The 116,463-nt window shown below is 42.6% G+C and overlaps 2 protein-coding genes across 4 annotated transcripts; one reads left to right on the forward strand and one right to left on the reverse strand.

The window, feature by feature from the left end:
• Nucleotides 1–25,079: 25,079 nt before the first annotated feature.
• On the reverse strand, nt 25,080–56,352 carry MBTPS2 (membrane bound transcription factor peptidase, site 2; the record flags this gene model as incomplete). 2 transcript variants are annotated; one of them, XM_084272459.1, is made up of 11 exons in its annotated part: nt 25,080–25,302; nt 26,999–27,074; nt 32,596–32,791; nt 34,745–34,839; nt 37,278–37,458; nt 38,414–38,532; nt 42,438–42,565; nt 44,695–44,798; nt 49,045–49,183; nt 50,861–51,009; nt 56,260–56,352. In XM_084272459.1, 11 exons carry the CDS (start codon nt 56,332–56,334, stop codon nt 25,080–25,082), a joined length of 1,485 nt encoding a protein of 494 aa, XP_084128585.1. The 2 variants fall into 2 exon arrangements, with proteins under 2 accessions (XP_084128585.1, XP_084128584.1); XM_084272458.1 differs by having other exon boundaries at nt 50,861–51,006; nt 56,260–56,334.
• Nucleotides 56,353–65,226: 8,874 nt separating this feature from the next.
• SMPX (small muscle protein X-linked) lies at nt 65,227–110,036 on the forward strand. Of its 2 annotated transcripts, none has more exons than XM_084279621.1 (5): nt 65,227–65,354; nt 68,914–68,973; nt 74,138–74,227; nt 77,579–77,732; nt 109,057–110,036. In XM_084279621.1, exons 2-4 carry the CDS (start codon nt 68,935–68,937, stop codon nt 77,717–77,719), a joined length of 270 nt encoding a protein of 89 aa, XP_084135747.1. In that variant the 5' UTR covers nt 65,227–65,354; nt 68,914–68,934; the 3' UTR covers nt 77,720–77,732; nt 109,057–110,036. The 2 variants fall into 2 exon arrangements, with proteins under 2 accessions (XP_084135747.1, XP_084135748.1); XM_084279622.1 differs by having other exon boundaries at nt 65,256–65,374.
• Nucleotides 110,037–116,463: the final 6,427 nt, after the last annotated feature.

Genomic DNA, 116,463 nt, shown 5'->3' on the forward strand with positions numbered 1-116,463 from the left:
CATAATTACGACTGAAGATGAAGCTCACCTCTTTGCAAATCAATGCCTCTTATTATGTAAGGCAAGTTCATGTTTTCTAGAAGTGAACATCTGTTTAATACGGCTAAGAAAACTAGAACTTTGTATTCTAATTTCTTTTTCTTTATTATTTCTTTCATTCTTATTTCTACTTTTGTGTCTGAGCATGTTACTGTTTACTAAAACAAATACAATTTATCTCCCCTTTCTTGGATGCTCACAATCAAATATGCAGACTTGCTGGGGCATTGCTCTGGAGACTTTAAAGAAAGATAGCAAACTGTCTCTTTTAAATCAAATTTAGGCAGTGTGGTGCCTAAATTTGAAGCCATGAAAAAAAAATCTCTAAAAACAAGCATACCGAGTTGAACAAGGGAACACATTCAAGTAGGTTGCAAGATGACTTAGGATTTTTTCCTTTTTTAAGTTCTGCAAACAAGGACCCTGGAGAGTCAAATTATATCATAGGATGTAAGAGTTCTCACAGAACAAGAGAACAATTTCAGGAAGTTTTAGCAAACTCAGATAAGAGTTAATTGCTTAAATAAGTGCCGCCATAAATCATAGCAGCTATTATACTCTCTGCTTTTTGAGAGCCTCTGCTGGATTTTGGCCAGAGTGCTGCATTTGAACCCTTAAGATGGGATTTCCTTTGATCCAAATAGACTCCTGTGCATCTCTTTTGAGCAGAGGTTATTTTCCATGGATGTGAAACCTCGGGTCCAGTGGCCCCAGGATCCTGTTCACTCTGCAAACCTTCTTCAGGGACAACCTACTTGTGCTAGCACGCTCACTAATCAGGTTTCAAGCTTGACAGGAACTAGCAGATTATTTTGATAACACTGAGAAGCAGCCACAGAAACTGCTCTCAGACCGTTCCTTACCTTGCACTCTATTAGCATCTTCTTAGCCCAGAGTCGTACCTCTAACCTGCACATAGGTGGGGCTTGGGGGTCTGCTTTAGGGTTTTGTTTGGGTTTGGGGATTTTTGCTATCTGTCAAAATGCCACAGGTCTAACAGAATTTCTTTCTATGTTTCTTTATACATTCTTGACCATAAAACAGGACTCTCCAGAATCCAAACTACTATTTCCTCACCCCCAAACCAAATACAAGGGAAGGCTAGATGAACACTTCTTTTCCACCCCAACCACAGTCTTGCTAGTGAACCTATCACATGATGCAGCAAAATGGGGTCAAGCTCTTCCTTAACGTCTGTGTCATCTCTCAGAACTGATGTATCCTATAAGCAGTCCCTTTTGGTGTTTGAAAATAGCCCCTGAGCAACCCTTGTATAACTTTTATCAGATGACCTCCCCCACTCCCTTTTCAACCCCTGTCATCATCTGATCTCATGGCCAGCTCATGAGGTGATCCCAATCCCACATCAGATGATCATTATCTTGGATAGCAACCAACAGGATTGCCTGGTGTGTCCACCTTCTTTATCTCGCCTGTCACGTAGTCCGGATATACCTCTTCAGACGTTGATAGTGGTTGCAAGCCCTAGTCATCCTTTATGACCTAAGCTATGAAAGACCTGGTCAAAAGGAGCATGACAGAAAAAACCCTACTGGATTCTGGAGTCTTGTTTCCTATGGCAAGCTCAGGAGAGGTCAGAGAACCGGTGCAATGTGGCTGGAACTTCAGGATAACCTTTTCCTTGTTCCCATCAGTGATAGAACAGTGTCGTTTTTCTCTTACCAGAAGGTATTTTTTTTCTGTTCTCCTTCTGTTTTGTCTTCTATTTCCTAATAGCTACAGTCACAGTAATGCACTGTCCATTTTCCCAATCCAGCCAAGTCACGATACCTTGTCTATTGATTGATCATTTCTCAGGTTATGCAGGTGACTTCAGATGTCAAAAAATTACCTGGATATCAAAAAACCCATACTGAACAGGTCAATGTCCTCTGTTTTTTATCAGGGCACTCTATCCAGTAGACGACATTCTCCTTTCTTATGATCAAGATTAGCAGTTACAGTTCAAATAATGTAAAAATTGCATCAGACCAATGAAATCTTAAAAAAAAAATGGTCAGGGAGAGAGGATTTCTTTTTATAACTCTGTAAACTAGGGAAAAATATACATGGCTTGATAATTTGTAACCCTAGCCTCACACAACATGAAGGAAATGCTATTCTTTCTGATCAAAGTGTTTATAGGGAGGAAGTTCTGAATGGAGAAGAATGGATGGTAAATTGATTAAAAATGGACTTATGAATTCATTCAGGGAGCATATAGAGGCAGAAAACCAGATGACCAAAAGAGAAAACCAGATGACCAAAAGAGAGGCAGCATATAAAAAGACAGAGGACAAGATGTTTTACCGGAGACCAGAAATACCTTACTTTAAATGCATGTTGTACCATACTGTTTCTCATAGTTATCTTTTCTAATTCAGTTTTGAGTGATCATGCCTCAGTGTGCAGTTGGTGAGAAATGCTGGTGTATACACATACGTGTGTGTGTATATATATATGCATATATATATATATATGTCTTGTATATATATATTGTGATCTATTTTCTTTTCCTCATGTCCATATTATGCACTGGATTCAGGGCTACTTACATGAGATGCTCTTGCAGCCAAAGTCAAAGACAGACTTACTGCTGACTTCAGAGGAGCCAGAATTTCAGTCTTTGGTGCGCTGCAGACTGATGGGCTTAGTACTCTGTTTGTTACAAGGTCATTTGACTTTCCAGGCAGAATTATACGTAACTGTGTTTGAAATATAAACACAGGGAGAATGAATGAAACCCCTAAATACATGCAAATAAATCATGCTATCTACCATTAAGACATAGACACACTGTTGTAATTCTATGAGGGGTATTAGTTTATGTTCATTAGGCCAACTTTTGTGTTATGAGGTGAGGTATTACCACCTTGGCTGTCAGAAAGGAACCTTTTGGTTGCACATGCAATGCAAGTCCTAAATGGAAGGCTGGTCTCTTCCTCAAAGGGATTTCCAGATGAAATAAAAGTGCCTGTTTAAAAACCCACAGCGCCAGTGCAGGACAGCTGTTCCACATCAGGCTGTCCTGTGGGCCCCGTGTGTGAAGCTCAGCTCGTCTAACTTCAGATGTCTGCAACCCAGAAGTCTGCATTTGATCTGGCTGTCTGGACTGCCTTCACCACCAGCAGAGAGCATCTTAAAGATGCGATTCCTCTCACCCTGGAGTAGATGTCTAAACCAGATCAGATAAACTCTGCTCTACTTCTCTCTGCTGACTGTGAGCAGCGCAGGTGAAATCCACTCTGGCATTCCACATCAGTGGAGCGCTTTGCACAGATTAAATTCATTTCCTTCTGTTCAGAGGTACTCTCAACATGGAGTAAAGGTTGCCAGGCGGGCAGCTGGAGCAATGATAACTCTTTAAAAGCTTGCTCCTTAGCACAAAGTTTTGCACAAAAGTCTCAATGTATTTTCTACTGTAAATAAGACACAGCATGTGTTTGGGAAAGAGAGATGAGTTTTCCAAGGGAAAAAAACAATAATTCAGTAAGATAATACTGAGCAACTCAGGAGTCCATGATCACATTTTATTGCCTGCCAGACCATTTCTGAGGTTGTCAGAAAAACATTGGAAAGTTTTTGTGAAGGGCTGTGATTATTCACAGGCATTTGCTCTAAGATGTTGTTACATCTAATTATAAATCTGTGTTTTTGAAAGCCAGGTAATTTAATCAAAAGATAGAGTCAATGAGAGGGATTGATCTGTAGCTTACCCAAATACTTCCATGATTAGAACTCCAATAAAGAGACCAAATTAAGAGAAACAGACAAAAATCTAGTTAATCCTCCAAAATTTATATTAAAAATACTAAACCTATTGATAATGTAAAAGATGAAAGTAAAAAGTCTTTTGTAGTCATCAGACCAGAACATTGCTGGAAGACAGTAATAGTTTTTGCTAATGGCAGCAAAGTGACTTTTGAAATCGACATAAAAATTTTCAGCCTAAAGCAGCCTGTACTGCTGCCAGCTCAGCCTTTACTAAAATGTCTCAGTTGACACTTTTAAGAGAAAGAAATGTCTTCAAATTAGAGCAGTAGGTCAAGAGTCAGGAGATGGGTGTTTTAATTCTTAAACTGGTTATTCCACCTTGGATAAGGTAGAACCTATCTGAAAAGTGGTGGCAACCGTACTTTATTTCTCTATTGGTCTGTAAGCCCACAAGGACAGAAACCGTTTCAGCTGTGACATTTTTAAACATGCAAATTCAACAGCTAACTATAGATTTCTCTTGTGAATGAGGTACTTGATATTCTACATAAATTTTTCATAAAGCCTCTTTATTACTTGTCTTACATTGTCTGAATAATTCCTCAGAGAGTCTTTATTATGTTCTCCAGTTATTTAACCATCAGGTTATGAAATTTGGTTGTGGTTTTTTTTTTTTTTTTAATTCCTTACTCTCGTAGTTCATTTTGAACCAAAGGAAATTCTGACGAAGCGTGAGCAGTTCTGAGCAGTTGTTCAAAAGAAAACAGGTAGTTTGCTTGGAGGTTTTGGCTGCAACACTTAAAGAATGGCTACTATTGCCAGCAACATTAAACTGGAGTATATGAAAATGTCAGATAAGAATACATGCTGTATGCAGAGTCTAAAAGCAACTTCTTTTTTCTTGTTTTTTTTTTTTTCTTAATTCCTCAGCGTCAGAATTCTGGAAGGGTTTCTTCAAAGAGGTGAGAAGTAAAAATCTTGAGGGGCAAGATTTTCAAATACTTAGAGGTATTTTTGATAGAACCTGGAGGTTCATTATACTGGTACCTCCTAGGTATAATTTTCAAAGGCAGGGCTTTTAAGTACCATTTTGATTTTGACTTCTAGGCTGAAAATGGTGAGAGAAACTCAGGCTTCCAAAATGAGACAAAGCAAAAGAATTTCTCATACAAAAATCAAAACATCATTCATTCCCCCTGTCTGGACAAAATTAGAAAAAAAAGCCCTCCCCTGATGAGAATTATGCTAAAGTGTAGGCAATGAAGATGACACTTGCTTCCACAAAGAGAAGTGCAAGATCGCTTGGCTGCACAGAGGAAGGCTATTCATACGTGGCTCTGTAATTTAAGGACTTCAAATGTCTTCTACAGTAACATGCAACTATCACAGAAACACAGAATCATAGGGGTTGGAAGGGACCTCCAGCGATCATTGAGTCCCACCCCCCTGCCAAAGCAGGTTCCCTAGGACAGGTCGCACAGGGAGGTGTCCAGATGAGTCTCAAATGTCTCCGGAGAAGGAGACTCCACCCCCTCCCTGGGCAGCCTGTCCCAGGGCTCTGTCACCCTCACTGTGAAAAAGTTCTTCTACATGTTGGTGCGGAACTTCCTGTGCTCCAACTTGCAGCCATTGCCCCTTGTCCTGTCCCCACAGAGCACTGAAAAAAGACTGGCCAATTCCCCCTGTGTCCCACACTTGATATATTTATAAACATTGATCAGATCCCCTCTCAGTCTTCTTTTCTCCAGGCTGAACAGCCCCAGTTCATTCAGCTGTCCCCACAGGGGAGATGCTCCAGGCCCTTGATCATCTTCGTAGCCCTTCTTTGGACTCTCTCCAGGAGATCCCTGTCTTTTTTATACCAGGGAGCCCAGAACTGGACACAATACTCCAGGTGGGTCCTGACCAGGGCTGAGTAGAAAGGGAGGATCACCTCCTTTGACCTGCTGGCAGTGCTCCTCCTGATGCACCCCAGGATCCCATTGGCTCTCTTGGCCACCAGGGCACACTGCTGGCTCATGGCCAACCTGTCACCCACCAGGACCCCCAGGTCCTTCTCTGCAGAGCTCTTCTCCAGCAGGTCATCCCCCAGCCTGTACCGACACAAGCAGTTATTCCTTCCCAGGTGCAAGACTCTACACTTGCTTTTATTGAACCTCATCTGGTTTCTCCCTGCCCAGCTCTCTGGCCTGTCCAGCTCTCACTGAATGGCAGCGCAGTGTTCCTGAGTGTTTCTTTAAAAGATTTCTTTTTTTTAAGGTTATTAATTCAGGGTCTTTCTTTTGTGAGTGTATGAATCCTGAAAAGAGCAAGTAGCTGTTTGATTTCCTGTTATTCCCCAATCCCAACTTTACTAGCACAACATGCAGAACTACAGATGTCCATGGTTGGGTCGTCTCCTTAGAATTTCAGCCATGGAAACATTTTAATTTTTCCTTTAAACGTTGAAAGAAAGATTGATTTATGCCCTACAGCAAACAGTGGGTAATTTAGTTTGGTCTGGCTCCTGTGCCTTCACAGTTTTGTTGGGATTGTTGCGATGCAGGGCTTCAGTTGTAAGAAGAAAAGAACGCGTTGTCATACCGTCAGGGTATTAGAAATCATAGGTAGGTTTCTCTTCTGACCTAGGCAGTTATACGGTGACATTGAGTTTGTACTCTGATGAATTTAAGCAACAAGCTGCCCGGTTCTGAATGCTCGCTTCTTCCTTTCCTGTTTTGCCCTGTTTTCAAGGGTTACATCGATCATAGCCTACAATACTGTGTCTCATTGTGCCAAAAGAACTCAAGCTGGTGTTTTGCCAATGCCAGATGACATCGCCTCAAAGGGACATTTGAGAATGCTGAAACGAAACCTCTGGATTATATTTTCTTCAGGATTCCTGTTTTAAAATACACACTATTGTATTCCTCTTCATCGCATATTCAAGCTAACACAGCCCCATGTAACAGAGAGCAGTAGCGAGCTGACAGCCTTTAATGGAGTACTGTGTCCAGATCTGGGGCCTCCAATACAAGAAGGATGTGGAACTGTTGGAGAGGGTTCAGAGGAGGGCCATGAAGATGATTAGAGGGCTGGAGCGCCTCCCCTATGAAGAGATGCTGAGGGAGCTGCACTTGTTCAGCCTGGAGAAGAGAAGGCTGCGGGGGGACCTCATTGCAGCCTTCCAGTACCTAAAGGGAGCATACAAACAGGAGGGGATTCAACTTTTTAAAAGGATAGACAATGTCAGGACAAGGGGGAATGGATTAAAACTAAAGGAAGGAAGGTTTAGATTAGATATTAGGGGGAAGTTTTTTTACAGAAAGAGCGGTGAGGTGCTGGAACAGGCTGCCCAGAGAAGTAGTGGATTCCCCGTCCCTGGAGGTGTTCAAGGCCAGGTTGGATGGGGCCCTGGGCAACCTTATGTAGATCCAGGTCTGAGGTTGGTGTCCCTGCCTGTGGCAGGGAGTTGGAACTTTATCATCCTTGGGGTCCCTTCCAACCCATGCCATTCTATGATTCAATGATATGATTCTAATGTTTGCTCAGGAAGCGTGTGAGAGCTAATGGGAAAGTGTATTAATTTGGTTTTTTGACCAAGGTATGATGAATAACAGAGTTTACAGCAAAAATGGTTCAGGAAAAGACAAGGCCGCTTTTGACAATGTCAAACAGAGCCATAAACGTCACTCTAGCCAATACATCATGCGGACTTTTTGGAACAAAATGATGCAGTTGCCTGCCTTCATTCTTTCAGAAATCTTTTCCACAGATTTTACGACGCTCTTACAGGGTTTCTCTGTGCCACTGACACGAGGAGCCCAGGGCTCTCCTGGCAGATGAGACCAGTTGCCCTTTATGTGGTGGGCAGTTACCTGCCGCCAGCCGTAGCGTGGAGCCTCTGCTGGCTCCGGCACTGTCAGACAGTGGGAGCAATGTACAGAGCTCTGCTCCCCACCACCACCCACACACACACGTCCTGTGCTGGAACTGTTCACCTGGATTGAAAGACCTGTCCCTAAGAGAGAAGCACACACCTGCCGCAGGACCACACAGGGAGGAGCCGCAGCAGGGTTGAGGGAGGAAGCCATGGTGGTCGGGGGAAATACTGGTGATCACCTTGCTCTAAGCATTTGGCCTCCCTGAAAATACGCTCTTGTCAGCGTTCCCACTGTTGGAGCCCTCCTGCCAGTTAAGAGACCACATGCTTACGATTTTGCAGGGTAAAACTAAGGGACTATTAAAAAAAAGTTTCTTAAATTGCCGAAGAAGAGAGCAAGTCCGTTGCTACTATACATATAGGACTGTTTGGATTACTGACCAATTGGCAACAGATTGGCTTTCCTTTCAAGAAGTTTTATTTTCCTGTTGTTCTTCTTTCTCATCCAGGGATGCTATCAAGCTAAAAATACTTTTTTTTTGCATACATTTTGTTCAAAAATGGTACTTTCTGTTAGGAAAGAGACTGCAGTCTCCTGCTTGTAGGTAATATTTCTAGTCAAATTGTATGTTGTCATTAGCATTTGCTTTAGGCGTACTTCTGTTAGCAAGCCTCACTTCTACCTTCATGGAGCCCAACTTTAAAGGATCATGTATGTTCATTATTGGCAGACAAGTCCTATTCGTACAGTGTACGTCGTGCACGGCGTGTTTCACTGCCTAGGTTATATGTAGTCTGTCTGAACAGTGACCCCGAGTGACGCATTTACAGCACCTCCTTCTGTAGAACACAACTGTTCAGAGCTCTCCATATAAACTGTGTAAGAGTAAAACATCTCGTAAAGGCTCCTGCCCTGTGCCCACTTCCAGCTGTATTAGTGAAACACCCAGATTTATTTGCAAATCAGTCCCTGGACTGGTTTTATCAATTCCAAACCCCAGCTGAATCAATGAATTCTCTTTCTCTTCAGCTGGCTTTCGGTCAAGCCCACAATCACTTTCCCTGTGTGCCTTGAGTGTTTAATCAGTAAACACTGCAGGGAAATATTTAACTACAAATAAAAACCTATCATCACTGCCATGTCATAAACACATAGGGAAATTCCTATTTAATTTTCTGAAATTGCTTGCTTGCAGCACTAAACATGTGGGATTAAACTGGCTTTAAGAAAATGCAAACTGGGAAGCAGTAAGATGCTCCTGGCCCTGCGCTGCTTTTGTAGGATCTGTAAAGATGCTATCGCGCAGCATTTCAGTTGCGGCAGGAATGAACTGGAAGTTGCTGGAGAAGAGGTGGTGGGTAGGTAAAAGGTTGCTATAAAACCTTGAACCGCCCCTAAGGTTATACTGTAAGCTGCTCAAAATAACGAATGCTCAGGACAAGTAATGCAACCATGGTGAAAATACAAAAGTGCTGTCTGACTAACAAGATAGGGAGATAAAAAGGCAAAAAGAGATGCGGTACCTCTGTATGAAGGAGAAGCAATGGCTTATCTGTATGACCATTCCTTAATCCTTACATCCCTTCTGCAGTTTCAAGCCCCAGTCATCTCTCCCATTCCCCCTCTGAACATCCCATCTTCTCAGTTGCATCCTCTCCTGCTTCTTCTGTCTGAACATTGCTTCACATCTTTGCTGACTGGAGGCCTCCTTCTTTAATGTTCTTTAAATTATTTCCCCTCCATCAGCCTGGCTTTTTGTTTACCTCGTGCTGCTCCAGCCCTTCTTCTGTCCATGATTCACGTTATTATCTTTCATTCCCCTTGGCATCTTCAGCTGTTATTGAGGTATCAGTGGAACTTTCTCTGTCTTGCCATTCAAGCTGCCAGTCACTTACCCAACCTGTTCTGAATGAAGTGCTGTTTGTTCTCAGATCTTTCTTACTTTACTCTTTTTTTCCTAAGCCATACTTTATTGTCTTTGACACTAGTAATTTCCATCCTCTCCTGCCACGAGTCCTTTGTGTGATGTTCATTCCATCAGATTCTGACTTCTTTGCTGTTTACAACCTCTTTTCCATGCTCTGCCTGCACTGTTGCTGACTTCGTGACTGAATTAATTTTCAAAATGCATACTGCTGCTTGGGTTTGGAGTGTGTGACAGAGATCATGTTTAAAGGCTAGTTCAGGAAGCCAGTCATTCCAGTGCACACGACTCTCAAAGCATCCTCTTCCCAGTGCTGGGAAAGCCTCCCTCTTCAAGCTGAATTACGAGAAGAGTTTCTGCACAATGTACAATCCAAATATCAACAGTAAAAGGGATTAGCAAAACATCAGTGCTGCAGTTTTACGGTGGTTGAGCTGAGAGTTTGAGTGAGACCTTGTAAAACCTTGTCTAATTTGTTAATGGTGGAAATACTCTGTGACTTGGGCTGTCATCTCTTTGGTTCTCCCAGAAACCAAACCAAGCCTGGGCAGAATGCGGAGATTTTCTCAGCACCTGCCACAGTTAACACAGTGTCACAATCACAGAATCACAGAATCACAAGGTTAGAAAAGACCTTTGAGAACATCAAGTCCAATCATTCCTGTTCTCTATTAAACGATATCCCTGAGCACCTCATCTACCCATCTTTTAAATACATCCAGGGCTGGTGACTCAACATCCTCCCTGGGCAGCCTGTTCCAGTGCCCAACAACCCTTTCAGTGAAGAACTTTGCACCTGCCCTGGCGCAGCTTGAGCCCATTCTCCCTCATCCTATCACCTGTCACTTGGGTGAAGAGACCAACACTTACCTCTCTACCACCTCCTTTCAGGTAATGGTAGACAGTGATAAGGTCTCCCCTCAGCCTCCTCTTCTCCAGGCTAAACATCCCCAGCTCCCTCAGCCGCTTCTTGTGAGGTTTTCTCTCCAGCCCCTTCACCAGCTTGCTTTCCCTTCTCTGGACACAGTGCAGGACCTCAATGTCTTTCTTGTAGAGAGGGGCCCAAAACTGAACACAGTACTTGAGGTGTGGCCCCACCAATGCCGAGTACAAGGGCACAATCACTTCCCTGGACCTGCTGGCCACACTGTTTCTGATACAGGCCAGGGTGCCATTGGCCTTCTTGGCCACCTGGGCACACTGCTGGCTCAGTTACACAGCCTGTAGTTACCCAACACCCCCAGGTCCTTCTCCGCCGGGCAGCTTTCTTGCCATAGGTGCTGCATGACAGTTGTGCTGCAGACTTTACTGTGAAGTGCAGTCAGCCAGTAGAAACTGGTTCAAGGACACTAAGCCAGGCTGCTGTTGCTTCAGCTGTGCAGGAGGCCAGTGTGACTGTGTGTAACAGTTTGGTCAGTGTCTTTATGGGCAGCTGGTTTCAGCGTTTCCAACTTCTGTCTTTTTTCTCTCAGTGGGAAGTGATTCTGACACATTCACAGATGTCAATGTGTAGCAAGTAATGTCTCTGGTGCACAAGTTGGCTCTTCAGAGGACTGGGTGCTGCGTTGCACTGGAAAAGTAAATCCTTTAGAAAGGGAATCTTAGAAACATATCTCAATTCCATAGTCACATTCCAGAATCTTGGCCACCTCTGTATGTCACGCATGCAATGCTTATTTGCTGTAAAAACCTCTTTCTCCCTAAAGCACATTACCCTTGAACATGAATCCTGGTTTTACCCTAGCATCTCTGGTGCCCGCAAGGGAGATGAAGCATTAAGCAGTGGATTGCCTGGAGGAATATAACCTGGTACAAATAAGCTGCTACTAATCCCTGGTCAGAGATGCTACCTTTCCAATAGCTGGCGAGCTACGCCTAATTAGGTAGGGAGTCATAATTCTATAAGCAGCCCTTCCCCATCATATCTCCACAGTCATGTCCTTTAGAGAGCTGCAAAGAACAGAAAGGTTGGAAAATATATTTGCTAATTAAGTCCTCAGCTAAAACACACAGATTTCTCCCTCCTCCTTTCCTTCCTCCCGACTGCATAGGAATGGGGTGGCTGAGAAATTCTCACTTTCTTGTGTAAAAAAAAACCCATGTGTTTACTGGCAAACACAAAGGCAGGTAGCTACTGATAACTCTGCAAAGTGTTTCGGGGTGTTAGTGAGAAGATGAAGTCAAAATGGGGAGGTGAGGGAGGTGCTGGGAAAGGCAGGAGGGAGAATAAATACAGGTTGTGAATTCAGAGTCAAACCGGTAATGACTGTGGCAATCAGCTCTGCCCGGGAAGATGCATTTCTAACTGGCTTTCCAATCTCCAGTCTGGCAGAAAGACAGAGGGAAGGCTAGTGAACGATTCTGTAGGTACAAATGTGATTATTTACAACTACAGCAGAGGGGTATGGCATGGAGGGTGGAAAGGGGCCACTTGAAGCCACACATGAATTGAGAATCTCTGTCTTTATAAGCATACATCTGGCTTATTTCCAAGCCTAGCCTAGCTGGGTTGATTTCTAAACCACTACCTTCATCATCAATGTTTTTAAGCATGATTGTCTACTTTTCTGACTCATTTAATTGTCAGTTTTACGTTAGAAATAAGAAGAGATTGATAATGCCAAGTACCTAGCCATTGCGAGCTGCTCAGTATTGCGTTTCAGTGGGCTTAACGACACACGCATATGTAACGAGTGCTATCATGTTACTGGACTAAAACACTTTAAAAGCAGGAATGATTCAGACCAGTACTTGCAATTTTTAGAACTGATTCTAAAGCATTCTTTAAGGGAACAAGTTGTGCATGAATAAAGGCCTTTAGAGCAAGGTAATGAGGCACAAACCAGCAGTTTTTCGGGTCGAGTTTTTTATTCAGTAACATGCTATGAGCCAAAGAAAGAAGGAAGAGATGAGGCAGTGTGACACTCACTGGCTTCAGGTTACTGATGCGGTTTTTGTGGGGTACAGTTGTGTCCCGTTACACTGCAGAGTGCTGGTCAAGGTGCTCTGAGCAATCCTGTTAATTAACATACCGCTGCTCCAGCGCGGCCGAAGCGCAGGCTGTTCCTGGGCCATGCACCTCGGCTGCCTCCGCAGCGTGTCGGGTGAGAAGCAGCCCCACAGCGTGGTGTGGCGGCTCCTGGCATGGCTATCTGTGGTGGCATCTCTTTCTTTATTGACTGCAGAGAGAGGAAAAGATGACTATCCAGATGCCTAAAGCAAGTGACTCAGGCGAGGTGGGGTTGGATCCCTGAATTCCTCCCCTCAGAGCAGCACCCGGGTTCAACCCACCAGCCGCCTTGAAAGCTTGTTACAGTCCGGAGCTGAGAAAACTTCCAAATTCCATTTGATTGCTACATCCTCACACTTCAAGGCAAACCAGCTTTTACAAGTTCTGCTTAGAAGAACAGGCTGATGCCACGCCAGTAAGGAGTTTTGCAAACCGCGCTTTCTGTAACAAGGGAAACCCCTCGCTTCATCCCACAGACTGAACACACTGGGGCAAGAAAGCTCTTTTCCCACCTTGTCCAGTCCAGTTCTGTCACTGTTCTTGAGGGTATGTCACCTTATTCTACTCTTACTTTAACATGTGATACTCCACTCCGTACCAGGGCAGGATGTTTCCCACTGATGTCAGCGTAGCCAGATCATGTCTGTGGTGAATGAAGATGGAAGAAAGGAATCCTTTGTATTTTCATATTGATAACAGCCCTATTGCTCGTGCATAATTTGGCTCTGTTTTTGTGTGAACACTGGCATTCAGGGCTTACTTCATGGACTCTCTTTAATTTGCACCTATGATTTTCTGGTGTCATGTCTGTCTCGCTGCCATGTTCAGTTTCCTTTGGGACAGTGCCCCAAAGCCTGGGATGCACCAGCAGAAATCTCTCATTTCAAATGCCCAACTGGCTAATAATAATTTAGGTTTCTTTTAAGACAGACGACTTTCCTTACAGCTGGAGAACAGCAAGGTTTTATCAGCAACGTTTGGCACAGTTTCTCCTCAATGATACATCAAGGTCAAATATTTGGAGCAGCTGAAGAGGAGGCAGCACGTTTCAAAGCCCCTTTGTTCATAAACTTCCATGGCCAAAGCTGCACACTTCCTAGGCTGCGAAGAAAGTTAGATTCATGGGGTCTTTAAACATAGTAAAGGTATTTCAGCAAATGCTGTAGAAAAGCAGAGAAGCTATTCAAATATTAAACCACTTTAATTCTTTAAAATAATAATTACTTTTCCCCCCAAACTGAAAATTGACAGCTCCTCTTTAACATTCCCCTCCAACAGGAACACACCTCATGCTTACACAGTTCATATGCATCTGTAGAGGCAGCATCCCCACACAGACAGCTGCACAGTATTGATAGTCCTGGATACCAAACTCCTTATGCTCCAAAAGAAATACAGCCAAGGTTAAAAGAGTCCCAGCAACCAAAAGACACAATCTCAAACATTCCTGGAAACATCAGGGCTCTGTCCTGGAGACTGCAAGTAGGTCCCAGGCAAGACCTTGAATTCACCTCTTGCGAGGTGGGCAGTGGTTCACTGAGCAGACACAGGGGTCGTACCCAGGCTGTTTCCCATCTGCTCCCACCCCTGCACACAGCATTTTCAGAGGCAGCGCCAGCCCCTGCAGCATTTTATGGGACACTTGACTGACTTAGAGCTTCCACGCTGAGACCCAAGTGTCCGACTGAGGCTCTTGGGCCAGAGGAACAGTGTCATTGCCAGACCCCAAGCTGGACGTGGTGCGTGAGCCCCGCTGCTGCGGCCCGGCTGGGCATGTGCAGAAGCTGTTTTGAGTAAAAATCTGAGCTAGTTCCGGAGACCTGTTGACCTCAGGGTAAGTGGGGTCCTAATTGTAGAGCTTAGATGCTCCACTGGCCTAAGACCCTCCCTGGGGCTGCAGGTCCCGTTCAGGGTCTGTCCCCCGGAGACCGAGAGAGCGCTGCAGATGACACAGGGAAGGTTTGGCTCAGCAGGCAATGTGTCCGTGTCCTGCGGGGCCGCATCTCCCATCCTACACCCATACGGAGCTGCGGAAACGCCTGTCATCGCTGCAAGCTCTGATTTATGGGCCTGACAATGCCATTTTGGCTTCCTTACCGCAGCTACAGATAGTGTGTTTCACAGCTAAGGCCACTAACAATCACCATTGTTATCTAGACTGATGATGGTTCAGGTCAGCGGAAGTTGACGCAGTGCTTATCAAATTAGCATCTGCGTGTCGTCCCAAACAGTGGCAGAAGAGAATAGGTCCATTTTACATTTCAAAGCACCCTTTTGATCTGAAAGATTGCCCCCATTTAAGGGGCATTTAAAAAAAAAATATTTATTTATTTGTAATTAGCAATAAAAATTGTTATTTTTTTAAACCCCTGTGACCATTCATTTTCTGGATTCTGTGCCATTTTACCCCAGAGTATGCCCCAAGTTTGGTTTCATGACTCCTTCATCAGCTACATTCACTAGCTAGATTACACACATACACACACACCCCCAGACTCCTGGTTTGGCTGCAATCTTCATGTCTTCAGGTACGTCGTACAGTTGTAAACGCTCATGGAAAAGATCTGCATTTGCACATACAGTTGACTTAGTACAGAACATGAGAAACAAACCAGAGAATCATATATATGAGAACACAGCAGTTTGTCATATGTAGTATCGCATTGTTAAATGTTAGAGTTTAATTTTTACACCATCACGTGCTAAAAGGGAGCCCCTCTAAGCAACCCTGTAAGTGAAAGCTGAGATGTGTTCCTCAGGGTTGCCTTTGACGTTTTCGGGTCAAGATTAAAAAATAAAGGTTAAAAAAAATCATGCAGCTCCCAGAGAGGCAAAGTCTCAAGTGAACAGTAAGTTTGTGCATGTGTAGGAGAAAATACTCTTTGACAATATGCTAAAGTTTTCACAACTATTACAATAATATTTTAACTTCTCGTTCGCTTAATTTTCATTGCAGTTAAAGGGCTATGCAGAAGCCAGTCATGTTAAATACTGAAGTGCTCTCCCTTAGGAATAACTTTAAAGATAATGCTGGAAAAATAACCAGGGCCTTCATATATGACAAAATGTTAATTTCCCCACACTGCTGCCGTAAATGAAGCAGTGAATTTTGTCTAGTCATTAAAAGACTTACTGTACGAGTTCTGTTTTGCGTGTTTGCCTTCAGCGCTGCAGCTGCAGCACGTTGAGCATTGCAGGTGCCTCACAGGATGTTTCTGGGGAATAAATTCAATCATGGGGGGGAAAGAAAAAAGAAAAAGAAGAAAGTTTGTTGGTATAACCATATAACCAGCAGTAGGCACCCAGGAATTATTTGTGGTTTATAATGCATGTTCACAATTTGGCTGTGTTGATTTTGCGGCGATGATGGAGACACAGGTGGTTTGGCCTGGTTTCTGTTAGTTGTTTGAATAGCTGCAGGAATGTAAACAAAGCCAAGGGGCAAAACATTATAAAAATGGATTGATTAATTTTTCTTAATAATCGAGCGTGTGAGGTCAACTTGTGCTGAAGCAGGAATGTGGGAACAGGAGGAAAGTTCTGACTTCGCATGTGGGCTAACTGACAGTAAGCTTGGGCCCCATCCTTAACCCTGGAGAGGGACCCGACTCCAAGGGCTAAACGCTCCAGACCAGTCTCCAGAAGAACAGGCTTTTGTTGCTTCTCTGGTCCTACTACATGGGATGTTTCTAGCAGCGATGGAGGCTTGTTGGTTTCATTTGTGGGTCAGCTCTATAAACGCTGCAAGTAAAAATACTTATCAGGGAGTTACTCAAGAGGGCTTCCCTCTCCACCCATAAAGCATACATGCTCTCTTTCTCATTTAAAGATTCTGCAAATGAACAAGCCGCTGCTCACTCCACAGCCCTCCCTGATTTTATCCCATTCCTAACTAAGTCTCATCACTTCTTTGCTCCTCCAAGGAGAAAAAAACCCCCCAAAAACCAAAAGTCAAGTGCAGAAGGGTGGCAGCTGGCCAAGGTGATCATTATCCCCTTGAGCAGCCTTGTCTCCACCTGGTGCCTCTTCATCGCTTCCTCTAAACCTGTACACTGCTGCTACCACTGCTCCATGTCTGGGGACAGATGGCTATTTTCCTTATAAAATAACCTTCCTTTTTCTTGATGTAGGTATGACAAGAAATAATAAATAATAATAAAAAGCAGTACTCATTTCTGCTGCTTCCAGACCTAAAGTCCAGAGCAGAAGGAAAACATGCACATCCCGCTAGCCTAACCTTTACAAAGCAGCCTGTATAGCACTATCACACACAAACAGAGAAGCTTCAATGTCTTTTTATACCAAATAAAGCTCACTCCAAAAAGCCCCGAATTTCACTTTAACTCTTTGAAAGAAAAGAAATGCAAGGAAAGGAAAGAAAAGGAGCCCATCTGGCTTGATTTGTTGCCCACATGCAAGCATCTGGCATGATGCAAAATGCCCTCAGGTACCCCTCCTAGTATCCAGCTCCTGGTCCAGAATGTCTTTGATCTCCTATAGGGCCTCACCCACATCTGCCAGCCCCACAGGTAAGTCTGAGCCATGCTAAGACCCAAACCAACAGGAGACAAAGAGAGACAAGTGGGGGATGAGTTTAAAAATGTTATCGTTCCAAGCCAGGTTGTTAACCTAAGAACACCTTGGGATATCTCAGACCACACCAGGTGCCTATGTGGGTAACTGAATCAAATTCTTTGAGGAATTTACACTTCAAAAAATATCTGCTAGTATTTTAATAAGAGATCCTCACAGAGCTGTGAAAAAGATCTAGACACTTTCATAATACTATACCAAGTAAAAGGGATGGCATTTAACAGAGAGAAAAAAAAAAAACAAAAAGGGAAAATAGTTCTTTTTGGTTTGAAAGATTCCTTTTGGGGAAATGGAAAAGGATGTATGTGTTACCTGGGGGTGCTGGGTGACTACAAGCTGAATATGAGCCAGCAGTGTGCTCAGGTGGCCAAGAAGGCCGATGGCATCCTGGCCTGTATCAGAAACAGTGAAACAGTGTGGCCAGCAAGCCCAAGGAAGTGATTGTGCCCCTGTACTTGGCATTGTTGAGGCTGCATCTCAAGTGCTGGGTTCAGTTTTGGGTCCCTCTCTACAAGAAAGACATTGAGGTGCTGAAGTGTGTCCAGGGAAGAGCAACAAGGCTGGTGAAGGATCTGAAGAGCAAACCTTATGAGGAGTGGCTGAGGGGAGATGCTATCACCACCTACAACTACCTGGAAGGAGGTTGTAGAGAGGTGGGGGATGGTCACTTCACCCAAGTGATGAGTGATAGGATGAGGGAGAATGGGCTCAAGCTGTGCCAGGGCAGGTTCAGATTAGACATTAGGAAAAAATTCTTCACCCAAAAGGATTATTGGGCACTGGAACAGGCTGACCAGGGAAGAGGTTGAGTCACCGCCCCTGGATGTATTTAAAAGATGGGTAGATGAGGTGCTCAGGGATACAGTTTAGTAGAGGACAGGAATGGTTGGACTCGATGATCTCAAAGGTCTTTTCCAGCCTAATGATTCTGTGATTCGTGTATTTTCAAGAATGTTGGAAGTGGTGGTTATATAATATTTAGGCACCACTGTTATTTGCAGATAACTAAAAATCTTTTTTAAATCTTATCCTGAAATTATGTTGGTGATGAAGGCAGTATTTCTTCAGATGCCATTAAGACATCACTGATTTTATACTAGACTATTGAATATTCATAAACAGAGTAAGGGTTAATGTTTTCAAAATCTACTGAAAAACCTCATGTCCCTTCCTAGAAGCTTAAGTGCTACAGTAAAAAATAAACTATTGTCTTTAACAGAGAAGGAAAAAAAGTCATCTCCTCATGCAAGTATTCAGAGAATTGCATAGGGACCTATCTGGGAACCCCTGCCAGTGTGTCCGATCTGTGCTCCGTGCCCATTTCTCATGGAGATCTCTTATCTGGGAACAACGCCACGCTTGCTGACACAGCTACGCTTGTATACAGTAACAGCCTGCCCAGGAAACAGCGAAGGACAATTTAGTTCTCAGTGCAAACAACCTGACTAACTCCAGATGACTTCGCTCAAGAAAAGGGGCAGTCAGGCTTCCTTCTCCAAGGGAGCTGCACCCCCTGGTTACAGGACGCGAAGGCCGCACCGGGACACCCAGCAAACTTGCTTGGAGCTACATGAATGGGATACATGGCCAGCTCTGGCCTGGCCTGGCCTGCACACGCAAATCAAAGTCACCATAACATCACTGGAAGATCTGACTCTTAAGGTCCTCACGTAACATTGGCCTTAATGCCCTGAGAGGTGTTTTCTCTTACCTCGACTATGACATCCTGTGTCACGTACATCACTACGAAGCCAGAAGTCCTCGACTCCAGAAGAGCAGCACTGCACCAGAGCTCACCCATGAGAAAGGGACTGGCTCCTGTAAAGCAACCCTGTGCACCTGGGGCACGTGAGACCAATCTAGCTCTCCTCTAGAATGACTTGTCAGTGTCTCGCTGGACCTACCTGTGTTATAACTCAAGCTGCTACTTGAGGTAAGTTGGTAAGGAAGGGAGAGTGATGGTATTCATTTGAGGAGGTGCTTGGGTACTGAAAAGGAGAGTGGTACCATATGGTACCTTGTGGGTACCCAGAGAGAGACTATAAATTACATGTGAAGAGTATGAGAATATATGAGAGAATACGGTCATTGCCACAAACAAGGGCCTGTGTCACTCACCTTGTTTTTAAAAACAGATTTAAGCACACAAACAATCAAACAATGAATTTATTTGCAGGATACATTTATCATACATAGAAAACAATACTTATTGTTTGATTGATTAACTAGAGAAAAAAGGCAAAACAAAACCACAATACATTATTCAAAGTGTCCCGTGTATTTGTTAGCTGACATTTTCAAAATGAAGCTTTCTTTTTTTTCTTTTTTTTTTTTCCTCTCTTTTTTAAACATGATCATGAACAATGCATAGTGGGAACAAAGGGTCTAGAAATCTAACATTCCACAGCTGTGAGTCAGTGTGAAAAATAAGGCTACGTAGAGGAAAAAAACCCACAGTGAATTTCAAAACAATCCATATCCCATTGACAGGCTTCAGATAAGATCCTCTGGGCATACGAAATCTAAAAGCAATTTGAATTTGAAATACTACAAACAACCAACTTGGGAAGGAGGACGCTAGATTTCTCTAGTGATGGCTTGGAAATAGCCTCCAAGCTCTTCAAACATGTATCAAGTGAAGGTCAGTTCCACTAGGACGCTGCAAAAACCAACTCAAGATGAACATCCAGAGGTGAGAAATATCCAGGTCCAATTAACAAGCTACTACTGCCACCCATACCGCTTATTCAGCACATATTTATTGGTAGAATAACAAGAAGTAAAAAAAAGGAAAATGGAAAAAAGCAGCAGTTTGATCACCCCTTGGCGAAGGGCTGGAAAGCAGATCCGTGTGCTCTGAAATGTTACTTGTCACGTTTCATGCCAACGAAAATGGAATGAATGGAATTGCAGTGTCATATCCTGCTCTTTGTTCCCGTCCTTTCACACTGGGTCAGCAGTGGGAAGGTTTCATAAAGCTGCCATAAACTGAGGTTCTTTGGCTGCCCCGAGCGGCTGCCATCTGCTCCTCCCTCACGTCGGGGTCAAGGAGGAGCCCAAGGAACCAGAGTCACACTGCCCTTTTCCAGCAGTCCCTGGTCCGATGCTTCCCAAACTCTGCGTTTAATACCAGATACGTACCCCAGGTAACCCAGCCACATCAAATAACTAATCTAGTGTTACACGAGGTTTGGGATAAAGAGGGTATAAAATAGCTGCAAATATTGGATCTTGCCCGAAGCTCAGATTCAGCTCCCTCACTCACAAGGTCACAAGAACAAAGCTGAGGCAAGAGGTTGTGTGAGCTGGTTTGAATGCAGGTGTGTGATGTGTATTTTATGGGTAACTATTTATTTCTAGAGTTTAACTCACATATTTTTATAATAATTAAAGACAGATCAGGCTACATAAAGCTTTATAACCCTTTTTCATCTGCCATAGATGACAACCAGATAGAAGTTTGGATCTTTCAGACATAAGACAAACAGAATTTATTTAAAAACTTCTTTGCTACAGGTCAGCTTTTGCCATCACATAAAATGTATAGGAAACTACTAGGCAACTTGGATGGCTGACGTTCTAAACTGAGCAAAAATAGAGCCTTCTTTCAAGAAAGCTGAAACATCCTGACTGACACGGGGAGGCCTGTCCTGAAAACATGGCTTCTTCAGTATCGTCCACACAGGCTCACTCATCCCAGCTATCGTCCAGAACAGCACAAACCGCAGCATTTACAGAGTGATGGATTTGAAGGACCTCTTTTCATCGCCCTGAAAACCTGTGTTTACCACACTTGAAGCCAAGGCCTCACAGAAAGCAAGAAACATCCTTCAGACACCAGCTGAACAAAGCCCGTGCAGCTGCGGCTACATTACGCCCATCGCTTCTGTTCGTGACGACGACAGATCAATTATGGGCGAAAAAACCTATTTGCAGTTTTTAAACCCAGGGAAATCCATGGATTTCAAAGGAAGCAAAAGAGCCTACGCCGCAGAGCACGGAGTCATCCCTGAAGAAGGAGCGGTACAGGCCGCGGCAGGGTACGTATCTGTTGTATGTGTGTACACACGGACACACGCACGCAGGCACCAGCGCAGAATCGTCGCCACTGAAAACCGTAACCACCGATAGCGGGGCTTGTTTCATTCCAAATAAAAGGGGTGAGTTAACAAGCTTCCCCCTGCAGCTCATAACTTTGGGCTGAGGTGCAAGCTGGTCTATGCTTTTTTGAGCAGTCTCATTCCTCTTGTCCAGAAGCACGCTGGTTTGGACCTCCTAAGTTAGCAAAGAGCCTGTACCCTCCCACCTGCTAAGGTGGGAGCCACTTTCATGTCCTATCATGTGTTACCAGACGGTGCTATGGAAGTCTTTGATGGTATAAAAAAACTATCATAAAAAACTAAATCAGAACAATGACTGATTATTATTACGGATTTTTTTCTGGCAATTTTCAAGTAAAAACTACGTATAACGCTTCCCAATGTTAGACATTACTTTTTCCATCTGATACAGATTTAAAATGCATAGTATATACATAAATAGTGGTATCCATCCAATCTTTAAGAGTGTCCTGGCTTATATTCCAGTCAGTATGCCCTGCAACGATATTGATGGATTCTCTGTTAAAGAATACGTTACGTTCTGAGGGGCTCGGTCCAAAGTGGAAAGATTTCATTTTAGGGAAAGGCTTCTTTTCCATTTTTACAAAACCAGAAGAAACATCACAAACACTTCAGAGTAAAAACATCAGACACACAGACAACATTCTGTGCCCTCCTGTGCTCTGTCTGGCTAAACGAAGGAAGAAAACCCCAGGAAACCCCCTCCCAATAAGGGTCTGTGTGGCACTTCCTTGTCAGAACATAATCCATTTGTCAGGGTTACAGGAGAGTGAAATGGATCAACTGGACAACTTTTTCTTCAGAGTGTGATCCAGCTTAACTATTACCTTTGTCCACAGGTGATCTAAAATGTGGGGGTCACCATTCATACCCCCCCATGTGTCATCCAATTAAGTCTTGATTGAAAGCACTCATACTTATCTAAATTAACCCTTAGTCAGAGAATTCCAGCACATGGAGAAACAGACCCATGGATTTGTTTTTAAACACTTCTAGTAATCCCTCTCCCAAAGAAGATAACCAGGGTCTTTACAGAGTACTAGTGCATCGCTTTGCTAAATTAACCTTGACTGGTGGCTCTTCTACCCCCTTTTGATTATGAGGTCAACCCCAGGCTGAAGTTCTTAGTATAACTGTGGCTTTCTGTGATTGTGTAAAATAAACCGGATTTAGTTTCTTTTGATATCACATTTTGGTAGCACATTAAATAGCCAGGAGCAACCTGCCAGCCTCATTACAGCAACTGTAACTTGGATATGTTCATTCAGAAACTTCAGGGATATTTTCAATCTCATGGCTGCATCTCCAGGAAGGGTACTATGCCGAAAGATTGTCCCAAGCAGTTGCAGGCAACCTGAATATATGGAGTATCAAACCTGAAATGTTTTTCATGGGACATTTTTGAAATCACCACAGATGCATTTGTTGTTGCTCTAAACAGCATGACAGCACTGCAACCCAGATACAGAAATAGCAGCTGCTTTGGAAAGTGAATACCCCATCCTGTTAAACTGCATTACATCTCCCAAGTGCAAACTAGTTTTGTGCACTGAGGACTAGAGAAGGCAGAGACAGAGGAAAGCGGCGCAGAGGCACTGAAAGGAAGAGCTCCCCGGTTAGTAAGCAGCCACACTGGTGAGTGAGTGGGCTTCTGGAGCACAGCCTCTGAGCCAGGCTTTGGGCAAGAACCGGGCTGCTTCATCCCTCTGTCCATGCAAAGGAGGCAGGGTAGCCCACGGGAGCACCTACCCTGAAAGCTCCACGTTTCCAGGAGTGACGATAAGCAAAGACTTTCAGGTTGTCTCCAGAGAAACCCACCTGCAGTTTGTGATCGCTTATTTTTCCTTTCTTGGCAGTCTGAGTGACTCCTAACAGTCCCCAAAGGGACTGACTCTTGCTGGACTGCCTGGGTTGAAGAGACAGAAAATGCGAGGTATGGGCCTGCCATGCCACCTCCCTCAGAGGTGAACATCAAGAAGCCCACCCAGCCCGTGGCAGCACTGGAGATGTACCTGAGCCAAACTGGTAACACACAGACATGCTCTCTCGATGCCGCCTGCATCCCCTGAAGCACAGACCTTATGGAAGCATGAGGGCTCCTTCACTAGAGTAAAACACAGTAACGCACCAGTGGGCAACTGAGAATGTCGGGGTTACGACCCACACACCAGCACCAAGGATTGGGATCGACCCCGCTTTTCAAATGCCTCAGGCTTTTACCTCTAGTGCCAAGAGAACCAAAGTTAGCTGGCCACTGGTGCTGCAGTAGTCCCTGCAGGCTGGTACCGTGGGCTCTGCTTCCACCTTGGTTCCCCACGATGAGGCCAGTTCTGTGAAGGAGCTCACTCCTATGGGGAGAGCTGCTCCAGCCAGACGTTGCAGGGTATTTTTAAAAATTTTCCTATTTAAAACATTTAGGCTCCCAAACTAGAGCATTTTTGGGTTGTTTTTTGGGGGTGTTCTTTTTTTGTTTGTTTAAGTATCAGCCTATACTGAGCCAAGGCTCTGACTGAACTTGATTTATATAAACTAGGCAATATATCACGGGAGGATGTGACAGTGAAAACACAATTCTATCGGGTACAACACACTTCAGACTTAAGGAGATTTAAGTATGTCAAACATACTTCAGTCAGCAAAACACTGACTGTTCTTCCACTGTTCGTGTAAGACCAAGGATATGATCTGTATTCCTTTCAGAAAGCAAAGTCAGATGTTTAAACAGTCTGATTCACAATTGTATTCTTCCTGTAAACAATTCTGACCCAAGACCTGCTTCAGCTCAACACCTCTGTTATCTTTGAACAGGATGAATCCTAGCAAAGGAGAACAACCCTTTGAGAGACAGAAGAACATCAGTGAGTTACTGTACATATCACATGCATAGCATCAGAAGATAGACACCATGAGAACAACAGGTTTCAGTTTTAACTGTAAACAGGTGTGATACAACATTATTTTCTGAGTAAGACAACACAAACATTACTTGTCACTTAAGAACAATTGTGCACAGCATACCTCAGCACTCACAAACTAAATTTCAGTTATCTTGTAGCTATTGCTGACAAATATTGCCTTTAAAAAATTCTTCAGCTGCATAAAATAATACACAACTGAAGGTGTAAGGAACAGGGGCACGTGGGCTTTGTTATCCTCCCACGTGCCTCACTCTGAACAGACATTGGCACTTCTCACCTGCGTCCCGAGGACAACATGCTTCCAGTCATTTTGGCCAGCTGAAAAGGAAAGACACTAACCCATATGGCCCCTCTCTGCTCTGTAACACATGGTAAGCCATTACTTAGCTTTTCACCATTCTGAGATCAGACTTTAGGGCTTCTCAAGGGTCCAGTTTGGTAGAACACCAGACTCTGAACAAAAGACACTCAAGACTACGCTGACTGAGAAATGACCAGAGCCCACACAGATTTTCTGACAATTAGTCAACTTGTAAAATAAAACCTAAGTGGTTGTTTGGTTTTTTTTTAATGTCTGATGTCCAACAATTCCCCTATGTTGAGACCTAAATTAATGTAGTCCTAGGGGTTTTCCTGTAAAACTTTACAATGCAATTTTCCAAAATTAGTACAGTGATTAAAGAGTATATAAAAGGTTCCTACTTCTTTCTATTAGACTCCTATGACCACAGGCACAACACTGTACAGTTTTAAATTAAATTTAAACAGCCATCACCAGTGATTGTTCTTTCAGTGTTGTTTTAAGGGAATTATTTCAATCTCAGTACAGAACAAGTTTTAAAAGGCAATGGATTAATTATTTTTGTGTATTTCGAGATGGAAAGTGTATCCGATGTTCTATCGTGCTGTCACCATCCAAAGTCCCAGTGCAACATTGGCAGCCAGAAGTGCACTACCAGCAAGCAAAATTAAAAAGCCAACAAGCTCCCTGTTTTGTTTTTCTACAATCAGGGAGCTCAGAGTGGCTTCCAGGAATGAATTCAGTATCCACTGGCCATCCAAAGCAAAGCACGGTACAGCATTGATAACTGCCAGTGCTCCTGAAAGGGAAATTAGGTACCTGGTTGACATTAGTTAAGGTTCATAAATAATATCCAAGAAAATGTAAAAAAAAAAAAAAACCAAAACCCCCAAACAAAACATATCTTTTTTATTTCCAGTATGCAGAAACATATGAAGGTTATTTGGGGCTGTTCAGCCTTGAGAAAAGAAGACTGAGAGGGGACCTTATTAATAGTTAAAAATATCTCAAGTGTGGGACACAGGGGGAATCAGCCAGCCCCTTTTCAGTGGTCTGTGGGGACAGGACAAGGGGCAATGGCTGCAAGTTGGAGCACAGGAAGTTCCGCACCAACATGCGGAAGAACTTTTTCACAGTGAGGGTGACAGAGCCCTGGGACAGGCTGCCCAGGGAGGGGGTGGAGTCTCCTTCTCTGGAGATATTCAAGACCTGTCTAGATGCCTATCTGAGTGATATGAGGTAGGGAGCTGCTTTGGCAGGGGGGTTGGACCTGATGGTCTCTGGAGGTCACTTCCAACCCCTACGATTCTGTCATTTGTTTTAGCTGCCATTTTGTTTCACAAACAGTGAGTTTTACACCACAAGGTCCCAGCTCAGAGCAGTGCCTTTATCGATTCATCCATTTTCAGGCATTAGGCTTGGGTACTGACACGACCTGCAGGAACCAGCGAAAACACTCTTAATGCTGCCCATCCTCCTCCCTTGCTTTGTGTGGTTTTGGAGGAAGGTTATAGCTCTGACACCATGCCTGAAGTCAGAAGATATTCTAGATCTATGAGCTAAGTATGAGATAATGATTAGGAATATTTTCCAGAACACTCCCTCGCTTGAGTAAGTAAAGGGCTGGAACACGATTGGAAAGCTGGCCTCTCTCTCCTACTTACCTGTTACAGCCAGGAGAGTCGAGTGGATTTCTGTATGTGTGTGTGAGAATGAGGCAGGAGAATGATCACTGTACTGCTGGTAATGGCTGGCTGACTGCAGTGCCTACCCTCGTCCTGTAACGGCCGGACAAGAGATGCAGGACTCGGCAAGCAGATGGGTCAGTGTGAATCTTGGCCCGTTCCCAGACAAGGGGAGCTGATGGAGCATCTCTGCTCTGGTTTTATGGACTACGCTGAACCACGCTGTTTAGTTATTCTACAGCCACACATCAGCACTTCAGCTTCTAAGGCTGAGGGTTCTTAGATTAGCCATATTCAAGCCTACTAACGTTTCTGTATAGGTATGTGTATATATATATATCTATCATTCATTAACAAGCATGTTTTAACAGAATTAGCTTCTTGTTTTTTGAATAGGCCAAGTTTTCTTTTCTGTTGAAGAAAAAAACCAACAAAAACAATATCCTGTTATTTAGTTCAGTATAATGATGCAAAAAATGCTAACTCTGACATACCAAAGCTAGCAATACCATCTCATTTGTACTGCTGTAAATTCAGGCTTAACTTTGCCTTTCTTGACAGAGCTGTTAAGACTCACTCTCAAGAAAGAAAGTTTTAAAAAAAGCACTGACCAAAAATATCCTGCTAAGCCCAAGAAAGTCAGCAATTTCATTCTGAGCTTGGCACATGGACAATAATCAATGCAGAGATGGGATAAAGATGTCAAAACTCTACAGAAATGTTTCAGAGCATCCTGTCTAAAATGATATCCAACTGAAATTTTGCTGGGTCACTAAATTCTAAATGGTTCCCTTCTTGCCTTTAAAGAACAAACAGACTTCAAAGGATACTTGCAAAATGTCTCTATTACCACAGGCAGATCGATGCTTAGGAAGTTTTGTCGTGGTACAAAACTGCTGAGACTTACTGAAACGAAAATATAAAGATACACAAAACATGAACAGTAATTCCAGGATGATAACATTATGAATTTTAGATTATAATTTTGCAGGAAAATCAGATCTGAAATACAGTTTTGCTTGAGTGCAGCCCTTACATCTTTCTGAAACACTCCACAAAATACAACTCCACAAAATACAACTTGCACGATTTCAGTAAAAGTGAAAAATCTTCACATCTGAGATATAAATTTTCAGAGGTGACTAGACATCTGTAGTCATAAAGACTACATTGTGTCGTTTAAGTCCTTTTCAAAGAAAAACTTATAAAAAGAGATTATAGTTACCAGACTTTTTGACCATATGCAGTCCACATGTATACATTTATACTGTGGGTGAACACATGTACTTTCTCTGAAGGCCAGAATATTCTTCTCTTGCAGGACCTGCCAAAGATCCCCACGACCTGAGGCTGAGCTCGTGGTGTATAGGAGAGGGACACGTAGGGAGCAGAGTTCTGGGGTCACTCTGAGAAAGAAAAGGCTAGGAAATGATTCATGGGCGCATTACCCAGCACCAGTTAGCCAGTACCCAAGTAGCTTCTTTCTGTCTTTAGATGATACTGTGACTCCAAGATGCACAATTTAAAAACCTGGGAGGGGGAGACTCGGCATCCTTCCCAAAAATAGTGCCTGGAAAATTGCAGTGTCATTTGCAATGACCTTGAAACACTTCTTTGGTACTGTAACTTCTTTGAAGGTGTACAAAAAGCTTCGGCTGACTGCATGGCAAATAGGTGAGAGACTCCTCAAAGAAAACCGAGGTAGCTTGAGACCTCCCAGAGTGTACCCAGGGATCCTCCACCTGTGTTATCTCATAAAAAGCCTTGACACAGTGTTTCAGTGTAAACAGTAGTTTCAGTCTGCCAGCCTCAGGGACTGTTTGAAAGCCTCAGTTCTGTGACAGCTGGAAGAATGACACCTTTCCTACTAGAAGGCTCATACCCTAGTGGAGTGTTATCCCCAGAAGAAAGAGTTTTAGATAAATTAAGGCAGAATTAGAAAATCACTTTAAGAATGAGCTTGCACAGTATCAATGACAGTCACTCTCTCCCTAAAGAACAGCTTTGGACAAGAGATGAGGCCAGCCACAATGGCCTGTGTTTTCCCTAGCAACCTGGGAAAAAGTTGGGGCTGTAAGAAATACCATCTCCACAGAGATAACGTGAAAGCCAGCATTCAAATCCCACTCAATACAAACATCCCTTGGGACAGGAAGGATTTAACCCACCCTATGAGAGATGTTAAAACCACAGGCTAAGAGAACACCAGAAACCCGACAGCACTAGTACATAGCATACCAAAAGTGCTGCTAAGTATATCTTAGTTAAGAGATCAGATTTCTTCAGGTTCAATAAACAATTCAAGGACACAGGAAGAAAGACAGGGGAATGTCGCTCCAAAGGCACAGGAGGCAGAGAACTGGGCTACTCAGTCGCATAAACACATTTTCTTCTGTTAACAGAGGCCTTTCTGATGAGTCAGAAGCGATAATTGGTCCAACCGTCAAGCATACCATGGGATGGAGAGATTTGGATAGCAAGGAGTGCCAAAAAAAAGAATGGGTTAGGTGTGGCAACAAGCAAAGAACTTTTCCAATACCAAAACTGCCACAGCTATGCCAAGACAGCTTGAAAACCATGTTCTCTCTTACCTCAGCTTAAGAAAAACCTTTGATTTAGGGGAACTGAGAGAATATGTCTGTTGGACTACTGAGCGAAGAACGTAACAGACAAAAATCCTGGGCACCACACAGCTCAGAAAGCCAGAGGCATCCAAATCAAATGATATCCAAAGCAAACAACTCCTCACGCTGAAGGCTGGTACCAGAACATCTGATCAGACCTCTTGTTCATGAGCCAAAACAGCAAAATGGCTGAGGCAGCCAGTGTATTCAGGAAGGTTTCCAAAGAGACACACTGCCATATACTGTAATTTCTCTCACCGTCCCAAACCTGAAGTTGTGCCCACATGGAGAAGGGATCACTAACCTCCTTCCCTCTGTCACAACAGCCACTAGACATGTATCTAAACTCCAAACCTTGCTGCTGAAGTGGTCTCAGAAACACAAATAAGCTCTTCAGGAAGTCGCTGGACTGAGCTCCAGACACTGTAATACGAGGCAATGAATTTAGTGGCTGTAATGGATCAAACCGAATGACAACAGGCAAATCCATCCTTCGAGGAATAAGAAAAGAATTACAGACACTATGTGCAGCTTGTCTTCAAAAGGCACCGCTGGGAAGGGGTGAACAGCAGTAAGGCTGGGTGAGAGAAAACAGTCATTGCTTTTCCACTCTAATTAAACAATTCTCTGACCTGGAATTAACACTTATTTTGTTGGCTAATGCTAGACAGTGTTGGCAAATATTGAGAAGAATGCACAACAGACACAATTTTAATTAGAAGTGATTTGGAGACTAGCTTGGCCAAAGAGATTTTCTAAACCTCTTCATGGGGAAAGGGCATGTATGCTATAGAGAAGAGAGACAGTATGGCATGAGGTATTTCTGTGTGGTCTCCAGAAGAACAATACATGTAACCCTTTAAACATGGGCTGAATGCAAGGAAGGATCATCCTCAGCAATAAGGGGAAACAAGCATTGAAATACTGAGAAACCAGACTCTTAATCAGGGTGTATGGCTGTTGCTGCCCCCAAACTCCCCCCAAAGTTAGGAAGTGGCTTTTTTTTTTTTTTTTTTCTTTAAGAAGAAGACTTGGATAAAACAGAAATGGGAAACTGGTTCAGTTTGGAGAAATTATCTTCTAGGTAAGTTCCATCTTCTTTTCATGAAGGAAATCTTGCAGCTTTTGATCCCTCACAAGCGATGCAGATACAGCAACATGCAGGGATATGACCTTCCCTCAAACAGTCTGAATTCCAAACATGGATGTTAGCCACCAGATTCTTCTCAACCGACAAGGGCCAAAGAAGGAAGCCAAGATTTTGCAATACCAGAAATGACATGCAGGAATAATAAAACCCCATGCAAAACAAAGAAGAAACACTACAAAGTTGCATGGCAATAATGACGGGGCCCTCCATTGCAACCTTGCCTTTCCCCAACACAGGGAGAGCCTCTAGAGCATAACTGGCCTGCAATAAGAAAAGTCTAAAAGTCTTGAGTAATACCAGATGAATGAAACCCACAGTATGAATTTGTATTGGATTACATTAGATGCTTTTTACAGAGAGAATGCAAATTAAAAGGATTAATTACCATGCCCATCCTAAGCAACGTGCATGCGTAACCATTCCTTCCGCCTTACTTTTTGCCAAATCTCCAGGGCTCTTAAATTCATTTAGACTTATGATTCCTAAGGGTTTTTTTATTTTATACCTGAAACAACAGCTATATATAACGTCCACAGTGATGAAAAATAATTTTTGCTAGGATATCTTGTTTTGAGGAAACAGCAAGATTTTATAGAAGCAAGTCTATTTCTTGCAGGTAGCTAATATGGACATAAATAAATTTTTCAAAATACTGTATCTGTTTCTGTATATGAGATCATTACTGCTTCTCCACAAATCAGGACTATTGTGACAATGGTGCAAGCCTAATTAGAAAATAATACATGCATAATCTTACAGTGTTTTTCAAACATCACTTTAGTGACATTTCTAGAGGAAGTCAAGTCACAGTATACACTAGTGCACCTCCCGTATACACTAGTGCACCTCCCATACAAGGTTGTTAAATGTACCACCACTCTAAAAGAGTAATGTGTCCTGCAGGCAGAAAGATCACAGTAAAGAACAAGGAATTTCACTAAAACGTATTCCTATTTCAAAAGTCACAGACAAAAGGAAGAAATTCTTTTCCTTTCTTCACTGTAAATAAATGGTTACCACACTCTGATCAGTCACATTTGGGGGAAAAAAAAAAATCAAACCTGCTGGCCCTAAGCCAGTATTGTACACTGCAAAGTTAACACTGAAATATTTAAAATCCTTTTCCTTGGAATGTGTGGAACTCTACGATGATGCAGCAGACTACCAGCTGCCCAAGCCCAGATCCAATAATTTTAGCTGTGGTGTTTTTCCAAGGGGAACATAGAGCACAGGTTGCATTCACAGCAGCTTGTAATAAAGTCGAACTTGTAGCTTTCAAATTAACACATGCAGTGTGCAATTCCCAGGGTACAGTAAATCACTTCAGAATTATATTCCTGTAAATGCACTGTAAATTGTATTTTCACACAGCAACTTCTTAAAGTAGAACTACCTCCTCAGATGCAAGAACATTCTTCCCTGACTTCTGTAAGTTTGTCAGGTTCACTTGTTTTGCAGCATTACTGTTCAGTAGGAAACACTGACTAAAATGCCATTGTCCCAACGTACTGGAAGACAGAACAATATCAATTGTTCTAGAGTACCTACAGTTTGTATTGTTAGAGACTAAGAAAGGGAACTTAAAATAACTACCAAACTCTATTCTTAATTTTTTTTCCCCACATTTGGAAGAGATGTCATCAGATATAGAACTGTGTGATGATATCCTGCAGGTGATTTCCTCCTGAATGGCAAGGGGGCAGAAATAAGAAACAATCATATTCAGGTTTATATGAGGATGCTAATGGATTTACACAACCAGATTCCAGCACTGTTTCCAAAGCTCTTTTGTACCCAATTCCAGTGCTTATTCAGAAAAGTACAATGTCTTGCTAAGGAGGCACTTGAAGACGTCTGAAGCAAAATCTCCCCCGAGGTACAGCTGTCTGTGTCTGAAGCAGGTTCCTCACAAGAAGGGAGGGTAGTTTAAGACTTCAAACTTTTTTACGGCCATCTGAAGCTAACTGTCACCATGCCACTCAGGGTGGTAAGTGCAGATGTTGATGAGTTTGTTCATTCTCTCCATATGTGCTCCAAGAGCAGAATTGCTTTTTACTTGCATGCCTGGCTCAAGGCTAGAAGCCTGCCTAAAGGAGAGCCGGAGTCCATTTCAAAGTAAGGAGCTAGACTGTTACATGTTATTTAATTTAGGACATTCAACTAAATAAAAAATAATCAGGAAAAAAGTATGTTGTGATTGTACTTGTGGCTCAGTTGTCATGGGAATCTGTCACAGACAGATTTATTAGGTGTGATTTAAGCAGTCACGCTAATATTCCAGGCAAGGTGTCAGAGCAGGATGCTCCAGAGATTTTACAATAGTATTTGAAGTTTACGTGTTAGGAAAATGCAGATGCCTGGCTCCTGTGACTAACCTGAGTGAGATCTGTTACAGAAACAGCCCTTTCATGCTTTCCTGAAAAAACAGCCATCTCATATCACATGTGGTTTCTATTACCTTCGTAACTCATTGCACTGTGCACATTTCATTTTAGGCCTGAGTAGTCCATGTCTCTCCACTGGCTGTAACAAGAAATGGATTCTGCATTAAACAAGTTAACTGACAAGCACTCCGAGCCCTTGTTCCAGCAGCCAGGCGCAGTTACCCGCATTAGGAATCTTCTGTCACACTCTTTTAATAAATAATACCCACCTGTGTACTGAAGGTGCATGGGGTGTCCTACATACAGCATGTCAATGTGGGGTGGATGCTTTACCCTGATTAGCCTTGTTTGGTTCTCTAACGAAGGAGTCACACAAAAGCTTGGAACAGAGTCCTTCTGGCAGTCCACGCTGGTTCGGCAGACTTTGCTGGCCTCGATAACTTTTCGTGCTGGCAGACAGGCATACTGCAAAGGGCATTTGAAATAATTATCAAATGTGTCTTCCAACAGATCAGAACAAAGGGTACTATATATATTCCTTTTTGAAACAAAGACAGTGCCTCACTGATATACTACCAGCCCAGATTTGTTGGTTTTTTGGAGGGAGTTTTTTTGTCAAATCCTGCCGAACTTCTATCCGATACAAATTCAACCTGTCATTCCATTTTGGTGGAACGTGGAAGAGGGGGTGTGCACACATACCATAATAAAAGCTAACTATTTCAAAAACGTACATACATGCACAACAAAAAAATCAAGGTTTCTAAATGTGAGTCAGTGATTTCTAATGAATAGAACCTGCATCAACATACCAGTGACTTACCTGTTCAAAGAAGTTTTAGTCTTCACTGACCTAAAACCTCATCTGGCTGAACACAACCTTCTGTTCAGCAAACAAACCAACAAACCTGCTGGCTGTGTGGTAGCTAAGAAACCATTCTCAACTAAGATAACACAGGCCTTTAAGCAGTGCTGTGTCCCAAAGTCCTACCTCTAACAAACACTCTTTCACTCTGCAGTCTGAAAGACCAGCTCTTTCTTGCTCCCCACAGGCCGAAGGGAGTACAGCAAAAAGGAACAGGAAATTGGTTTTCTCCTTCGTGTTTCTCATAAAAGCTCAGCGACAGTTTTCCTTTTGTTCCTAAACACAAGCAAGTGGAGTTCTTCATCTACTGTTTGCCTTAGGAAAAAAATAGGGGGTGTGTGTGAAAGTATTTCCTTGCTCCTTGGCCTGACAGTTACACTCTCCGTAGATGCATGAGTGCCAGACACTCTAGATTAACCTCAACACAGGCTCTTTCCATTCTAATGAGGAGGGAGAGGGCCCTTTCAGGCACTGCTGCATTGCACTGCAAAGAATATTTAAAATACTTATTTGAAAACTCACAGCCAGTCTAAGGACGCTTGAAGGTCACAGACTTCTGGATGCCTTTACTTCTTCTCTGCTCCTAAGTAGCAGCTATGAGCTTAAGAATGTCAGAGCTCAGTGGGGTAGTGATTTATCACACATCATGCTGAACTCCAGGATGTTACCAGCCACTGTCATATTTCAAACGAACTGCTGGTCAGTGCTCAATTGTTAGAGGTTAAATACCACAAAAACACCCTGGAAGTTTACCATTATAGAAACTGTAAACATAGCAGATGTAGGAACAGACTTATTTCCATTTCTTTAGGTATTTATCACTACAGGACAGAACAATAACGAACTGGTACTCGCAGAAAAGTTCACACAGTTGGTACTTTGCTCTCTTGTAGAGAGAACTGTTAAAAATACTACACCACTGTCAATATGGATCATCTATTTTAACAAACATTTCAGTTTTTTGAAAAGAGTAAGGCAAAATCCCACCCAGAAACTTTCTACGCTTCCACATATTACAAGAAAATCAACATGGTGAAAAAAAAAGAGGCCCTGATTTTGAAAATTTGGGCAATCTCTGAGACCTTCTTTTCCATTTCTTTAGTTTAACCCAGTGAGCAGCACTGCTGGCACCAGACAAAATAAATGAACAGATGGTCAGTCCATTGCTTTGCTTTGCCTGTAGTGTTCAGTACCTTTAAAGACCGAAGCACCAAAATCAGCAATTTCACCTTGTTCTCAAAAGTCGTTTTTTCTCACCAATATTCTCATCCAGTGGTGAAAATAGGGAGGTGACTTTCTGCCTAAAAGAATAAGGGGTTGGAGATATCTAGTTCTTTCAGAGACTCCCTGATTGATCATGGGAAAAATCATAACTAATACTTTGAAATGTTAAGCTGTAAATGGGGAGAATAACCTCCACACACACCCCATTATTACAAACAGTAGGCATTCTTAAGCATTCAATTATGCCACATAAAGGTTGGTAAATATTACTAGTTTAATTTAAGTAATTCCAGATTTACCAAACAGAATTAGTAGTTTAAGTAACTTACCATGTGGCTGTCCAAGTTATTGCTATATGAAAAGCAAATGTCTGTGAGGCTGTTGTTACTGCAACACTCAACTGTGCCATCGAGTCTTCTATAGACTAAAGAAAACAGGCATAGAGCAAACAGTCAGTGTTACAAAAACTTCCTAAAAAGAAATTAGTCTCTGAATAAAGTGAAACAATTATTCTCTAACCTTCAAGAATCAGAGTAATCCGTGGACTCTAGCTGTGGTTAAGCCACAACTAAAAACATGCTTCACCACTTTAACAGTGGCACCTGATTTCAATCATGTCGCATAGTGTTATCTTGACTCTTTATACACCCCCTTCATATACTGGGGATCTACCACTGCAGTGCTCTCAGCATTACGGGCTATGAAATATTTCCAGCTATTCCCCCAACTCACATTAACTTTTGGCACAGAAATTTGTTACCTGCTGCTGTACTCATTTCACTGGCTGGCTATGCAAATGACCAAGACTCAAAACATTCTCTTTAAAATGTGAAAGTGTTTGGAAGATTCATTCTTTGAAAGCTTTCTGAGCCTTGAAGGCTGCAGCAGTGAATAAATGATGCTTTAAACTGTGATTGAAGGAGTCTGGTACAGCAGCTTTGTAGGGATGGTCTGTATGTGACTTAAACAACTTACTCTACAATACCAGCCTTTAAAAAAACCACCAAAGAATCATCACTGCCAGACTCTGTGCCACAGCAGCACTGCAGCACCTTCCTTAGGTAGATCAAGAGTGCGATACTGGTTGCTGATTTATCACTGCATTACCTGCAGTCCACTAACACAGAGCTTTATGCCTGGGGCTTACAGGTGCAAGCACTGTACCCTATAATCTTTTTTTTTTTTTCAAGTACCCTGGGGCTAACCAACCACATATATTTCTGAATACTGAATGAGCATGGAATTAGTTTCCTTGTAAACCACACTGAAAACACTTCTTTTTTTTTATTTTTAATGTCAAGAAGGTCCTTGGGGCATTGTTTTCTGTCTAGTTTCATACTCAAATAGTTTACTCTCCATTTGTTTTATGGTCAAGTAAATAGGGTCCATTTGCTAGATTCATTTTTATTTACATTCTGCATTTATGTTGTGAACTGTGAAGATTTTGACAAATGACAGCTGCTAGAGACCGAGCAGAGTTCATTTAATTTCAGAGGAATATTTCTCACTGCTGGAGGCTTATGGCTCCAAAAATGCAGACAGACTGGTCTGATTAGAATGCAGCAGTGGGCTGCTAACACAATACTGCAACCAAGCTTGGAAGCAATATTGAGTCTCTAGTATTAAGTCTCTGGTGTTTCAATGTGAATAGGACTGGTTCAGTTGCAGAATATGCAGTTTTATTATCCATGAGTCTGAAACTGCATTCTGGAGAACAGCAGAATCTGAGCATGTATACCCAGAGCCCCCAAGAACTGGCTCTTATCTGCCACCCCTGCCCAGCTGAAAGCCTGTGCAAAGTCACCCTCCTCTTCAAAGGGCTAATCACAACTGTTAGGTCTCTAAAAGCAGGATTTTACCCATACTCTGCTAGTTTCTAGTTTAAATATTTATCTTAGTTCCAGATGTAAGATTACTTCCCTTACATACTAAAAATAAATAATTACTTTCTCAGTCTCACAAGAGAACTATAAAGCATCAAAAAACACGGGTAGGCCTCCTTTTTCCTCCCAGTATGATGGAAAAATGCAGTCAAAATTTTAAAGCTCTGAATAGCATCATAAAGGTTTTGTTCAGCAGCAGCCCCTTACCTTTGGAATTCAGTCTCCATGGATCCTTGCATGAAACAAGCTCTAGAGAGCTTTAGGGCATGTCACAAGACATTCAGCCAATTTAATTTGACTGTTCTTTTTTGTTCTACTTAATTTTTGTTTATTGTTCTAGTTTAGTTCGGTTGGCATTTTTTGTATTGTATTATTTGTATTGTACAGCAATAATCACACTAAGGTATAAATGAAAACAGAAGACTGACTTCTAGAAGCAGTATGTGCAATCCAGGCAAAACTGAGTTTACAAGCAATGACACTGTGAGGTTGAAGAAGCAAATGAAAGGTAAAATCCATACAGTGAGACACATCAGAAGTGGCCATAATAAAGCACATCATTGGGTTAAAGCCACACAATTTGTAATGTCATGCTGATCCAAGCAGTAAGGTAATGTGTGGAATTTACATCTGCAAAAGATCACTGAATTGATCCATGTAACTGAACAAAAATTAGATAGTTGTGTTACTTCTAATAACCAAGTTATGCAGTATCCTGAAGAGGCAAATTTCATTATTCAGATCATATAGTATATTTGTATAGGATGACTGGAAGACCAGAGAAATTCTATCAACCTCTTCCTCATTTTCGGATTTCCCCAAAATTAATGGCATGTTGGTCACTGCTTAGGATGGGAAAACAGAATCCACTTGTTGGGAAAGTGATCTGTCCCCACCAACAAATCCTAAACACGAAATGGTGTTTAAGACTTGATAAATTTACAATATAAAATAATGAAGAGAGCACCCAAAGTTATACCTCTAGCTGGAAAGCTCAGCTGCTGCAGGGTGGCTGCACTTATACAGTAGCCGATCTGTGACTTCTCTGAAATGTCTCCCAGACAGGAATTCCAGTCTTCCACGTTATAAACTGGGCAGTCTTGTAGGTTAGTGACAATGTCTCCCACAAAAAGACCCCTTGGTCCATTGGCAGGAGAATCCTGAGAAAAAAAACAGTGAAGTCAGTCATGTTATTACCATTAAAAGTACAAGGTTACAGTTCTGCCAAACAGTCATGAAATCTTTAGGCTAAAACCCTATTTCCAGATAAACACAAAATCTCGGGCTCCACAAGAACTGATTATTTCAACTTAGAGCATTGCAAAAACAACATCCTGTACAAAGAATAACTTATTTATTGAAAATGAAAAGGGCAAATCTCCAAGTGTTCTGGGGAACCTCTTCAAATCTGAGTAATTATTTTCCTACAAGTTAATATGCTATGTTTTTTCCTATCATTTCCAGTTCAAGAAGCTTAAATTAATACCCTGAATCTTTCAACAAACCAGGGTGTACCTATATTTTCAAAGGTAAAAAGCGTAATAAATGTCACTCTCCTCCTGAGTTATATCAGGTCACTTCAATCCAAGAAAGACTGAATCCTTTCAGCTCTGCTGTTGAGCTGTGCTGTCTTTGATTAAGCCAGACAAAAAAAAAAATCACTTCTTTCAAGAAACTCAGCAGTCTGTCTCTACTTTGCTTCCAGCTGACCAAACACGCAAGAAAATCAGCTCAAAGTAATCTTTAACATTAGAACCAGATAGCAATAACTACAGAGATAATGCAGTTTCCAGTAGATTTACTTGGAGCCAGTACTGAAAATGAGGAAAAAAACCCCCCAACCAACCAAGAAAAAAAACAATCCAACCAGAAATAAGCCTGCAAACTCATCTGAAACGTCTGAACAGTTTTACAGTATGCTGAATAATTATTCATGCCATGTTCCTTCATTTACTAACACTAGGCTGAAAAGGAAACTTTAAGCAGACAAAAAGTGCAATATATTAGATTCTGAGGAGTGCTGCACTGACTGAATTTGACTGTGAAAATAAGAGACAAAAGTACACTTCAGGTCACAAAGCATGTAATATGGAAACAGTAAGGATCTGTTCTTACCTCTGCGACCTCGGTGACAAGTGCCCCAACACCCGTGTAATAGAAAGGGAAAAGAATGGCTGGCAGCAGGAACAAAACCATGAAGCTTGCAACACCAAGAACAAAATTATGCCACACTCCTAAAAAGAAGGAAAAAATCACGTTTCTGAACAAATGCTAATAATAAAAAAGTGGGTTTTGACATGCAAGACTCTACAGCTACCTTCTAATGAACTTTCTTGAAATAATTACTGTAAGAATGGATGAAAACTTAATTTGTGACCATGGGTATGAGAGAAGAATACAAATATTACTTTACAAACTTAAGTTTCTATGATGTCACTATGTAGGGGAGTTATATAGAAGTCTCTGAACCCCTGAGAATTATACTATCAGAAAAGACAGGGAAGTGCTAAGTCCATTTTTAAGGTGTCATTCTATCATATTGGTATTTCATCACGTATCACTGCTTTTATATGTAGCATGCAGTAGGCAGAGTATCCAGAAGAAAAACTGGGCTTTGGAATCAATTCTTAAACTACAGTTTCTATCTACAGACGTGTCATCAGTCATGAATAATAAAGAACTAATGGAATGGAATGGAATGTATCACTTGCCACCATTTACTATAATAAAGCTCGGATTTAAAAATCAATGGGCTCATATGTGAAATAGATACTGTTTGTCCTAATCAGCAAGATGGATGAAATTTAGGTGCAATTCAGTACTTTTCAAGGTTATCTCCACTGTATCAATGAAAATAATTGCACATATATATGCCAATGAGTTCACAAAATTATTTGAAAAAAGGCTTCTTTTACAAGAAAATCTGGACCTAAAACCACATCAAGAAACTAAAGCTGTGCAATCAGCATTTCCTGACACATTATTTTGGGCAACATATTTTCAGCTGCAGTCTTTCTAGTATGGTGTTCTCCATAGGAAGAAAGGAATTGCTATTGTAAGACACGCTTGGCTTCCTTCAACATCCAGTACTACACAAATTTTCTCATTTTATTTCTGTTCTTGGACAAAAATTCTGTATCAGCAATGCAGGAAAACTCCTGCATGTTGCAGACTCCTTATTTCATTCTTATAGTGCTTCATCTTGTTAAGAGGGGTTTGATTCAATTCTATATTTAAAGTACAGTTACAGGACAGGAACTGAAGTAAATATATTTAAAGACATATAAAACCTATCTTTCTTGCACTGTATATAACACAGGAATTATAAGGTAACTCTGATTTCCCCTGGATATCTCTACATGTCATCTGGTTGTCTTTTACAATGTTTCTGACGCTGCAGAAACAAGACACATTTTTAGAGTACTTTAACTAAGGGTTTGTTGCCATTTCGATTAGTGGATGCTTCTCAAAGGGACTTATTTTTCTGTAAGAGTTTAATTGTCTCATTAAAAGGCAATCAAGTAGATGAACTATTTGAGCTCTCAGCTCTCTTTTACTCATACATGCATGTGCACAGGTATACACACACACAAACACAAGTGCAACAGAACCAAAAGTGTTAAGTAAATAATTTAATTGGTTTAATATTTTAATCTTAAACATAAACTGTATTTTTTGCAGCTTAAGAAAGGATCAAAATCCAAGAAACAAAATTCCTTTAACACTGTGATTGCTAGAGAGAATAAACTGGAAAAAAACATTAAGGAAAAGAAAAGAGGTGATTGAACTGCTGGAGGGTGACAAGGAATACTTTCAAATAGCTACAAAAACAAGGGCCTTAATACCATAATCTACACAGTGAGCTGTGTGGAATACAGCAAAAAAAAAATCTAAAATAGAAAGGCTTCAAACTCATCCCAGGCAATCCACAGAAAAATAAACAGGCTCAAGAAGAGAATACCTGTGGAAGCACACTGCTGAGTATACCGTCAATTTCATTTCATTAAAACAGCCTCACCCTTGGATAGCAAATGCCTTATATTTAAAAAGGAACACTTTACTCCACCTTTAAAAGACTTTAAAATAATGTTTTAAAAATCTTTAGCTCCTTTTTCTCTCAAAAGCAAGACAAAAACGTCTTAAGAAGGATCTCAAAAACAAAAATTTGAACTAATTATAAGAAAGTGCTGCACAGAAGCACTCTGTATCTACTAGGTGTAGAATTGATGCTAAAAATATCACAGATCTTACATGAGCACTCAGTCGCTATTCTTGAGCTCATGATGCCATCTGCTGTACAACAAATATACTCTTTAATCTCCAGAGTATAGGTGGACTACAAAGGGAGCAATCGGCGTCGTTCTCTACTCTAGCTCTTTCACTTAGCTGCCACAGAAAATCTGAAGGCATGCCTCTCTAAGCTCAGACCTCCAGAACACTGAGAAGAGGTTCATTCAGCTGCTGTGATAATTAGGAAAAACTGAGTCAAGTTTACTGAACATCATGTTTAATCATTATCAAACATCGTCATTCTGAAGCATATCTATCATTAGCAATTAAAGAATGCATATATTTGTTATACCCGATAACAAGCCATTAATACTAACCAGTCCTAGAATCATAGAATCATAGAATTGTCTGGGTTGGAAGGGACCCCAAGGATCATAGAGTTCCAACCCCCCCTGCCACAGGCAGGGACACCAACCTCCAGGCCTGGGTCTACACAAGGCTGCCCAGGGCCCCTGTAACATGCTTGTTCCTACCCTGTATCCCCCTATTTCAGGTTTCCCAGGAAACCTGAAAAATTATTATAGGTGTTTGCTTGTCATGAAAAACATGCAAGCAATTCTTTTCTATCACAGTTCACAATCTTACTTTTCTAGAGGACTTCTCCTGAATGTACGTAAGCAACCCCCTTTTGAAAATCAGTACGTCTTCTCTTTAAGTTCTGTTTGGGGTAGCTGGAAATGGAAATTGCTTCATTTGAGAAATGGGGCTTCATAAAAGTTAAGTCTATGGCAGCAAATGTTTTCAGCTCATTAGGGTATTTGGAATATAGATGTATTTACTTATGTCACATTTATTATCTTTCACTTGATTTATGAAAGCCTGGAAATATGCTTTGCTAAAGGATTCTGTATGCCCAGCCAAAAACCCTCCGAATGTTTTAGTTACAGTATTCAAGAAACAGCGTTAGCATCTAAACATTACAGCAGGCTGGCTGGCTGCTATCCAACCCTCACCTGCAACAGAAAATCATCAGCACAAAGAACTAAACCAAGATGCTAACTTTTCTTTGTTTCAGTAGCTGGGGAAACACCTTTGTCTCCAGAAATAAGTAATACAAGTAGCTCAGGCAGCGTAATAGAGTCTTGGTCTAACTTCTCACAGCCAGGCGGCACTACTTCCCACTAGCCAGAGACCAAAACACATCAAATCAAACCCATCTGGAGGTTACTTGGAGCCATAAGCTGGGATTCTCTCTGGATGTGTTTCTTCTAGTTTTTATTTCCTCCTGATGGCAACATCAAAGCACAGTGACCTGTGTAACAACATAACTCACACGTCACTGAAAATCACTCAGAATACAATTGAAAAGCCACATAATAGATTGCTGCTATTGCAGAAGATGGTAGTGAATTGCTCAAGGGTGTTCACCTGTGACAGCAAGTCGTGTTCTCATACCACCAGGCTTTTGGCTGAGGATTTTCCAGCTTGTGTGCACCAAGGTTTTGCTACATACATATTGCCATACAATGCAGTAAAGGATTTTTCTAATGAGAGAGGAAGGTCAGAAACCCCATTTTTTTCCCCAAGCACACAACTGGAATTTCTCATGCACAACTATTCTGAGTCAGATCTAGGATATAATAACATTTTGCATGAGAGGAAACAGGTACTCATTTAAGTTCCTAGAAACTAACATCGCTCCTCCAGAAAACAGTACAACATGGACAGTAATTAAGGATCAAATGACCTTCTGAACTCACAATTTTGGTTCAGAACAGAAGGATCACCTCTAAGCTCTCCTGCTTCTTCATTTTAAACCTTTAATCCTCCACCAAGGATTCACAAATGCTGCCTTCAGAATAAGTAACTGTGCTAAGCAAAGGTTTAATAAAAAAGCACAAACTATTACCTGCACAGAATATCCTTAATTGCTGGACTGGAGATATCAGTTGCAGGTGGGTTGTGAAGAGGTCAACAAATGCTCCAGGATAGACAATGAAGATAAAAATCCCAAATCCATTAAATCGTACTTGTTCCCTTAAAAAGAATGAAAAAAAAAAAAAATGAAGTGGTGTTACTGTAAATAAAAAAAATTCAAAATGCAGATTCTACATAGCACACATTTTTGACAATAAGAATAACTAAAATCATAATACTAACTTATTTTTCATAACACAAAAAATTGAAATACAATTAAGCTAATGGATGTTTTCTGCAATAGTTGCCCCTTTTAAGCAGCCCTGGTAAAATACAAAGGATAAGTTCAACTTCCTTTCTGTCTCCTGATAATAGTAACACATAAAGTACTTTTCTTAAAAAAAACCAAACCCCCTACTTTCATGTCAACATATACTTTAACATTTGGGGGATTTTTTTCTCGTAAGTAAAAAATTGGTAGCAGCCTGCAGGATGAAGTTTCAAACTAATCTATGAAATATTATCTGGAAGAAGCAATCACTTTTCTTTAAAAAAAACCCTTACAGATTTCTGGAATTTATAATTTCTGTGTTTCTCCTAAATGAAATTTAGAGTAAATTGTAAACAAACAAAAATGAGGGAAATGTCATCTCAAAAATGAAAACAAGTCAAGAGGTTAAAGGGACAAATGCTATTTAATCATATTAGTAGCTGACACTGTCATAAATGGCTCATTTTTTGGAAAAACTACATGAAGGTTTTATGAAGCTAGAAATTTCATAAGGGACTTATAGAGGCATGATAATCTTGTACTAAGACAATTACATTCCAATTATTGTTCTAAGACAATCCAGGCATGGATCTGCTAATCCCATATCTTTACTGCAGCAGTAGACCGGGCATATTATTTTATTTATTTATTTATTAATTGTGCATATTCAATGAAAGAAGACACAAAACTAATCAGAATGAAGTGATACATTAATTCCCTGAAGTTAACTCATCAGACCTACCCACGGTTCCAATTAGCAATAGGCAGTCTAATATCTACATGTGGTATCCTGACTTAGGAAGGAGGTACAGAGGAAGAAGAAAAAGGTGTTTTTTGGCACAAGTCTTGAGTAAGCTAAGGCTTGAATATTTAAAGCTCCTGTAGTTCATAGCCAATACTATATTGAACAGAAGATGGCAAATGTGCAGTAGATCAGGGAGTCAAATAAAATTTGCCCACAGCACAGCTATTTTAAAAAAAGTTCAAGCAGAAAACAGCAGTAGCAACAGCAATGCACATCTGGACAAACTAATTTTTCCTCTGGAAATAGCTGAGAATCAATTTTTTGACAAAAACATAACACAAACTAGAATATTCAGAGTCTTTGCACCAAATCTTGAATGAAGATATCACATCAATAAGGTATAAGAATTATTCTTCAATATATAGTTACTCCTGGCTTCTCTGTAGTTAGCCAGCAGCATTCAAAGGCTCTGTAAGAGAAAGCAAATTTTGTTGCTTCTTCCATCTCTTTAACTGAGAATATTTTTGTGTTATAAAAAAAGGTAGGAATGGGTCAAGATGCAATCATGACTCCCTCAAGACTCCCCCTCAAGAGAAATAACTTAGGGCTTCATGCCCGTGGGACAGATACTGGTAATGTCCAGGAGAAATGCAGAGGATGCCTGAGTATCAGTTCCAGTAACCAAAAGCCTCTTATGCTGCAGTGTTATTAAACAGCAACGGCTAACCATGTCAAATAACTATTTATGAAGTAATCATCAGAGTTAAGTGACATAAAAATATCACATTTGATCAAAATTAACACATCTCTGAGATTAATAGGGGCAAATCACATCGGCCTGAGTTACTGCTTCAGCCTATGCTTAAACCAATCAATTTAAAAATCTTATTAAAAGTACAATTGTGCAATAGCGCTCGGGTCCTCAGCAAGTGCCACAGCTGCAGAAATGCAACTGCCAGGTGGAAAACAGGGCCACTGAAGGCAGGTGTTACTTTAAACCTGATGCAGCAGGGTATGTTTGCAAAGCAGAAGTCCTTTCTCATGATGTGTAGAACTGACATTGTATTCAAACTCTATCCTTAACCTGTACTCCCTTCCAAAGTTGAAACCTAAGGAAGCTATGAAATAGAGAATAAACGGCCTTTCTAGATAAACTGAAGCAAGGCTAACAATGTCCACCTGTGAGTAAATGCTTATGTTGGTTCATAGCAAAAGAAAAGGTATTTGTATTACCGAATAGCTGCCACCCCATGGCCGACTTCGTGTATCACACCACTGATGAGGATTGCAGAGAAGAAATAGGTCAGCTGGCTGACAGGCAAATTTACACCAGGCACCTGTTAATGTGGGCATGACAACAAAACAAAACACAGGAGGAAACCAAGAGGTACAAAGACAAATCGTTCTGCCCCTAAACTGCCTCTCACTCAGCTTCTTCAGACCCACAACACCGAAGGGGCCATTCTCGCGCAGCACTAGCAGTTTTGCACCTCTTTTCCCAATTTATTCAATGTATTTTAAAATATATCAAGTATATATTCTGTTGTTGAAGGTTGAAAAGCTCTCCAGATGCAAAAGCCCTACTTAATCGTCACTGAATGTGTCCTACTCTATATTAAGCTCAAGAAGTTTAAAAAATGTAAACAGACTTCCACTTAAACAAAACAGGCTTGGCAACTGTGAGCGTTAGTTTTGATTTCCTGAAGCAAGTCATGCAGCTAGAGAGATCTACCCTTCAAAAAAAAAAAAAATTCTATGGCAATGAAAACACTATGAGCCCTAAAAGTTAAAAAAATGAGCTTACAACTGGAACTGAGTCCCCCTTCTCTCTCCCCATCCAAATCGCACAATCATCCCAAATTGACACAAAAAAAGGGTCTATCTTGTTCAAGTTTTGACAACCCACATAGGACAGTTTAACCTTTAAAGCAAAACCACTTGAAATGAGTACACCATTCTAATTTATGTAAGATGTAATATGCAGGCCTCTCACATTCCTCCTGTTGCTGTAGATTCCCATCACTCCCCAAGTCCTTCACTGCACGGGACACCAACTGCTTCCAGATGGACTTCAAAGCAGTCAGGAGCCAGAGAATGAGGAAAAGGATCACACAAGGAAGGGTAGAGGTTGGAAGGGACCTCTGGAGATCATCTACTCCAACCCCCTGCTACAGCAGGATCCCCTAAAGCAGGTTGCACGGGGTTGTGTACAGGCAGGTTTTGAGTATCTCCAGAGAAGGAGACTCCCCAGTGTATCTGGGCAGCCTGTGCCAGTGCTCTGCCACCCTTAAAGTGAAGAAGCTTTTCCTCATATTGAGATGGAACTTACCATGTTCCAGTTTGTGCCCACTGCCTCATGACCTGTCACTGGGCACCACTGAAAAGAGCCTGGCTCCATCCTCCTGACACCCACCCTTTAGGTATTTATAAGCATTGATCAGATCTCCTCTCAGCCTGCTCTTCTTCAGGCTAAACAGAACCAGTTCTCTCAGCCTTTCCTCATACAAGAGATGTCTCAGCTCCCTCATCAACCTTGTAACCCTCCATTGGATTCTTTCCAGTAGTTCCATCATTCTTGAACTGGAGAGCCCACACCTGGACACATCTTCATGCATCCCAGGCTATCTTTGGCCTTCTTGGCCATGAGGGCACACTGATGGCTCACGCAGTTTCCTCTTTCCTCCTTCTTGGTTCCCATCCCCACACAGCTGCCATGCTGCAGTGGGATGGCAAAGTCACTTCTGCTGCTTGCTCTGGGACAGCTCTCCTGTTGGCTCCACAGGTCTCCCTGCTCGAGGCAGGGCGCACTCTGCTGCTGTCACTAACAGCTGATGTGAACACAACTCGAATGCAATCCGGTGGCAGAAAAGAGATGCTATGGACAAAAATTCCTGGTCCGTTTTTGGGACTTTCTAAAAACTACCTCTGTGGGACACAAAAGGCTGCAGATCCAACTGAGCCTTTGCTTCTACTTTCATTCAGTCCTTCATATTCCTTAATTACATGCATTCACCTACCCATGCAGCAGAACTGTACAACAGGTTGGTAAGACAATTTAGATAAAAGAAATCTTTCAAAAGATTATGTTCATTAACATTATACTGAATTATTTCACAAATCCTGTCCAGAGTGTGATCATGACCAAGACATTCATGTTACCTGGCACAGCCATTGTACCTCACTGTACAAGGACAGCTGCTTTCTATTCGTTAAGCATCCATTGCCTTTATTACAGCATCAGCTGGTGGCACTAATGCATCAGATAACTGGCATTGACAGTGGCTCCTGGCACAGGGGAGGAGAGACAGCAATAGCAGGAGCTACCATCTTAATGCCACCTTGACTGTAGCCTGTTAGAACACAGCATCAGATGCTTTCGGGTTTCACATCAAAGAAGCTAGTTTAGTATTTACCTAAAAGGGGAGTTAACTCTCATGAAGGGTTCTGAAATCAATAGCAGTAATTTGTTAATAAGCATTGACATGTTCTATTTTACGGTCTTCTGGAAATGCCTTCAGTAAACTAAAGGCATCCTTTACTAGCAACTAATTGATCTGTCTCTTTCCCACTTTTATCAATAGGCAGTCAACCCAAGAGGGGGTAACTGAAGAAAAACAGCCCAGTCACTGAGAGACAGGTATTTTAGATAAACTACATGACTGAACAAGAGAGGAAGGAGACAAAAAATCTTAAATCAATAAAACATAAGCAGAACTGTCTCTCTCTCCATCTATATATCTCTCTCTCCATAGCCAAAGGCTAAAGGCTAAATAGTATTTTGCCCCAGGCTAAAGTGGAGTTAAAAAAAAAAGTGGTTTTTTTTTTTTTAAAAATCCCTAACTTACTCTCCTCCAGGCATTCAAATACAAGTAACTAATTGAAATGAGAAGGTTTTCCTGACTTGTTTTTCACGTCTTTGCACGATTACTTTTATTGTGTCAACTTATGCTAGCGCATTCCCCTCAGGAAGGGTAATGCTGAAACTCCTTAAACTGTGACCACTCAGAAACAAGAGCATGAGGTGGGATAGAAAGAGAACCACAAGTCAACTCAGAAGAGTTATCAACATCTCCATACACAACATTACATTATCCCTATAAATTACATCTTCAGTGCCAGTCTGTCTTTGGTTTGAATGCAGTGATGCTGCCTGTAGGCAGTCACTGAGGAATCAGTTCCACACTGAAATTGTGAGTATTATCCTAGATTTCTGCTTTCACAGTTCCAAGTCACACCAGATTAATTCTAAAGGCTTATCTCTTTATTTTGGTTGCATCTATGTTATTTTCTTCAAAGAGTGGTATGTTGCAAATGGCCACAGAAGTTATAATCTCAGAAAATGAAGATGTAAGGGATCCTTTTCTTACTCCAGAATGCAACAGATACATATGCTTAGGATAGATCTCATTCACTACAAATTTTCTTTCTCATGTTCAACTTGTGCTTCACTGGACACACTGTCTGCTTCTGAAAGTAATCCAGGAGCAGGCTGTGGACTGGGTGACTGTGGTGGCAGTACCAGTTCTCTCCCAGGCCTCATGGCCTGCGTTTGCACGTAGTGCATTTGCTATATGCACTTTGCATGTATGAAACAGACCCAAACCATCCCAAAGGCACCGTGTTTATGGCACAGACTAATGATCAGGCTTCCTGCACCCATGCAATTCCCAACTTCTGTTTACACTAGACTAGCAGTGTACTTCTAAAGAATAAAACATTTGGGGACCCCTGCTCTGAGCCATGCAGCAGAGGGCAAAGCAATCTCATTGGACCTTCTGCATTTCTGGAAAGTGACCGTATGTTCTGGCCAGACAGCACTCCTGGGTAAGGAAGTGTGGCTAGGAATCCTCCCAGGTTAAAACTGCTGTAAGGCAAAGTCAGTTCTTTCATTACTGCCTCACATAGAGATAGGAATGACAGCATTTGCAATCTCTCCCATTCTGCAAAATACATTCCTTTCCAAAACCATACAATATCTAGTCCAGCATCAGAAATCCATACAGTAATTAAATGCACCGTTATTAGGCCTTTGACTAGATAGTGCCAGACACAGCACTTTCAATTTCACACCATAAATTAGGGCACAAGTCCTTGAACAATCAAAAATATGCCATCTACCCACTAATGAATCTTTTCCTCCAGTATCACAAAAAGCTCTTTACAGTTCTTTCCTTTCCCACTGATGCTTTGTATTGTAGTAAATGAAATAGAATTCCTCTCTTCTTGTGGATTATGAGCTCTGCAAATATCAAGGCCATCAGTGCCTCCATATTGCACAGCTCAAAGGAGGCAAATTCTTAACTGTTTCGTATTCTTAGTGATATGACAACCTGGGGCTTTCCAAAATAACTAGCCAATTCTCATTCCTACTTTTCCACATGTTTGCCTTCATTTGTCTTCCCCAGTTTTGCTACCTCCACTCCCTTTTTTTAAAGCTGATAACACACAAGCAAAATTTTACATATATGAATGTCAGGAGTTAGGTTATTCCTGCACGGGAAGATTTTAGCATCGTATATGCCATTAAGAAGCTCCTGAAGGTAAGTTCACAACTCTGGAATACAAAGAGCTGGGAACACTTACCACAACCTGCAGCATACGATCATTCTGGGCTTTTGGTGCCTCAGTGAGCATCTGTGTCAGTGTCTGCATCAGTGTCTTCCCGAGAAGAATAACAGAGCCAAACATGGCCACGATCCCAAACACCATTCCCATGCTGAACCTGCGAAGAGCAGCAGTTATGGTAGCAATGTGTAGCCGCCAGAAGATGGGCTGTGTTCTCTGCATGCCTGACTGCCTTAGCACAGCTCAGCACAACAGACTCACAGACAAAACTCCCCTGATGCTACCAGCACTCGTGCATCAACAATCCTCCACAAAAATATGAGCTAAGGGAAACTAAGAACAATAGTAGCATATACAAATAACACGTAATATCTTCCTTGTTTAATAAAATATTTTACACCCAAACCCCATGCTGGTTGATTTTCAAATGTTTTTGAAATTCTGTTGTTACACATTCTACATTTTATCCAGTTACCCAATACATGTAACTTGGCATTAGCTATGAATATAAAACCATAACTAACTGTACAATTTACCATGTTGTACCACACCATTGCATATTTAGAGACCTGGACCAAATGAGGGGGTAGCTTAGATATTTATTTATAGAAGCTTTTTCTATAAATTTTGCATATTGCTCACATAAATAAAAAGTGCTAAGGAACAACAAATGAGACTCGATCTTCTTTAAAGAACAGCTAAAAGGCACAACTGCAAGAGCAGATTAAAATCAATTACTTGAAAACACAGTCATTCTTACCAATTTATATTTTGTTGAAAGTAATTTCAATTTACATCAGTCCACCTAGTGGTGAATTATTATTATTATCATCATCATTATTATTATTATTATACATTGTCCAATAGTTGAAAGATGTGCTAAAGTTTATTTTCTAGTTTAAACACTTCACTAGCAGTCCTTCCCTCACAATGGCATAACTATTACCACCCTTAGTGAAGCACACTGGGAATTACTAGATTTACTTTAAGCAACATGTACCTGTAATGTTAATTGAAGAGAGCAGTGGAAACATTATACTGTAAGAAATTATACGCATTAAAAGCTTGTGATTGATATATAACTATTTGAAACTGAGAGTAAAATCATTACACACGAGAGATACCAATATGCAGATCTCTCTTATTACTATCTTACAAAGGGGCAGCGATGCAGAAAATTCAAACCTCACTCAATTTACATTTTCAGAGAACACACAAAGTAATGCCAGGAAAGCAACTGAGCAATAGTTTTGTAAAACTGTCCAGGAGCACTCTTACTAACCCCCTAACCCCCTTCCTTTCTGACCCATTCCCACCTGTCTGTGCAGCCAATGGAGCAGGCAGATAAAAGACAGAAGGTGAGCAATGTGCTTCTGAGCACATATTTGCTGCATGCCTGGGTCATGATTGACCACTGTCTCTGAATACTTTGTAAACTCTAGTGATCAAGGGAGCACTCAGTGCGCAATGATGGACAGAGCCAGGGTATGAGAAGCTGCTTTCAGACCTACTTCTGCATGCAGCATTACAGGTAACAGCTGTAATCTTGAAAACTATGTGTAGTTCAAACTATAGGTAAAAAATAGTGTACAGTTTCTAGTTTTATAGCATCTCAATATGCAACCTGTGTAACGGCTACATATTTTTTAGCACAGAGGAAAGACTTGAACTGGCACGGTACATTTGTGGCAACCACACTAATCTGTTTCTTTCATTAGCCTTGTGAAGTAACCACATCTATCCAACACATTTTTAAGGCTGAAAGGCACAGATGTGGTTAAGCAGATGACTCTGGTTTTGATGGAAGAAACAAAAAAAAATCCTGAATTTATACCATAAATACAGAAATCTGGGTTTCCATCTTCCCCAGTTGTAGAACTGGCGGTTGAAGAGAGCTGTTTGCCATCGCATGTGAAAAGGAGAGACACTCAAGCCGTACGTCAGGAGCCAATCTTCATAAGATGCCTTCAGAGAGCTGGATGACTGCAAAACAATTGAAAATTGCTTTGATCAAACCTTCCAGGAAGATTTTGTGTTATCTGACCGAGCAGAAAACGTCATCTGTTCATATAAACAAGGATGTATAACTTCAGGTAAATGTCCTGCGTATTATTTCTATTTTGACATATAGGTAGGTGCAACATGTAATGTGACAAAGTTAAGCTACTGTTTTGGTGTAAATTGCAACAATTCCAGGATTGCAAGAGAGATTGGGTACATAGCATTATTTGTCAAACAAGATGTTGTATCATCTATCCTAGCATTAAATAATTTTCAATAGATTTTAACTGTCTGGTTAGAAGGCCAAAGACTGGTATTACTATGGTATTCTTTCAATGTGCAGTTATAGTTCAGTCAACATTTTTAAAACCACAATAAAGAGAAATTCTTCTTTTAGATTCAGCTGAAAAAAAAAAGTTTCTTACATTGTTAAGATATGGACTGTTACTTTTAGTTAGGGTAAAAATGAGGTCAACTATTCAAACACAAAGACTATGCCTAAAGAGGCTCTGAAATACTTGAGGGTACTAACAAAAAGCCAGAAGGAATCTGAAACCATCAACCTGCATTGCAACAGCGATTTCACTACGGTAACTTCCCAGCATTCAGGATATTGCTAGAATTTCTAGTAGTAAATATTTCTCTTTATGAGAAATGAACTATATGATTAATACTTACCTGCAATATTATCTGTTGTCATAGACTGACAGACATAATTTTGCAATTGCTACTTTATATCATATGGTGTTTGCATTCTCAATAGGCTTCGCTGGGGAGCTCGCTTCGTGGAAGCTAGTATCAGAAGCCCAACTGAAGGCGTGCTTCCTTGGAGGTGAAAGAGGAACTCACAGCTCAGGAAAAGCACATCAGAGCTTTCAGCCTTCAGACTTTGGGCATTTCCCAACACAGGAATGCCTCTGACATAATCCAGACAGTTTGGAGGCATCTGAACTGTAGCATTGTTCCCAAGTTTTCCTATGAGCAGCAGCACCTACTGAAGACATAGTTCACAGCAAGAGGAACCTCACAAGGTTTTGACTGGTTCTTTAAATGAACTTAGAACTCATCGAGTTCCTTGCATTCCTCCTGTCCTGTTGCAGTCGTGGTAAGGACTGAGGATTTCATCTTGCACAACTATATTGAATTAATTAAAATTTTAACACTAAAAATGTATTTCAATTTTCCTAGGCTGCGAGCCCCTTCATTCCGGTCATTGCTCATGTATCACTTATTACACCATTTATCTGTTCTGCCTATGTATTTCTGTGTCATTTCCTTCTTCACCCTACTGCTACGTTTTTGTTCAATCAGCTGAGGGCACCGACGGGAATTTTCATCATAATGTACCCTAATCAACTCTAGATACTTCCTATGACACCACTAAGTTGAGCGTCCACAACCAGATCAGCATTTGCCAACCCAGCATTTATTAACAGAAGAGATCACAAAGATGATCACACTCGTACAATTAAAAATATGTAAGCCAAAGAAACAAAGTAAAAGACCTCACATAATCTACCAGATAATAAAGAACACACACGTATGACATTAAGTACCTCTGGTAGGAGAAACTGTCTTTTGGGAATTAACTAAACACATCCTTTTCATTCATAGAGAGTAAAAAAAGCCCCAAAACCAACCCCAGCCTACCGCAAAACCCACTTTTTCCATAGTAATACCACAAATCCATCCCTTCAAAATCATTCCAACTACGTCCCACTCCCACTGTGGTAGCAAGACATAAATGAAGTTTTTAATGAGAAATATGGGGTTACTGACCATGCATTTGCCAAATAGTGGGGAAAAAAGTACAAAGGTAGCAAAACACATTTTTCTTTTACATTTTCCTTGCAAGTTGTGCAAATGGAATTCCTGATCACTAAATGACTGCATCACTTTGCAAAATATATTGAAAAGCTCTGTGAAACTTTTGCTCCTACTGTCCTGAGCTCAGCAGGACCACCTCATGCCCTGGTATGAGATGTGTCTGTATCCTATGTTTCAATTCAAACTTCCTTCACTCAGGCCTTGGCTCTGCTTCTCTAAGTTATCTTAGTTGCATTAATTTTACTATAAAAGCAATACCTTTTTATTTATGCAAGCCTACAAAATAATGAACATCTGCTAAATCCTCCAGGAGCTCCATAAGTATCTACCAGCAAGCAGGAGTCCTTAACATTCCTCTTTGCTGACAAAATCTGTTTGAGAGCTCTGAACCATTTCAGCTTCCTGACCTTAAAAGCTGAAGGCTAACCTTGGCTCAATGTGTCCAATGCATCCTTTATTCCTCATAGCAGAAGGCAGGACAACCTTCTACCCTTTGCTCATTCCTGATCCTTCAGGCAGAATTAAATGGGATGATTAAGGATGCCAGGGAGCAGGAATTTCAGGGTCTGCCCAAGTAATTCCCTTTTGTAGGATCCAAGCTTCAATGGAAACTTTCATGCCAGTGGTTCAATGAAGAGCAACAAGAGAGACTTAAAATTCCAAGTCCCAGCTTGATTGGGCATATTTTTAGTTTGCTAACACAAATGTATCTTGTAATGAAACTCTAACAGAATTATAATCTGTGAACCTATTTGTGCAAAGACGCACTTATACACAGAGTCATGCCTTCTGTGTTGTAGCCTTTCTAAGAGTCTGACTGATGGACAAAATGTTTGAAATCTGAACAAAACCAGCAAGGGAACAAACTGAGGAGGAGACACTGCGCACTGAGTAAGTTTACAGAATAAGCATCAAGCGCAAGGTACAGCCCCGTCCTTCTCTTGCCAAAAATATCAACGGGATCATGCATGGAAAAGCGCTCCTGTATTAGTTTTCACTCACGCTATGTGTGTCCTTTTGGACTAATCAAATTGTCAGCTGAGGTTCGAGCAGGGACAGCCTCAGGCTGTGAATGTGGTGGGAGATTTACAGAACCAGCACTAAACCAAACAATGCTGAGTTTCCCATTTACATAAATCTGGCTCTTTAACCCAAATTCTATTGTGGCTGCAGTGCTCACGGTGGCACTTATCACTGAGATGTACACATGTGAGATCCACAAGTAAGTTCAATAAAACCCAACAGCTCCCAAGTCCCTGCTGACGATGAAAAACCTTTGTCAACTTTTAAATTAAAGTTCCATTTTAACTCCTGGACTCTTTTGCTTGCTATAGCATTCCAGGCATTCCCCCTTCAACATAAATCAGGCATGAAGTTGGCTCCAAACAATGTGGGGTTCTTTTTTGTCTCCCTTGCTGCTGTCTAAGCTTTACCAGAGGTTGTAACAAGAAAAGCAGTGCTTATTCTTACTTCAGAAGAGAATAATTTTAAGGTCTAATGCTGGCAAAGATCTTTTCAGAACCTCAGAGACAGAAAAGGGTCTCAGCATCCTGGCACAAAGGGCCCACTACCTGAATTAAGCTCTTGCTTCAGACTCTAAGATTCTTCTTCAGACGCAAAGTTCCTGTCAAAGGGAAACCAGCCTGCCAGGTGACCTTTCTGGTGGGTTTTGCTGTGTCTCCCTACAGTCAGAAGCACATTTTTCTGGTATTCAGACAGTCTTCTAATGCATTTCAAAACAATGCCACCTTATGTTTCCAAATACTGAATACAGAATTGATGTAATAAAACTTGGAAAATCTTCAGATAATGTGCTGTATTTTCTATTGTCGCGATGTACAGACTAATGTTTGGCAATTAATAACTCGTAATTTACTGAACTACATCTGCTCTCCAACCATTAGCAGCAGGGGGAGCCACTTGTTTTCCCAAGTTTTCTCATCACCCGGAATTTCTTACATGTCATCCCGTATTTCACAGGGGAAAGAAAAAAATAGCTTTTTACTTTGAAACCACTAGGCCCTATCCACACTTGACAGAAACAGCTCTACCTTCTGGACTTAACAGCGTAAAAGAGAACTTCAAGTCAAATGCTAAATTTACTTTTTTCCTCATATTTAACCATGAAACAACCCATTTTGTATATATACTTCACAATTCCAATAATCTCTTAGAAATCATACCTCCCAGGCTTTAAAAAACCCCACAACACTTAAAGAAACTTGTGCAATGCACAAACACATCCCTAGATATAATGTTGTTCCTCTACCTTCTTTTCAAACCTTCCCCTCTCCATCAGGAGGAAAAGGATGAGCCTTGCAACACTCTCTGAAAATTAAGCTTTATTTCTTTAAAAAGTATTTGCGTTGATCTCTGTTTCAAACCTTTTTTTTGTTTGTTTCATCAGTAAAACTAAGGACATTCCAAAGGGAAAAAGCAAAAGTGCACGTTATGTTTTTACATACAGTATGTTCAGAAAAATCATCATTACAAAACACACAGTCTACACAGCAAACTTATAAATTAAATTATAATTATGTGGGTGGGTTGTTGTTTTGGGGATTTTTTAAGGTTAGTAGTCTAAACTCTGGAAAGCCGCTCAAAGGCCACCGAACAGCTCAAGCCGTAGGCTAAAAGCCGGCTTCCCTCACGCTTCATAGCTTCGGCCCTTCAACTCAGGCCCCGCAACCTCCGCCGCCAGCCGGGAGGCGTTTTCAAACCCAGCCGCGGGCGGGCGCGAACCCCACTTCCCCGGGCGCCGCCACTAAGGCTCGCTGGCGGGCAGCAGGGCGCCGGTTTTAGGAGGAGGGGGCTCATCATTGGGGACGGGGGGGGGGGGGGTCTCAGCGGCCTGGCGTGGCACCACAACCTCCCGGGCAACCGCACCCTGCTCGGGGAACAGCCCGGCGCCCGATCCCGAGCACAGCGGGGCGCGCAAGGGGAGGGAGAGCCGCGGCCGCCTCCCGAGCTCCGAGCCGGAGCGGTGCCGGCAGAGCGCCGGTCCCAGCACCGCAGCGGGGAGCGGCGGCGAGCGGGCGGGGGAGGCCGCCACGAGCTCCCCTCAGCGGCCCGAGCCTCGCGCCGGCCGTTACGTTTGAATCGCGGCGCGGTCGCGCGCCGCCAGCGCGGGCCTGCGGGCTGGGGCGGGGCAGCGGCGCCTCCCCCCGCCCGCCCGCCCGCCTGTGATGGGGGAAGCGGGGGGAGTCCTGGCCACCTCCTGGGATCCGGAGGGCGGGCGAGGCGGGGAGGCCCCTTCTCGGTAGCGGCTCTAGAACGCGGCCCGGGCTGTGGGAGAACGGGGCTGCCAGTGCCCTCCCGGCGGGGTGCGAGGGGCGAAGCGGCGCCCCTGCCCCGGCGTGCGCCGAGCCAAGGGCTCCCGTTCGGCTCTGCGCCCGCCGCCCTCACCTTGAGCAGCGTATCCGCTAGGTAGATGGCGCACCAGCCCCCCAGCACGCACACCACCACCGGGATCGGGATCATCCTTGCAGCCGAGGCGGCGGCGGCGGCGGCCGCGGTTCATGCGGAGGAGCCCCCGGAACTAAGCGTGCCCCGGAACCTTTCTCCATCAGCTGCACTGCCTGGTCGGACGCTTCCGGCCACCGCGTTGAGCGAGGGCAGGTGCCGGGGTGACGTCGGCGGCTCCTCCCGCCACCGCGCGACGCGGGGCTGACTGCGCCTGCGCAGGGGGCAGAGGGGCGGGGCTGCCGGGAGAGGGGAGGGGAGGGGGGAGGTGTCAGGGTCCCTCCTCCTCCTGCTAAATTTAGTTCAGATGGTGCCTGTGCGTACGTGCGCGCGCGGGGGGTGTAGCGATCGCTGGGCACGCGTGACCTGTGTCTGTTGCTTGTTGAATGACAGAGGCAGTCGCAGGCGAGCCCGTTCCCCGCCTCGGCGGCGCTCGCCGGCCGCCCCCAGTTAGCGCCCCTGGCGGGTGGGAGAGATGCAGCCCTGGGAGAGAGGGGACGGGGGGGATGTGTGTGTCCCCTCCCTCTGCCCCCCAGAAGGACGGGGAAAGCACGGGGAGCGGCAGAGCCGCTTGTGGGAGCGCCGGAGTGGTGAGGGTGTGGCAGGGCTCCCTCCAGCTGCCGGCGTTCTCCCCGGGATTAAACACTGACCGCATGGATCCACAGGGTGGCTTTGCGAGGCCTCTGGGTGTGACTCCCAGGCAAGAGCTCACGGGGCCATTGCCTTTCCTTCCCAGTCCCCTCTCATACTAACCCTCCGATCGTGCACCTCTCTGGATCTCTCTCGCTCCTCTCAGGCATGCTTTCCCCTGTTGCTATGAGCTTATGGCTTCCAGCCATACAACTTCATGGCTTCCAGCCCGCCTTTCCCTGCATGCCACAGATAAACTTTCCTCAGCCTCACTTTGCGAGAAATCACTCAGAGGGGCATCTTTCTCCTGAAAATGCTTATTTCGACCAGCCTTCAGCTCCAATGTCTTAGTTCCCAGAGCACTCTGTGGAAGAGCTGGGACTGCCCTGAGGAGGAGGGTTCATAAAACCAAGCACAGCAACAGTATAGCCATGGTCTTCAGAAGCAATGGAGGGGAATCAGAAAAACGTGGGCATGTTTAAAAGATCCATCTGATAAACAGCTTTGAAGCATTGTATTTTTATTCTATGTTTGCCTAGTATACTATATAAAATACAGATCAGAATTTTATTGAGTTGGCATAGAAAATGGCAGTGCAACCACAAAGGAATGGAACTAAAATTTTACTGCTAGAAAGTTTATCACAAGAAAGCAAAACAAAAATATAATTTTGCAGAACAGAGAAGATAAATATTCTAAGCTCCAATAATGTTAGAAAAGCATGCAAGAGTATCTGAGTCCATGCAAAAACTTCACAGAAGAATAATCTCATAATCATAATATGCCAATTAAATGTAATTTGACAAGTAAATACCAAACAGAAGGTCTTAATAGTAGGTTAATTAAGATATTACCAAATTTATCATAGACATATTTTTCTACACATAAATACACATCTTAAAATTAATTATCAACATGTCTTGTAATTAATCTCTTCAACTTTGATCTATTCTTGAAATAGATATCTGATTATTCAGCTATTACCATAGAAGATATATTGTAAAATAAAAGTAAACCCAGTCTTAACAACACTTGGAAAAGCTCTGATGATAGAGGGGTTTGCAGGGCCTTGGGGAAATTGTACCTGATCACAGCTCACTGCAGGCTCAGACCTAAAATCAGCCACCATGTGGATTTTGGCACAGAGAGGTGGTAAATCTTGGCAGCTTGAAGACAATGCGATCAAACCATGGCTTGGTTGGGTGCTTCAGCCTTGAGGAGAGCAAATGAGGTTTTAGATATGTTTTGAGTAGTAACTGTCACTAGATTGTTTGGTGTTGAGATGAGCTAAAAAGGGGAAAGGAAGGCTGGAGTAAAACATGATTCTGCAAGTGTTTATTCATTCCAGTGTGACTGGGAATGAAGGGGTGGGTGCTTTCATGGAGTACATGAATGTTTGCTGAATGAGCGCCCAAGCCTAGCTGGGATTTCACAGTACAAAGGTCCAAGAAGGAAGAAATAGATGGGTAAGGATGAAACAGATGGCCCATTAAGCACTTATGCAGGTTAAGACATTGCTTCTGGAGGGAATAAAAAATCAGAGTAAAGAAGAAATTCCACAACAGGAGGGAAACAGAGACTGGCACACTACAGAGATGTATACAGCGTTGGTTGAAAATGTTTGAAGAACAAATATGATTTTATTTGCCTTACTACTGCTATTAAGTAGAAATCCCAGTATATGGGAGAAATCCCAGTATATGGGAGAAATTCAGTTAATGAGGATTATGGAGACATTCATATGTGTTACCTTTTAAACTGAAACCCAAACAGGAAAAAAAAAACCCACCAAAACCAACTTTCCTCCTTGCTGTGCCTAGAAAAGAAAGTGCAGAATGTTACACAATTTTCTTGATAGACTTTTATGTTCCAATTACAGTACAAAACAGTCTTGCTTTATTTAAATAGAAATGAGGTCAAAATATTCTGTTAAGGTTCAGAATTTGTTCACAGTATTTAACCTGGTTACCAAAAATACATGCTGGAAAGGTGGGATTTTGACTCTTAAACCAAATGAAATTTGTTCTTACGTCACTGTTCATATGAAAAATGTAAGTAAAGGAAAAGCAGAAGCGTATGTAGAAACTTGCCTTCATGAGGTTAATCTGCTACAGAGAGTAGTTGTACGTGCCTTTTCATCACTTGTTAATTACTGGCACTGATCTATAAGAAAAAATGATATGTTTTTCTTAATTGCTATCAATTTCTAGCATTTATTAGTTCATCATAGTTCTGTTAGGTGAAAGGTGGGATTTTGATCATCATTTCCATCATGACTGGAATTACATCTGAAAGAAGGTCCTCCAAAGCTGTTGCACTCCAAGGAGAAATGAGTGTCAGACTCTCAAGAAAAACAAAGGAAAGGGAGAAACTTGAGAGATGTTACTCAAATATTATTCTAGAATACAGTTCTGTAAGAGTATTGGCTTAAGGCTTCAGCTCCTCAGCTGTTGGTCTTGCTTGCTCACTGGTTGGGCTTTGCACCCTCTGCAATCGTTTAGAAGTTACATGTGAGGAAAGGCATGGAATGTCTGCTGCAGAGCAGCTATTCAAGCATTAGCACCTTCACTGGGATCTTTCTCTTCAGCTTAAAAAGTCTGTCCTTGAAGCTGAGTTTACCTAAACTGCAGGGAAAAAGGGGCTCAGTGAAGGAAGAGAGCACCCAAGGGAAACTAATGATGAACAGTTGTGGGTTTTGGGATTTTTTTTTTTACTTTGAATTACATTTGAAGTCCCCATGTACACGATCCCCTATTCTACTTCAGAATGCTTCTCTGGGCAGCCTGTGCCAGGGCCTCACCACCCTAATACCTAATCTAAATCTACCCTTATGGTCCAGCACCTCACCGACAGTTGGTGGGCACAGGAAACAGAGCAGCCTGAGGTTCTCAAAAGCCATTTCCAGGACAGATGATTTCAGACACCACTTTTAACTTCAGATCTTGAGAACTGAACCGTACTTCAAGGGGTTACACTCTGTGTTGTACAGCCTGATGTGACTGAATGAAGCAGATTAATATTTGGAATTTCTTTTTTCAGGTTTGTTATTATCCTTGGATAGAAGGTACAGCTACAATTCTGCTTCGTATGGGTGCAAAATAAGATGTGAAGATTTAAAAAAAACCACTTTATATAATTTCCTATGAGAAACTATTTATACTATTTATAATGCTTGAGATTTGATGCTATATTTAGAAACATCATCTAGAACTTAGCGGCTGGAGGACTTTACTGGTATTTCTGTGCCAAGATTGATTTCTTTGGCAATTTCTCTCTGAACAGGTACAATGTTTGTTTGGCAGGAGGCCACAGATGATAAAAATGTTCCTGTAGCAGATCTGATTCAATAAAAGTAAGGTTTGATATATATCATGTTTGACTTCTTGATAGATAGGTATGACTAGTAGATTTATTCATATCTTCATCAGGGAAAGCATTCATTCTTAATTGTCTTATTTTTCAGAACATCGGAGGTATGAGAAGCTAAGGATTTTTTTGCTGGTGACTCATGGGAACTAAGAGAAGTGTCCTGATATTGATTCAAACTTTAAAAATCTTCACACCCACGGTTTATCAATCTTCATCTTTTTTTCTGTTCAGCAGAAACAAACCAAAGATAGCAACTGATCAATCCTGTATGATTCAGCAGGTTGGTGCAGTTGTCCTTGAATTTGGTAATTTTTTAATCTAAATGTCCTTGATATTCTGTTTCCACTGCCTCAACTGTCTTGTTCTGGGTGCATCTTTCTGCCAGGCAGATTTTTTCATGTCTCAGCCATGTCTTTATTCCTGCTAATACACCATTTAGATGAGGAATCATCAGAAATTAGTCTTTGTTCTCTTTGTTAGACTGGAGATGATTGCTCTACTCAGGACTACCACATTTGCTCTCACAGTGGGATCATAGCTACGTGTGAACTGATTACCTGCACAGCTACAATTTTGTTTCATGCTTTATTACAAGAGAGAAGTACATTGCTTTTATCTGATGCTGAGTCCTCAACTCCTCTGCTATGTCTGTACCCAGTTCTGCTACATCTTTGGGTCAGATGGGTGCAACAGCAAAATACCTTACTGTACATTAGGTGGAGTCTTAATCTGACCATTGAAGACAAGAGCTAATAGTGTTCAGCAGAGGTGATCAGCTGATGGGGATGGCTTCCATCAAAAGAAGTCTGTTATGGGACTGAGAAAGATAATAGATGCCTATTCAAATATCCTGATTTGTGAAAACGATGAGTAGTCTGTCTGTTCAGAATTTCACCAATGATTCAGTCAGTTCCTATCTTGTCAAACTTGTTTGCCGAGAATAATACCTGATGGTGCAATGTCATGTTTTTTTGTTTCTTTTCCAAATGATGCTGAATCATTGTAGCAGACAGGATGTTTACAAAATCGGTGTGTCATTTAAAATTCATATTCCCTTCGAAATCTGCCAGGACCCTTGCTCTCTCTTATGGTATCAGCTTTGCCAGGTACCGTGGCTAAAATTTCCCAGGAGACAAGTGGAAACAAATTTGTTGCTTGTACGTCATCATCGCGTTTCAGTTACTCAAAACATTTTGGTAAGTAAGAATTTTACAGAATGCAAAGCAACAGAGAATATGGCTCTTTTGTTGGGTGGTCAAAGCTATGACGTTCTAGCATTTGTGTGGGTTATATCATCATGCAGTTTTTAGAACTTAATGCAAATTCTTCGATGATGCTAACAATGCTATTAAAAGATGCTGGAACTCTGAAATTTAGAACAAGGTCACTGGCAGCCTCTAATGAGACCATCTTCTTAATACAAGGCTAATTATTTCTTGATGGAACAGTCTGTGATAATAATCACCATGCTTTTATATGGAAAAGAAAGAGAGCATGTAGGAATTGAATTAATATTTAGCAGCTCAGAAAAGTCACAGAAACAAAATCAGCTAATTTAGATGTGTTTGTTGATTTCCTGTCCACTAGAAAATAGCAAACATTTCTGCATGCCAATTTATGTCATTTATTATTTAAAAAGCCTGATGTTATTGTTCTTGGCATAACCATACTAGTAGAAACTCAAGAGAAAGTGCTTAATTTTTTCTTGATATTGAGGAGCATATAGATTGGGGGAAACTGGGAGAAACAATCAAACAGTAGATGATACTTCCTCAAACAACTGCTCCTTTGACAAAGCAGCTGAGGTCTGATATTCTTTCTGCAATCTAGGATTCAAAATTATTTTCAGTTTAGAGCAAGAGCAAGAATGGGCTCTGGTGCCTGGTAGTTGTTAGCTCCACTGTATTTAAAATTTTCGTAGTTCTGTCTAACCTCATGCAACTGGGTACCATTGCTGAAAGTCTCTGTCTTTCATCAAGCCACTCTAAGTCATTCCTACAGCACGTAGATGCGTACTAAAGCGAAAAGAGCCCAAAAGACAAAGAAAGTCTGTGTGCATTAGAAAATGGGCATTGTTGGGGTTTTTTTTTTTCCAGGATCCTCTACCTGAGTCCTCTGATAAATCTGTCTGATAGCAGGTTTGCAATTTTTATATCTCAGTCAAAAACTTAGGTGCATTGAATTGAGAGAATAGTTGCACTAGTTGTACTGCAACTTTGGTTTTCATATTCTTCACCAAACAATTCAAATTAAGGTAGTGAGAGGAATTAATTAACCAAATACTAATATCATGGGCCCACTATTCTTACCTGGTAATAAACTGTAATTTCTAGAGCTAAAATTAAGACAGTGAGGCAAAGTTTTGCATTGCCAAAGACCTGAATTATGTTGTGGCTACTTGGTAATATAAAGCAAAACTCCAGGAATGTATTTTTTTTGCTTTTTACTTTACAGAAGTCTGAACATGAAGCGAGCCAAGGTTGTGACTTCTCCTTTGCTGACTTGCATTTTCAATTGTATTACACTGTTTGCATTATGCTAAAACATTTTGGGCTATAATGGAAAAGATGTTTTTCTTTTGGGAGTCTCAGGGAAGTTACATCTGCGCTCACGAGGTTTCTCAAAAAGCAAAACATTTAAGTAAGCATATTAAGTAGTGACAGCTTAAAGAAACAATTCTGACATTAGGCAGTGAAATATCTCAGTCAAGAAGTAAGACACATACACTTAACCATCAACTTTGCTTTCAAAACTAATATGCTGTTCCAGGAAGCATGTTAATTGGACAAGCCTCTAGGAATGCTGCAAAAGCGTATTTTCATCTATACTGGGATTTTCCATGTGTCAAATAAATACATTGTTACTTCGTCTTTTGGATCTCTGCACATGAGACATAAGAATTCTATGTAGTGTGTGTCAACGTACCCAGCCCGAACTTGCCAGGCACTGAATCCATCATCTGAACCCACATATGCCTCATTATTTACTTACTAAATCATCTGCTGCACGTATTTAGCAGATGAATCTGCAAGTCATGGGGCTGTGCATCCCAATGTTTATTTGGAGGTAATAGTACTCTGCAAAATAATGCTAAAATTGTCAATTTTTCTCCTTTTAAATCTACTCAGATCTATGTTTTCTGATAGCAATGATAAATTTGGGTTTGCCTCCTTTATCCCCACAATTAAATACAGTTTAGGTGTGGTAGTTTACGGGTGTTAGAGGTATGTGATGGGGGTAGATTCTTTTCCTATTCAGATGTCACTAAGACTATTAAATTACTTGTTACTGCTGTGAAATTTTGTTGAAGGAATCAGTGTTGAGCTGGTATTTCTCAGGCGTGTTTGCAAAATGATGAGATTATAAAATGTAAGCAGTGGCCTACCTTTGCTAAATTAATGACACGTGGAAGAAAGAACTGTGTCTTCCAGAGATGGTTTGTAATCTAAATTGAAATAAATTAATGTACAACACCATGTTGCAAAAATATATTGCCTCTTTTGTTCTTCTGTTGTAAATATGAACCTTCACAGGGAGGTATGTAGTCACTTCTCTTCCTCTGGCTTTGCTTTATTGTGATTTCGACCAGCCAGAAAGTGGGAAGGACCTTAGCCTGTAGCAGAAAACTCCTCCGTTCTAGGCAAAAGACACATCTGTGAGCCCTGTTGTGTCCTCTGCCATTTTTCAAGTGTAAGAGTCTTCTAAAATTACTTGAAGTCAGCCATGCTGGGCTTTTCTGAGGGAGTAGGCCAAGGCCTGTCCTTGGAATGAGCCGATTGCTATATGTACCTCCATCAGACTTGACCTAGCACTAACACACGTGCTTGTTGCATGCCTATTTGTGTGTCTGTCTTGTCATAATTAGTCTGCAAGCTGCTGCAGCAAGTCTGCAGCTTTGTCAGCTGCTTCCCAAGGACAGCACTTTTGGGAAAGACAGCAGAGAGTGAGTCACAGGCTTAGGAAGGTGGTCTGGGTGAACATTTTTCCTGTTGAGATACTTGAAATGAGAAGAGTGATTGGTCAATTAAGTTAAAGTCAAGGAAAATCCTCCCTGAAGTCACTATTTGTTCTTGCTGTCTAGAACAACCACTAGTTGTTCTAAATGCCTTTGGAACTAATTTTAAAAATTGCCAATCTTCTGCTAAAAGCTGCAAGTATCAGCAACAAGTGGCCAATACAATACTGCCCATAAGGACACTGCCATTGTCACCTGCAGCGAGCAGGGGACCATACTGTTGGGAGTGGAGATGTGAGGCAGTGCCCCACACATGGCTTGGCTAGGGCAGATCTTCTGTAGATTTCACTGAAGACAGCACTCCCAATAGTGTGTGCACAACCATATAATAATGCTTCATTTCTCCCATGAACTGTAACAATACCCACACACACACACTCTTCCTTTAGCATCTGTTAGTCCACTCGTTTGAAGGCTCAGCAGCCCTCTGTGATGGCCTCACACGGCCAGAAGCCCTTCTCCCCATGTGCACCTGCTGAGCGACTTCTCTCCTAGCCCAGTAGCGTCATGTTGGTGTGGCATTCACCTCCCCTAGTTTGCTCCTACAAGGTGAGTTCTTCATAATTATGTCTCCATAATTATTTCGTTCTCCCGTGTGGCAGCAGGGAGGCCCGCGCTACCCCAAACACCATGGGAGGAGTTGTGCGTTACCTTCTGCCGCCATATGCCTGGTGCTTGTGAAAAGCCCAGAGCGACAGGGAGAGGGGAGGGCAGGAAAAGGACCCAAAGGTGTGTTCCTTCAACACATCCCACCTGACACTTGAGCCCTGGTTTTATGATGGTCAAGTGTCACAGGGGACCAAGTTACAGGGTGAATCAAACTCTATATTTAGCAAGAACAACTGGAAGCTATGACAGGAATTCCCTTTTACACTTCGCTTCTCAGCCGAGTCCCACTCCAGCCCGGAGCAGCTCTCAGTGCCGTCCAGGCTGAAAGCATCGGAGCTATTTCAGACACATTAAAAGGATCGCAGTCAATACCTCAGCTGGTAGAAGAAGGTACCTCTTTCAGCATCGAAAGGAGGTACACATACTCACTTGACGGTTTGGAGCTTTTCTTATATAAGTAAATAAGTAAGCTAATCTTGAAGGGGGTCGATTAAAAACTTGAGAGACCCTTAAGAAAACTCATTAATAAGTGCTGTGAGGCAACTACAATAGTCCTGGGTTTCTGCTTATTTTAATATCTCTTGCAGCGTGACAGTGTATTCGGAGCAGATTGTTATAGTTATTGCTTCATAGTCTGTGGGGATCTTTAAAGATTTAAACCAGAAAAGTCCTTTAGATACCTGGTGACTCGTAAGAAGTGTAACTGTGTATTAACTTGAATGCTGTAGGTACATGCTGATCATTTTCTCTATGTTTGTTATGGCTGGTGAAATATTACATTTGGGGGGGTGGGGTGTGCAGTGATGAGAGATGCTGTAAGCTTTACAGGTAACAGCAGTGGGGGCAATCGCGGTACAGAAAATGCGATTGCATTTGCCTAGAGCATGTAGTAAGTTTTTGTGTAACAGGCTGGAAGCTGTAAAGTGGGGGTTTCTCTTCTGTCTTTCTACTAGCTGGGTCTCACAGTAGTGGAGTTCCTGTCAAAGCCTTTTAATGCGATAAGACACTGCAGTCCTGTGTCCAGAACACCCTTTGTGCTTGACGGGGCGGGGGGAAGAGGACAGCTTCCAGAAGTGGGGTTGGAAAGGGGGGGGCAGGGGGCTCTTTCTGTTGTGTGTGTGCTACTGTACATCTCTTGTGTGGATTACAAATGATGGCATTATGATATCGCATTGGAAGCAAATCGAATAAGTCGGCTTATTATCTTGCTGCAGCCCTGTCAGAAATTATTTTTAGCCGAGGGACAGAAGATAGGTCCTTTGTTTTACAAAGTTTCTTTTCAAAACACTGATTCATTTCACTGCAGTTGTCCTGTGTTTCACAAGTAGTCCTGTCTGTGAGCACTTTCACTGCGAAGTAAGGGAATTTGCAGGGGAATTCCGGCATAAAACAGCTCCAAACTGAACTAAGGGTGCTGTTGGTTTCTAAATGTGGCTCAACACGCAGCCCATAAAAGGTAAAAGGTAAGGTGTGGGGAGGCCAAAAAGATACTGGGGAATACAGGCTGCGCGCGTCTGCGTTTCTCTGGCTGCGCACATGTGAAATCCTGCCGTGGAAATGAGGATGAGGAGTGGGTTTTTTTCCAAGTTTACAGAGCTGATTGGAATGCCAGAAATACTACAATCAGCACAGCACTCTCGATTGTCTCGCTGACATGCATGGCAAAAGAACAAGGGAATTTATAAAAGTGTAGTAATCACTTGGGTAGTAGATGCATCTGTAATCTAAGGTTTATTATCCCGTGGCTGATGGTCAGCATTACTCTGGAGGGAAACTCAGGGAAGGGGGGGAAAGGGGAGAGGGCTGGAGAAGATTGTCTATTTTTACTCAGTAGCATGCGGTTGTCCTGATTTCTCTGGCAGTAATGAGGACAGCACGAACTGTTAGGAAAATCACCTCCTCCAAAAGCAGTCCTACACAATTGTATCATGCATCCATCTTTAGGAACCAGTGTCTGATTGCAATCATTTCCAACGCAGACTTCTTGTGAACCCAGGGGCTCACCAAGGAGCACTGCCGCTGCGCTTGTTTTAAGTTGAGATTCGGTGTAAATCCTTAGCTCTAGGTGGCCCAGGAAGTGTTGTGCTGGTTGTTTTTGCAGTGCACAGGCACGCAAGATGGAGAAGTAGATTTTGGTGTGGATTTCTTTGTGACAGTGTTTGGAAAGTAGATCTATGGTGGTTTAAAATGTTTTATGTTAATTTCCTGTGCTTTTGTTTCCATTTCTCATTCTGATTAGAAAGTGGAGAAGATGATAAGAAAAATTAATTAAACTTTTCTGTACTATGAGTCCTGTCTTTCCAATAAACTTGGGGATTGTTTTGTATTTGTCTTTGGAACACAAGCAGTGGTTAGAGAGCACAGTTCTTTCTATGTTTATTACAGACTTTCAGAATGGAAGGAGAGAGAATGGAGTGAGTCCTTCTGGCTTTTTGAAATGTGTGCAAATTCTGTCACAAACTTTAGTGGCTGAGATTTCATCTCCCTAAGCGAATTCTGAAGTTTTTAAAACTACCTCTTACTTTAAGATTGCAAATGTGAAAGCGAAGCCACAATATAAAACCCACTGGAAGCCTTCTGGTTTCATTTTGCGCAATGGGATTTTTCCCTAATTTATTAATTTAGTGGAAGCAATGTAAACCTGAAGCAACCTGTGAAGGTAACGTACCGTGACTTAACAAACTGTGTTGGTTTGGATAGCACTCTTTACAGCTGAGAGTGTGATCAGAGGGAGACCTCTTATGGCAGGTCATTTTTATGTGAAGTTCTTTTCGGCATTATATGCAGATTTGAAGTCAGTGTGAGACTTGCAAGAGCAAGTCTTCCTTGCAGCTCTGGTGATACAATTTCAGGCTGATGTTCCAGGCTGAAGCCAAACTACAACATCATCTGTATTTTCTTTGGTTCTGCCTCCACACGACAGTTAAACTCTTTGGAGGTCCAAAGTCTTGACCCACTTTTGATTTCTCAGTATATTTCTGCTATTCTGTCCTATGTCAGTTATTACTTTTCTCAGTATTTTCCTTCTCACTTCAGGTTAAATGTAGTAGCAAAGATACAATGTATTTTTGTTGTGATTGAAGAGGTCACTGGTGAATTAATTTCTCACAATTTAGTATTGCTATCTCATTTTGTATTTTAATAGTTAAATAACCAGGCTTGGATGAAAGTCTAGTCTCTTAATTCTCAGTGAAAGAATAAAAGGCACAGATGGTGTTTCAATCAATCTGACAATAAAATTTCTTACTCTTTTTTTATACTTTTTCAGAATCTCTCGATTTTGGTGTATCTCCCTTTGTTACTGTATATTAATAGTGCATCAGTCCATGTTTTTCTGCTTGCATAAAAGTATCTGGGAAACCCTGTTCTTTTTTATCCTATAAAAATTGATAAATCTATATGATTTAAAACTTTAAAGAGAGGCTACTTTTTGCCCCAGCAGTTGTCACAGAGAACTTCAGTTTGGCCATCTTGATAATTTTCAGTCTACAAGCATTAAAGATTTGCAAGGATTTGTGAGTCAGAAAGTGGTTATGTCTGCATTTATCAGTGTTCTGTAGCCAGTTATACTCTATTTGAAAGAAGGTTTAAACTGGGAGTTCTAATAATTCCCATGTACATACTGTGACAGAGATAACCATACATTGTTTATCCTCAAATGCTTCCCTTAATTCTTACTCATTTCACGATGCCACTAAGGTTTGAGACATCCCTTATCTCTACCAATTATTGTTTTTAATGTGAAAGAGATAGCTCCATTTGTGGCTATGAAAGATTAATTGGAGAGGCTCAGGTGTTCTGTCTCCTCCTGATGTTTGGAAGGAATAACTAAGCAACTCGGAAACTGAGATGGAAAGAGGAGCTGGGCAGATGAAATGGATGCCTGTCAAGAGGCGGCGTGGGTTAAGTTCTAGCTTATCTCCCTTAGCTATCAGAATGTTGGAGCCTGTAACACTTTCTCATTTTGCTTGCAGGGATAAGCCTCTGTCTTAAAAATGTCAAAACAGCCAGCGTCACATGTCAAAGCCATTCAGGTAAGAGACGGTATTTATGTTTCTAATATCATAAAATAATAAATCTCAACCTCCATTTCTGGGCAAGCTGAGCATTTTTGCTCAGACAAAACACCACGGAAAGTGCTAGCTGGGGATTATTCTTTTCAAGTGGAAAGCTTGGTAGATATGAAAGCACTGAAAAACTTTGACCTGAAGAGCATCTTATGGTCTGAGCTGTTAAAAAACTGGAATGGATAGGTTGGTTGATCACTTGCTTGCATGGTCTTTCCAGTATTAGGTTATGCCTGTTGATGGATCAGCTGAGCAAAACACGTGGATACATCTGCATAACTGATCAGCATTATGAGTAAAACTATTTCTTGCAACTATTAGATTTTCTACAGGGTTAAAATAATGCTGGAAGGATTACAAGCTAAAAAGATGGCATTGGTATTGTGAAGCTTTTCATGCCTGCATTCCTTTAGGAAAAAAACTCCACAACTTCAAGTATTTGGCTAAGAAACAAGTAAGAGTATTTTAAGAGAAAAGTTGATATTTTCATTTAAAACATTCTTGTATGTCACATACATTGTCAGAAGGCATAGGCTCATAAGGATGAAGTTGGTTGTTAGATAATTAATTGTAGAAGAAACAGCTGGTGAATTAACTCAACCTCATCATCAAGTAACATCATGAAGAGTGTATTTAGCTCATGCTGTCATTGATTCTTGTCAAAAGGCCAAATACTTCCTGAACTGCAAAATTTCACAGAATCTTCATGTACTTTATGGGCTGAACTCGCAACGAAATTTTACAAGTTCAGGTTCCCTTGAAGTTACGTAAGAAACACAAAGTGGAATTTTTAAAGTCTGATCTGTCTTCTGTTTCCTCGAGATAATACCAACTCAATGGGTTGGGAGTATCAAGAACATTAATTACCCAGTGGCTAGACAGCGCACCGAAGTTGCAAGGCACTGTAAAAATGCTAATTATCATCATCACCTCTACTGGAACAGGCATGGAAACTACTGTACTCTAACTCTGTTGAAATTAGCAGAAGGTTGCCATTGTTTTCACACAGTTCAAATTTTCTGCCCTCTTTCATAGTGACTACAGAAATGTTTGTATGATTCATAATTTATAGCTCAGAAGTGTTTACACTTTACTTTTAAACTCCATAGGCACATGCAAGCATTTTTAAGGAATTAATTCCATTTACATTTTTTCCTTAAAGAAGTAGTTACATACTCCTTTTTATTTTTATGATGACTTCTAGGTGTAAAAAAAAAATAAATGTGCTTCTAGTTGGTCCACTTAAAAAGCACATTACATTTGAGCACTAGGTTTAATATTTTAAGAATTTTTTGCAAAGGTAGTTTGAATCTTGAGAAGAATTACAGCACAAGCTTTAAAATAAATAGATTAAACATTGTGTCAAAGGTTGCTCAAGCAGGGAGGCTTGCACTTGAATTGATGCCTGTTGCACTTGGAGCACTCTAAGAACCGTGACTCAAAATGCCACATTACTTCTGTACATTGTGATTCATATATTATGATCCTTTGCCATTATGTGCTGTTATAGTAAAGCCGACATCCCCTGGAGAATATACGTCGTGCTGCAGTGATGGAAGTGTAATGACACTTTACTAACTGAAGTGTTTCATGGCTGCTCTGCATCAGGAGTGGCTTCTTGCTGATGCCAAAATCCTCACCGGCCAACAGCTGCTAGATATGGGTGTGTGAGAGTTGAAGGTAGTGCCTGGTTCCCAAGAGCAGTTTGGGGAGATAGAGGACCAAAGCACTGTTAGTTCCTGGTAACGTTCCTTGCTGACTTCCCCCTCTCAGTGTGTAAAACATTGTGTACAGCTCTGGCTGAAAACTGTCCTACCTTAAAAGACCACTCTAGGCACTCCCTAGAGGTAAAGGGTATTTTTTCCTGATTTTTTTCTTTTTTTTTTTTTCTGAATTGCATTCAATTTTCTCTGTAGTTCCTTTGTTATTTTTCTTTAGCTTGAATATGTCTACGCTGAAGTGACTTTACAGCGTATTCGTTCATCCATCTAGGCAGCTGGGAGTGGCTGTGATGCTGAGGAGAACTTAACTATGACAGTTCTCAGCTCATGCAGGACTGCTGTGAATTCCAGCAGTTCCCAATCTCAATGCTCTGTTTCTAGCAAACAGAAAGAAAAATGCAAACACATCTCTAAATACCAGTTTAATTGAGTCAGAGCAGAAATCTGTGTTGTGTGTCATGCTTACAGATACTTTACCTTCAATCTGTTGAGGAAGACCTTTAGGCCAGTATGTTAGTACTTACACCTACTCATTGTGAAAACTGCAGTGACGTTCAAAACATGGTGGGCACTTTCCAAAAGCAAAGGAAGATGCAAACCCAGTAGTTTTAATAATGTGTATGATTAAAAATAATAATCACACCTAGAAAGTCTTCCCAAACCAATTGTAATTTAGGATTTTAGGAGTTTGGAACAAAAAGTTTCCCGTATAACATTTCACTGGATGGAGTGGAGGTGAGGAGGAGATCCCTGAAGCTCTGATCTCCATCTCAGCAGCCAGGTGCCAAGAGCCCTGCAAGGTACTTTAAAAACAAAGTTACAAACTCATGCTGATGGCAGCACAGCACAGTCCTTACAGAGCTACGCTAGCAAGTGGAGTTTGGCCATTTTCTTCACTAATTACATGGCTGCCCATCCGCAGGAGGGGACAGGCACTGGATTAAGAAGGAGGTTTACAGCTCAGAACTCTGGTCCCTGTGGTAAGGAGCTGTTTGGAAATCAGTCCTACTTTCATTTCATACTAGTAATGTTTTAATTTATAGTATTTGTTATCAGATCCATACAGTGCTAAACCACATCTTAAAGGCTGCTCATTTTGCCAAGTTAATATTTCATGTCTGCACACACCTTGTCCAAACTGTGGGTGCATAGTTTAAACCCCTCCAGCATGACACAGGTTGCTGCAAGAATGCCAAAGCAGACCGAAGAGCAGTTTACTTTATTTAATTAGCAGTCTGGCACTCAGGGGCTTCATTTTTTGTTTCCCAGACCATTTTGAGGCCCAGAGGGTCTGTCAGTGGCCATCAGAAATGCAAGGCCTGGGTGTCAGGATTGTCATGCTGTGGTACACCCCGGGTGCCCATGGGCAGCTGGCTTCTGCTTTTACTGACCCCAAGGGGAATCACAGAATTACAAGGTTGGAAAAGCCCTTTAAGATCATCAAGTCCAACCATTCCTGTCCTATGCTAAACTATGTCCCTAAGTACCTGATCTAACCTTTTTTTAAACACACCCAGGGATGGTGATTCAACCCCCTCCCTGGGCAGCCTGTTCCAGGCCTTGACAACTCTCAGTGAAAAAATTTTTTCCTAACATCTAGCATCCATCTCAGGAAGGACTGCCCAAATTCAAAACCAGCACCAAGAGGAGAGAGGTCTCTTAATGCTTCATCTCTGCACACCGGTATGGCCACACTAGCTGCAAAGTGCAGAGGAGTTGCGTATTCCAAAAAAAGAGAAGCTGCCTGGAGATACCAGAGCCTGGCAGGGGAGATGCTTAAAATTAAAAATAGCAAACCTGGGTGTTTTTTTTCAACTCCTACATGAAATAATGGGTTAAGTCCTGGGAGGCTGAAAATGTCCTGTCTCCTGGGAATTTAGGAAGTGCAGGCAAAAGGTTTCGCAAAGTCTAACCCGACGCTTAGTGAAGAGGCGTTATGAAACGAATACCCAGTGGTGTATAAAGTACACAGACCCACAGACATTTGCCAACCCCTCTGAAATGGCAGCATCACCTTGCATAAATAAAGGCAAATAGATAAACAGAATACAGGGAAAGGTGCTGCTTTCTTGGCAAAAGGATTCTGGATTTCCTTAACGGTTGCTTAATTTGATTGCAGCTGTCACAACAGTTGTTGCTACTGAAAATAGTGGGCTGCTTTCCTGTGGTTACCCAACTTGGGGCATGATTTGACCATGATTTGAGCAGAAGTATGGGATTGTTCATCTTCATTTCATGCAAATCAGTCAGATGGCAAACTACAATAACAGAGCTCTCTGTTGGAAGGGTCTCTGTTTCCGCTCCGTAACATTACCAGTCCCCCTCCGTGGTTGTACCAGTGGGAGTCGTGGTATTTTGATGACATTTCCTGGGAGCAGCTTCTCTTCTGAGATCACGAGAGAAGAATAGGAATAAATTGTGTATTTAGTTGATCACACCATTTGACTTTTAAAATAATCCAGGCTGGGTCACGCCAGGAAATAGATACGTTTTAGCTGTTCTTGCTGAAGCAACAATTTCTGCCATTCTTCAGTCAAGAGTCTTAACTTTTCAGGTATCTGCTACAAGCCCCACTTATGTTATGGCTACTGGCTTTCTGCCACAGGCAGAAAGTCAGGCTGATAAAGTCGTGTGGGTATCATTCTGGAGGGGGGTTGATAAAGCCAGGGGCCAGTGGTCTGTCCAGCGTTGAAGCCAGATCAGCCTAACTGGAGCCATGAGCCCCTGTTGCAGACCAGGCTGGGGTGGTGAAGCAAAACCCAGTGGGGGCTAGAGGGTCAGAAAGCCTTCTGCTTTTCCCACAGGTCCTCTTCCCAACCAAGAGGTGTGTTTCTAGGATTAAGGCATTGCATTTGCAGTTTGTAGTGCCCATGGCTAAATTTTGTTGGTAAAATCACATTTTAAACACTCATGGCTTAAGTTGGCTCAGGGTAGGCTTTCCTTCCAGCTACCTGTGATTAAAATGAAGTGAGAACTGGTGTCAGTGGGGCAAGGAGAGTGGCTTGGGTGTTGCTGTAGGATTTGGGTGATTTACATTTAAATGTTGATTCTGGCACTCATTTTCTGTTTGACCTTGACAAAATCGAAGCAGTCCCAGATGCCAGAAGACACTTTGGTGTCTATTACTCATTTGTTTAAAGTCCAATGAAATCAGGGAGCATTAGACTAAAATGCAGAACTTCAAAAGCTTTCTAGGTAGCTTTGTTTTTTTCACTTTCCATCTTTAAAATGGAGATGAAAGCACTTCTCTTTCCCCTGGGAGTAGTGTGATGTTGCATACATTGAAGGCATAAGTGCTCAGAAGCCACAATAATGTCTGTATTTTGTCCCACCCCTTTTGAGTTTTGCCATTCACCAACTACATCTACTTATCAGTCACTATTATATGTATCATAATTGTCTTCTCACAGGCTAATATTAACATCCCAATGGGAGCATTTCGACCTGGTGCAGGCCACCCTCATAGAAGAAAAGAACTTACTCCTGAAGAAGTGGAGGAGGTAAGAAAAAAAAGGACTTTTGATACTCATTTTTTTTCCCCAGGAGGATCCTTGAGGTTGACAGAAGAAAGCCTGTTAATCAGGCTTAGAGCACTACATACCAGTCTTAGGTATCTCAGCTGAACGTGCGCTGATCCTTCATGGAAATAACTGGCCACCTACTAGACACTTCTTATTGTTCTGGTTTTGATGCAAAGGCACTGACAGGCATTTAAACTGTTTCAAATGTATGTAGCTCTGCTTCAACAGCACGATGTACTTTGCACTGGTGAGGCCACACCTCGACTGCTGTGTTCAGTTTTGGGCCCCTCACTACAAGAAGGACATTGAGGTGCTGGACCATGTCCAGAGAATTGCAATGAAGCTGGTGAAGGGTCTGGAGCACAAGAGTTACAAGGAGCTGCTGAGGGAACTGGGGTTGTTCAGCCTGGAGAAAAGGAGGCTGAAGGGAGACATATTGCTCTCTACAACTCTGGAATGGAGGTTATAGTGAGGTGGGTGTTTGTCTCTTCTCCCAAGTAACAAGCAATAGAACAAGAGCAAATTGGTCTCAAGTTGTGCCAGGGAAGGTTTAGATTGGACATTAGGAAAAATTTCTTCACTGAAAGAGTGGTCAGGCACTGGAACAGGCTGCCCAGAGAAGTGGTGGTGTCACCATCCCTGGAAGTGTTCAAAAAACTGTGTAGACCAGGACGTGGTTTAGTAGACACGGTGGTATTGGACAGACAGTTGGACTTAATGATCTTAGTCGTCTCTTCCAGCCTTAAAGATTAACGATTCTGTGATGATATCTCTGTCAGGAAAGAGAGACAGGATTTCACTAGCGTTATTTATGTGGATTGGAGTTGATGGAATACATCAGGAAAAGTTATAGCAAGGCTTTGGAATAATATACTACTACCTGCTACCCTGTGGTGGGATTTATCATTACAGCTGAACAACACTGGAACAAGTTTTCAAACCTGCTGGTTTTTTGAGTATTTATCAACAAGGAGAAATTTAATATGGAGACTATACAATTGCAAATTAAACCCAGAAATAATTAATCACTGCTGGTGATTCAGCCCCCCAAAAGAAGCAAGTAGAGCAGTTTTGTGCAAATCATCAGCTTCCTGTGACCTGGTGTAGGCACTTAAAATGGTCAGGTTCAGTTGCATAATAGCTAATTCTTCCTGTTCTGTCTAAATCAGACAATTTTCTTTCCTGAATTTCAACATATTTAATACAGATAGTGCTCTATTTACGGAGAACTTTCCTCAGGAAATCAGGACTGACTTAATTCTTCTTAAGAAGATTTTAAAAAAAAACCCAAAACCAAACATACAAAGTGACCTTGAACACATACTGTGGCTATCTTCCTTGTAAAGAAGAGAAAGCATATTCTTTCTGCAGTAATTAAACTGGTGGAGGAATGCACGTTATTAAGCAGAAACTAATACAGCATGTGTGAACTCTGGTAGTATTTGAGAAATAAAATAAATGACTAGTGCTGATAATTAGACTTGGTTGGGTAATTGAATATTGCTTTGCTTCTCACTTAAGTGAATACTATGTATAAAGATTGACATTATGGAATGAAAGATCTTGGCCCCGGTGTTACAGCCAATATGCAACCAAAGCAACAGGAGTTAAAACTATAGAAACAGATCTCGTGACAGGAATGGGATAAAAATCTACCCATGGACTTGTCTTTTCAGCTTTGTTATCTCATTAAGTTTTGCAATGCGGCTCATGATTCCTTAGATCGGCTTTAGACAAATACAACTTTTGCTAGCAGGGCCTGGCATTTTCCATGGTGTTTTAAAACCTTTGCAAAAGAGATGAAAGAAACACAGATCTTACTGAGGAGGGATGGTGGAGTTGGAAAGGAACACATTTCTGAAGGTCAACGGGGTGGACATGTTAGCATGCGAAAGAAATAGGGGGAGGGAGTTTCAGAAAGTGGCTCTTCTTCAGGCAGAGCGTTTCCATGCAGGTATCTGTTAACTCCTGTCATATATCTAAGTTCCTCTTAGGACCTCCTTCAAGAAAACTGAAGGCCAGGGTCTGATTTCAGCTGTGCATTGCACATGCAGTGGGTGATGTGGAGAGGGGTGCAGTCATAAATAGCACAGCCCCGAGGTTAGAAGGGAAAGCTGACATCAGTTTATAAAGCAAAGTCTCCAAAAGATGATCAAAGTTTGCACTGTTTGTATAGCAAATATTACTGTCCAGTGAACCCCTCTTTTATTTCTTGTCTAATGGGCTACATGCTAATGAGGAAGAAAATTTTTAACAGTGTCAAATAGTTTGTACTGGCCAATATTATTTGACAGATAACTTTGTGATTTTAAAAATGAAACCAAATATTAATAAGTGGCTGTTCAAGGTCAATACACTTTTCCAGAAAGACTAATAATTCTAATTACTTCATTCACTCCAAAAGGCCACCAGAAGAGGATATTAACAGAGTAATAAACAATAACAACAACAACAAATTCATTGTGAAATTACTTGTAGTAGAATATTACTTCATCTCTAAACCTACATGATTCCCTCTCCATATCAGCTTTATAAAATACTGAACAGGATGGATGAAACTGAAACTTCCTAGTAGAAAAATACTCCTTCCAAATGTTGCTCAGTCTAGAATAGAAATTGTCTAAAATACATAGCAATAGTACAACTGAGGAAGCACCAAGGACTAAAATAGTTTGGTCCATTGGGAAGTTGGCTGAGATGCTTGCTGTTGTGCTATTAGTGTGGCTATTTAGCCTGAGTTTTTACAGTGTCAGCAAAATAGCTGTCAGGAACTACCCTAATTCAAGCATAAAATGACAAAAAAAACATTCTGGTCCTAAAACTGAGGTTAAGAAAAATTAAAAATCAACTTAAACTGAGCTTGGATGGAGCTTTTGGGGTCCAAAACCTACTCTCACATCCCAGAGCTGCAGAACTGCATGATGGTCTTCCTCCCCAGCTGGCTGGCAACTATAAGACTCTGAAAGAAATTAGACAATAAAAATGGTTCTTCTGCTTTTTCCCCCCTAAAATATGACAAACCTTGGAGTTGCCTTTAATGTTCCACTCAGTTAATTTTCCACTGGTGGTAAATTCTTACACATTTACCAAAATATCCACGTTCCTCTGCACTGAGCATCTTCTATTTTTTTTTCAGAATGCTTTTAGTCATTTTAGACAACAATCAACAAAATAACCTATCTCTCCCTGCTCCCCCTCCCACCTCCCCAGTTTCAATTGGGATTGCATTTATTATCAAAGCATCTTTTCCTGTTTCTGAAGTAACTGGCCTGTCTCATGCTCGAGAGGTTGCTACTGCAGCAGTAAGGTCACTGGTATACTGTTTTGCAGAGTGTTCCTGCTTCAACGGAGGAAGAGAAAGACAAGAAACATCTCCCAGGAGCTAAGAAACTACCAGGTCCTGCTGTCAACTTGTCAGAGATTCAGAACATAAAGAGCGAGCTGAAATTTGTCCCCAAAGCTGAACAGTAGCTGGAACAGGCAGGTGAGTAACAGAGAGGTTCTTTGCATGGCTCTGGGAGAAGCAGTCTGATACAGAAACCTCTTTGTGTCAGAAGGTGGCTTTCCAACTACTTAGAAGGGTCTGTAATCATACCCCATATTTCAAAGACAAAATATAAGAAGAAAAGATCATAATCCTTGGAATTCTCTGCTGTGTCAAACATGGAGCATGTGGAAGGCTATATCCAACAATATATGGCACCCATCAGCCTAACAAAAAGTGTATTCAGCTGTTAGGAATATTGAAGCTGTTTTAAAGAATACCAGCCTCTTGCTTCACAAGCTCATGTTGCAGTTTTACAGAACACAGGACCCCTGTTTGTACACACTGACTACACATAAACATATTGTAGTGCAAATAAATGTATTGCAGTGATGGAGAAGGAGGTCAGTATTTTTGAAAAGCTCCTTTGGAACCTTAGACATTTTACATCGTTTGTGTCATTCAAAGCTGACATGCTAATGGCTCCGTGTATTTGACCACACTAACGTACCCAATGCCCCTTGTAGCACCCAAGGACTTGCTATGTGTCTGTGCAGGGCTCTGATATATGACATAAGAACTTGGAGAGATCTGTGCTCCTCCTCTTGAGCGGCAGATGGAGACCATGTAGGGACCCTTGGGCACTGCAGACAGCACCAGACACCTATGGGCTGAACTACTGATCTATGACTAACGTCATAGCTCAGATGTCATCTTATTTCGCTCACTGACCAGACGGAGATCAGTGATGAGTGGTGTCTCTTGGGGGTCTGTATGGGGACCAATACTGCTTAATATCTTATTCAATGACATAGAAAGTAGGATCAAGTGCACCCTCAGCAAACCTGCAGATGACACCAAGCTGAGTGGTGTGGTTGACATGCTGGATGGGATGTCATTGAGAGTCACATAGAGAAGCTCAAGAAATTAACTTCATTAGGTTCAAGCGCTAAATGAAAGGTCCTGCACCTGGTTTGGGGCAACCCCCATATCGATACAGGCTGGGTGAGGAAGGAATTGAGAGCAGCTCTGAGAAGGACCTGGCATGGATGAGAAGCTGGACATGAGCCAGCAGTGTGCATTCACACCCCAGAAATCCAGCTGCATCCTGGTGAGCATCAAAAGAAGCCTGACCGGGAGGTCAAGGGAGGTGATTCTCCTCTTCTACTTTGCTCTCATGAGACCCCACCTGGAGTACTGCATCCAGCTCTGGGGTCCCCACTACAAGAGAGACATGGAGCTGTTGGGGCAGGTCCGGGGGAGGACCAGTAAATTGATCAGAGGCCTGGAGCACCTCTCCTATGAAGACAGGCTGAGAGAGTTGGGCTTGTTCAGCCTGGAGAAAAGAAGGCTTTCGGGAGACCTCATAGCAGCCTTTCAGTACCTGAAGGGAGCTTGAAAGAATGATGGGGACAGACTTTTTAGTAGGGCCACTGGCAATAAGGAAAAGGGAATGGTTTTAAACTGGAAGAGTGTAGATTCAGATTAGATGAAATTTTTTATTATGAGGGTGGTGAAACATTGAAACAGGTTGCCCAGGGAGGTCGTGTATGCTCTATCTCTGGAAACATTGAAGGCCAGGTTGGATGAGGCTCTGAGCAGTCTGATCTACTTGAAGATGTCCCTGCTTATTGCTGGGCAGTTGGACTAAATGACCTTTAAATGTCCCTTATGACCTAAACTATTCTATGATTATTTTATTTAAAAGGAAATATTCAGCACTTCAACACAGATTTCAGAATAATTTCCATCTGATTTCAAATCCATTGTTCTACATTCTGAGCCTTAAAGAAATTAATGATCATTTATGTCCATGAAATTATCCTCTGATATTCCTTGAAAGGCCTGAGTCAATAAAGATGTGTCAGGCAGCAGCTACAATGAAGATTCAGCTGCGCAGAGAAGTTTCAATACAAAAAGCACCCTGGCTACCATGAGAAAAAGATAATTGTGTCACACAGTAGTCATCTGAATTGCCAACTCTGCCTATTCACACCAGTCCTTTTTATCATGAAGAGAGACAGAGGAACTGAGCTGAGTAGACGAACATCATCTGGAATTTACCACCCCACAACATAAGTGAAGAACAGAAGAAAACAGAAAGCAGTGCAAAAGGATTCTGGGAGTGCAGAAGTGCTGTGGACCAGGAATGGTGAAAGAAATGGCGTATAATCTGCGTGAATCGCCCCAATACACAGTGCAACATTGACTTATTTCTGCATACAGCATAAATATACCATTTAGAAGGAAACAGTGTTAGGTTTTTCTCTGCTTTTACCCATCTGGGTTGTAATGATCCTGTTATTTTGAAGAGGCAATGGAGTCTTTCTCTTCAGAAAACTTGGGAAGAGGAAAATGAACATTTTTGTAAAATGCAACATAGTAGTCATCTCACTAAAGCAGTGCCCAGAGAAATATGAATTTTTAATGCGAGGCTTTAAAGAGGTTTTACTCTATAAGAGGTATTTAGGCATGAATTTAACCCCATAGTTATTCTTACATGATTGCTACTTTCAACTATTAAAACAGTTTTTTAATAATTAGCTTGCTGAGAGTCTGCCAGAAACATTTAGGTCTATGCACAGAGATTGACTCTAAAGGGAAAATTTCCCCAGAAAGGTCAGCAAAGTAACAGACATCTTGAAAGCTATGAGGTCATTAACGGGGTAATTTCTGTCTCCATCCTTCTTTTGATGTTGTGTTGGTTATCAGGTTCTGACCGTGATTCTGGGCAGTACAGTCACAGACAAGCTGCAGACACCATACTCCCTGGGCACGATGGGCTTTGGGGTTGGTTGCGGTGCAGAATTAAGCATGTGCATTAATTCTACATAAAATCCAGATGTAAATCAATCACTTGCCACATCCAGCACCCTTGTATGGTACTAAATATAAGGAGTGTCCCCGATAGAGGACATTGATCAGCTCAGTTGCTTTAGGCATGACCTGCAGCCTTGTATAAAATGTGGTATAGTCAGTGAACTGTTTTATGCCTGACCTTGCCAAGCCAGTGGAGATTATCTTTATTTGCAAGAAATCCATGCTTATGTCTGCCCGTTACTTTGCTTCATCTCTGTGGTGGTTTAGCCCTGGCTGGAGGCCAGATGCTCACCGAAGTCAGTCTATTACTCCCCTTCTTAGTTGGACAGGGGAGAAAATATGTATTAAGAGGCTCAGGAGTCAAAATAAGGACAGGGGGAGATCACTCTGTCATTGACGTGGGACAAACAGACTCAACACGAAGTGAAGAAGAGAAAAACTACTCTACTTTATTATACTACACTACAACTACAAAGAACAGTGAAGAAACCAGAGTTGAGAGCACAACCAGATTTAAAACAAACGTAACCAGATCTTAAAACACCTTCCCTCCACCATTCCCTTCTTAGCAGACTTTAGTCAGGATTATGCTCCCTTCTTCCCCCCCTGCTCGCAGTACAGGGGGGCAGGGACTGGGAAAAAATGGGGTTCTCGGTTACTTCTTCATGAGCTGTTTTCCTTTTCTAGATCTTAAGAGACCTCTAACCTCCCTCCCTGCTCCCTCCTTAGCAGACTTCACTCTAGTCATGATTTCACTCCCTTCTTCCCCCTGCTCACAGTACAGGGGGGCAGGGACTGGGAGATGGGGGCTTCGGTCAGTCCCTTGCAAGTTGGTTTCCTTCTCGGCTTCGGCGGGTTGGGGGGGTGGCATTCATTCCACACCCTCCCCCTGCTGCACTGTAGGGTCTCACCCACAGGAGACAGTCCTCCATGAACTTCTCCAACGTGAATCCTTTCCCCAGGGCTTTATCTATTCACCAGCTGCCCTGGCGTGGGTCACTGCTATGTCGGGCAGTCATAAATCACAATGTCTCTCAGTCCCAGTCCTCTGTGGGGTCACCAGCCTCCCCCAGCAAACCTGTTCCAGTGCAAATCTCTCTCTTACTTGTCTCTGTGTCTCTGTTTCTCTCCATGGCTGCACGTGCTGGCAGGGGCTTCTTCCAACATAGGGTCACAGCATCTTCTCTATGTCTCTGTTTCTCCTCATGGCTACAGTGACTTGTTCCAACGTAGGGTCACAGTGTCTCCTCTGTGTCTCCACCTGCTCCATCCAGCATGGAGCCCCTCCACGGGCTGCAGGTGGGGTCTCGGCCTTTTCCATGGGTTTCTCCACGGGCTGCAGGGGCATCTTTCCCTCTGGCACCTGGGCCGTCTCCTCCCCCCGCCCTTTCCCGGCCCTGGTGTCTGCACAGCTCGGTACATCTTCTCGTTCCCTTCTCCGGTGGCAAAATGCAGCTGCTTCCGGGTTTTTTCTCTCCTATATGTGATTCTCAGAGGCGCTCGCTGTCTCTCAGGCCGCAACTTTGGCCTTGAATTGCTCGTTGTTTATAGTTTAGGTGGGCAGAAAACTGTAACTGCTGCTTAAAGAAACCATCTCAGCAGTGCAGCCTGCAACAATCTCCAAGAAGAGGTTACTGATCATACTTTGGATGGGATGGTCTCTAAGGAATGGTACTTGAATATACCTGCGCAGAGTGCGTGCTGATAAATGAGGGTGTCCTTTGGTTTTCATGGTTTAGAAATGAATTCTCTCTCACATCAGTATAACAAACACTTCAGATAGTCACTGTGGAGGGATTTCCCTTTGGGAGTATTTTTATATTTCCTGTGGTAGTCTTTAGGAAATACTCTGGTAGAATAACTGGCGGAGTAACTCCAAAATCTTTGGATAATTTCCGTTGTGTCATGATCCTATAACATGATACCATAAAAATAGAAGAAATATACATAAATATGTCAAAAATACCTCAGGTCTTACAACAACAATAATTCTTTCAAACGCCTCTTCCTAATATTGTCATTTTTCATTGGATAGTTTCAGTAAATTGCAAGTCAATATGATCAATTTTGGTTTCATTTTGATCCATGTTTTCTTGCTTAGTTTTACAGAATGCAAACCCATCAGCAAAAACAGGGATTCTGAAAAACAGTGGGTTGGTTGATTATTTACAAACCTATTTCTACATAATTTGCACTTCAGAGTAACTTCTGTCAAACAGCTTTGGTTTTTCTCTTTCACCAAATTAGGAAACATGAATAGACTTGCTAAGATCAGGGTTGTGAGCCTAACAGTTTGTGGGAGGGATATAATTTGTGAGATGTCATGAAGCTGGATCCACTGAAGGCCATGAAGTGCTTATCAGTTCAGATATTCCTGTAGTCATCCCCTGCTTGTCTATCATCTATAATTAGCTAGTTAGCATACTCTTCTTTGTCATAAAGGTTTTTTTTTTCTTCCACAGACCTGTAGATGATGTATTTGGTGCAGCTAGTTTTAATATGCAACATGAGTTGTGATTCATTTTTCCTTTCTCCATCGGTAATTCTCTTTTCCTGCTGCCCCCCTTGCATGTGCACATTTCTACACACAAAAGAGAGGAGCATATGCAAAATAAAATAGTAACAAAATGGCACATGTCAATCAGCTAAATATATGTCCTATTGAATAAGGAATTGTAGGAAGTGTTTAATTTGTGACAAATGAAGCCTGCTATGGCTGAGGTTTATTGCTGGTTGTTGTGATAAGGGCAGGGCAGGTTCAGATTAGATGTTAGGAAAAAAAATTTCACTGAAAGGGTTGTGAGGACCTGGAACAGGCTGCCCAGGGAAGGGGTTGAGTCACCATCCCTGGATGTGTTTAAAAAAAGGGTAGATCAAATACTTAGGGACATAGTTTAACATAGGACAGGAACGGTTGGACTTGATGATCTTAAAGGTCTTTTCCAACTTTGTAACTCTGTGATTCTGTGATATCTCATGTGACAACTAGGATGGCAATTCCACCTGAAAATGGGCCTGAACAGAAACCAGCATTTCACCTAGGAATATATCATATAATTGCAGCCAGTTACTGCTGCAACTTGTGTTCATTCTTCATTCTGTACCCCTTCATGTTTTGCATCCTGGAGTGGGGCAGGGGGTTGTGTAACAAGGCTTTTTACAATGCCATGCCAGCCCTAAACCTTCAGCTAGCGTGGTCAGGTCTTTCCCTCTAGGAGGAGACTTCCCTACTTACAGGAGGAACTTCTCAAAAGGAAAAAGAGAAGTTTACTGCCTTGAAGTTACAAAAAGAGTCTGTTTTGGACCTAGGGGCAGCGGTCCTGGTACAGTGGTTATGTTAGGAGGAAGAGCTCCCCCCTGGGGAGGGAGATTTAATTGCAAAAAGTAGTTCTATTGTCGGATTACAGAAGCAAGGAAGTTGTATTTTGAGGGCAGAAGGACAGGCAGCAAACAAAAGCTACCCGGGGCACCTAGCCTTTGCATTACTTGCAGCATTACCATCTCTGTAACATACTGGGAATCTTGCCCTGCATAAAATGAGGAGACTTGTCAGCAGAGCAGCCTCTGAGATTGGCATCACTTGGGGAAGAAAGAGAGAGAAAGGGGCAGGGGGAAACCCCCAAACACAACAGAAAACCCCAAAGTCCCTTAGGGAACAGAGCTCTCATACCCGTGCTTACTAGATGATCCTTGGTGTTGCTATTTATTTACAAAAAATGTCAGTTGCCCTGGGCTAAAAATACACATTATAACGTTGTCCACTGAGTACTGCAGATTCTAATAACAGCTTCGTGCTATTCATTGTTGTTAACCTGCATCTCAGTTAACAGTAGCCATGGACCTCTCCCCGTGTCACCTCTCTGACGCACAGTTCAGTGGTTGTGTCTTATTCCTGGGCTCACGTGGCCTGGAGGGATGTAGTTAAACTGCTGTACAAGCAAAGTTAATGCCATTTCCTCCAGAAACACACCCAATACTTTGCTGGTAGAGGAACTTCGATGTGCCCTGAGCTCTTGAAACAGCCCCACAGTTTTAAGAAAGCATGTTCATTTGCTCGAGCCCATGTAGCCACCTTGTGTGAGAAGGGAGTCCTGCATCCGGAGGATGCCAAGGTAGGTCAGGAGCTCAAATCTCCTTAGCTGGAGCTGTGGGGTGAGGGAGGAGGATGTGTTACAAGGATTTCTGCAGGAAACATCTGATGAAGTCAGAGGAGGCTTAGGGGGCAGCTCATCAATGCATACAGGTACCTGAAGGAAGGGTGCATAGAGGGCAGAGCCAGACTCTTTCCAGTGGTGCCCAGTGATGAGACCCACTCACTGGCCTGTGCTAATTTCATAGTCCTTGTGGTGTTTTTCTCTCCTTGGTTTCCTACCATCCTGCTGTCTTTGATTCAGAAGTCCTGGATTAGCAGCACTTGGGAATTTCATGGCCAGACATCAGTTTTGCCAGGTCACTTCTGTTTGTAAAATTGACCTAAGAGATTAGGGGGTTTTAGGATTTTTTTTAACAGAACGTTTAAGGTTCTTTTGGTTTGTCTTCCAGGTTTTTTGAGTCTCCTTATGTCATGCTTTAAGACTTAAAAACAGAAGAACTAGAAATTTATTTTCAAAGAGAAAACTGGAATCTCCAGGACATAATTTAATATCAGAGGAACCTTTGGAATCATGATATCTCCTTGAGAAAAAAAAAAAAAAAGTTACTGATGTTTTGTTTGCCAGAGTTTCTGTGTTCAGAAGTAAAAATTTAGTTCCTTGTCTCTGACATGGCCTGCAGCTTCCCATCTCTTCTCCAGCACCGATGCAATGCTGTGGTAAGCTCCCCCCAGGAGAGGTTTCCTGCTCATTCTTTTGTTGAATGGTGGAAGTGAGTAGGAAAGCAGACTGGAGAGACTGCTTTCTAAGTGCCTAAGAAAGCCTGAAGGTATGTGTTAGGAGGTTGGTATTACTGAGTAAAGACCAGGGCATATTCTTCTGAACAACAAATGCTTCAACCAAGACTAGTTGGGAAAAGTTCTTGTTTTTTTCAAAATTGACTAATAACTTCAAAACAAACACTGAAAAATCAGAAAACATTTTGCTCCACAGCAAACTACAAGAAAGGATACTTGTATTTTTTTAAAAAACATAAAATATGGGGGAATAAAAAGCTTTTTTATTTCCAAACTGTCTTCAAGCAGAGCATTTTTATTAGTGGGAGAGACAAGCATAAAGTTATGAAGAACTGTCTACTGCTTTTTAGCACATAAGCATGTTATTTATTCTTCTACTTTCAACCATGCTCAAGAGAGTTTGCAGACATGTAGAGGTGAACAGACCTCTACATGCAAACAGAAGAAATGGCTTCATTGGGCCGCTTGCTTTGAGACATTAATGCCCTTAAAGTAAAAAAATACTTCCCATGCTAGCAATGTGGTCCTGCAGATCTCTCCTCCGTTAGTTGCTGGGAAAAAGTTCCAAGTGTTTTGCTTGACAGCTGAGAATTCTCCTTTAAAAGAAAAGTAACTTCTATTTAACAACTGCTTTCCTGTGATCGGGTCCTGAACTTTTATTGTCAGACTCTTTTGTGCAGAAACTCCCTTGTTTCCATCAGTGCTGTTCATGGCAGATTTTTCTAAGAACTAAATTTTTCAGCCAATTCCCTGAGTTAGATGCAATTTCTGGGGTGACCTGCCTCAAATAAGGCTCAGAAAGTCAGGAGGCCTCCTGAAGATGCCAGGCACAGAGGCATCAGTGAAGTGTGAAGGTAGGATACAGTCAGCAGGCTTTTTCTTCTTCGTTTCTTCTGTATGCATGAAGAGGTAGTGTGAATGAACTGCAGCACTGTGGAATGCATTCCTCTTGGAATTCCCAATATCAGGAATACCTAAAACTTCAGGTATTTGCTGTGTGAACAGATCCTGGTGTTTAGAGAGGGCCCTGTGACTGAAATGACCCTTGCCCTGAGGCATACACACTTATACCCACGCAGAACTAGTTGTAACCAGGGAACCGTGGGCATTGGAAACTGTTTGGTGAGCAGGAAAGAGGTTACCCGGACCACTGTTAAAGAGTTAGGAGTGAGATGAGGGTGATGCTGTTTCTCTGTACCTGGGAACCATCCTGCCATCCTTAGGTATGCCTGGAGCACTCAGGCACTGTACTGACAGGCCTCGTCACCAACCAGAAATAACAAGCAGTCCCAATCTCTCTAACCTGAAGCAGTTCACAGTGTGCTCAGCACAAAGGTTTTCAAGTGCCTACATCAGAGCAAAAAGGCTAACTGCCTCTGCACACATGAAGTGCAACTTCCTACGTTATTAACAGCTCAGATTGTTTTATCAAATCTACATAAATTGTAGCCAATTAAGCTGACAGCACGATCTGAAATTTCACTGCTCTGATGCGATAATCAAATGAATTTTCTTCTAAATTCAGTGCCTCGTCATTTTGTTTTATAGTTTTTATTCATTTCATTTGATAAAAGACTACCTAATTATGTTCTCACAGCCTTGTTCTCAAGAACCACATAAATTACTGCATCACTGTGCTTTGCTGTCTCTCGCAGAGATGGCTTGATACTGCAAGAGCCTTGTAACCCCTGTCTGGGAGTGGGCCATTGGCAAGTATCAGGAGCCCTGCTCTGTGCTTAGGGTGCCGCCTGCTTCAGCCACCAAATTGTGCCTTGCATGCCTTGTTTGAAAAAAATGTAGCTCCCTTCAGTGCTGAGGCTACCTCTCTGTCACACCTGTTCGACAGTTCTTCCTGAGAATCGTGGTGGTTTGGCCCTGGCTGGGGGTTCTATCACTCCCACCAAAGCCGCTCTATCACTCCCCTTTTCAGATGGACAGGGGAGAAAATATCTATTGAGAGGCTCAGGATTCGAGAGAAGGACAGGGAGAGATCATTCCACAATCAGTGTCACGGGCAGAACAGACTCAACACAGAATAAAGGAAAGAAACTCTCTAATGTATGACACTGCCCTTCACACCCAGTGACACCAGAGTCGGGTAATGAGAAGTGTGGCCAGATCTTAAAGCACCTCCCCTCACCCCTCCCTTCTTAGCAGACTTCACTTTAGTCATGATTTTGCTCCCTTCTTTCCCCCTATTGTGCCACAGAGAGGGGCAGGGACTGGGGGAAAGGGGGTTTGGGTCAGTTCTTCACATGGAGTTGGATAAGGGTAAGCCTCACTATACGTAGGTAGACCATTGTCCATGGGTAGAGCTCACCATGACAGTGATCCCAACATCTGTTGCCCAGTCGGCAGCACTGCTGAGGAAATACTATGCTGCAGATGTCACTGGGTTTTGCTGTCCCAATCTGCTGCCATTTTAACCTCCTGATTCCCCTTTGACGTGCAGGAGGACTACACCAAGAGAACAAAGCACATGGTATAAATAAGCACTTCCCTCCAGGAATATGTGTTGGTTTTACTTGGTGTCGGACACACTTCATTGTGCGCAGGTAATTTGCTACAGGCTGTAGCGAGTTGAAAGGAAGCTCAATGGAGCCAACCTGTACTTGATCTTGGGAACAAGTATTAAGTGTGGTTCTGTCTCCCCACCGTTTAGTGGTTCTATTAAGATGGCTGAATTTGTTCCTGACCACAGATGGCTGAGCTCCACGGACAGACACGATTTCAGTAAAAGCAGAATAAACCCCTCAGACTCGGTGTTCAGAACTGACACCCCCACACAGTTGCCGTAATACTGCTTTTAATTTAACAATTCAGTTATTCGACTGATTTAAGAAAGAAAGAAAGAAAGAAAGAAAGAGGGCCCTTCAGCTTTTATCTCTCCTGGGTCTTTGTTCCTGTTCGCTGCCTTGGAGCGAACCTCGCCTTAAAATTGCCATCACTCCTGTGTGGCCTCACAGGGCCTTTCACGGTACAGAAATGTGACCTTGGAGGAAACAACAGCCATGGCCGTGGTTGTACTTAGGGAAGAAGAGGGTGCTGGCAGTGCCTGCCCTGCTCGCTAGCAAACAAGCCATGGGAGCAGCATGCTACCCAGCCCCGGTCCGTTTTAGCGGCGGCAGCGATACGGGTGCGCACACGGAGAGAGAGCATGAGGCTGGCAAAATTGCTTTTACAGAGGTAACATCAAAGCACAAAATGTTTCCCCCAGAGCCAAACTGCTCCCGTTCTGAGGGAAGGATGACAGCAATGACTAGATGGTGTTATTTCAAGGCTTCGGAAGGTGCTGCCTTTGTATATAAGATGAAACCAACACCAAGTGTGTACTGAAATGGAAGAAAATACAAACCCGAGGACCTGAAAACAAATATTTGAGCTGGAAGAGACAGAATATGAGGGAGATCAAACCTCCAGTTGCTTCTGTGGTTGTAAATCATGCTGTTCCTGAGTGCAGCATCCTTCCCAAAGATTCTTGAAGACCAGGATAGAGCATGTCCTCTGCTGTAATTACTTAGGATCTCAGACCTTAATTAATCATTTAATTGAGAATCTCAGACCTTCTACTTTTGAATTTCTTAATTTCCTTGGTTTTGTGGTTTTGTCTGTTAATAGCTGAATTGATCTGTCTCTTCAGAGTTTGAACAGACACATTTATTCTGGAAAAATTGTAATCTTTCTCCCTTTTAGTTCTCAAGACCAGAAGAGCCCTCTATGAAGACAAGTGCCATATTTTCAGTTTTTCAGTCTGTTTCACAGAAAGTAAAGTGAATTCAGATGGGTTGATACCTCACATGTACTCCTTTTTTTTTTTTTTTCAATGATGTAGTACTGCAGTCCTTTCTGCTCTTCATATGCTTTTCTTATTTTTATTCTGAAGTCTGGTGTGGAATAGATTTGCTACTACTACATTACTTCTCAGGCAAAACCGTTCTGCCAATTTTAGGAGCAGCTAAGCCTTGGCTAAGTTTCTGCAGTTTAGCACATTAGCAGACAACACCTGAGTCACCTGATCTGAGCACATGCCTGCCTCAAAGTCTTTGAGAAACTAGTAGGAACCTCAGGGAAGATGTTCATGTTCTGCTTCACGTGTGTAGAGATTAAGAGGTTGATCCTGGCCAGACACCACAGCTCAGCTGCCAAACAGTATCTTGCTGGCACATGGGGTCACATGGCCAAGTGCGAAGTTATTTGTAGTTTGATTGAAATTAGGGAAATCTGTTTCCCTAAGGCAGGAAATAGAACAGTTAATTCCAACTTCAATGCCTTACGTTAATAGACACCACAGAGGTGACTGGACACTGGTTCCCAGAGAACCTTGTGCTGAGCTGAGGCTGAAGGCCTCATTTTTGAGCTGAAGATTGACCATCCTTCATGAAAGGAAAGTCCTCAGAACCCCACCTGAGGTGAGAGTTTTGACATCTAACCATTTACATCGAGACAAGCCCATGGTATGCAAATCAGGCGCAATGGCATCAGAGTTCCTTGCGCCAATGGAGTATTCCTCCATATCCCCCACCAGAATCTGGGATTTTATATGGAATGCACAGGGATCAGATGATTTCAGCCAGAACGGTGCAGGCGGCTGTTTCTGGTACCCATGGAGGATGACAGAACAACGCCTTGTACTGCAGTGTGCTTGTTTGGCTCAGAGGGGCACTACATGCTCTGCATTTCCCAAAGCCTCTCTTTTATCACGGAGGTGACCCTCCTGCATCATCTACCAGTGGATACAACTACTATGACTCCACCTCCTGTTAAATACCTGCTGGCTGGCTGGCTTCGCCGTTAAAGGGGGCAGCTGAAGTTCCTCAAATCCTGGGGCTAGGCAGACAGGAGTGGAGAATCGATGTCCCACAGCCTGTAGCACCACCTTCTGCCTTGAAAGCTGCGTCCCAAGTGCTGGGTGAAGGCCAGTGCTGTCTTCCCCTGGCGAGGTACATTAGCATTGCTCAGGGACAGGTCCTGCTCCCTCCCAGGAGGTAACTGGCTGTAAGGAGACATGCCAGGTTACAGAGAGAAGGCAGGGAGGTGAAGAACCCAGGGCCCCCAGAGGCTCTGGTCACAGGCGCCTATTCTGGACCCTCCTTGCAGAAACCTGCTCTTCTGGCATCTCAAGAAGGTGGCGCTGCGTACGCTGCTACGGAGCCGTGAGCCACTTCGGCGAGCAGCACCGGGAAGCGTGTGTGGAGAGCTGTTCAGATACAACTAATAGGGAAAAAAAATAAATGAAAACAATCAGATTGTCTTCTCTGGGACTTAGCAATGTCCTGCGTAGCTCCGGGAGCCGTGTCCCCCTACACCGGATTTACAGTGTGAACCATCTCCTTCCGATTCGCCCCTGAGTACTTTAAAAAAAAAAACCCAAAAACCAACCAACAAAAACCAACCCAAGAACAATTTGAAAAGATGCAAGAGAAGGAAGGTGGTGGTGGCCCCTCCCTTCTGCCTCAGCTCAGCGATTATCACTCGTACCCAGCCAGGATGCGTGAATAAAGCAGGTCAATTCCTTCTTCTCTTCAAAAGGATTAAAACCCACGTTTCTTGCCTCCCTGGAATCTGCAGGCTACCTTGGCAGGGGGGGACCCTTTGCTAAAGCTAGGCTGCTGTGCAGAAATGAATTAAAATTAATCCCTAGACAAGTGAGCCTGACGGCAGCTTAGCGATGGGGAGCTCAGCTGGCAGCAGGGAAACCTGCTTCCATGTGCCTCAGCGAGTGGATTGCTGTGTACCTTCTCCAAAGGCTAATTTGTATAGCGACAGCTTCCTCCGGCTGTGCTTTAAAAGAAACCAAGGTAGCTGCTGCTGGGGTTTTGTACACAGTCTGGTTCAATTAGGTAGGTGCTGAGGAGGAAGGTCTCTGTGGAAACCCAAGGAGTTCCTGGGTGCTGCTCAGGGTTCCACGTTGTTGTGGTTTAGCCCCAGCCAAGAGCTGAGCACCACGCAGCCACTCACTCCCTAAGAGGGCGTGGGGAGGGGAAATTGCCCAGGGGGGTGGGGGGAAAAGGGGAGGAAAAAGAACCTCAAACAGCCCCAAACCTCGTGGGCTGGGATAAGGACAGTTTACTGGGATACTGGGACAGCAAAGAAAGAAGGATATAACCATAACAGCATTTTATAGCGAATTATACAAAACTGGTGATATATAGTGTCTCACTGAACTGCACAACTCAGGCCGTGCAGCTCAGAGCTGTCCCGACACCAGACTGTCCCCAAACTGCATGTCCTGGACCTGTGCGCTCCTCCCCCCACCAGCCCCCTTTACGCTGAGCATAACGTAATTGTCATGCAATCCCCTCTTTGGCCAGTGTGGGACACCTGTCCCACCTGTGTCCCCTCACAGCTTCCTGGGTGCCGCCCCCTTCTCGTTAGCAGGGCAGTATGAACAACTGAAAAGTCCCCGACTGCTGGGCAACAACTAAAACATCAGTGTGTTATCAGCACTGCTCTAATCCTAACTCCCAAACACGGCATTCCACCAGCTGCTAGAAAGGAAATTAACTCTATCCTAGCCAAAACCAGGAGACATGTCTTTCAGGTACTCAGCTGAGCAGGTTTATCAAAACTCAGGGCAGGAGCACAGGTTGAGGTTATGGTGTGGTTGGACCACAGTTTTGGGGATGACAGTTCTGGAATTAAGCACCTAAATTCCATTTGCACCTTAGGCATCTGAATTGCTGGGACTCTGCTCCTGCGCTAAGGAGAACAATCCCATTTCCACTCAGTGGGAACTATGCTTCTAAATCCCTTAGGTGCTTCTCAAGATCCCACTCCAAAAATGGACGTGCAAATTGTGCATTGTTCCCTGTTAGGAGTGAATGGGCCTCTGTGTCCTCCTGCACTCAGATCCAGGACTCGTACTGATGGAGCCATGTGAGTGCTCCGGTAGGAACCTGTACGTTCTGGGAAGAGCCTTTCTGCAGAGCTGAGCAGAAGAGATCTTTTCCACAGGAACTGTAGACTGTGGTGGTGCAAATTCAAAACCAAAAACTAATTGGTCTTGGACACGTGGTTTTTAACACCAGGTGATTCCTCTCACTGTTTCTATTTCTCTGTGAAAACCAGGCCTTTTTCTTTTTTTTTTCTTCCAGTTTTTTTAGTCAAAGATCAGTTTTCTGTTGTGAAAAAGGGTGTTGTGGGAAGGTTTAGTTCTCTTTCTCTCAATCCTAATGCCTCATTTCTAAATGCTCGCCTGTCAGAGGTTGCAAAATCAAGTATTTAACAGTAAAGTCTTGTACAGACAACATGCTGTAATACCTTATTTTGTGTTTTGAAGAAATCTTTTTATTCCATGTGAAAAAGCGTATATTTGAAACTCTAATAAATTACAAGCCCCTATAAACCAAACTTTATATATATATATATATATATATATATATATACCGCTTACTGATGTGAAAGATCTTCGTGTGTACTGTAGCTGTGCATATCAAATATTAATACTAAAGACTCGACAATAAGCTTTCCAAAGAAGAGACAATTACCACACTACCTGCAGTAGCTTTGAAGAAACAAGATAACGTGAGGAATTAAGCATATCCTGCATGGACCAGATGTCAGAATACAGTGTTTTCTGATACAGTCAGTTACATGTCAAGTTAAATTAGCAGCCCGGGTATGATGACTTGCCTTCATGCTTATCCATCTCTGAAGAGACCCTCTGGGTTATGCACAAGACGGCTGTCAAATTTCCTGAGCTGATTAAGACCTCTCGCTTTTCCGTGTCAAGGAGGCCACAAAATCCAGGGCAAGTGTGTTAAATATTCAGAAAAGGCTGCAGAGATTGTGAGTTAGGGAAAGACTATGCTGGGTTTTGACTGTTAGCAATCACTTTCCCACCACCCTTCCTTTTCCTTCTGTTTGCTGTATTTTTTCAGTGTATTTTGCTTCATACGAAGCGCTAAGCAGTTCAGAAAAAGTTTCTGCAAAGTGCACAGAGAGGTCTCAGTCTCGATGGGAGTATTTTGAGAATAAAACCGTAGGCAATTTTCATCTCTTCTGTATTTGCAGGGGTGTGAGTGTTGTCTCAGGCCCTCTCTTTTTACTGCACATGCCGGGGTTACACGGAAAGAAAACAGGTGGATGAATAGTGCCACAGTTAATCACAGTTCAGTCGTGCCGCAATGTTATCTGTAGGCATATCAGATGTACACTATATTTATATGGACAACACTCACTCATACATTATGAATTCTGGTGAGAAGCAGCCGTATGACCGGGAGAAAGTAGCATTTTTAGAAACTGTAACTAGCACAGAGAGTCAAACGTGGGCTATTTGCAGTACAGGCTGGGTGAGGTGGCAGAAGAGGCAGAATTCATGATGAATAAATTGGGTATTGCTGCCCAAAGAGAGACAGCCGAGATGCCTATTTTCTCGCTTGGAGAGGAGCCCCTTCTCAGTGTCTCCAGGATGACAGACCTCGCTGCTAATGCATTAAAAGCAAATAAATCAATCCAAGCAAACTTGGTACTGCTTGGGGAGCAGCAGCACTTGACTTGCCCCAAACCCCATGGCCCTCACACTCCCCAACCCCGTTCCCACAACCCAGCTGTACTAAAGCGGAGCCACAGGTCTTGGCACCAGCTTCACTGCTCAGGAGAAATGACCCACCCTGCCCTCCCACCTCAGCAAGGACCCCTCAGCATCACTTCGGCTGACGGGGACCTCTGGGCACGTAGACATTTCAAACTGCCAGAGCGCCAGTGAAAGCCCCGAACAGACAAATAATAATAAAAACCCGAGTGCTGAGAGCACTGGAATGGCGGCAGGGCCTCGTCCCTCTGCTGCCGTGCCCGCACGAAGCCGAGGTGCCGGCGGAGCCCTCCCCAGGGCTTAGCTCTGGGCGGCTGCTGGACCCGTTGTAACTTCAATCGCCGCCTGGTTTTGAAGCGGGAAACGCAGCAGGCGTCAGCTGAGGGGCTTTCGCAGCACGGTGCCCCCTTCCCCGGTTGCCAGGGGTGGAACACACGGGTGGGACGGGGAAGGGGACGGGCCCGGCGAAGGAGCGGGCCCGGGCCGGGCCCCGGGCACGGCAGGAGGGAGAAGGCACCGCGCAAGGTTTTAAGCGCCAAGGAGCTTTTTGTCTTTGCCGGCAAAGGCATCAGGGCACCACCTCCCTCCCTCCAACATGGGATTTGTACCCGGGAACCCGCCGTGTCTCCCCCCACCACCGTCGCTGTGACGGCAGAAGCGGGTCCGCGCTGCTGCCCTCCCCCCTCCCCGGGTTTCCCTGGCTACCACAGGAATGCCCCCTCTCTCCTCCCTCATCCTCCTCCCAGTAGTAACGTATCGGCACAACGTGTCCCGTGGCTCCTGCGGCCGTGCCATGTGCTGAGATGCCAGACACCCTTTTTCTGACAGTCCTCGCTCCCCTTGTGCCCGCGGGGATTGTCAGTGATAAAGGCTATTTTTTAATTTTATCAATATTTTTTGAAGTGGCGGGTTTACCCGTTCTGTTTCCAGCATGACGCTGGTACAGAACATCGCAGGGAAGGATTAAGGACGAGTCGTTTCTGTACTGCGGGTTGAGGGTCGATAGGCTTTGAGGGGGGGGCTATGGGGTGTGTATGAAGGAGTGGTGTGGGGGGTTTTTTGGTTGGGGTTTGTGTTTGGTTTTGGGTTTTTTTTTAATGGAAAAGAAGGGAAAATAATTGTCACAGTGAGATAAATCCTGGCCAGAACATTGTATTGTACATACGGCGTTGAGACAGTAACCCTTCAGGGAGACTAGAGGGCAGACTTCTAAAATACTTCAGGCTCTGTAAAGCTGGAGGTCGGCTTAAAGAACCTCATCGGCTTCCCCCAAAAACGTCAAGTGTCTTAACTCTTAGGGGTTTTGCATGTTTAACCTGCTAAATGCTTTCAAAATATTGTCCTGAGATGGCTCAGGGAGCCTTTTGCATAAAGATAATAGTCATTGCTCTGTGTCAGCAGCCAAGCAACTCCTATTGTAAGGCTGCTAATTATTCTACCCAATAAAACTGAGCTGTCATTTCCTCATCCCTCTCTTTGTCTCAGAGTTGTTGTGTTATGAATTGTGTCTCAGTGTGTACTATAAAACCTTTTGGACTGGACAGGGTTGGGTTTTTTTTAAATATTATTATTATGTGTGAGTATTGCTTAGCATCTGCGTGGGGCTCGGCTCTCACTGTGGGACGTTTAAAAGACCCTTGCTGTGGCAGAGAAAAATGGAGAGAAGCAAACCCTCATAGCCAAATCTCCAAGAAGGAAATAAAATTAATAGAAATTTATTTGGATTCCCCTCCCCCCCAACCTCTCTTGGTCTGGTCTTCAAGTCTGAGGGAGATTGGTCATACAGTATAATGTTTAGGGCTTGGAGTTGTCAAAATTAATCTTGAAGGGAAGAATTAAAGGGTTTGGCGTCACACACCTAAATGAAGGTGGAGATCAACGCAGCAGGAGGCTGAGATGAGGCAGAGGCTGTGGAACCAGTTAGGACATGCCAATTTAGTGTTATACTGCAGAGCTGGGCCCACGGTGGTCCAGGAATTGCTGGGGTTGAACCAAACTAATTGTCTCCAGCAGCTTCTGGATGTTAGGGGTATTGAGCAGGAATTTGCGTTTCCAAGTCTAGCAGACCTGAAGTTTTTGGCCCTTGGAAGACCCCATCAAAGAGCTGCACCAGCCTCTTGTCAGGCTGCTGGTGAGCCAGCATGGGGGCCGATAAGAAACTGCCCAGATCAGTCATGCTCAATGTTCCATGTTTCATTGGGAGAATTGCTGAAAGCAAGATGTTTCCATAAAAAGTTACACTTTCAAAGCATAAACCTTTCCCAGTGGAGAAATGTTCCGTCAGAAAATGTTGGACCAGTTTGACTCTTGGCATACTCTGAAGTACAAAAGCTCATTGCATTTTAAATAAACTTCAGCGGCCTCAGCCCGTGCCAACTCTCAAACAACAAATCAAGCAAGCTCGCCTTTTTCTCCTGTAATGATCCAACCTAATAATTCTCCTGTCATTTCCCCCCCCTTGCTTCACTGAAGGAAGAAAGCCTGCATCTGCAGTACACCAAGATGCTGTTTGCTTCCAGTTTCATTGCCCTGGAATTTGAAATTCGTAACCAGTCATAATATAAATACATATAACTTTAATCCCAAATTATGTGTGTACGAACGGCACCAAAATTCAATTACCTTCAGGACACACGTGATTGGACTTTTTTTTATTTTAAAAAAACATTTTTGACACAGTCCTTTCTAAAACCAGCATTTCTTCAGGGACAAATGAAAGACGAAGTCTATCTTGGCAAGGTGGCTTTTGAAAGTCTAACCAGTTAAACACCTAATGCTTAGACCTTTCCCCTCAAACATTAAAGTTGCATGAGGGATGGGGAGCATTTACAATGAGGAATGAATGGCAGAGCTAGCCATGTGAATTCTGAAGAATCATGAAATAAAATTGTTCGGGCAATGTTAAAGTTTGGGAGGAACTGAAAAAAATCAGGCAGTGTGCAAGCTAAGGGGGAGTGTTTATATGTTTGTCTGTGCAGCCTGCCTTCTGTTGTGTTACCCAAAACCTGCCATTTATAACAATTTTCCATGACCATCTGATATCTGCAAAATTATGTGTGGCTACACAACTATCACAGTAATGCCGATTCATCCTTCGTGCACCCTGGTGCATCTCTGAAGTAACCCACCTCTCTTTAAGTATAGGGGAAAGAAAACTTGGTACCTATGTCTTAAATCTGGAATATGAATAACTAACATTAGGCCCCATGTTCAATCTTAACTGATTAATTGATGCATATGTGAGTCATTTATCAACTTAATATTGTCTTAATATGTGCTTTTTATCACTCAGTTCTTCAAGTTTTTATTTTAAGAGGAAAAAAGCCATCGAGTCCACAAATATCAGTGGGCAACAAAGACCAATGGCGCTTTAGAAATGCCATTAGCGAGGCCATGGACTTTTGGACTCCGTAGGAATCAGCAGCGTGCCAGGTATCTCACTTTGTGCAGCCTTTGCCCCTGAAACTCTGCTGCAAAACAAAAACTCAAAATCTCTTGATTAAAAGGTTTTATTTAAAAAATGCAAATACTTTTTTGCTTCCTAATTTGCGGAAGCCGTGCAGACACCAAGCAGTGCTGCTTACCGCCGGGCACGTGTCTCTGGAGAAAATGCCAGCTTATCAGGGGTATTAAGTGGCAGCCAGGATGACAATAACAAAAGACATGAGCGCTCAGGTGTGAAATCAGAGAACCTTTCCAGCAGCAGTGTTTTGCTGTGTGATATGTTGTGTTCAGATTTGTGAGAAAGTTTTCTGAATAATTTAGTGCAAAGCTTCAATATTTGATTGGAGAGCTAGTGCCACATGAAGTGCCAGCGCAAAAGACATCTGAGGTCAGCACCTTCCTCCAGAATCTCTTTTGTGTAGTGAAACAACTTACTTGAAAATCATTGCTCATCATTACTTATGTAGCAGAGTTAGACACTTTAGAGTTCATGTAGCATCAAACAGTATGATCTTGAGCGTGTTTGCCCTCTCCTACGAAGGCTTTTGAGAGACCACAATAAGAATGCTGAAAGGATTCAACTGGAAGAGTGTTTGCCTTACCATAAAAACGTCACTAAAATGAAGTCACCTTGCCAAAATTTCAACCTCTTGAAATCAACTGTCTGTCTAGAAAAACAAAACTGTGTGGCCTAAATTCTCACAGAGAAGCACAGAACATCTGGAGATTTTCAGTCTCCTGAGAAAGATTAAAAATCTGCAAAGTAAATCAGGCACTTTTTGTGAGCAGCTTTGCTTTGTTAGCTTCCTGTCCACCCCAAATGATGATCAAAGAATCCCAGACTAGTTAGGGTTTAAAGGGACCTCAAAGCCCATCTAGTTCCAATGCCCTGCCATGGGCAGGGGCACCCTCCACCAGACCAGGTTGCCCAAAGCCCCATCCAACCTGGCCTTGAACACTGCCAGAGAGGGGCCAGCCACAGCTTCTCTCGGCAGCCTGTGCCAGGGCCTCACCGCCCTCACAGGGAAGAATTTCTTCCTTATATCTAACCTAAATTTTCCCTGTTTTATTTTAAAGCCATTACCCCTTGTGCTGTCACTCCATGCCCTTGTACCCAGTCCCTCTCCATCTTTCCTGTAGGCCCCTTCAGGTAGTGGCAGGCACTAAGGTCTCCCTGGAGCCTTCTCTTCTCCAGGTTGAACAAGCCCAACTCTCTCACCTGACTTCATAGCAGAAGGGCTCCAGCCCTTTAATCATTTTCATGGTCCTCTTCTGGACTCGGTCCAACAGATCCTTGTCTCTCCTGTACTGGAGACCCCAGAGCTGGACGCAGAGCTCCAGGTGGGTTCTCACCAGAGCAGAGCAGAGGCACAGAATCACTTCCCTTGGCCTGCTGGTCACATTTCTTTTGATGCAGCCCACGACTTAGTTGACTTTCTGGGCTGCAAGCATACATTACCATCTCATGTTGAGCTTTTTATCAACCAGCACACTCAAAGTCCTTCTCCTCATGGTTGCTCTCAATTCCTTCTCCTCCCAGCCTGTAGTTGTTCTTGGGATTGCCCTGACTCCTGTGCAGGACCTTGCACTTGGCCTTGTTGATCTTCATGTGGTTTGCATGGGCCCATCTCTCGAGCCTCTCAAGGAACAAATAACATTTCTAAGTACTTCCAACACCTCTTGTTTAGCAGCTTCAAACCCTTAATGATATGGGTCTGGTGCAGACGCAGGCCATGAAATTGTTACAAAATGTTATAGTCCAAGGTAGTGACTGAAGCTTTACAAGGCTGTGAGATGCCACACCAAACGTCCACCTTTGCTGCTTGAGTGAAGCTTCCACCAGAATGAATAGGACTGCCATAAGAACTGGCAGCAAAGCTCTGAGGAGCGCTAAATGTCTTTGGTCCCCCTGCTTTTGCCATCCTACAAGGGACATGAGAGGATTCGAAGTTTTCAGAGGCATAGGGCTTGTGATGGACTAGCTCATGATACCACCCAAAATCTGTGGCCCCCACACTGTAAGTCACTTTTGAAACAATCCAGGAAATCTGTTTTTTTTTAGCTTTATAACAATTTGATGATGCTATATCAGTCATTGTATTCTTACCTTTTGTGCTTTGGCTGCACAAACCTGTGAGGCATCTCCCCCCCCAGTTATCTCTGTGGTGGGCTACCAAGCACTGACTGTAGGGAGGCTCTGCAGTGAGAGCACTCACCACCATATACATTTTCTCCTAGCTGGAAACTTTGCTTTCAGAGTCACATCCTGGTTGAGAAACCCCAGTCGTGCAATTAACTCTCAGCGGTGGCATTTCATATTGCATCAGTGAGTGCTCCCTTACAGAGAGCCTTCATCCCTCTCAGTATAACAAGGATGTCCCATTGTTTCAAATGTCACAGCTCTTTTGGACTTTTTCTTTTAGTAGTGGATTTTTATTGCTGCTTTTTTAAAATCAATCATTATTTTATGTCTAGTAGCACTTACTCTGGTCCTTTTTGTACGTATCCTTCTCCTGTAGACATCGCAGTTATAACTCCATAAGGGGACCTAGCAAGATCTTTTCATTTTCACCACCACCCAGGTGCATTTCTGCTGGCTATTTTTTGCCCAGTGCCTGTAAGCTGCTAAATGGTTTTGGTTATCATTGGAAAAAATCAATCGGATTTGTAGGACTTTGAAGGAGGTAATAAGCACTTTACAAGATCAGTTTTCAGACCTTGGCTTCCTTACTGATGAATTTGCTGCAAAAAAACAATTCCTGAAGTTTGACCAGCTCTGCTAGCCTTTGTCTCGAGAATCTGAGTTGCTATCATGGCGAGTGGAAACAAAATAAAACTAAACTGTCCTTAAAATCCCTTTCTAATCTCAGTGCCATAATATTTTTTACTATGTAAGCTCTTTAAGTCACATGGCTCCATTAAGAGAACACTTGGGCGTACTTGCAAATACAGACAGGATGATACCTTAAGAAGGGCACCAAGCCCTTGAGTCAGGCCTACACAGGGAATCAAATGCTTTTAAAAAGAGATCTGGTACATGTGAATGAGAATAGCTTAACATGAACTCTGAGAACACTTTTTCTCCCTAAATCGATTAATAATTACAGAGAATAACAAGTATAAGCAGACACCTGCATGAACCTAGCAGGGCTTAGTGAAGTGCCACAGAGGAAAACCTGTTTTTTTCCCCTCTTTGTGAGGCAGCAGTGCCAAAGGTAGTAGGTACTGCAGCGTGGTTCTCATTAACAGAAGTAGAAGGAGCCTCTACCGCTCCTCATCAACAACTTTAATCACGGCATTTGGTATATACTGCTTGATCTTTGCTTCCCATTACGAATCACAGATGACCTCATACACTCCCAAAGCAATTGGAGGTGAGTCTGTGGAACCTTTTTTACAGGGATGGCATTTCAGGTTATGAGAAGTGGGTGGGAAAACGTTAATGAAAAGTGGAAAATTGAAATGAAAACTTGAATTTAATGCGAGGTAAACATATGTTACAGCCACCGTGCTTTAATATATGTAAACTGGGGAGAGAAAATGTTAAGAGTAACTCCAGAAAATGTCACAGCAGAAGCAGCAATAGCAATATCGGGAAGTATATCAGAGCTAGCATAGGGGAGTTTTGTAACACGGCTTTGAAGTGTTATGCACAATCAGTCCTTAAAACTTCATTCTCTTTATGAACGTCTCAGAGATGATAAACTTAAAGATATTATGTATTTCACCAACTTTAAGAAACTGTTGATTTTTATCCCTATAAGAAACAACTGTATAACACAGTGAATCCAGAAGCAAAAAACTGCTCATTAAGGTGCTACTTTGTCTAAATGACAACTAGCAGCCCATTGTGTACTGTTTTAGGCAGCTTTCTGATCTCAACCTAGAGATGCCAAACAAAAGAAGAAAAAATAAAAAAAAGACTGATAAGACTGAAGAGATAGAGTAGTTTGGAACACATTTGCACACAGAGTGCAATGTTTGTAACACATTAAAAATCCTAAATCTTTTGAATTACTATTAATTCATATTAATTAATATCAAGAAGTAGAGTCATTTGTTAAGGGAGGAAGTTTTTTCTTTTCCACTGGAGGTACTGGTCCTTCAGGGAACTGATAAACTGTGCTTACACAATACTTGGTCACTTGCCTTCGAAAGTGAAGAAGCATCTGATGTACAGAATGTGAAGAAGCCAAACTGTTGCTTCAGCTGGCTTCAGCCAGGAGCCTGTGTGCAAACTTCACCGTGAGTTATATTCGCACGTATGATTTGTTCATGTGTTCTCCTGTCCATGCTTATTAACTGTTACTCTGGGAGCTGTTTGCATAGATCAGCCCCTGTGCCCAAGGAGTCGTGATCTCCAAATAACTAGGGAACAACCTAGCAACCCCACACAGTTTAATACTGAGCCAAACGTCCTCCCAGGAGCTTCAGGCACGTACTGATATCTAATCTGCTTTTTGTTACAACTTAAACTGCTGTGGCAGCCATTAGGTCGGCACAGTGCCATTCTTCTTAATTGTGTTATGTCAGCTGAGTACCCAATTTATACCTTTCAAAAATTCCACAGGCTTGTCCTTATTTGGCAGGATCTACATTTGCTGCCGTACCGTATCGATCTGAAAGGCCTCCATTCGCTAGCTGTCACTCCAGAGCCACTGGGCTAAAGTGTCTCTCTTTTGCAAGTTCCTTTCCTGACAAAGTCTTCCATCAGTGTAGGTAACAAGGAATTTTGACAACTGTATAACATGAGAAAAGGTTTTACTTGGCTGTTGGTTTTTGGTTTTTTTTTTCTGTCTTAAATAAAAGGGTCTATTGTTGTTGCCTAGACCTGCTGTTGCACAGTACTGGGCTGCCGCTCACTTGGGCACGCACTGCAGAACTACTGACTGCAAAGGGTCGACTGTCCATAGTTCCCCATGTCACAGAATCACACAGACTCACAGGACGGTAGGAGTTGGAAGGGACCTTGAAAGATCATCTAGTCCAACCCCCCTGCCAGAACAGAGTCACCCAGACTAAATCACACAGGGCATGTCATACTGTCCAAAGACAGAGCTAGATTAGAGGAACAACATAGGTATGAGAAATGGAGCATATTGCTATCAATATTTTTTAATGGTTAATGTAAGCAGAGGTCATTACCAAAAAGATTATTTTTGTACTTCAGTGGAAAAGGCACCCCTTTTGTTTAATGTTCTTTGTCAGACAAAACTAAAATATAAAAGTTCTGACTTTTTTTGGTTTGAAACCGTACATATGCGTGTATGCAACCTGAGTTGTCTTCTTTTTTATTATTTTCCTGCTTTCCCACATATTTCAATTGGCTGCAGATAACACAACTATAGGAGAAACTATTTAATCTTTCCTGTATTTCACAGAATCACAGATTGGTTGAGGTTGGAAGGGACCTCTGGATGTCATCTGGTCCAACCCCTCTGCTTACACAGGCCACCTAGAGCAGGGTGCCCAGAACCACATGCAGAAAATATAAATAAGAGCAAATACCTTTACAAAGATATATGATAGATGCTCAGATATACAAGAGTTATTATTATTATCCTGACAGATACAGAACAAATATGTTGAAATAATGTGAGAAGAGCATGCAAGAAAGCATAGTTTAGAGTAGGCTTTTGTATTTAGCCAGCCAGCCACCACTGGGAAGGAGTCAATGGATGAACACCCTAGTGCAATCTAAACCCTCTCTCTGATGTCCCATTACGGTACTAACACGTTCACCTGGAACACTCTTGACTTCCTGCTGCTTCCCCTGCCATCTCTGTGGGACAGTGATTCCAGATGCAATATAAATATGCAAGTAGTCGCACAGGGGAAGATGATCTTAGTAAATGGTGCCCACTGAAGGGAAGTGAGGGCAGACAAATTAAAATAGATCCCTTGGCACTTCAGGTTAATGTCTCAGGAGGGATGAGACTTTTGCCAGATTCATAGGAGAATTAGGGAGTTGAAGGAGATGGTCCAGCTTTATTTCACATTCCCAATTCACTAGAGAAATCAAAGAAGTTATGTCCTTGGATGTACCTTTTCCTCAAGTTTTTCCTCCTGAAAATCTGTGTGTTTGTAATTCCTGGCTATTTCTGCTCCAGACTAACAGAAGTTCATGAACTTTGTCCCCTTCTTACCTTACTGAAACTGACACCCTTTTCATTCCCAGGGTGCTATTTGCTAGGAATGTCCAGATGTCATTTAAAAATGTTTGGAACAAAAATCTTTCCTGGGTCTCCTAACTCCATAGGAAGTTACTGACTTACTTTTGAAGTGGCATTTTGTAAACCATTTTAGTAGAAATTCCCTAATGTGTGCAAAATTCTGTCTGAGCAACCACACCTGTTGTCCATGTGCAATACCCCAAGTATGTAATGAATGCTTTAAGTTGATTATAAACTTTAAACTTTGCATGATTTAAATCATGCTTCACAGCTTGGTTAAATAGTACTGTAAAGACAAGACCCAGTTCTCCAAATGTAACGCCCCTACCCTGCTCCCAGATAGAGGACTCTTGCTGTCTTTTCCTAAATGTTGCATGGATGACTGAGATAGTGGTGAGTAAGAGATCTATAAATGGGTTCTGGTGAGGAGTAAACATCATGTGGTCGTTCACTTTGGAAGCTTGTTGAGTGGGAGGCATTTACTGAACCTTGGTGCACCCGCTATAATCGCTGATTTTCTATGAGGTGCTAATGGGATATGTCTGCTTTCTCCTTTTTAAAGTTGCTTCTCATAAACCAGGCTGCCTGAACAGAATCTTAGGGTTAAATATGTAAGGCTCTTCAAACAAAGACAAATTTTATTTAGGCTTCAGGTGATTCATACATGGCCTTTAATTATATAATATTAGCTCTGAGTGTGGTCACTTTATTATATATATATATACAGCTAAAATCTGGATTCACTTCACGTTTCATCTTCGTTCAGCTAACCTGTTGTATAAGAACAGAAAATACTGCCAGTTGGAATGTCTTTTCCCCCTTTTTTTTAGTGTAGATCTTTTATCTGTTTGCAGTTAACTGGTTTGGGCATGTTTTCAGGCAACAAAAGGCAGATGCAACATTTAAAACTGTAATTTGGGGAAAAAAAAAAAAGAGGTGAGATTTTGCAATTTGTTAATTTATGTAGATTTATTTTTGAGGTTGCATCTATGTTGAACAGCACATAATTAAATAATTTCTTACATAAAAATAGCCATTGCTTTTGCCTGTGGTGAGAAAACTCAGGGGGTCAGCCCCTCTTTTGTCCCAGAAGCAAACACTGGCATCCCAGCGACTGCAAACACAACAGCCCAGCAGATCCTCAGATGGGGAATGGAGAAAGTCTTGAGGGCTGTAAAAAACCTCTCTAATTCCACAATTCAAAGAAAAAGCTCCTAAACATGTGCTTATGTCCATCCTTAATCAGAGTAACGTTTAAGCATTTGCTGACAAGTACATCCTTCTCCGTCGCCTTTTTAAAATGGCAGGATGTTGCTCAGCAGAGTGAGGTTGATTGGAGTGTCAGGGGAGGCGCTGGTAGATAAGCTGCAGCAGCTGAAAGAATAACCAGGGAACATAACTGTGAGGATTATTAATGTACCATAAGCAACCTATTTTTGAGTTTACAGACTCCCATTGATCTCTGGAGGAGTTTGAGCTCTAAAAATAATGTGCCTTTGGGAGCCGGGAGAGAGAGAATTGGAGCTGGCCAGAGGGAGGTCTGAGTGGATTGGAGCATCATGGGGAGAAAATAGAGGGTCTGCTGACTGCAATGGGAGTTCGGGTAGCAATTATAAGCAACCAGAGAGCGGAGAGAACACCTGAGAGAGATAATATTATTAGCAGGTGTTAAAATAGCACTGCTTGCACACGGTGTGCTTCAGACAAAATCTGGTAACGGTGGGCTGATTTTTCTCAGCACCTGAGCACTGAGACAAAGTTTATCATCAACAATTTGGTTGCTCCTGCATTTGGATGGCAAGTGGTAGGATTCTTGGGCACAGACAAGATTTTGTGTTGGGTTTTTTTCTGCTTCTCCTGCTAATTAGATAGTCATGTAGGTACATGAGGCGTAGAAGAACCTTTGAGTAGAGCTGCTAAGGCTCAGTTGTGACTGGGAGAACTGGTGACAGCAGACCTTTTGGTGGGACCACTGCCCAGTGAGAGTCCTGTGAGAGGGAGAAGAAGGGAGGTTCTTGCTCCACTGGATGGGATATGATGCCATTTGACACCTTTCAACCCTGAGGTCATAAAGGTATTAATGCTAATATTGATTTCAGTCGGAGCTATGTGTCAGAGGTTTGGGATCTCTGAGGAAATGAAGTGAGGACAAAGAAGCATGTGGCTAAAAGTAATCCCAGCAGACAGATTACTTGGATTATGAGCAACACAGAAATAGAGTATATAACATCTTTTTGGTTTAGTTTGTAAATTCACTGATAGTTCCACAGCAAAGCAGGGGCAAGCAGAGACCTTGCATCAGGCCCACAAGTCCTTGTGAGTGGAAGACAGCATCTCTTGAGACAAACAAAGGCTGGCTGAGGCGTGAGAGCACCTCTTGAGACCATCCAGTCCAACCCCCAGCTCAGGACAGAGTCATCGCTCAGGGGACATGTCTGGTCAAGTTTTGAGTATCTCCAAGGATGGAGACTCCATAGCCTCTCTGGGCAGCCTGTGCCAGTGTTTCACCACCCTGACTGTAAAAGTTTTGTTTCCTGTTTAAATTCCCCGTGTTTCAACTTGTGCCTGTTGTCTCTTGTCTTGCCACTGGGTGCCACCAAGGAAAGATTGGCTCCATGTTCTTTGTACCCTTATCACCAAGGTCTCTGGGGGAACTTGCTGTGTGTAGCACAGTAGGGATGGTATTAGGAGTTCTGGTAATAAGGAAAGGCTAAACTACTTGGAGGGCAGATTTCTCCTCCAGGATGACAGTCACAGCAACAGCAGTCTTACCATCTAAGATGCTGAATCTGCTAGAAAGATATATTAAAAAAATCACATAAATCTAAAAACCACAAACCTGCCCATGATGCATGTGGAGGCAGAACCTGGCGTTGGCTTCTCTCAGCAGAAGGACCAGCAAACAGCTGTGACACTGAGGACCACGTTCTGCTCGGATGTGACGGCTGCGCACTGCACACCCTCCCTCTCTGCTGATCCTGGGCTGGAGCGCTCAGGTTTAATCACAGCTAGCAATGTTTTATCCGCCCACCACGAGCAAACAGTCACCTTGTGATACTGAGGAACAGGCACAGAACAGTTTGAAAGAGAAAGGAGAATACGCGGCTGAAACACAAGGAGAGCGTGTGTAGGCAGGCAGTAATTACAGGGGACAGGGTTACACGTGCGTGTGTATCCTGGGGAGCCATCAAATGTAGCCTTAAAGCTGGATTTTGTTTTTTTGAGATCAGAAAGATAAGTACCTAAAATTACCTGATTGGGAGGAAATTTCAGCTGAAACAAAATAGTACCTTGCCTCACTGAACTGGGCTGAGAGGCCATTGTCTTGTTGGATTGCTAGAGGCCACAGCACCTGCTACTCCCACTACGTGTGGTTTTATGTCCTCTTCCCCATGGACAATGACACCCCCTTGCTTTTTTTTTCAAGCTGAGTTAATTAACTTTTGACTTCTTTATTCAAAAGTCACCAGCACTTCCAAGCAGTTAGTGCAAATCACACAGGGTTTCCCTTCACCCATTTTCTCTGGGGAGGTGTTTCTTCTGAAAGCTAAGCAATCCCAGCCTTTTGGATGTCCCTCCAATACCTGTTCGGATGTGTGCAGCCTACACACACGTCCAGGAGCCCCAGAGAAAACACACTTTATGTAACAAACCGTGAAATATCTGTTGTCATGGTTTTCTCTGTCCTGTGGCTTTTTTCTCTACTTTCTAAGCTATTTGTTAAAGGTTCATGAGTTCAGTAGAATTTACTGGAACATACAGATATTCCTTCCCTTCAAATACTTATATTTTAGCTGATCAAACATATATGCTGAGAAAGTTATTGTCTTGAACTTTGGAAAGTTAATTGCAAAGCCTGTTTCCTCAGTATTGAGCTGTCTGGAACCACCAATATCAGCCACAACCACTGAGATCTCTTAACTTCAAAGAGAGCAGGAATAGACCCTATGCTGGGCTTCAAATTAGCTGTGACTATGCGGGAAAGAGTCGCTAGAGACAGGTCAATGGAAATTGCTCATCATTCCCCAGACAGCAGCTAAACAGCCTCCCCCACCCCACTTTACATAAGTAAATTAATTAACTCCAGTGGGGTTTATACAAACAGCATAGAAAATACAATGTTACTGTGCCTTCAGCTCAGGTCTGTTGTGAAAACTAAAGCAGAAATAGGGTGGGAATGGAATTGGGACAGAAGCAGGAGGAACAGGTGTGCTACCAAATGAAGAGAGACTGAAAAGGCCAATGGTATCCTGGGCTCCATCAGAAGAGGGGTGGCCAGCTGGGACAGGGAGGTGATTGTCCCTCTCTACTCCACCCTCATGAGGCCCCATCTGGAGTTCTGTGTCTAGGTCTGGGGCCCCAATACTAGAAAGATGTGGAACTGTTGGAGAGGGTTCAGAGGAGCCACGAAGATGATCATAGGGCTGGAGCACCTCCCCTACGAAGAGAGGCTGAGGGAGCTGGGCTTGTTCAGCCTAGAGAAGAGAAGGCTGCAGTGGGACCTCATTGCAGCCTTCCAGTACCTAAAGGGACTGTACAAAGAGGAGGGGAATCGACTTTTTGAAAGGGTAGACAATGGCAGGACAAGGCGGAATGGATTGAAGCCGAAGGAGAGAAGGTTTAGATTAGATATTAGGGCAAAGTTCTTTACAGAGAGAGTGGTGAGGTGCAGGAACAGGCTGCCCAGAGCGGTGGTGGATGCCCAGTCCCTGGAGGTCTTCAAGGCCAGGTTGGATGGGACACTGGGCAACCTTGTGCAGATCCAGGCCTGGAGGTTTGTGTCCCTGCCTGCCTGTGGCAGGGAGGGTAGAACTCTATGATCCTTGGGGTCCCTTGCAACCCATGCCATTCTGTGATTCTATGCTTCTGTGATTCCCGTGACTGTTCAAGTTTGGATGGGACACAAAGCAGACTCACCACCAGTAAGGACTTCAATGGCCAGAGCACAGAAAACAAGAGAAGAGGATTATCAAAGCAGCTGGGGAAAAAAATACATATATATGAGGTATATACCAGTAAATAGTATTTACTGGTAAAATCCAATAGTACTTTGATTTTTATCCAATTGATGCCTCCCTACTGCAGCTCAGGAGCCCCTCACCCGTGCCCTGCCTGGCAGCTAGGGAAGCCGGGCACTGGGATGGGGCTTGGGTAGCAGCTACCCTGTACTGAGGGCAAAACTCGAGTCTTTAAAGGCCCAAGTTCTTAACACAGTTGTGAAGTTTCATCAGACAGAGATTTGGAGTGTGGGTGGAAAAAGCTAGTGGATCAAAAAGATTTGTTTCACGCCCACTCTGTATCCCCGGAGCCTGAGTGTAAACAAGTACACCGAGTGAAAGCAAAATTGCGGGTGTGGGGAATATACTCCCCCTCACAGCTTGCAGGTCCTTTTCTGCATCCTCTGAACATACCTGTGAGGGCACCGATCAATGGTTAATTTCTGGTCTTGTTCTTGTCATGCAGGTCTGACCAGAGAAACCGAATGGATTCCGATGAATGGAGATGATTTGAAGTATTTTATATATTTGTATGAAGACTAGGAACTTCCTAACTCTGCAACACCCCCTAGGAAGCTGCTTCTTTGTACATTTATATCAGCACTTTCTTGTCCGTTTTGTTTAACGTAGGACAGTACTGCTGAAACAAAACATAACACAGAAACTAGTAATGAATGTGTATGCATTCAGGAATTATCGTGACCTGAGGTGTTTGGTTTGGATTTTTTTAAAAATATAATTATTTGCAGTTAATTTGGTTTCTTTCCTTTTGAAAAAAACCCAATAGTGGACAGAAGAGTTTTTAAATGGTGTGACAAAATGCAGAATAAATGAGGAACGTAACATCTAATTTCCTGTTGTGTATTCCTGGTTATAGAACAGGAATCATTTATTGTGTGTAATAAGGAAAAATTAATATTTAAAGGGATGATTTTTCTGGTGAGCTTAGCTAAATTCTTCTTTTGCTGTAGAGCCAAAGTATTCTTTGAGAAGCTAAAATGTACCAGGGTTTTGATGTTTAAGCATCACCTTTACTTTATGCAACAAAAATACAAGATGTGAGCTAGCTGACAGAAAACCTGCAACCTTTGCTCAAATGAACAGGTCAGCCAGCCTTGATGGAACATGCTTCTGAATATAGGTTGAAGAATCACTGTCTTCAAAAGCCTGAATAAAAAGGCAGCACTGAAATACTGCTGCTGAGTAAAAATCATGTATGATCACACCAACTCCTCCGTGCAATGATTAATCCCTGAGACTTGTTTTATACGGACTGTACATAAATAAAGACTGCTTGATGCGTATTCTATTTTTGGAAATGAAATCTTATTGTTAAAGAAATCGCATACACTATGTCTCCTTGGGTCTCTCCTGTGTCATTTACTGTGAAGGGATAAGAGGAGCTGTTTTGTACTAATATTCTTCTACCCTCGACTGAAAACTCTCTGCCTGGCTCTCCTTTCTGCAATTAAAATAAAGATTATTATTCTGGTTAGAAAACAGATTTCACGTTGAATATTACTCACGGTGACAGTCGTTTAATTCTTGTTCGCTACATCAAACAATACAAAGGCTAACACTGGCAATATTTTTGTATCTTAAGTTATTATTACATCTATTTGCATAGCTTTGCACAGGAAATTAGCTCTACTTGCTGCAGCTCAATTAAAAGGACACCCTTGAATTTTCTTCCTTTCAATATGCAATACCACTGTTGCTCACTATCCTGCTTCATCCTTATATGCTCATGGCTGATTTCCCTTAACGCATTCTTTGGAGGAGAACATCCCCATAAGATGGGTTGAAATGAAAGTGTCAACAGGCAGAATGCATCAAGAGCACCTTTCATCTACATACCGATAACATTAACATGCCTATTCAATCGAAAATGAACAATTTTCCCCTCACACTGAATTATCAGTCACTGATATTGGACTGCATTGTTCCTGCTGGTGTGGAAGTGATAAAAAGAGGAGAAAACACAATCCCATGAGCCAGAAGCATGTTGGAGGCGAGATGAGTCAGGGCCTCAGCTTTTATTATTCTTTACTCACTTCAAAAATACTCATTTCAGAGAACTGCAGAAAGGTAAAGCCACATTTTTTTCCCCCTCTTTTCACAGTTAAGAAACTTCATAGTGGAAATTCCAGGGGATGGGGAGAGCTGGGACCACATCCCAGCCATCACATCCGAATGTGAAAAGAAAAAACCTCATCCCTGAAACAGATATGCGATGCTTTTACCAGTTCTCAGCTCCTTGCTAGGAAGCGGACGGATGCCACCAGTAGCCATTGGAACAACTTAATGGTGGGGAAGAGCTAGGCAGAATCACAAGGTATTTTTTCTTAGCAGTGTTTTTGTTTGAAACAAAATTTCAAAATATGTATCATTTTAAATCATCTTGAGCCCGACAGCAATAGGATGTGGGGATCAGTGAGGACCCCAAGGTGGGGCTTAGCATTATAGAGGATCTTTGTTAAAGCATAAAATTAGCAAATCAGTGCTAGAAAAAGTGAAGCTATAAAGGCTCTCTGTGTTGTAGATAGCAAACTGTTAACAACTGGTCTGCAGCATCACGTGCTAGTGATGTTACTGTTCGTCTGAGTCTAGTGAAAGGGTCTGACATTGGGCACATGCAGACCGGTGAAAGATGCCTCAAGCATCTCTGCAGTCTGTTGCTCCTGGCGTGGAGACATTTGCCCCCCAGATGCTACATTTTGGCACAAATGTAGGGAAAGGTTGAGATCTTAAAATGAAGATGAGCATAGAAATACGTAATAACAGATCATGCTGAAATCATGACTATTTGGTGTGGTTATGTGCCAGCCTTTGTCAGTAGCAGCCAAACTCACTAACAGCCATATATTGATCTTGATATATCCCCTCACTAATGAGATGATACATGATCACCCCTTGGCAGTGAAGCCAGAGGAATGGTTGCAGCACAGCCAACTGTTATCACAACTGAACCACAGAGAGATAAGCTCCCCTGCACCCCACGGCCCCTAACCTGCTTAATGAGGAACCCATGTAATAAAACCAAGTAGCTGGATTTCAATGTCACCCCTACACTCTGGCCTCCACATAGAGTTGATGTGACAGCAAATCAAAGACAGAGTATTGCCCCGGTGTCACTAAGCATGTAAAACAGAGGAATAGTTTCTTTTGTTAACTCCCTATCCAGTTGTCTGCACTGTATTTTATGGGGTTTTTTTTTGGTCCCAGTGCTGTAAGAAAGATCCCTTTAATCTAACTGAACACATTTTTCTGAGAATTTTCTCCACCGATGTGGTGGAGACATGTTCTGTTAGGAAACTAGAAATAGTTATTGCTCTGTGCCCAGGGCAAAGGGTTTAGTCTAATGAGACACCAAGACCCCAGCATGTTCTGAGAGAGACTTTTAACTGTTGGCCACTGAGCAAAAACACAGTCCTAGGATTTCTCTGATCATCTGAGCAGAAAAATTGAAACCCATTTAACTTGGAGGTAAAGATAAAGGTAGAGATAAAATAATAATTATTGTTACCCAAAAACTTTTGGTGAGTTTGAATGTATTTCAATTGATGACTCTGGTTTAATCACTTTCAATGAAAAGATTATGGTGCTTCCACATTTCTAAGGCAAATAGTGTTACTTGCCCTAAAACTCTGGAGGCTTGGCTTTATGCATAATTTGAGTTAATAGAATTGAACCAGCACTTTTGTGTTTTCTTTGATGGTGTAAGCTATGATTTTCAGTAGTAAAAGGACTGTCCCACTGTTCTACTTTACCTATCCTATCAGAAAAACATCTGTAGTTGCATGCAGCTGTGTTTACAGACACGAATTCCCAAAATCAAAGCCTTGAGATGCAGTTCATTGAGTTCAATGGCATCTTACTGGGACTGTGCTCAGTGCAATCACAAGGGTGATAAAGATAGCCCTTTTATTTATCCCTTGTTCCACGCTGTCTCTAAATTATTTATGGGAAGATGTAATAAAAATCTGGCACTTTGGCCATTTTGTATTATAAAAAATTGATGTCGAGAGAAGAGAAGCAGAGAATGCTGTCCAAGGAAAGTAGTCGTATTTTTTGTGGTTATAGCTTTAGGGCCAAAACACTGAAACAATTTTCTTTTGCCCTTGTGACTAAGTCTTGGTTTCCCTAATGTTTGCACATTTAATTTGAATGAGGTTTTGCTTTATAAGTAAAGCAGATTAAGTAATGTGCTTGGTAAAAAAAAAATAAATCCTGATACTGGTATCTGAGCTGCCTAGTACGACTGTTGGATGAATAATTACAGAGGAAACTCCCCCAAATGCCAGCTTTTTAGTCCTTAAAAAGTACTGCAGCTTTGCTCCTTAATTTATACCCCAGAATACACAGTTCCCTAGAGACAAAAAAACCTAAGGCAAGAACAGTGGAACATGGTAAAAATCCAGTGTTCCCGAGTCTTTGGAAGCAGGCTAAAGGCGTTTATAAAATAAACACAGCTGTTCATATCTTATGCTCACTTCCCACTACATTGCTTTGCAGTCACCATGAAGGGGATGTTTTCAAAGGTACCCTGCAGAAGGCCAGTGACTAACTGTGAGCGCAACAGCAAAGTGACAGCGTCGTGGCCCCGATACCGACTGTGGGTTTCACACACACCAGTGGCTGACAAATCTTGTCTCCTAACTAATTAAATCTTATTTTGCCTGGATGCTGTACTGTGAAAAGTGATCTGATCCTTTGCTGTATTTTTAGTGAAACTGGAATTGTATTTGTTTTTCTTACAGATGCTGCGTTCTTAGTAAATGTTTTTTACAAGTACTCTAATAGTTTCTACTCAGAATATTCTTCATCTAACACTTAGGACTTTACTAGCTGATCATTTGCAGGGGCAGAGTGGGTCTTAACAGACCTTCTCTCCTATCAGGAGACTGATAATGCAAGCCCTGACCCGAGCAGAAATGCAGGAGTCAGCCCATAGCTGAACTGGACTTTGTAATTATGCAGCAGACAGTATTTTCTGTCCTTCTTGGCACATAGGTGTTGACTATGCCATCCCTCTGTACTCAGCAGTGGTGAGGCCGCACCTTGAGTACTGTGGTCAGTTTTGGGCCTCTCACTTCAAGAAAGACATTGAGGTGCTGGAACACGTCCAAAGAAGGGCAATGAAGCTGCTGAAGGTTCTAACGGACAGGTCTTATGAGGAAACTGGGGTTGTTCAGCCTGGAGAAAAGGAGGCTGCAGCTACCTAAAAGGGGGTTGTTGGCCAAGCAGGGGTTGTTCTCTTCTCCCAAATAACAAGCAGGAGAGGAAGTGGCCTCAGGTTGTGTCAAGGGAGGTTTAGATCAGATATTAAGTAAGATTTCTTCACCAGAAGAGCTGTCAGACACTGGAGTGTTTGAGTGACCATCCCTGGAGGTGTTCAAAAGATATGTAACTATGGTACTTAGGGGTATGGTATAGCAGTGGTCTTGGCAGTGCTAGGTTAATGGTTTGACATTATGATCTTAAAGGTCTTTTCCAACCTAAATGATTCTGTGGTTTGAAGATTGGACACAAGGGGCAAGTTTCACTTGTTTGCTTAGACATGAGGGGATCCATATGAGTAGAAAGACCTAATGAGTGCAGTGGGAGAACAAAAGAGGGATCAACTCCTAGGTGGAATTGAGAAGTAAAAGAGGGCATAGGTGTAGGTTTCTGCTTTGAGAAACAAGCTAGGGAGCAAGAGTGGATTCAGGACTATGAAGATGACATCTTCTTTCCTCCTGCTCAAATTTTCTAACAGGCAGGTCAGCAGGAACACTGGAGCAGGCCCAGCAGGCTGGAGAAAGGTACATGCTGAGCTGACACACAACTAAAGAATGTTCAGAGAAAGGCCCTTTAGATCCGTACTGTTACTGTACTCAATAAAACTACCTTGTTCCTTACTCCCCACCAACAGTCCCGGTGCATGCTCAGGTGCTGATTTGGAGATGTAGAGTGAGTGCTGGAAGAAACTGGGTGGAAGGAGGCTGTGAATAATTAGACCTCTACTCAGTGTTGCTGTTTGCCCTTACAGTTGCTTCCAAAGCTGCACCCCACCTGGTGGCTGTATCTAGACTGAAGAAAGTCAGGAGAATACCCAAATCCATACTTTCCTATAGAAACCACGATGAGAGAACAAAGTCTTAACTTTTACTGTGCAGTCAAGTATCAAAGGCACACACAGACACACACACAGACACAGACACACACACAGACACACACACACACACAATCAAATACAGCACCCTGCCCTGTGAAAGACATAGCGTCCTCCTTCTCCCTCTTTCCATGACAGCCACATGTCACCAGAGCTAGGGTATGGTTTACCAGCCCTCTGCCTTTCACAGTGTTCTCAGCGCCTCTCGCATACTTCCCGCATGCACATCCGTGCGCTCATCCTCCGTTTTTATTGCTGAAGGTTAGTAAGGATAAATGAAAGCCTCCAATGCCACTTTCTATGGCCAGTTTAGATCTCTCAGATAATCTCCCGTGAGGTCACCCACCTCTTCTAAATGTCATGCACGCATGTGATCTGAAAGCCTTCACAGACTGTCCTCACGCCTGAATGACATCCCAGTGACTCAGGCACTAATGTCTCCGAATGAGGCTGTGTCTTCGTTACCCGCTTCAACCCTTTCTCCAATAAACTGCTGCTGATCATCCCCATGCTGAGAGCTATCAACCAGGGCAGGGCGAGGGGGGAGAGCTTTGTGAGACAGGGAAAATGAAACTAGACGGCACCACACAGTCGAGGAAATTCAGTCAGCGTCAAAATTGTATAGCTGTTGTGACACAAATGGGACATCTTGGCTCTTCTCTGGCCCTTGGGAAGAGAGGAAGGTGCTCTGCCTACACCGTGTGTCCAGCAAGGCAAACGAGAGCTGTATGTGCTACAGTCATGTTGCTGACCTAAAACCAAGGTCCAGACTATCTGCTGGTGCAGTGTGGCACTTCACCATGCACAGTCGTTGAAGCTGTGATGGTTTGTGGCATCAGTCGCTTTTGTCTGCAGCCTCAGAGAATCAGGGGGAGAGAGACTCAAAGAGCGTAGTCTGGATGTGAGGAAAAAAAACAAACAATATCCTTCACAGGTGAACTTCATTTCACAGAGTGGTATTTCACGTGTAAAGCACAGGGCTCACCAGTGCTCAAGTGGAGAAGGGCCTTAGCAGGTCATGGGCTCTGGAGGAGCCTGGGGAAGAACATAATGCAGAAAGGCATCAGGTGGGACTGCAGACTCCCAGACCTCAGCCCATTGTGGTGGCAGCAGGCCAAGGCATAGTGGGGGGAGGGCCAGGGACCTCCTGTTTCCTCCCTCTAACTCCACCAGACGCTGGGCTCTGCCAGCCTGGTCTGTCCCATGGTCAGGGTTTCCACCCTGCTGTCCTGCAGGGAGGTTCTCACATCCATGTGGAAGAAGCCCAAGGGGGCCAGGATTTCTAGTCCTTCCCTACAAATCAGGGTCTATCCCAGCCATCTGAGAACTTCTTTAGTTTGGCTGTGTTTTCCACTGCAAAGTCATTCCAGCCTTCATGAGCAGCAAGTGAAACAGCAAGTTGGGGAAGTGATTTTGCATTGCAGGATGGCATGGTTATTTCAGGAAATGCATGTGCATTGGTGCAGAGCTATTATTCCTCCAGAATTTGGCTGCTCGTGTCCCAGCATTCATGCTGGTGTTGCATCACCCAGCAAATCTTTTCCAAGAGCAGCTTCCAACTCTACAAGGGGGTCTTTCTCCTGCACCTGTATTGATTTGGTGCAGAACAGGGTGAATCTGACAGAAGAACATCTCTGTTGTTGCATTCTTGTTTATTGAATTTTTTTGTCTTACTGATATTTTACATACCTTGCTCCTTCTCTTCAAGGAAAACAACCA

Source organism: Gallinula chloropus (genome assembly GCF_964237585.1).
Source record: "Gallinula chloropus genome assembly, chromosome: 1".
Taxonomy (NCBI): Eukaryota; Metazoa; Chordata; class Aves; order Gruiformes; family Rallidae; genus Gallinula; species Gallinula chloropus.

Bases quoted from the DNA above. Each gene is read 5' to 3' on its own strand.
- SMPX (XM_084279621.1), top strand. From the start codon at position 68,935: ATGTCAAAACAGCCAGCGTCACATGTCAAAGCCATTCAG. The intron at 68,974-74,137 runs GTAAGAGACGGT...GTCTTCTCACAG, and splicing joins CACATGTCAAAGCCATTCAG to GCTAATATTAACATCCCAAT. The intron at 74,228-77,578 runs GTAAGAAAAAAA...ACTGTTTTGCAG, and splicing joins CTCCTGAAGAAGTGGAGGAG to AGTGTTCCTGCTTCAACGGA.